General features: G+C 32.9%; 12 protein-coding genes across 17 annotated transcripts; 4 read left to right on the top strand and 8 right to left on the bottom strand.

Moving 5' to 3' along the window:
* Window positions 1-12,763: 12,763 nt before the first annotated feature.
* On the bottom strand, window positions 12,764-14,812 carry LOC142556592 (reticulon-like protein B14). Its single transcript, XM_075668059.1, has 5 exons — window positions 14,642-14,812; window positions 13,745-13,925; window positions 13,530-13,659; window positions 13,235-13,304; window positions 12,764-13,127 (listed from the first exon to the last, which is right to left on the bottom strand). Exons 1-5 carry the CDS (start codon window positions 14,739-14,741, stop codon window positions 12,958-12,960), a joined length of 651 nt encoding a protein of 216 aa, XP_075524174.1. The 5' UTR covers window positions 14,742-14,812; the 3' UTR covers window positions 12,764-12,957.
* Window positions 14,813-18,719: 3,907 nt separating this feature from the next.
* On the top strand, window positions 18,720-19,237 carry LOC142556591 (non-specific lipid-transfer protein 2-like). The gene has a single exon (XM_075668058.1). It carries the CDS (start codon window positions 18,759-18,761, stop codon window positions 19,041-19,043), a length of 285 nt encoding a protein of 94 aa, XP_075524173.1. The 5' UTR covers window positions 18,720-18,758; the 3' UTR covers window positions 19,044-19,237.
* An 817-nt stretch (window positions 19,238-20,054) lies between these two features.
* On the bottom strand, window positions 20,055-24,565 carry LOC142555349 (uncharacterized). 3 transcript variants are annotated; one of them, XR_012822386.1, is made up of 4 exons: window positions 24,284-24,565; window positions 23,953-24,158; window positions 20,491-20,872; window positions 20,055-20,392 (listed from the first exon to the last, which is right to left on the bottom strand). XR_012822386.1 is itself a non-coding variant. In XM_075666176.1 (3 exons), exons 1-3 carry the CDS (start codon window positions 24,374-24,376, stop codon window positions 20,587-20,589), a joined length of 585 nt encoding a protein of 194 aa, XP_075522291.1. In that variant the 5' UTR covers window positions 24,377-24,565; the 3' UTR covers window positions 20,415-20,586. The 3 variants fall into 3 exon arrangements, 1 of the variants encoding a protein (XP_075522291.1); XR_012822385.1 differs by having other exon boundaries at window positions 20,060-20,392; window positions 20,501-20,872; XM_075666176.1 differs by lacking the exon at window positions 20,055-20,392 and having other exon boundaries at window positions 20,415-20,872.
* A 2,092-nt stretch (window positions 24,566-26,657) lies between these two features.
* LOC142555348 (uncharacterized) lies at window positions 26,658-31,132 on the bottom strand. Its single transcript, XM_075666174.1, has 6 exons — window positions 30,536-31,132; window positions 29,646-29,857; window positions 28,151-28,445; window positions 27,988-28,073; window positions 27,811-27,902; window positions 26,658-27,232 (listed from the first exon to the last, which is right to left on the bottom strand). The coding sequence occupies exons 1-6, from the start codon at window positions 30,800-30,802 to the stop codon at window positions 27,000-27,002; spliced, it is 1,185 nt and encodes a 394-aa protein (XP_075522289.1). The 5' UTR covers window positions 30,803-31,132; the 3' UTR covers window positions 26,658-26,999.
* Window positions 31,133-38,852: 7,720 nt separating this feature from the next.
* LOC142555347 (nicotinamide adenine dinucleotide transporter 1, chloroplastic-like) lies at window positions 38,853-43,508 on the bottom strand. The gene is made up of 9 exons (XM_075666173.1): window positions 43,205-43,508; window positions 43,027-43,122; window positions 41,801-41,907; window positions 40,844-40,892; window positions 40,555-40,667; window positions 40,078-40,172; window positions 39,791-39,879; window positions 39,617-39,711; window positions 38,853-39,454 (listed from the first exon to the last, which is right to left on the bottom strand). Exons 1-9 carry the CDS (start codon window positions 43,272-43,274, stop codon window positions 39,053-39,055), a joined length of 1,116 nt encoding a protein of 371 aa, XP_075522288.1. The 5' UTR covers window positions 43,275-43,508; the 3' UTR covers window positions 38,853-39,052.
* A 7,427-nt stretch (window positions 43,509-50,935) lies between these two features.
* On the top strand, window positions 50,936-54,180 carry LOC142555346 (putative leucine-rich repeat receptor-like protein kinase At1g68400). Its single transcript, XM_075666172.1, has 2 exons — window positions 50,936-52,354; window positions 53,334-54,180. The coding sequence occupies exons 1-2, from the start codon at window positions 51,016-51,018 to the stop codon at window positions 53,996-53,998; spliced, it is 2,004 nt and encodes a 667-aa protein (XP_075522287.1). The 5' UTR covers window positions 50,936-51,015; the 3' UTR covers window positions 53,999-54,180.
* Window positions 54,181-55,380: 1,200 nt separating this feature from the next.
* On the bottom strand, window positions 55,381-59,720 carry LOC142555344 (glycosyltransferase BC10-like). Its single transcript, XM_075666171.1, has 2 exons — window positions 58,995-59,720; window positions 55,381-56,227 (listed from the first exon to the last, which is right to left on the bottom strand). Exons 1-2 carry the CDS (start codon window positions 59,544-59,546, stop codon window positions 55,583-55,585), a joined length of 1,197 nt encoding a protein of 398 aa, XP_075522286.1. The 5' UTR covers window positions 59,547-59,720; the 3' UTR covers window positions 55,381-55,582.
* A 1,378-nt stretch (window positions 59,721-61,098) lies between these two features.
* On the bottom strand, window positions 61,099-68,322 carry LOC142555343 (uncharacterized). Of its 2 annotated transcripts, XR_012822384.1 has the most exons (13): window positions 67,968-68,322; window positions 66,992-67,139; window positions 65,998-66,161; window positions 65,213-65,395; window positions 64,357-64,432; window positions 64,024-64,101; window positions 63,300-63,385; window positions 63,009-63,082; window positions 62,823-62,868; window positions 62,628-62,737; window positions 62,198-62,372; window positions 61,575-61,695; window positions 61,099-61,404 (listed from the first exon to the last, which is right to left on the bottom strand). XR_012822384.1 is itself a non-coding variant. In XM_075666170.1 (12 exons), exons 1-12 carry the CDS (start codon window positions 68,241-68,243, stop codon window positions 61,210-61,212), a joined length of 1,611 nt encoding a protein of 536 aa, XP_075522285.1. In that variant the 5' UTR covers window positions 68,244-68,322; the 3' UTR covers window positions 61,099-61,209. The 2 variants fall into 2 exon arrangements, 1 of the variants encoding a protein (XP_075522285.1); XM_075666170.1 differs by lacking the exon at window positions 61,575-61,695.
* An 11,857-nt stretch (window positions 68,323-80,179) lies between these two features.
* LOC142556590 (zinc finger protein GIS3-like) lies at window positions 80,180-81,395 on the top strand. Its single transcript, XM_075668057.1, has one exon. It carries the CDS (start codon window positions 80,510-80,512, stop codon window positions 81,212-81,214), a length of 705 nt encoding a protein of 234 aa, XP_075524172.1. The 5' UTR covers window positions 80,180-80,509; the 3' UTR covers window positions 81,215-81,395.
* A 10,733-nt stretch (window positions 81,396-92,128) lies between these two features.
* LOC142556589 (uncharacterized) lies at window positions 92,129-93,909 on the bottom strand. Of its 3 annotated transcripts, none has more exons than XM_075668056.1 (3): window positions 92,842-93,909; window positions 92,600-92,684; window positions 92,129-92,475 (listed from the first exon to the last, which is right to left on the bottom strand). In XM_075668056.1, exons 1-2 carry the CDS (start codon window positions 93,679-93,681, stop codon window positions 92,613-92,615), a joined length of 912 nt encoding a protein of 303 aa, XP_075524171.1. In that variant the 5' UTR covers window positions 93,682-93,909; the 3' UTR covers window positions 92,129-92,475; window positions 92,600-92,612. The 3 variants fall into 3 exon arrangements, with proteins under 3 accessions (XP_075524171.1, XP_075524169.1, XP_075524170.1); XM_075668054.1 differs by having other exon boundaries at window positions 92,129-92,485; window positions 92,605-92,684; XM_075668055.1 differs by having other exon boundaries at window positions 92,129-92,456; window positions 92,605-92,684.
* Window positions 93,910-96,834: 2,925 nt separating this feature from the next.
* Window positions 96,835-98,683, top strand: LOC142555342 (uncharacterized). Its single transcript, XM_075666169.1, has 3 exons — window positions 96,835-97,880; window positions 98,027-98,110; window positions 98,197-98,683. Exons 1-2 carry the CDS (start codon window positions 97,095-97,097, stop codon window positions 98,096-98,098), a joined length of 858 nt encoding a protein of 285 aa, XP_075522284.1. The 5' UTR covers window positions 96,835-97,094; the 3' UTR covers window positions 98,099-98,110; window positions 98,197-98,683.
* A 2,859-nt stretch (window positions 98,684-101,542) lies between these two features.
* LOC142504438 (uncharacterized) lies at window positions 101,543-102,325 on the bottom strand. The gene has a single exon (XM_075617306.1). It carries the CDS (start codon window positions 102,323-102,325, stop codon window positions 101,543-101,545), a length of 783 nt encoding a protein of 260 aa, XP_075473421.1.
* Between the last annotated feature and the right edge of the window lie 13,473 nt (window positions 102,326-115,798).

Genomic DNA, 115,798 nt, shown 5'->3' with positions numbered 1-115,798 from the left:
TATTTCCAAAGAAATGAAATTCCAAAAAAAACATGAGGGTTAAATGTACTGGATTTTTTAAAGACAAGAGTATAAAAATCGGTGAAACGGGTCAACCATCTGTTTTACAAAATACGATCCGTGAAACCGTCTCACACAAATTTTTATTTATTTATATTTAATTTCGTCTACGAAAAATGTTGGCATTGGGGATTTCATAGCCAATACATATATAGTTCATTTCGTCTACATTTGTAGTTGTAGAGCACAAATTATACAAAAAATGTTGGCATTGGGAGTAGTCAAAAAATAATTCATAATAATTATCTTCGTAAGAGGTAAGAGAGTGGATGATGTACGACGTAAGTGTAGCATGTTATAAAAATATTAGTGCTGTATCATCATCATTAATTATAACTTTTGGTAAAACGACAAATGTTTGATGCGATAATATAGTTTAATTAATTGGTCAAAGCCTATTAGTTTAATAATTCTAATTGACTGACTGATGAGATTTATTATATTTAGATATATCTGTTATCCAATTACATTGTTTTCGCTTTTCTTTTCTTTTCTTTTTATTTTTATGTTTTCCTTTGAAAAGGAAAAACAACAAATCGAAATTAAATACATTTTCTTTTTCACAATGAAGATGTGGAAGCACAATATCTTTTTTCTTCCAGAAATGCTTGTATAGAACCCCAAAAGTTGAGGCATGACAACTTAGATTAAGTATATTATTTGATTTTATTCTTAAACAATTTAAATATATGTTTGCAAATGAAAAGTTAGTGCATTTGGACACTCTACATTGTCTTCAAAGTATTCGACAATTGAAATTTAATGAAAATTATAATATCACAATCAAATTTAATGTCATGATCACACCACATGCCTCTCTACCTAACGATATAATGTGAAAAAAAGTAAAGATAACATCGGGAACACTTTAGTTGCTTTCTTTGTAGTGATTAATTAATGAATATTTGGGTAGCTATATAAAATTTCACAAAAGAGGATGTATTCATTCTATGCTTTCAAAGATTTTAATGACTTTTTTTAAATGATGTACTTTTGTGGAGTTGATAGATTTTTATTGACTTTTATGGAATCTCATATAATTGTAAAACAAATTTCATAGACTCTTATAGAATTTTTTCAAGATTTTTGTAAACTTTTGTGAACTTTTTCATAGAATTATGCGAATTAGGTAGTTTATAATTGTGATTTATTTTTTATTATTATTTTTAAAATAATTATTGGACATAAATAACCTCTTCAATTTTAAATTATTATTTTTTATTTATGAATGTAAATGAATTTTATTTACTTAAAAGTTAAATCAATTTAATTTGTGAAAAACGACAAATGAACTATCCAATTTATTGAAATCAAAATTTCAATTCTTTATGTCAATTCAACATATTAATGAATAATATTTTTATAAGTTCATAATAAAATTTTATTAAAAGAACACTCAAAATAATGAGTAGTCTTTTATAAAAAAAATCTAATCATTACTGACAATTTGATCAACATCGTTCTATATTCCATTGGCTATGATATCCCTCCATGCATTAGCATTTGCTCATTGTTGTTTTTGAGTATTAAATAACTGATCAAAGTCGTCACCTTCATAAACTTGTGCTGATGAAGACAATTGAGCTTCATTATCTAGTTCAATTTGAAATTCATCAAATTGACACTTATTTCAAAGAAAATTGTGTAATATAGCACATGCCAATACAAGCCCTGTTAGGGGTGGGAAAAAATACCGAATTTTCGGTGTACCGAGATTACCATAACAAAAAAATATTGAATACCGAATTTTAAGTATACTGAAGATTTCGATACGGTACCGTAACAATACCGAATTTTTCGGTACGGTAACGATATACAATTTGAAAATTTTGGTATATACCGAAATACCGGAAAAATATACAAAAATTTTAAAATATATAATATTTTAAAACAATAAATTATAAATTTTTTTAAAATGTAAGGTTTTTTTGGTTCGGTATACCGAAAATTTTGGTATAGTATCGTTATGAATTTGCTTATACAATAATTTAATATATAGATTAACTAAAATTAAAGAAAATAATTAAAAATAAAATGTTATATAATAATTAATAAAAAAATTAAATTTTAATTATGTTTTTAAAAAGTACAAATAAAAGGAAAAATAAATAGATGGAATTTGGGAGATTTTTCAATTAAATGTACATCCAAATCTTTAGGTTGAATCAAATACTTTTATTGACATTTTATTGTTGTACCTTAGGTTATAATTCTTGTACTTAATAGAATTCCATAGAGTCATTAAAAGTCTATTGAAATTTTGAATACCTATAGACTTTTGTAGAGTTTTTAAAAGTCAAGTTTGAATATCACATGACTTTTTAAAATTCTACAAAAGTTTACATTGAATACCACTAAACTTTTATGGAGTATATAAAAGTCTAGTTTGAATACCTCTAGACTTTTAAACTCCATAAAAGTCATTACAAGTCTATAACCAATACACCCCTCAAAAACTCTCGCGGATCAATTTTGTGAGACATATATTCTATTTGGGATATTCATAAAAAAATATTAGTTTTATATAAAAAAATATGACGTTTATGGTAAATACTTGCATCATTAGTAAAATCTTAATGTTTATATTATCTTATATACTACATTAAAGAAGGGTTACCTAAAGCAATCGTGTTTGATTTCTTTAGCCATATTGACATATATTTTTTACCCCGTCATAGTTGATGGTCTAGACCCAAGTTCGATAGTAGATATCGAGTTTGAGATTCAATTATAACAAATTATTTCTCTTTCAAACTCCAAATATATTTTTAATACTCTCTAACTAAAGTTTATCAGATGATCGAGCCGTCGTATCGTCTTGACCTTTCGATTATAACTAAAAGTTAATGAATCGATACGTCCCATCCACCCCTGTCAAATAGAAATGTTGGACTGAGGAAATACAACACTAATCAAATCTAATTGAATGGAATAAAATCTCTAGTTCTGTTTTGCTGTTACTACCAAATGACAAATCAAATACGACAAATAAATTATTCAACCGGCTGGGAATTAGTCCTCTGAATTCCTCAATCTCGTATTCTCAGATGAATGGGCTTAAATGATCTGGGCTTGGTTGAATGGACATGGGATATGTGTTGTTTGTTTGGGCCAACATTGGCATTTTCGATATGTCCCATCCATAACATTGGCTTTTTGGAAATACAATACGTCCTCTAGAAGTGATAAACATCAACTTGAACGTGAGGTTTATCGTGACAGTTCAATGCACAGCTATCTTTAGCCTTGTAGAAACTTGATCTTATTCATTACAATAAGGACCTGTTGAAAGCATAAAATATGTCAGCTTCTTATCGATATGTGGACTCAATTTTATCTCTAGTATGCAACAGGTAGCTAAAAGCTCGTTTTTTTTTTTGCTCTGTATACAGTAAGATAATGTTACGTACTTCCATATAAAGTGTACGGTTTTCTCATTAAAATCTTCTTCAGCTAGTTTTGTAATCCCCTCTATCACCTTGCAGAGAAATTTATACGTGTAGATATCATCTTCTAGTGGAATTCTGAGAGAAACTGCTTACAGGCTTAGAGCATGGTCATGAATGTTGAAATCCAAGCGTAAGGCTGTGACTGCTTTAAATACTTTGTTTACGAAGAATTGATACTAATATTCTTATGCAGTGTTCTCGGTGATGGATATCTATGCTTTGAGTTATCTGCTGTGAACGCAAACCAACCCCCACTTACAGTATATCGAATCAAAGAACCTGTCAGCTGGCAATTTGAAAAGGCTGGTGAGACTAAATTTATAGTCTTTGAAACTTGCACAGATCACAATATTTTGTATTGCGACTTTGCCTGCGTGCTGTGTATTTTCCCTCATCAATGCATACAAACAAGGGCGGAGCTAGGTTAGGGGCTAGGTTGGGCCCTAGCCCCACCTAATTTCTTTTTAAAAAAATAATAGGTATGTTTTTTTAAAAAAAAAATTTTAACTAGACCCAATCAATTTTCTCTCTCTTATTCTCTATCTTCACTCTTTGTGCATCTTCATTTTTCTCCCTCATGCCATCGCAATTTTCGTTACTTGAAATGGCCGTAACTTCACCGTCGGTCGTCGATTTTCAAAATCGATTGTACATTTAGAAAGTCAGAATACATAAACTTTCTTTTAATACCAAAATTTCGAAGTTTCTTTTTTGTCTTGAAATCGGTCGTCGCCCATCAGTCGTCGCTTTCACCGGAAATCGTGAGAAACTTTTAATATTATACTTACTACAGCTCGTTGTTGTTGGTTCTTCTGAATTCCAATAATTGATATATATTAAATTGATGATTGTAGGTACTATATTTGAGCTGATTGGAAGGTATTGATAATATTTCCGAATTTATTTGGGCATTATTTCGAAGGTTCTAGATGATCTTGACATTCCCGAGCAGCTAAATGACATGTTTATATCAATACCAGCAGAGCTCAGGAAGAACCTATGAATGCTATAATCCTGTTGTCTGTCATATTCGTTCAAACAATTGAAAGTGGCTCATCTATATCAAAAGTTGAAATTTTCTTACTAAAATTCTGAAATAAGAAGATGGAGAAGATGTATCTGAGTTTGAAGAAGGAAAGATCAGAGTCGACAAACGGCCATTTCGCTTTGTGGAATTTAATGTAATCTAGTTTGTTTAGTTGGCTCGAGTGTAGGACTACTTTTAGTGGGCGGGGATATGCAAGGAGCCGAAATCTAAAAGTGACGTCAAACTTTTAGTGTCGTCATGGTAAATAAATATGTAAGCCATGTTCTGTATTTTTAAATCGATGATAATATCAGTATTTTTTTTCATTCTACTTCCTGAAAGGATCAGAGGAAGCATCGTAAAGATCAATTAACGAGATTTGGGGCGGATACAATAATAAAACTCACTTTATTATCATATTATCAATTTTTTAATTATATTTAAGCTCTTTTAAAATATACACGTACTAATATATAGTTTTTCTGGAAGTATTTTCACGAAACTTATTTGCTCAAAATAAACCCGAAGAAAATCAGAAAATCCCATTATGTGCATAGCGCATTAAAAGTTCAAATTAGTTGAAATAAGTCTAACGGCCCCAGCAATATAAAAGAACCAAAGAATTGTACAATGCGAAGAATCCACTAGGGATTGGGACATTGGGTGACATTTTCACAAAAGGAATCTCCTTTCACCAAAAGAAAATTAAATAGACACTCCTTCGTAATATCCTTCGAAGTGACACACATATTGGATATCTTTGTTTACACACGTATTGGATATATAATTTCGATATACTTGATTACGTTATCATTTTATTGGCGAGCCAACGGTAGACATGAAAAATTCTACAACTTATATGATCATGTACTTCTTAAACTTCGAAAAATAATGACTTTGGCAAATATTTTCCTCGAAATTAACATGATGTACAAATTACAACACTTGCAGTGAGTTCTTTTCTGGGACACATGTTTGTGTAAAATTAAAGATTGATTACACAAACTGCACCATGCTCGATCCAAACATTAAACAAACCACAAGAATGGATATGCCGCCCGCTGTATTAGAAACAGATTCATGATCAGCCACCGCAAGCGGCGGCGCACGTCGCACCACCGTAAGCATCATTGTTCGACGCCTGGTCTTGTGACGACCCTCCTGCACATGAAAATAGGACGGCTATGACGAGAAAGAGGCTGAGAAAAGTTCCCCACAGCACCAACACCTCTCCGCCGTAGCCTCTGGCGGCGCCTCCGTGCCAGCTGCTAAAATCTCTCAGTTGTCGCATCTTCAATATGCAGCCACGGCGGAGAAAATATTTTTTTGTTCTCACTTACGTTCGTATTATATGTAAATACGTGACTATGTTGAATATTTTCGCAGTGGTAGTCTACATATATATAGAGAGGCATAGGCATGCCGACATGGATGATTGATATTTGGTACTTTGATAAGGATTTTGATAATTTGATAATCAAAATATAGCTTATTCTTACTTTATGGGATACATTTTGGTTAACTGGGAATGAGATATTTAACTTAAATTATAAGATATTGGATCTTTTTAAGTGATATTGTTAAGATTACGATTTGAAGTTAACTCAATCCTAAAAATTAGCTTACGAATAGAAGATTGTCCAAGTCTATATATGCAACTATCAGAGATTTTATCTAACCCACACCACATCACGCTAAAAAATGAACATTTAGAGCGTGAAGTAAAAACAAAAAAATTCTACTGGTGTGCTAATCCCAAAAACTAGCTCAAGATAGGAGGATTGTACAAATTTGTATTTGCAATTCCAAGAGATTTTTATCCAATCGATGTAGAACAATTAAAAGATATTTTGAAATTATATTTAAAAAGTTCAAATAATGTATCATTATAGTAAAAAAAAAAATGTGTCAAAACTTCCCTTTTTTGTTACAATGAGAGAGATATTTTCCCATCTAATTTGCATAGGTGGGATTATAGGACCACATGGGTCTCGGGTTCTCGCCCTTCGAACTTAACCAAGAGATTCTAGCCATGTGTCTGAACTTTTTATATAATTCGGAAGTATTTTACAAAAAGTTAGTGACCGAATGAATGCTTCATCTTTTGCTTATCACTGATGATGCTTAGCTGAAGTGAGTGTTTTATCCAAAAAAAAAAATAAAGAGTAGATATCTTGTGAGACAATATCACGAATCTTTATCTGTGAGACGGATCAACTCTACCGATATATACAATAAAAAATAATATTCTTAACATAAAAAGTAATACTTTTTCATGAATGATCCAGATAAGCGATCTGTCTCATAAAATACGATCCGTGAGACTTTTTCACACAAATTTTCGCCTAAAATAAAATATAATAAAGTTATATTAAAGTTTATTATATCCACATATCGCGTGCAAGGATACCACCTATATCGTTTGTTTTTTCCTCGTGTGGTGGGATGTGAAAATTACAGGTGAATTTAAAATCAAATTTTAACCATTAATAAAATAAAAATAAAGTCTGACACGTGTCCGTTAATGGTCCCACTTCCACTTTTATTTTGTTTCACTAAATAGGGTAGTCAAACCAAAATTAATGAACCTGAGATATTTTCCAGATAACTTTAGTATTATTGTTTGGTCGGTAGTACCCCCCACTCCAACTACCAACTGAAAAACAAAGGACATTATATTTATACAAATTTTATATAATTAATTAATTAATTAATTTGTTCCACCCAACCAATCCTCTCTTCACCAATTTTGTTGTATCCAGCCCCCGGTGAATGTTGGGACTTGGGAGATATTATTTATAGTTCATCCTGGGTACCTTGTGACATCGATTTTTTTTTTATGCGTAGGAAATCTCAATTGTTACCTTTGGAACGTGAATCGGGTAAATATCAGATGTACGCATTAGTATGCAAACCACGTATATACACCAAGTAAAGTTGCAGAAGAATGTAAACAGACTCAAATACAAAAGGTTTTGTGGGATTCCAAGTTGGGATTTAGGCATCAAGTTCCACAATCAACCAATTTTCTAATTTAGAAGATTTTAGCCATTAATTTTAAAATATACAGAATTTCGACGCATTAATTTTTTCTTTAGATGAGAGTTTTAGCCCACCAAAAATAATACACAATTTGACCCATGAAAGCGAAGATCCTAGTTTTTCATATAAAGTTACATCACAGTAACACTACAAATTATTGGGAATATATATAGTCCTTGATTTTGGAGAGAATTTTTATCGATTAGGTTTTTTTCGTGAGATCGTCTCACGAATAAAAATTAATACTTTGACGTAAAAATTGACATTTTTCTAGGAACGACTCAAATAAAATATTGTTCTCTTACAAAAATTTTTGTGCTTTTTTACCAATTATTACAGTAAATGCCAGATTTATCTTTAGCATGATTTCATTTAATGTAATGACAATTAAACTGCAGCAAGAGTCTCGCTTGCTTGTACATATATATGTGGATGGTGCATGCTTCCCCCACCAAACATAAGATATTTTAAGAAGTCAACATCTTCTATGGTAGTATAGGGTAAGGGAAAAGAACATTGCAGTGATGCAACAATATGTCTGCACGTCGTGTGGACGGTAAGAATATATTTTGTTTTTTTAGTCGTCGAGTCATGTCAAATTTGAAATCTTTGCGCGAGATGGAGTATAACTCATCTATTGTACGTGCGATATATATTTTACGTTCTTGAGAATTCGTAGATATCATCATATATGAATGTGGCGGGTAGGTTGATATCACAGTGGCCCCCTGCATTTCATTGTGTGGCGACTGTTGGTCCTTGAGAGATCGTTACTGGCAAAGGGCGGCTTGAGTTGTCCCATCATCACTTCAAATAATGTTACATGTCTTTTTTTCTTTTTTCTTTTTTCTTTTTATTATGTGATGTATATATTTTGTATTGGATAAAAAATTTGTAATTTATATTTACGTTTATGAGGTGTATTGATTTCTTCTTCCACTCTTGTGAGTCTGGTATAATATAACATGTGAATGTTTGATTAATGATTATATGTTTGATTTTTTCTATCAATATATTTTTAGACCAATTTGTAGCGTAAGGTTTTGTCCAATACGTTTTATCTAGCTATCATGGTTTGCAATGTATTATATTAGCATGAGAATTTACACTACAAGAAAAATGATTTTTCGCAGCACGTCATCAACAGCGTGCATTAAAAGCACGCTGCGAATACTACTTTTCACGGCGTGCACCCATATGTGCGCCGTTAATAGTGTTGCACTTGATACTATTAACGGCGTGCATTAAAAGCACGCTGCGGATATTACTATTGACGGCGTGATTTAAAGCACGCTGCGGATAGTAATTTGATACTATTAACGGCGTGCATTAAAAGCACGCTGCGGATATTACTCTTGACTGCGTTCATTAAAAGCACACTGCGAATAGTACTATCCGCAGCATGCATTTATGTATGCTGTTAATAAATTATATAAACGACAGCGCGCAATAAAGGCACGCCGTTAATAGAATTATTAACGACGTGCAAGTTTATGTGTGCTGTTAAAAGTAAATCATTTTTTTTAAAAAAAATCGTGTTCAGACATTAACGGCGTACATTAATCGCACGCCGTCAATAGTATTATTCACGACATCCATATTATTAGCACGCTGCGGAAAATGAGTTCGAATTTTAAATTAGCGACGGTATTTTAAAGTTGCGACGATTTTAAGACCATATTTAGCGACGGTTGAGAAGAAACCGTCGCCGATAATGGCCACATTTAGCGACGGTTTAAAAGAAATCGTCGCTGATTTAAATCAGCGACGTTTAATAATTAACCATCGCTAATAGACGTACATCGACGACAGTTTAGTAACAAATCGTCGCAAAAAAATCGCAAATTCTCTATTTATACCCGATCTCCATTCCATTTTCCTCCACACCACTTCACAACACTTATATGATTTTAGTTTCGATTTAGATACCTGTTTTTGTTTCAATTTTTGGTTAATTTTTTAATTGTTAATTAAGATCATGAGTATTATTATTATAGTTGTATTGTATTTTTTATAAAAAATTATTAAAATATAAAAGTAATTTTTTTTATATTTACGCAAAATTTAGCGACGGTTTCGTAACTGTCGCGAAATTGTAAAACCGTCGCTAAATTTTAAGACCGTCGCTAAATTAGCGACGGTTTGGCGGTTCTTTACTGTCGCCGATTCGCGACGGTTTTGTCGAAAACCGTCGCTACTATTTTTTTGTTTTATGGCTATTAACGGCGTACACGTGCACGCTGCGAAAAATTGTATTAACAGCGTACATATGCACGTCGTTGATAATAGTATTAACAGCGTGCACGTGTACGCTGCGGATAATTTTGAACTTTTAACCGCTTGCAACTTTGCAGCGTGCAATGCACTGCAGAAAGCTCATATGCGCACTGCGGAAAGCCATTTTTGTTGTAGTGTTACCTTGGACATACCAAAATATAATGGTTGCAGGATTTTATAAATGAAAGTGTCTGATTGTAGTTTATCAACTGACATAACAACACAAAATATTTGATACAAGTGTGAATTTTTCTGTTGTAAATGTTTTAAATGCATGTTTAGTAATTTTTAAAACGCCTGACTTCATTAATTTGCAGTCCTATTCAACTTTTGTTACAAATAGTCAGGACTGGAAAAGATATCGAATTTTCGGTATATTGAGGTTATCATATCGAAAAATATAGAATTTTCTGAATTTTTGTTGCGGTATGATATCAATACCGAAATTTTCGATACGATAATAGTATTGAATTTGAACATTTTTGGTATATAACTAAATAAAATAAAATATTTTTTTGGTATAAAACGTATATATCAATATCGTATCGAAATATTGGTATATCGCAACATGTCAGTATAATCGGTATGTTAATTATACATATCGAAAATCTCGATATACTAAAAATTTCGGTACAATATCGATATAAATATTTTTAATGCAACAATTTTTAGTATGATATAGGATATGATTTTTTGGTATGATATGTTACAATTTAAGCATAAAGTTGGACCACCTATTCATGGCCAGAAAAATAAAAGAAAATCGAGATGGTCGGATAAATGGGGCGGTGGGAATTGGAAGGGAGATGTACATCTATGCGATATTCATTATAACAATAAATTTTATTATTTATATATATATTTTTTAAAAAATTATTCATCTGTAAGAAAGAGTCCAGTTCATCTTCAGACTCGGGGAGAATAAGAGATTGGAAGCTGTTTACCAGGACGACAACCAGTTCGGGTAAAAAAAGTGCTCTTACGTAAATCATCTGAGTATACAATAGCTAGGGAAGCTGATTAGACCGGCACATACTCAAACAAGCTTGGGTTCTCAGCCTAGCTCAGGTTGTGTAAGAAGGCAAAGATAATGAATTAGGGACCCTGTCTGTACCCTCACATAATGACTAATCCCGATCATCTCGAGACAGGCATAGTCTCTGGGCGTACAAGTATGGATCTTCATGCCTCAAAATTATCAATATATCAATCGCCGCACATGAGGACGATGTAACAAGACTAGAATCAGTATGATTTGTCCGTCGTAACAGTATCAGATGGCAGGGTTTGAGTAACTGTCTGATCATGAGAAGTGACCAAGCACTGAAACAAGGTCATCATTATTTTTTATCCTACAGATGCTCATGTTTGCTCGATCATCGGACATATTAACTTAACATTTCCACATCCGCCCATTATATATTCTCTACGCAACATTTTCCTTTGTGTGTATACTCGACTGACTTAAGCGGGGTAGTAGTTATGTCAGAAACCCTTCCGACGCCTCATTGAAGTTCTTTGCTCTTCAAATGTATAGATTACCCTGCCCGGGAACCCTTTTTCCCGGTCACCAGTATTCGCAAGAAAGGAGCGTACATAACCCGACCAAGTAAATTCTCCATCTAGCTCATTCAATTTAGTCGGACATCATCACCGGGTATTTAGCTCATCCTTCAATCATTTCCATTCGTTTTAAAATTTCATAAGTTTGAAGCTACACTTACTATATAATCCATGTACATTAATGGAATTATCGTTCTTGGAATTGTGTTAGATGCCATTTTTGTTATACTCTGTGTACTTAGAGTCCATTTGATAGTTGAAGTGAGAATAGTATTGTATCCCAAATTTGAGTGATCAAGTAATTTTTATATAAAGGTGTGCAGCAGTTGAGATAAGATTATATTTTGTTTGACATTATTTTAAAATATGAATGATTTGTTCAATGACCTAAATACCTATATTGACTTTTCAACTGCATCACATACCCGTGAGAGCACTAATAACTCATCCTCGTATAAAAAAAAAAAAAAAAGATTCAAGAAAGAACCAGTAATTCTATGAATTTCACTAAAATTTGCTCGTAATCAATGGTTTACCTTGCAGAGAAGATTCAAATCCACGCCGACACCACTGCATCTGAACTTGCGGTAGTTGTGTGCTCATGAAATAGGTGAAGAATGAGAAAATGACTATTTTGTTAGAGGAAACATTAATTGGGACATCTCTGTTGTCCCGTATTTCATCGTTGTGCATTGCCAGCTTTAAAAAAATAATAAAGCTTTTAAAAAATAATAAATTTGAAAAAATAAAATAAAATTGGAGAGTCCCAAAAGTTTATGGCTTCATTTGGGTTTATTTTTGGCATGATTAGGAAGTGTATATTCATAAGATTGAATGCATAGAAAATGTCGTTTATGTTTATATTCTCGCCTTTTGAATTTTTATTTATTTTTTACTGAAGAGTTCATGCTTACAATTAAAGGTAATAATTATGCAGAACGATTAGAAGAAAAAAACTCCCAAGAAGACATGTCTTATTCTTGCCAAAAGTTATAGTCAGTGATAACAACACAACTCAAATATTTTAAACTATATATAACAGTTCAAAAACCACGGTTCGATCGTTCTCTCAGCTGAGACAATTCTTGCACTCCCACAATTACTAACAAGAGCATAGATTTAGAATGGGAAAATTTGCATTGTTGGTCTTGTATTTTTTTTATTTTACGATTTTATTTATCTATCTTATCAAATTTCAGTTTTAATATGTTATCTTTGTTTTGTTAATTTTATTCATTTTTCTGATGTAACACTCATACAACGCTGATGTGATACATCGTGTGTAATATTATATCAGCACTTTACGGTTATAACATAAATGACCAAAAGTGCAAAAAGACAAACATACATGACTGAAAAGACGATTTTATAAAGGTGATATCATAATTTTTAAACTAATCCAACAACAAATTTAATCAAATATTACCATGTTTGGAAATGAACATTTATGTACAGTGATGTACTTCAAGTAAATTGGACAATGTATAGATGGCAAATCCGATCGAGCCAAATATGATGCTGAAACCTGGTGAAATAAATTCAGAATCTCTTCTTTTCTTTGACAGGTCCTCTTGGAATCTTGTTAAGAACTTTGGAATCAAATTTCTTGAACAATTTCTTCATATCCTTATTCCCCTTGCTTGCTACATAATCCACCTCATCTTGATATCTTTCATATAATGCCGGTACAGCTAACAAGCAAATAAATCCTGTAAATTTAACCCAAAAAAAAAAACTTTGAAGATGGTGAGAAGAATTTTCGCGAGTAATTGGCAGTTTTAGCGACACATTTCGGGTGGCGGCTAAATCATCTTACCGGTGTATAAAAGATTTAAGGAGCTGAAGTAGTTTCCAATTCCTGACAGTATCCATAGGAATGCCATTGCCTAAATATTATATAAACCATCACGTTACTCATATATTCATGTTTTTGTTTGAATAGACTGGTTGGCTCGTGAGATGAAGATATATATATAATAAATTGAAAAGATGAGGATAACATAAATTTTTTTACTATAATAATTGTAAAACTTGAGCCATGTTATGAAAATGATAGGTCACATGCACGGAATATATATGCACGCAGAAAGATTATTTAGCTAATAATGTACCATTAAAAAGGTCTTCAAATCTTTCCCCGACGAAACATCGAACAGTTTTAATATTGTCGTGTTGATTTTGGCGTACAACCATCGGAATGTGGATTCTGGTATTGTGATTGCTCGTAGCTCCGAAGGATTTCTAGATATAGACGATATCGGAAAAATATCAAACAGAAAAAAAAAAAGAATCGTTGCAATTTAGAGATTTGCATATAATATATTACTTGTGAACTAGTCCAGCTCCAGAAGACCAGACGAAGCTGAGTATCATCAAAATCATGGAGATGTAACATAAAAGTGTGACGAAATTATATTCCAGCACTTCAAATAGAAACCATATAGTTGTGCATCCGACGAGTATTGCTGCTGATAAATTCTTGTTTCTCCACAGTAGTATGTCAGCAACTGCAGCAAAAAAAAAAAAGAACAAATACAAATTTCATTTCATTTATAATAAATCGCTAGGTAATTACGTTCATCTACTTACATAATATTAGAATTAACAGTTTTTATATATCAATAATCGTTGAAATAAAAGGGAGAATTCTAAATGTAGTCATGTATATTTGTCTTTTTACGATTTCGATCATTTATATTGTCAAATTTCAGTCTTGATTTTATATATTTCAATTTATGACAATTTTAATCCATTTTCTTAGAGTGCTGACGTGACATTACATACTAAAAAAAGGACTAAAATTGTAACAACAAAAAAAATAAAATTCAAAATACAGATGACTAAAATAACAAATAGACAAACATACAGAACCAAAACTACAATTTCCCGAAAAAAATTAAATTTAGAATAATAAAACCTACCATCTATTGCCTTTTTGTTTTTATTTGGTGGACAAAGAGCAAATTTAATTCTATAGAGAGAATAGTGAAAAATAAATTAAAATATAAGTTGACGAAAAATACAATCCAAATCAAATTTAAGCAACCATTTTCCTTTATATATAATTTATTCATTTATTTTATAAATTAATTAAATAATCTTTAAACTACACTAATAATTTTACATCTTTGGAATTAATCTTCTTATTTTTCCCTGTAGAATCATGCAACTATATATTAAGCCTTAAGAGTTAAAACTGATATAAAAGGAGTTGAAATTTGACCTTTTCCTCCACCAAGAATGACATGCAAGGGCTTTTCCCGACCAAACAATCTTCTTTGAGGGGCCGGAGCGTCATCGGAATCCGACGAATAAACGGGCATTTTTCCTTTGATATTTTTGGAACTCTTGAAAGAACAAAGATAGCTGTTTGTATCTCGGAAAATATAGATGGATCGACGTTTATATAAGCTAATACATGTTGGGAATAGCAGACTTTAATTTGATGCCAAGTAACTTTGTAATAACTCTGGAAGGAAAGGAATAGCTTTGGCATCACTAAAAAGATTGCATCAACAATTCGATTCTGCGTCTACACAGAGGCAATTGGACCATTTAAAATAAAGGCCCGTAACCTGATATAGATCAAGAACAATAAATTAATATCCTTCCTAAATTTTATTTTTAATTTCTTTAAATAGCAATTTGAAAATTTTTAGATCTAATTTTAAATTTAAGATGATGTCTTAAGTAGATACATAATCATAATAAATAAATAAATAAAAATTACTAACCAATATGTAACATAAAAATAATAAATACATTGAAAGAAGTTTCTCGAACTCTCGATATAACATATAACATAGAATATAATTATTATTTCGGTCCTAAAATCGGTGATACAAAAGAATTTTAAAAAATAGACATATTGTTAGAATCTTACGTTATGAAGAAAAAAGAGTAAAAATAGAAATAAAACAACAAAGATCCAATTATGGAGCAGACAATTAATGTCGCATCTAATCACCGAAAGGCACAGATCCAATTATGGAGCAGACAAAAAGTCAAATGAGATCGTTGATGGATGCATATATGATTGAATTCTCACACAAAATCTTGATAATGAATTCAAACTTCAACAATATTTGGAATGAAATATTTTGAGGACCACTACAAAAAATTAAAAGTGAAAATGAAAATGCATGCGCATGGATAAATGATAAAAATAAATTTTTAAAAAAATATATAGAACTAATAACAATTATTGTAGTAATTAATATCAATGCTATGTTGTTTCTGAAGAACGTTGTACATTCGTTTTAGGGTGTACGAAATGTTGAAGTAGATGGATATGATCAATGATCATAGTTTGATTTCTCATATCAATATTTTTTCGGACAAGCTTGTCGTACATGACTTATCCAGTGTGGTTTACCTGATTAGCGTGTTTACATGTTGCCCTAAAAATTTATTTGGTACACACTGAATAATAACGGTGGCAGCCTCTCACTTAATTTAAAAAAAAAAAATGTACATTTCATAGTCACCCTTTGTTATGATCCAACTTGATGAAAATATTGAATCACTTTTTTAAAGATCTTTCAAAATGACTTTTTGACCTTAGGATCCTACTTTCGTCCCTAATATAGGAGATGCCAAGTGTTTAATCTTTCAATGTTTGTAATTTATTAATTAACTACTTGATATTTTTCATCACTAAACGAAGTTGGACATTTTACCGTTCACTTGATATTCAAGTTTTGTACGCTAAAAATACTTAGAATTTTCCTTGGGTTAATAAAGTATGTTGTTTAATAGTACTAAATGCTTTAGTGTTGAATCTGAGGGGTTAATTGTTAATTAAATTGTAATTCTGAAGTTAGATTATCATTTAACAAGTTTCTATGTGAAAAAGTGACTAGACTATGTAATAATTTCGGATTTTATATACTTTACTTATTTTCCAACATTCATGAAATTGTAGTGACTAATACCATTTTCAACCACAAAATCTATTTTGGTGCAAATTTTACATTAAAATAGTGCGATTTCTGCACCAAATACAACATTAATTCATCTGCAACACATTTACTTCAAATCTTACACCAAAAGAATATTCTCGAAATATTCATTTTATTTTACATATATTAATTATTATATTTTATTTAATATATTTTTAATTGATATTAATTTTTTGAAATTTGTATTAAATTATATTAATTAAAAATCATAAAAACAAATTAGTTTTTAAATATTAATAATTAAAGTAAATAAATAAATTAATTAAAAATCAACAATTGTTAATTTATAATTTTTATGATTAAATATCTACTTATTAAAATAATAAAATAAATATTATATTATTATTTAAATACTATTTATAATTTACATACAAATATTCATAATAAATATAATTAAAAAATTAAAAATTTATTTTTTTTAAAAAAAGGAACACCCCTGCGCCAAATTGGCGAAGGGGTCTCGTCCTGCGTCAAATTTGGCGCAGGAGAAAAGGGCTGCGCTATTTTACATTAGAGATATATAAGCTGCACCAAAATGGTGTTTCCGAGAATTACACGATATGCTTAAAAGACTTGATCGAACATTTTTGAAGTTTATACGAGGATAGATAGTTGAATTATTTTGTTTTTTTAATTATTTTTAATTTTTAATCATGAGTAAGTATAATTTTTTGATTATGTTTAAAATTTTACTTGTGTCTAATTGTATTTGTTTAATTATATGTCATTGTAATTTTTTTCAATTATGTGCAATTTCATGGTGTATTTTTAAAAATAAAAATAAAAAAATAATATTTTAACATCGTTTAACCGCTATAAAAACATATATAGACACTGATATAAGCACAAGACCTCCAACTTCATTTTACCTTTTGAGGGACACTTTATCCAAACGCATGCACCTTTTAATCTTTTATATATCATTGGAGGCTTTTAAAATCATTGCAAGTACTTTATTCAATGTTTATTTTGTCTCTCCAAATAATTTCTTTTAAAAAAAATTATGATGGAGTCGTTTAATGTAACAGCGGGCTACACTAACGCATAAAAAACTAACTTTTTTTTTTTTTTTTTAGAATTAAAACATGATATTGCTTACAAAAAAAATTAAGAAACAATATTATTCCCAATTATTACACCCTAGGAAATTGTAGAGCAACATGATGATACATATATAGATCATAATCATAACTTATAAGCGTGACGAATCTAAAGTATACAAAGAATTACCTTTGGCCATTTTTTTAAAAATATTGATATATTAGTAAAAAAAATTATTAAATGGAAAATATTGGATATTTGAGACAAATAAAAACTGAAAAGATATCTATAAAATTGAGATGGGAAAATATAAGTAATCAATCAAACGGTATAAAATCGTAAATTTTGTTCTTAATTAAAGTCCCGTAGTATACATCTGAAGAATAGAGAGTGAGCGAAAAGCTCAAGTCGTAGTATTGTAAAACTAAATAAAGAATACAAAGAAAATATGTTTATATAACTAGTGTAAACAGAAAAAGAATAAAATTATTAATCTACCCTTGAGAGCTAACAATAATATATTCTAACAACATCAACCACAAAATTATCCAACAAGTTAATTTGTTCCCTTTTTTTAATATTAAAATTTACAAGAATAAATTTCAATTCAAATAGGTTTATATCATAACCAAATTGGAATACGAACAACCAGAAACAAAAGTAAATTTTTTTTGATTTTATTACAATCGAAATCCTCCATTTTCATATCAGAACCACTATTTTAAATTTCTACCAATCCTAGACATAACTTAATGATTAAAATTACATGGATACAAATTGAATGAAAAAGAAGAGCAAATTTAAGGCATTTTCAATCGTTTTGTGTTAATTTTTAGTTCTCTAAATATATATTTCGATGGTAAAAATAGTATAAACTAATTTCTTGATATGTTCCATGATTTCTTTCATTTATTTTTCTATTTTTAAAATAATTATTTCTCTAATAATATATGAAATGTGGAGTTCATATTAGATAAACGCACATACGTGTATAGTTCCACCAATGTAGTATTGAACGCTGATATTCTAAATAAAAATAACTAAAATTACCAAAAATAAAAATATACAAAACAAAAGTTGAAATTTTAACAACATAAATTATTAAAATCGCAAAAAAAAAAAAAAAAAAAAAAAAAAAAAAAAAACCGAATGCAATTTCGCCTAAATCTTTTATAATTTTTGAATTACAAACATTCCTTATAATTTTTTTTGATATAATATTTAGGTAATATTCTTCGACCGGCCCTGTTAACATAATTAACTAAGAACGTTAATTAGCTGCCTCTATAAATTGAGATTCAAAACCTCACAAATCCCCCAAACACACAGAAAATAGAAATGAATTCAAAAGTAGCAAGCCTCGCAATACTTGTCCTTGTAATGTTTCTTGCGGAAGTCGAGCTCGTGAGTGGCGCGGTGACATGCAACCCTCTGCAGCTGAGCCCATGTGCAGCCGCTATCATATCGTCCAGCAACCCGAGCGCCACGTGCTGCAACAAGTTGAAAGAACAGAAACCTTGCCTCTGCCAATACATGATGAATCCCAATCTTCAGAAATTCATCAATTCTCCAGGTGCCAAGAAAGTTGCCTACTTCTGCGACGCCCCTTTCCCCACTTGCTAGCATATATATGATTAACTATGAGTAAATCTTCAATATGATATATATCTCATGCATTTCCCAGTGACTGTATTCAGATTTCTGACATAGATGTATGTCAGAATTGCTAGCTGTGTCATAAAATTTCTGCTTTAAATTAACTTGATGATGTAATATATGTGGTTGAACTTTGAAGTAGTGAAATTTGTGTCTGTTTACTTTCCAATTAAAACATGGATTAGACTGCCATTGTATTTGTATCATAAATGTTTATATTCGTTTCTTTTCTTCTAAACCATGAGCGTTTATATTGTTATTTTTCGTATAAAATGGAGGTGGGATTAACCTAAACCTAGACTAATTAACTAAACATCTCACACAGTTGTTGGGATTTTAACATATATAATACGTAGAACAAACAAGAGCCGATCTCTATAGAATAAAAAAAAAAATTTTGAAATTTATTTTTCGTCCTCTCAAACATATTAGATCATTTTCTCCCTCATATTAATTTACCAAGTGTCCCCTTAATAGACTAATATGGAAGAAACAAAATATAATGAAAATGAGCAAATTTTTTATAAGACGATCGTACTTATCTATATTTGTTAAACGTATTGATCTGATTCATAATTGTATTGAAAATAATACTTTATACATAAAAATAATAACTTTTCATGAATCTAGTCGAATCGAAGATCTTTATCATAAAATTAACTCACGAGAGCGTCTTATAAAAGTTTTTTTAATAATGATATAGATTGTCTATCTCATTTATATTTGTGTGGATGTCTTTTTTTTTTTTTTTTTTAACAATTTAAAGGAGAACAATGAGTGGCACAATCTTTTATTCTCGAGTTCAAATTATTTTTAATATATATCCACTTTGAAAAAAAAAACCAAAAAATTGAGAAAGAAATAAGTGACCAGTACCTTTGGTGCTGCACATGCAACACAGTGTTTTTTGTGCAAGAGAGTGAAACTATTCGTGAACAACTCGATTAAAACACGACCCGATTTGAAATAAGAGATATGAACCTGGAGCAATGAAACGGGTGTGCCCCACAGTAGCATCCAATTGATAAGCTCCTAATACCAATCGTGAACTCAAGCTCGATTCATACTTTCTTATTGTCTTAAAATTAATATGCTATTTTTATTAAATTTTTACACACGTTTTAATCATCAACTATCCCAGCTCAAAATCGGGTATGCTGTTCTAAAAAAGATGTATGTATATCAAGGTCAATAACGAGTAGCATTCAATTCACTACTTGATCGAGCTCGAAGTCGATTGATGGCAAAAAAAATTCTTCGAGCTAAGCTTGAGCACGGTTACTCGAAGTCAACTTGACTGCATGCTGAAGACATTCCTAGAAAAATATAAAACTGGATTAATCATATACGATGCCACAAATTCCACAATACCAAAGAAGAAGAGATGAAAATCATGAAAAAAAGACTGTCGTACTTGCACCAACCTTGTCACCAACTTTGCTTTATACCATTTAACTTGAGTTCGTATAGCAGCAATCCAATTACACAAGATCAGACCATTTCGAAATCACTAGCCTTCTGTTGATGCTGATTTCTCCAAGAGTGATGAGGTCATCCCGAGTCCTTCATTTTGGTGCCTTCCCCATCCACCAATGTCAGCCTTGGAATAAGCCCGGTAATACAAGGAGGAAGCCACCATCGACAATAATATTAGAGAAGCACCAGCAGCAAATACACCCTTCCTAAGAGCGGTACAGGACAAGTCCTCATCGTGAAAGGTTGAACGGTATTTGGTGCGGTAAGAATTTCTCACTGATGCAGCCAAAAGACATGCCTCTGCCGCCAGAAAGGTGATCCTGTTCGTTTCAATTACCAGGTGTTTAGAACGAAAGATTCAACTCTGTGGCATCAATTATATTCAAAAGGAGTTGAACAAAGAGAAGGATAACATACAAACAAACTGTAATATCTTATCCCACTTGGGCCAATATAAATGGGTTTATAAGTGTGTATGAACTGTTCTACCAATTTGGGCTAAATACTATTCGCAAAACAAGATCAAGATCGGATATGAAGTAGTTGGTCGAGCATGGTATCTCACGTGCACAGTATACAGGATAGGTAGAAAAAGACATTGTTCCTAAGATTTAATGGCTAAAACAAATTTCATGAAAGGAGGCAATACAGAACAATAGTTTGGATAAGTTACAATCTCGAGCTGTCGGATTCAAGGATGATAAAAACGCTACCCCAAACACTGACATTTTTATATTGCATTTGTAATGCTTCATCTATGAAATTTTAATATCTGATCATTCTATGTTATGCATTTTAAAAGATAAAAGTAGAATGATTACACAAGCCCTTTTCTCGCTTATAATATACAGAACAATCTGTGCGAGGTACTGTACCCCCTTTGTGCTCAGTAAATAAACTTTTACTTCCAAATATAGTTCCTCCTTTTGGCCTGGAGAACCAGATCCTACTTTCATATCCTTGCTTCCTTACAAATCAACAAAAATTAAATTCTCCTAATTCAACGATTTTTTTCATGCAGAATTAAGGCCCTTTTCTTTTTGTTCTGTGATCTGTTGACGAAGACCCATTGAACCAACGAACTAGAGTAACTGATAGTAACTGTTTAAAGAAAGCAGGTCCACGTCATTTTATACATGAAGTTGAAATGAAGAATGAAAGAGATACTGAAAAAGTTCTCCGGTTTTGTATGTGTTTTAACATTTTCATACTTACAAGGGTAATGTACTTTTCTGGTGGAGTCCAAATGCTACAATTGGAATTTTCAAGAAACATAACCCCATCACAAATGTGTGCAAATCCAAGAACACAGTCTCGCAAGTGAAATAGCAGAGTAAAAGCTCAACTGAATAAGAATATTGTAAAAACTCTTTGTAGCATCATGTTTTCGCGTGTTCACAGAATTGAGATCAGCATCAATAAGCTTATTGCCAGTGGTCGCATATACTACTCATTACTGAATTTACAGAAGTTGAAATGCGACCACTTATTACTCAATTTACAGAAGTTGAAGGAACTCAACGAAAGATTCAGCTTTAAGGTGAAGATTGGGAGCGGAGACATTGTGGATGTGAAAGGGAAAGGCATGGCTTAGGTCAAAACTTCAATGGGCGTCAAAATTAGAATATTCACTTGAGCTCAGAGACATGCAACATCAATGACTGTCAAGGAGCCGAGTTAAAGTGCATTAAAAATGTTGTTCGGTTTTTGACGAAGCTTCCATTTTTCAAAAGCAACACTTGGAGGGCACGTCCAACATTGCAACTTGTACATGCTAATGCACGGCCAATGAAGGAAACCACAGAATGCTTGTGTAGAAGACCAAAGCTTCAATGCTAAAATCTTGAAAGGTAAAATTCAATGATTATTGGTGTTCGTCATAAAAATGCCATGGAAATTGTTGAAAATACTAGCAGTTCCATTTTCAACCGGGAATTGATGTTTTTTCACGTAAAGACCAACTCTGCAACATGCAGTCCAACAATAAATCTCAGAAGACATAGGAATTAGAAGTGTTCTAAAAAGCCCGCTTAGGAGCTTAAGCGCGCTTAAGCTTGAAGCTCGACAAAAATACCCCACTTCGGAGAAAAGCGAAAAAAAGCGGTTAAACTGTAGTTTGACCGAATTAAGCGTAATTAAGACGTTTAATTAAGTGTGCTTAAGCACAATTAATCACATCTATTTATTTTTAGATTTTTATATTTCGAAGGTATGTCTTTTATTTAAAATAATAAATTAGGTTTATAATTTAGATGTTTATTTTTTAATTTAATTATGATTAAGCATCTCTGATAATGATTTGATAAATATTTAACATTTTTTAATGTGGTCTAGTTGAAAAAAAAAATTGCAATTTTGAGATTTTTATGCTCTTATAAATATGAGAATTAATGCATCAGACTTAAATTTATCATATTTATTGGTGAGATAATTACAATTACACTAAAAATAAAAAACGTTTTTTCACGCTTAACCTGTCTAATCTCGCTTAAACTTAAAAAGCTTGGAGCTCGACATCCGCGCTTCGGGGCGCTTCTCGCTTTTTAGAACCTTGGGAATTAGTGGTCGAAGTTAAATATGAAATAAATTTGAATTTAGAAGCAACGATTCTACATAGAAATTAAAGAAAACCCCAACGATTCTACATAGAAATTAAAGAAAACCCCTCTAGATAACATATCTCTTCGCACTTGTGCAATCTTTCAAGATCAAAACTTCTCATTTTTGTTATTCAGTTATAAAGTCACAATTATGGAGCCTTTTAATGAGTTGACCCAACAACTTTTAGTTCAATTCAAGCACATGAGTACACACTGTCTCCCAAAATTTTCCAATAAATATTTTCCCCAAGAACCTTTCGAACTAGCCTTAGTACATCTCTACATACAAATTACACACCACTCAACTTTTGTTTGATGGTGTATAGAGAACCACAAACTTCGAACAATTCATCATTATCGACACAAATGAGCCGGACCAAAGACTAACTCATCTTTTCACATTCGAACATCAGTGTTAATACATAGAGTAGGCTAGTGCTCGAGATCAACTAACATCAGAGATCAGATTTCTCTACCTTGCATATTCACTATGTCAATATTTTACAAGATTGGGAAGGAATTCAACTTCCTAATGGCTCCGTCATAAAAGTAACAAGTTTGTGGTAAACCAATTACACAAGTGAAAGAAGAAAATAGCTAAAAAATTATGGAAGATATTGATACCAGCGAAGTACCTAGGAGTTGTAGAAAGACAAATGGAGGCGAACCAACTCTATAAAGTCACAAAGAAAAAAATATCAAGGTCACCCACCTCAAAATTATCAGCAGCTACAAGTATCAGAGGAAATGGAAGTGAACCAACTCAACAAGGAGAAAAACAGTGGTAAGATCATCATTACCATGAGAAAACGAAGAAGAAAACAGCACAGGTAGCAGACCTCCCACCCATCATCCCTCTCCCAAAGCACAGGCACTTGGTGACGCCGTTAATCAAAGACTGGCTGATCAAAAGCACCCCAAACGCCGTTAACCCGTACAACGTCGACGCATCGATCCCGTACACACAGTAGGTCTTCTCATCGTACTCGTCAGGCGCAACCCGGGCCTGCACAAAATTAAAAACAACCCAGAAAAAAAATGAAGAGAAAAATCAACACTTTCCGCGGAAAGAAATCGACCAAAAACCCGGAAAAAAGAAACAACAGATAGCTTGAAACGCAGAAAAATCACCCAGCTACGGCGTCGTTCGGCACCGACAGCGAATACAAAGGCAATGAGGTGCAGAGAGATAGCGAGCAGAAAAATGAGAACCGAAACTCCCATCGCTCAACTGATTTTCCTCCCTCGCAGGGTTTTGCATTGGAATGATTGAGATTGTAAATTTTACTGTGTAATCAAGCCTTTTGTTGGTTCGTGGAGATCGGAGAGAAGAACTTTGGAAAGCAAAGCGAGTATTATGGCTTTCATCTTCTTTTTTTCCTTAAAAAGGTTCCCAGACGGTGCTAAATCCACTAAGAGATGGGAACATAAATGGATCAACTGATAAATATCGACGAGATCGCTTCTAATCTCATACATGTAAGAATCTTTATCTGCAAGAGACTATCTGACAATACTTTATCAGATATGTCAATATTATCGATAATCACAATGAAAAATAATAATTTTAGCATAAAAAATAATAATTTTTCGTAGATGACTCAAATAAAATATTCGTTTCACAAAATATGACCAATAAAACCGTCTCACATGAGTTTTTGTCAATATCTATTATGAATTTTACAGCTCACACATTTGCTTTTCTCAAACAAGGTTTTACAAAATGTTTTTATTTTTTTTAAAAAAATCTTGAATTCTATATGTTTAATTTATTATTATTATTAAATATATCAGATTTCAATTTTTTTGTACAATTATCAATTTCATACACATAGTAAATAAATTTAATTGTGATTATTATTAAGCAATAAAATAACAATAATAATATTAAGATTAATGATACCCATGATAATAAATAATATGAAATAAATTAATATTATTATTTTTAGAAAAATTATAAATAACGATATTAACAAAATTAAATATAATAAATGTGGTAAATTAATTTTAACAGAATAATGGTTGAGTACATTTTCTTTTAAACAAAAACAATCGACTTGATTATAAATTGTTCGATTTTATTTTATTATAAGAAAAATTGGTTCGTTTACCATAATTTTAACAGAATTATGGTTGAGTACAATTTCTACTAAACAGAAATAATCGACTTCACTATAATTTGGTTCGATTTTATTTTCTTAAAAAAGTTGGTTCATTTATTCAATTTGACTTCCATTATTTTACTAAATAAATTATTTAAATCAAATTAATTGAATTTTTCAATATGATTTAATTTTTATCAAGTTCAGTTTTATATTGAATATTTTAATCAAACTTCTAATTTATTTTTTTTAATTGTTTATTTTTTATGCTAACTGAAATAGTCGACTTTAATTTGATTAAGTTGGCTTCGTTTTTTATGAAAAAATTGGTCGGTTCATGTAATTAGAAATTAGAATTTGCAAATTTTGTAATGTCAGTTACAAGAATTATTTGCCATTTTTGAGCTGGTTACTACTTCTGTAAAGACAAGTTCATTTGAAAACAACGATGGGAATATCTACTAATAAATTTGGTTACAAAAAAACAAACATGCATGCTAGAAAAGGGCGACACGCTTATGTCCGTCGTTTGCTGTTATATTTCATCTACTACAATAAAAAAAATTACAACTCATTATTACATAGCAAAAACTTGTGTGAGACGATCTCACGGATCGTATTTTGTGAGACAGATCTCTTATTTAGATTATTCATTAAAAAGTTTTACTTTTTATGCTAAGAATATTACATTTTATTGTGAATATCGGTAGGGTTGACCCATTTCACAGATAAAGATTCATGAGACCGTCTCACAAGAGACCTACTCTTATTACATGTGTTAAAACGCGGTGGTTACTATTTTTTTTAATGACCATCAAATATATAATGCACACTATACTCTTGAACTAAGACTGGAAATTACGCAAATCATATAATTGTATTAGATAAATCATGTGTCGAATAAAATATTAAAAGAAAAAATCGAACACATGATCATTGATTAAATATTTACATATTCTAGCAACTCGGACATCCTTTGAGTTGATACTATTAATTGCGTGTGTATTGATTATACCTTCGGATTTTATTTAATTTTCTTGATTCAAATAAATGAGTACAGATGATATGTTGATGACGAATGTTAATGAAAGATAAAAGTAAAAAACAAAACTTACCTCGGAAGGCCAAAGAAGTTTATGGAAGGGAAACTTGCGATCCGACAAGGATCACTATGCAAAAGCTTCTGATAAGTGAATGGTGAAACCCGGTTTGATTCCGATATGAGACGGGCAATACAGAAGCACTTACAAGTCGTAACCTTGGGATATTTCTTAAATTCACAGCCGGAATAAGGCCATCTCACTTAAAATGCAGAACTAAATAGTAAGCCCCAACAACTATTAATCAGGATAGGGGAAAAAAGATCTATTAATATCATATGACAAAAGAAAGAAAATAAAGAATTTGAAAAAAGATTGGTATATTTTGAAGTTTGAACTAGTAAAGATGTCGCTTGTACAGTTCAGCTCAGCTTTGATCAGTGAATTCAAATTGTTTTCCTCTCTTTCCACAACAACCTTCATGTTAACCTACCCCCAAACATAATACAAACGATCAATTTCTTTCCCGTCGAGGAGATTTCTCAGGGTGGTATTGTTTTTCATTTTGGCTCAGCGTGACTAACAGAGGCATAAAAGGCAAAAACCAAATGTGATTACCCTTCTTCACAATCCCCGTACCCTCGGCATAAAAATGGGTAGAGATCCTCCTTTTCAACAATAGGAGGCGAGAAAGGGAGCCTATCTTCACCGACGGCAGAAGAAAGCAAAGTCCGGGTGGTTGACCTGGCGCAAATTTAGCCAATTATCAGCATCTTGCAAGAGAGAATCGGCCAACTGGCGCTTATGACCTGCATCTGGAGTCCACAATGATGATCTATATCTGTACGAGGCAAGCCCAAATACCGGAAGCAAAATCTGGGGAACACCATCGGTTTCAGTTGTATATGTTACAGTTGGAGGTTTCACGGTTTCACTTCCTGCAGAAGTAAATGCAAAAAACCAGGAAATTAGATGGGATGCTTAAAACACTAAGATACACGGATATTCCGGAAACTAGGCACACAACATTGAATACACCTTATCCACACGAGTACCATGGAAAAACAAGCCAGAATCTAGAAGGACGAAGATAACTCTATCGCAATGAGTGCAATTCCTACCAGCAAACAACAAAGCATATATTTATTAATGTATATGCATACATGTGAATGATTACACATTCTATTTCAATTTGGATTACCGATCATGGAATCTAAGGTGCATTTATGCATACATCAAGCCTTTAACTATAGCGTCACATTTCACCTTTGATTGATCTCCTGTGCAATTAAGTAGCATTTAAGGCACACCTCAATCCTTTAAGGCACATCTCAATCCTTTAAGGCAAGTGTTTTGTTAAAGTATCACGCCTTCAACTTAGGTGTTCGCTTTGTCCACCTCTAATAACTATAGTTCAATCATTAGGATAAGCCATTATAATTCCCTATGCTCAGCATTTTTTTAAGGCAGACACATAAAACACACACACAAACAAATAGAGGTAAGGTGTATCCACCTGTCAATAGTGTATGAAGAGAATGGAAGGTTAAAAAGCAAGCATCCGAATCTTTAAGAGTTTGTCCAGTAGGTATTCTGTAAATGGGATACCTGCAACGCAGTTATTTACCACTAGGTAAGTAATATGTCACCACATAAATCAGCAACCAAGATCAGACGCTGAACAAAATTATACCAAGCCACAGAGATCCAACTCGATGGATGTAGATCACAACTTCTAAGTGTCTTCAGTTCCGGGAAGCGGTGAGTAAGATCAAGTATCTGTCCAAGTTTCAGGTCAATATAGAGTGACGAATGAAAGAGTAATTAATGCACATTGGATGTTAGAGAAAACCGACCTTATTTGCCAAAGGTTCACGGCAATAGGGCGGGTCCCGCTCAAGATACTCAAACAACAAGCAACCCTGTGAGCTTCCAGATTCACCTTCATCACTAGAAAAGCCTTCTTGAAAAGCCATGTCCTGTGCTCCCAAAGACAACAATTCTACATTGTGAGGACTATCATGTATTTGAAAATGATAGTTATGCGGTTCCTTTGCACAACTCAAGCAACCTCTATCGTGTTCACTATCACTACTTCCATCACTACTAGAATCCCTAAAATACTCACAATCACTTTCTTCACCAGGTCGCCTACCAAATGAGAGAAAAAATAAGTAATCGGGTAAAGGAGCAATAATGAATTCAGCTGAGTATTAATCAGTAATCGGTGTCAAAACAGTTTAAATGATGACTTGAAAATATAAGAGCAAGCACTACAAAAAAGGAGAGTTGTAAGCAAAGAAAGCAAGGTTTCATCAGTACTTTAGCAAGCTACAATCGCTATGAGTTAAAGTAAACAGTAACAACAGGTGAACAACCCCTAAACCATTACTAATCTTTAGAGGGCAAAAACGTTATCAGAAGCAACAACAGCCGAACTAAATATAATTTAAATAGAGAACATCTATTATTGACCGTCACCAAAACAGAAATTTGAAAAATAGAAATGCTTAGAAAAACGGATCCTCAAAATACTAAATGTGCAAATAAGTGGCTTATTGTGAGACACAAAGTGTAGTCACGATACTTTATTTTTTTACCAATATAAACAATACAGTGGGAGGCCGCCACCTTTAAAAGTAAATTCACAAGGACATACACATCATTAGTATAAAATTGTCCAGTTTAGGGTTAATAGGCAAGATAGAGTTTTTCTTAACGAGAGAAAAAAAAACCTTGAACCTTGAGTGTTGTGGATCAAATATAAAACTTCCACTTGAACCAGTGTCCCAGTCCTCAGGACAAGGTAAAGAAAAGGATGAAAAGAGAATGTAAAGCACGGAAGGAAAAAAAAAACAAAATCCAGGGCCACGAACACAATCTAAAGTTATAGAATCCATCGTAAACTTGATTCTTTCACTGTAAACATTTAGACATAATAAGATTCTTAGTTGCAGATGATTTCTATAATTTGAAGATGAGAAGTTCCAAAACTTCAACAGGACCTGCTACAAAACCATCAAAGGTAGCTAAGGAAGAATGATACCGCATGGATTGACTCAAACTTTACATAAACTATAGATCCGTTTTCAAAGTCACAATAAATTCCTAAATTAGTTAGTACTAAAAAGGATAAAAGAGTAAAACCATAGAGAGAGAGAAATATGACCCGACATAGACAAGAATCCCCCAGTTTTCATCCATATAATCAGGATTACAAAACAGTGAAAGTGAAACATAGAAACAAGAAACCTAAATTCTGTTTGCATTCCATGTGTATTTTCTACATGACAATTAGCTTCTCAATCATACACATATTCTTAAAACAGTGTATTTAAGGAAGAGGGATACCTTGATTTTTTCGTGCTCTTTGAAAGGTCGCCATATAACTGAATGCCAGATAAATAAGGCACATAATACTGAACCACACAGTCAGAATCATTTAATATCAAAGGCACTCCAGCACCATATGCACTCCATTCCTTGAATGACTCCCATAAATCACTCAAAAAAAAGAATGGCTGAAATTCTGAATCAGTCGTTCTCCAGCTCCTCCCAGCCATCTGTCAATGGAAATGAGTCACAAAGAGAGGAGTGCAATCAAAACATGATCTGAACTCATTTAGGATTTTCATGTGAATGATAATCGTAGTAGAGCAATCGAGAGAAAAAGCAATTTATATGCTCCAATCAAGTATTTCGCAGCCGCTTAACAGCTTAGATCTTGTCATTTATTGCTCTACAAAAATAGTGAAGTAAAAAAATCTAACTTTTCTGGCTTTACGTGCTGGTCCAACGAGACATAAATGAATAGGTCTGGTAAAACATTATAAAAATTACGACGCCGCTCAGCAAACACCCACTTCTCCGAGATCATAAATTTTTGACATAATACAACGGCATAAACATTTACTAAAGAAACATGAAAACAACACAATTGGAATCTCAATCCAACTCTTTCATTTCTCTTCAATAATTATTCATTAGATTTGTAATAAATGCTGAAACAAGCAGTTGTAGACAAACCGAGAGTTAAAAATAACACCTTATTAGAACTTGAGATAAAGCCGTTTCACTTTCATAAATAAAACAAGGTCTTTATCTATCATAGGTTAGAAGCACTACGTGACGGCGTGATATGATTCATCAAAACCACTATCGCATGCGAAATGGAAAAGGCACTTGTAAAAAACATAAAACAAACTTCAATCAACTCATTATTAAAAAAAACAAAAACTTACCTTGGATAAACTCTGCCCCGGAACAGAAGGAGTGACAGATTGCAAGAACCTCTCCAGATTACACAAATCGGAGAACTCCAGCACCGGCGCAGCAGCAGGCTTAGAGTTTTCCGCCGCCGTCTCATCGCTTTGGCTCCATGACTGGGTAGAGGTGCCATCACTCTGCGCCCTCCCCAGATAATCCCGACTCCGATGAGCCCTTGACGCACTATAAAACCAATCGTCGCTATTTTTACTCCTATTAAACTGCAATCCTGGCCCCCACATATCTCCTACCCAAAACCCTGATCTTACTATATAATTATTTGTCAATTTCTACACACCAACAAGCCCTAAACTCTCGATTCGGTAACACCTTTCTCCTCTACGAAACCGATGTATTTACGATGATAATGTAATATACGCAATTTGACGGATAATATTCGTCGTCTTCAACAAATGAATCCGATCCACAGACTGTTTTCGATTAATTTGAGGGATTTCTTGATGGAATCACCAACTCCGATCAAAGTCCTACCACAGGTGCTGCAAATGGAGGGAGGGAGAGAGAGAGAGAGAGAGAGGTGGAGAAAAATGATGGGTTAGAAGAAGACGACGACTGGAAGCGAACGAAATTTTGAATTATTAAATAAAGATGGAACTTTTACTGCGCGGTAAAAATTAGGAACCTTTGGTGTGTGCGGTTAAAGGGAGCAGTGAAACGACGCTTTTGCAACGGAATATGTCTATGATTATATTTTACCTAGTATCTCTTAAAATGTAATTATGTTAATAGATATTTTTAAGAAAAAAATTAGTTTTGATTTTATTAATTTTTTTCTTAATAACAAATAAATTTTAGTTAAACAATTAGTCGTTTTCAGAAGACCAAAATACGAAATTATATATTTGATAATCATAAATATCACAAATCTTTAATATATAATATCATATATGTGTTACATTCTATACATGCACATATCAAATTAATATAAGAGTGGATTTCTTGTGAGACGGTCTCACGAATCTTTATCTGTGAGACGGATCAACTCTACCGATATTCACAATAAAAAGTAATACTCTTAGCATAAAAAGTAATACTTTTCATGGATGACCCAAATAAGAGACTCGTCTCACAAAATACGACCCGTGAAACCGTCTCACATAAATTTTTGTCTTAATTATAAATATCAAATTTTCCATAGCAACTTAACGCGGCTACATACATTATAAAATGAGTATGAATTGCGAGAGTTAATTGTTCAAAAAAAATAAAAGAAACCAACCACCGAGCAAGTGAATAAACAAGGTGGCGATGGTACGCTACTTAAAAATTTTGCCAAGTTGGAGGTGGAATTAATGAAAATAGTCAAAAATTTGTGTAAGATGGATATCTTATTTGGATAATTAATGAAAAATTATTACTTTTTATGCTAAGAATATTAGTTTTTATTGTGAATATCGATAAGGCTGACCCGTCTCACAGATAAAGATCACAAGAGACCTACTCAAAAAAATATATAATTATTAAATTTCACATTATGTGATTCTATCTAACCTTATTTTTTTATTGGGTGAGGGCTAATTTCGGAAGTTTACTTGAATATATAAATTATTTCATTAAGTTCTATTTTATTAAAGTTTAAGAGATAATAGTAACCATTTAAGAAAGACAACAAATTTTTTTTTTCAATTTTACACTTATATGATATTAATATTACACTTTTGTTTTCTGTTTTTTTTTTTTTAATTTAAACACACACTTTTTTTTTCAACAATTCAAATATCAATTTAGTCCCTCTATAATTTGTCAAATTTCATTTTAGTTCATCGATAATGATAAAAAAGACTGTACACACACGCATCGCATGTGCATAGTAACTAGTATTTTATAATAGTTGTGAAAATTAGAAAAACTGTTTAGTTAGAAAAATTGTTCGAGAAGGACATCAATTTTTTTTACTCTTTTCTTCAATACCAAAAAAATCTTTCTTTTTTCTACTATAGTATTATTACTTTTTTTATTGAAATTAAATTTAATAGAAAAATAGATTTTTTGTCATACACAACAATGTGTACGAACACACTAATGTTAATATTCATATCAAATTACAAATGTCCAATATTCATTCTATAAATTGATTAAACAATATTTCAAATATCAAATATTATATTATACGTAACGCATGTGTCTCAGACGCTTGTGTGCGCACACGCGCGTGTGTATGTATATTTGAATAGGATTTTTTTATTATGATTAAACACGAAGTCGTTATTTTCTAGTATGTTTTAAGTAAACTTTCGATCTAACACAATATCCTACATCTTACCATTAGCAAGATCATCCGTAGAGCAAATCTTGTTTGATCACCGTCCATGATATATTCAAAAGTTTATTTTATTAAATATAATATTATATTCGAATATATATATATATATATACACTATAAATATTATTCAATACTATTATATATAAAATATAATATATAAAAGACATCATCTTTTGTTTCTTAAATTGTTTCTATATTACAATTTATTTTCAATATTATTCATATTAAACTATATTATAATTTTTCACTGATTTTTTCTATCAAATATTAATAAATTAAACATTTAGCAAAAGAAATTCATGTAAATTTAATTACAAAAATTTTGACAGATTGCATCTGGATTAGGTGTCCTGTGCCTATGGATTATGAAAATTCTGGGATGATGACTAAGCACAAATCTTATTGGTCGGTATAGGATTATTAATAATCTGAAATGAGAGGAACACGTGTATGGTTAGATGACACGAGAGGTTATTTTCCTATCCCCATGCTTATCTTTATTCGTTGGAATTGAGCCACTTGTCAGCAATATATTTATCTATACTATTCTATTAAATTTGAGACACTTAAACGTAATTAATTTTGATATCATGGTCTATTTTAATAATTATATATATTAATAAAATGTTAAAATGTTAATGTAAGTTATATGTAGTTCAGCGGATAGAGTTATTGTTTCTTAAAAATTAAGTTATAGGTTCAATTCTTATTGAGGTCATTTATTTATTCTTTTTATTTTTCTATTTATTTTTTAATTTATATATCAAAATTACAGTGTAGTCTCTTACTATTTCTTATAATTATATTTTGATCCTCGTTTAAATATAAACTACATGAATTATAAAAAAAATATTTTGATCATTATTTAAATATAAATCAAATGAATTATAAAAAATATTATGCGTCGGTGCACTAGTCCTTTATTGAGATTGATGGGTCGTCAATAAATTCAAAATATCACACTTCTATTTTTGGACAATTTTAAAATTTGCTATAAAATCAATATATTTTATCATCTATTACAATTTTCTAATATTGATATAGTGAATTAATAAAAAATTATTCATAAAATCAAAACGTTGCATATATAAGTTTTTTTTTTGGGGGATGAAATACCTTTTAAATTTATAATCCAATGTTGATATACAGAATTATACAAAAATATTGAATCGTGGCTAATTTTCGTTTTAGACCCACAAGTGTTGGTGATAATGATAGAAAATGGTCCTTAAAAAAGATAAATATTTTATTTAAGTTATATTCTTAAAATATTAGGAATAATACTGTGATATGATTCGATAGAAATCTAGAATGGATTTAAAATTATAAGGATTCGCTAGGATTGTATCATAGTGGTTGCGACTGTGCGAGGGACACGGACAAGGGTTCGTGTCTCGCCCCGCGTTTTAATGCGTGTGTATATAGGCTTTTTTATCATTATCGATGGACTAAAGTGAAATTTGATAAATTATGAAAGGACTAAATTGATATTTGAATTGTTGAAATAAAAAAATAAAAATAAAATTATGTGTTGAAATTTAAAAAAACAAAAACAAAAAATAAAAGTGTAATATTAGTATAATATAAGAGTAAAATTGGAAGAAAATGTTGGTATGTGTTATTGATTGAAATTTATTATATACTAGTAAAAAATATACACGTGTTGTATGTGTTATTATTATTTTTAATGTAAAATATGGAGTGACTTGAGGAAGTTTTTAGTAGGGTAAGAATAATAATGATGAAATTAGGCAAAAAAATTTGTAAAACGGTCTCACGGGTCGTATTTTGTGAGACACATCTTTTATTTGGGTCATCCATGAAAAAATATTACTTTTTATGCTAAGAGTATTACTTTTTATTAGTGAATATCGGTAGGGTTGCTCTGTCTCACATATAAAAATTCGTGAGACCGTCTAACAATAAACTTACTCATAAAATTAAATATTTTGTGGTTTTCTAAAATAAAATAAAAATAAAAGGGAACCGGGTAAAACCTTTTCATCTATGTTTTTTAACAGTTTTTCAACTTAACCTTAGATATACGATTTTTTTACTTCAACGTCGATTTATCTTCTTCTTCGAATTTTCTTTTTCTTCGATTTCAGTCAGTGGGCTTCGTGTTTTTCTCTTTTTCTTTAGTGCTTATTTCTCACATTCTTCGATTTCGATCGGCAGGCTTTGCGATTTTTATCTGTAAGGTATTTGTAAGAAAGTTTACATAATTTATGTAAAAATTAATATGTATGCACACATCGTATATGTCCAATGGTACCAATATCTATTGACTATACTTTGAGGTCGTGTCTGTCAGAAATGATCGGTGAAGATTGTACTATATTGATACCCCCGGACCGGAGATGGGTCTGACCCACTCTCGGTAGCCCAAAAAGAGAGAACCCACAAAGGTATTCGGAAAGCCTCGGAAGGTCATCTTCGTGACAGAGCCCATCAAGAGGTCACTTCATTCACATGAAGCTGGTGGGAGGTCATCCGGGAGGTCCTCCAGACCGACCTCCCATATTCACAATCTCGTCGATCAGTGAGATGGCCGACCTCCACCGCCGACCTCACATGTCGACCTCCAAGAGCGGAGCCGAGCCGACCTCCCACAGGGTGCCACGTCGATTGGGAATGCTTTGGCCGACCTCCCACGCCGAGCTCCCAAGAAAATGAGATCCTTCGCGGGCTCATGTTTTTGAGAGTTCTTACCGACCTCCAAGAACGAAGCCGAGCCGACCTCCCTGAGGGTGCTTTCACGCCGATTGGGAATGCTTTGGCCGACCTCCCAAGAAAATGAGAACATTCGCGGGCTCATGCCTCTGAGATCTCTTACCTAGATATTAACGGGTAGCCCACAGAAATCAAGCCCAACAAAATCTAAACCAAATCTTGTACATAATCCAACCAAATCTTGTACAGAATATAACCAAATATTGCACAAGATTCTGAATATCTAAATCTAACAAATCAGGACTCTATCATCCTCTCGTCGATCAGTGAGATGGCCGACCTCCACGGCCGACCTCACATGGCCGACCTCCAAGAGCAAAGCCGAGCCGACCTCCCAGAGGGTGCTTTCACGCTGATTGGGAATGCTTTGGCCGACCTCCCACGCCGAGCTCCCAAGAAAATGAGGTCCTTCACGGGCTCATACCTCTAAGAGCTCTTACCGACCTCCAAGAGCGAAGCCGAGCCGACCTCCCAGAGGGTGCTTTCACGCCGATTGAGAATGCTTTGGCCGACCTCCCACGTCGAGCTCCCAAGAAAATGAGATCCTTCGCGGGCTTATGCCTCTGAGAGCTCTTACCTAGATATTAACGGGTAGCCCACAAAAATCAAGATCAACAAGATCTAAACCAAATCTTGTACAGAATCTAACCAAATCTTGTACAGAATCTAACCAAATCTTGCACAAGATTCTGAGGATCTAAATCTACCAAATCAGGACTCTATCATCCTCCTATAAATATCAGGTTTCGTTCATTGTTTTATTGATTCATATATTCATATTCTCTCAGCACACACATTACTCTCTCAGTTTTCTATTCTCTGACTTGAGCGTCGGAGGGGCTACGCCGGAACAACCTTCCAGCCCCTTCTAACGTTCTTGTTTGTGCCTCCAGATTCCGAAGGTCGATCCGAGCTCCCAAATCAAAGATCCAACCTCCCAGATACTTTTCAAAGGTCTGATCCGAGCTCTCCAAGTGAAGGTCCGACCTCTTAACTGCCATCCCGGATTTCAGCAACAATCAATATCTATCTATTTTATCGCATATATTATACATTTAGGTATCATTTGATCAGTGGTATGAAAAAAATAGTATAGAGACAAGTAACAATTGATTTTTGATATATATAATTTTGATATGTTGTAATCTATCGTATATATTTATGTGAGCATCGATAAGAAGACAATCACGTATCGATGTGCAATATATCATCATAATCTATTATGATATAATTGGCCACCAATAATAATCTCCTTTTGATTCTTTTGTAACCCTAAAATTTTTTTTTACTTCGTCTCACCTTTGTGTTTAATTGAATGTGATAAATTTTCAATTAATTTGATTGTACGATTCATCGTTTTTTTAGCTAAATATCTTTAATTTGTCTAAATGTTAAATTAGTATTCACAAGAGTAGGGATAGAGAATCATGTCGTACTTAAATAATTCTATCAACTTGGCAATAATAATCTCCTCTATGGCTTCCATCAACTTAAATACTCGATTTAAAAATCAATAATTGAACCGGATAATCATATTCGTCATCATACAAATTGTATTCGTCATCAGATGTGAACCAGGGAAGAAATATGGATTTCACATGCAAGAATAAATGTCGATAATAAAATATACGTATAGAACAATACCCTAAATTTGGCTAGGTTAATATCACAAATAGTGAAATATTGGGTGGTGACGATGAATCTGATAATGCCAATTGATTTCTTCCATTAGCATAAATGTGTGACGATGTTTATTATATTATAATTATAATAATGAAAAAAATGTCTAACTTAACCAGACCTAACCCTATCCAAAGAAATCAGAACATGGCAGATTTTATTTATCTATTTTAGGATTTTGTAATAAAATTAATTTAAGTTCATTGAACATAAAATCCTGAAGAGATTGGCATTAACTTGAACACTAAGTGGAGGCTAGTGGAAGACAATCAAGATTGGATCCCAATTATATTTATGACACTTTGAGACCCTCATCAAGCTGTCGGTACACTTTTGTTTATATATTTACATTTATATTACGACAAAAATTTGTATGAGATGATTTCACTGATCGTATTTTGTGAGATGAATCTCTTATTTGGGTCATTCATGAAAAATTATTATTTTTTATTGTGAATATCAGTTGGGTTGACCCATCTCCCAGATAAAGATTCGTGAGATCGTCTCACAAGAGGCCTACTAATATATATATATATATATATATATATATATATTAGATTAGATTGGATTTGTGTATATGTACTGATCAAATTTCGAACTCCAACCACATGTAAAGGCAAAGTTTTCATGTAATGAACCCGAGCAACGGTGAGTATTGGAAAATGCAAATATTTAACTCAAGATTTTATAAAATGATATCAAAACCGATATTTTGGTCTAGAACACGAAAAAAGATTACATATTTTTTTATTGACTATTGAATTTATGGACGTTATTATTTGATGTACATTGAGTAAACGTCGGAGTGGCGTATTACATATATACATATTTGTTTATATATATATATATATATATATGTAACACATTAATCTCGACTGCCTTGTTCGGTACGTTCAACTTTGACTCAACTATTTCAACCGGATATTAAATAAAATAGGGCTAGACCCTACCTTGAACATGAGTCGATTGAGCCCTGCCGACGAGGATACTCCATTGGATATTCGTCTTCTTTCAAGACCACATTTTCCTTTTTTCGGGGGAAAAAATCCACACATATCCTATACATTTCACGTTAAATTAAATTAATAACTCGTTCACAAAAACTCGCCTTTTCCATTTTATTTCTTAAACGTGTACTTCAATAGTATAAAACTGACTTTCCACGTGTGTGTGTGTGTGTGTGTGTATACCATTTTAATGATTTATTTTAATACATGTTTTAATTATTAAACATGTAAATATAACTTATTTTATTTATTACTTATTAGTAGGAAATTGATAATGATAGCGAAAAGATCTAAAAAATTTGAGAATTCGAGAACTTGGTGAGAATATAGAAAATAGATGAGCAACATACATGCTAAAATAATCCTTTATGGCAAATTTGTTAAGTGAAGGGAAAAAAACTTTTTCGTTGTTTCAATAAAAATAACCAAAATTTCTTTACTTTGAGGAATTGAAGTAAAATCTGAATAGAATACGATAAGAAATATTATTTAAAACAAGACATTCGGCCTAATTTTGAATAACACGAAAGTAAACATTAAAAAAATTTAGTATTGGGAAATATTAAAGACAAGAGACGGCAACATGAATAACAAAATGAGTTCCTTTGCTGAACAGCAAACACGACTGCAGCTAACAATGACGAAATCTTCAGAACAAGAAAGAAGCAAACAACATACAACGCATTTACCAGTGGGGGCAAAAGAATTTAAAACGATTCAAGCTGTTGCTTATTGAATTCTAATCTAAGAACAATTTTAAGCGACCACGTTGTAGCAGCAAACTTGACTCAATGCTTTGCAGTTAGATTATCCGGTTTAACCTGTTTATGAAGAGGGATACGCGGAGTTCTATGACTAGAAGATGGGTTTAGGGATTGGTGTAATGTCCTGTTCTCTCCTGGAGTTTCGGATCCTTTTTGGGATTTGGTTCGAGTATCGGGATTAGAATTCGGTTTTGAATGCTTTCCATCAGGAGCTGATAAGTGTGACAAGAATCTATGTATCATTTCGTAACTGGTAAATGTTATCACAGCAGATGGAGTTGTTCTCAGGAGATTAGTAGCACAACCTCGATAAAAACCAGGAACACCTTCTTTTCTTGATATCTTTTTAATGCAGTCGATGACGCCTGAGTACTGCAATTCAGAATTCCGAACCTGACCTTGTTCTTGTAACCTTGAACGTACTACCTGGTGGGGAGTTGAAGTGTTACAAAAGGGACATAACTGGGGGTCACATAACATCATTAAAAATAGCAAGAAACGGACCTTCCAAGAGAACAGATCAGCATGAAAACAAAATTGTGAAGGCAATTGAGAAATTTAGATCGACAGGCAAAAAGGGAGTCATACCTCATGAGGGTAAGTCAATAAAGAAGCAACTACTTTTGAGAATGACGAAGCAATGGCCACCTCCCCAGGGCTGAGCTTGTCACTGCTCTTATTTCCTTCAAATTTGGGGAAATTTTAAAAAATTGTTAGCAACAGCAGCAGTAGAAGCAGCAACATAAATATTCATAATCTTACCTCGTTTTGCCAAGTGGAATTTTATTCTTTCGTATGATGGGAACTGGATAGCAACATGACTGATCCCAGCAAGAGACGGTAGAAGGCCACTGCAAAAGAAATGGAAGGAAAATATTCATACACACAATTTACTGGCCATCTGGAAACTAACATTTCTTGTTTCCTTAAGATCATCAAAATTATTTTGTGCCAAGGAGCTTAACCAATAAAATTGAACATCACAAAAAATCGTTCTGAAAGACGATAACATTTGTTAAAATGTTTTGGTCACTGAGGTAAGCACTAACCTATACCATCCACGAAATCCTTCTTCGTGTACAATTCGTCTCAAAGCAGAAACTATACTCTTATAGGGAACCACATCTTGCCTCATTCCTTGTGTCTAAACAAAGAGATGAAGTTTAAATCAATTGAACCAAACTCAGAGATAAATGTATATTTATAATATCTGAAAAACATAGTGTAAGTTTACGCAGTCACTACCTAACGCAGTACATGCATGAAATATTAAATCAGCCGTCCTCAGAGATATCATATCAAAATTTCTATGCTTGAAAAAGGGTATTGTACCAAAAATTACCAATTATATAGATATTTTGGTGAATTACATATATCATAAGGTGATTTAGACTAAGCATAACTAGTTTTCAAAAACTTAAAAACAACCATTTTTAAATTTACCACTAAGCATGGAAAGATTCAAAGAACACAGAAATTCTCAAAATTTCTTATGCCATTCAGGTTAAAAGGACATTCCAACCTACCTGAAGTCTCGTCTTAACAACCCATAAAGGATTTGTCGCAATAGATGTTGCAGCACCCGCTCCCGAGGCGGCTATCACGTTTGATGTAATTGAAAGCTGGTCACTGCTACCCTCTGTATTTATGAAAGTTTAACAAGCATACATCTAAAGGTTAACATGAAAAAAATCAACAAGTTTTCACTTTTTTAAAAAGCTTTTGCGATCTACAGTAAGGACAGTTTTATATGTTAACCCAAAAAAAAAAGTACAACATAAAATATTTCCCAGTTATGCAAGTGGGAAAACCTACCATATGAATGGAGCAGCTCTTTGAGATGTCCATAAACTGTGAAGTAAACCTATAAAATATTTATATTTCATCATTGTGGAGGGCCGAGGGGGAAAAAGGATAAATGATGGATTTTCATGTGTTTCATCAACTAAAGAACACTGAAGCACTCCAAGTCTTTAGTACGAATGAAAACCAAAATTTGTAATGCATTTTTAAGATACATTGAAAAATAGTAGTTTGCTCATTTTGTGAATTGTAAAATCATGCAGAAAAGAAGTCTATTAGCTCTATTACAAGAAGGAAAGGCAATTAGCCTATTTGAGGGATAAAACACAAAAAACGTTAAAAATATTGCCACATACTGAACTTCACCATTCCAGTCATCATGAGATTAACATGGAAAGACGACCTTTTAAAAGGCAGCTCAACACATGCAACATGCGTTCATAGTAAAGGACTTTACTAACCAAGCTTTAAGATATACTAATAACCTATATATGGCAGGATTAATCACGTAAAATGTTTATTCTCACGGGGGCTTATATTTATAAATGAATCACGATAGGATACAATATCAAAAGGTTGAGGTGTTATTGATGAAGTTATGTCACATAATAATTATACGAAAATAGTGGCTATACATGAGTAGTTGAATAGCAGAGAGAAAAGATATGGTTCTGACTCACCAAATATAATTTATATTTTGAATAATTCATTTAAAACATAAAGTGTTGTGTTACTTGATATATTTTAAAAATAAACTGTGAGACCAAAAATGAGGGGTTTTGGTAGGAGAAAGCTCCACTTAAAAGCCTAATCGACCCAAGTAATAACCTTTTGATTGTGAAAGAAATCAGAATGTTGTCTAGATAAGTTGGAACCATACCAATCACCTGAGCAGAATTATTTGAAAATATACAAAGTAAAATGCAGAAAAATAACCCCAAAGGCAAATGTGTTTAATGCAGTACTCACAGCCCAATTTGGAAGTAATGCTGCTAGGGTTGGTGTAAGGCCACGGTAAAGTCCCCTGAAACCTTCGTTCCGGACAATGTTTTGCAGGAGTGTCATAATTACACTTCCTGATTGTTAGGAGGGAGATGACAAAAATTAGACACTTCCCTGGTACTGAAGCAGAGTGAAAAAAATGTGTAATCTAATCTAACAGAGCTTCATCCTTTTAGATACAGTGTCAATTGTCAAATGAACAAAGAGACTTAAAGGTTATGGTGCATAGCTATTCCTACTCCTGATTTCTTTTATAACTTAAGGGGATTATAACAAAAGCTCAATTTTTCCACGAGAAACATTGGAAACAATTCTAATAATAAGAAAATATGACGCAGGATGACGTAATTTGAGTAAAATAGTTTGATTGACACATGAAATCCATAGTATTCTTTGCCTATTTCAATTTGATCTCAATACCACATTCGGCGAGTCCAAGTATGTTCATGCAACAAAAGGATTCAATGCATATATAAAGTTTAATCATGGCCCAGAGGTAAGATTTATAAAATGTATGTGCTTCAAATTCGATATGAACCACGACTTATTATGCTTCACTTCACCTATTAAACTCACTTATGTACAAAAAGGAACTTACATTGCACCTATTTTCTTAAATTATCGAGAAATAGTGACCGAGTATTGGTACATGCATTATGAAGACAATGGGGGAAACCAAATGAAGTCCTCATAGCTATGTCGTTCAATCTCATGATGAAGTAACATAATGAGACACTGTCTTTCACCTCATCTAATTTATGCATAAGGTTGTGCTCAGATTATTAATGTCAATGGAGAGAGAATGCAAAAAGTAGTTAAGAAAATCCCTCACTTTCTTCATTCGAGCAAGTTAGAAATCAACACAAACAACACAATATGCTAAAACTGAAGAATAATTGTACACACATCCCACCCTAATTCTACCAAACTCAAGAGATCCAACATTTTCTAATCAGATAGTTTAAGATGCTGTAATATTAATACGCAAGCAAGCGATAACATTAACAACACATGGCACGCAATATTAAACCACTAAGCTTCGAAATACACCCCAATCACAAACACGAAACTCTTGCTTCTGAAAACCACAAGAGCACAAATAGGAAACAAAAATTTAATGAAAAAATCAGTTCCATCAATCTACTTCTGCAAAAGCTAAAAAGAGAATAGTCTGATCCCATCAGCACACGAACCTCTATGGCCAGAAGTATGAATTTCAGGCAGGACATGGACTTGGAGCCTCGTTTTAATCACGTCCAACGGGCACACAAAAGTTGCCGCGATAGCACCTGAACATCAAAAGAAAAACACAAATAACAAAACCCCAATGTAAAGAAAAAATCGTAATTTGGCCAAATCGCAGCAAATTACCAGCTGAGGCGCCGGCGGAGGCGTCATATAGGATCTCTTTGCAGCTCCGGCAGCCGCCCGCGGCGGCCATATCAATAATTACTTGGTTTTATAAATAATTTCCAAGGAGAAGAAAATCTACGCCACGGAATCAAAATCTGACTGAATTAAAAATTTCCAGGCGCATCGAGTTTAAATGCGCGCGTAATTATTGAAAATGTAACATTGGGTCCCCGATGAGTCGCGGACGGGATTGACACTTCAGTTGAATCGAACCTGTAACAAGTGCTTGCTTTTTTGACCCCGCGCGTATAGAAGATTCAGAATGTGACTCTTTGTTTTTTATTTTTAGAAAATATGTATTTCCATCTCTCTCAATTTATTAGTTATACTGAGATGTATTCAATTCAGAGTTTCGACGATTTTTAATGATTTTTTCAAATGATATATTTTTATAGAATTGATATATTTTTATTGACTTTTACAGAATCTCACATATTTATAAACAGATTTATGTGGATTCATGTAGATTTTTTTGTAAGATTTTTATAGACTTTTATGAATTTTTTTATAGAATTTTTAACTTTTATAATAACATATTATTTTTTTATTAATTTCTTTGAACCAATAATTAATTGACATATATAACATATTCAATTTGAAATAATTTTTTAATATTTATATTAATAAATAAATTTAATTATTTAAAAGTAAAATCATTTAAGGATCCTTACACGTGTATATATGTGAGTTTGTATGCATGTTTGTAAATTTTTTAAAATACATCAATTGATTAATCTGTAACCTTGTTTTTGAATTATAAATATAAATGTGAAAAAATATATTATTTAGCATTGTGTGGATATAATTTTGTATAAAATATCTACATATTAATTGAAAATGCTAAAAAGAATTTAAAAAATCATGGTTGTTGCGAGTCTATTCAATTATTAATAATTAAGCGACATTTTTTTTATCAACTTTTATTATTATTAAATATTACATTAATTTATATAAATCATCAATTAAAAATCACAAAATCAATTCTAAAATTCAAAATTTCCTATGATGTTAAAAAAAATTATTAAACGAACAATCAGTCAAAAATGAAAAATTTGAAAAAAAAAAGATGAAAATATATATAGAGATACACTTCGAAAATTTGAGAGAGTGATAAAAATAGATGAGATGAGAGAAGATAAGAAGAGAGGTGATGTGAAGCAACAGAGAGAGAAATAAATAGTTTGTGCATGAGTTAGAAGTTTTAAAAATCTATCCAAATCTTTGGGTTGAACCAAATACAATTTTTGAAAATTTATAGTTGTACCTTAGGCTTTAATGTTTGTATGTTAATGAATTCCATGAAATTATTAAAAGTCTATTGAAATTTGAATACCTATAGACTTTTATAGAGTTTTTAAAAGTCAATGTTGAATACTACTTGATTTTTTAAAACTCTATGAAAGTCTATTTTGAATATCACTAGACTTTTATAGAGTATGTAAAAGTCTTAATTGAATACATCCATAGTTTTAAAATCTACAAAGTCATTAAAAGTCAATAAATCTCCTATATTGGATACACCCCCTAAACCAACTTCTAAAAAAATTGAAAAATATATAATTTATGAGATCAAAAATATAATTTTCTCAAATATGCCTAATTACATGTTATATATATATCATCTATATAACAAATCATATATCAAACAAAAACAAAATGTTCATGCTGACGCTGATATGAGATAGTTTTCAGACGAATGTGCTTGACGCCTGACAGAGGTTTGGACATGTGACCTTACCTATTATTAACGTGAACATACGGTCATTAATTATATGTTGATTATTCTTATAATAGTCACGAATTTTGGTCATATATAAGATTACACAGGAAAAAGAATTTTTAACACATGTCAATTAAAAAAAAAATCAGTTATTGAAAAGTGAAAAAAAAAAAGAATATTACAAAGCATTTTGTCTCATGTTTAAGAAATCGAAAAGTAATGCCTTCATATTATATATTTATTACACCTTCAAATTTCTTAGTTAGGTTTCAGAAAAGGTACACGTATATATAGTGAGGTGTTCGGTGGCAAAATGATACAGAGAAGCTACGAACGCTGGTGTGTAGCTAACCAGATTCGGGCTGGATCCATCGAATTCGACCACTGGCAAGCCCATATTCAAATTGTATTTAATTTGTGGTTCCTAACAAGAGATGGGCTTCTGTTATTTTTCACTTGGGCTGGAAACCTTCCCCAATCCCAATTTCCTCATAAGCAACGGTTAATTATTGGAAATTAACAATTATTTATCTATTCTATCTGTTAAAGTGAGGACATTATAGTAACAACTTAAAGAACAAATACCAAAATAGTACATTTTTGCTACAAATTATGTGACATTACAGAAATCAAAAACAAAAATGCAGTGTTCGTTTAAGAAATCAATCGAATACATTATAGTAAAAGGTATTTTAGGCAAATCCAAAATTATATCATGACCTGGTGTGTAGTCAAAAAATATTTTGACCTTGGGTTGGCTGATGTGATAAACCAAGAAAATTTTTTAAACTAACAATTTTTGAAGTCGTTGATATTGTTATTCTAATTTGGTTCATTAGTACTCCGTAACATATTGATGTGGCCCTTTAATATAGCTTGTCTAATTGCATATCTTTTATTGACAGGATATTGTCCCATTAAAGTACATTTGACCGGTTCTAGTTGAACAAAACCACTAACTATCGCTATCAACTCTTTGATACTTGGTGAGATGTCTATCATAATTCGAAATCTCAACATTAGTTGAAGAATGATGCTCACTGGTCGATGTACTAAGTTTTTGTTTAAAAAATGAAAATTTATATTTAAAAAAAACAGACATATTAAGTGTAAGGTGGTGTTGTTTGACAGATGAACGTTAATATAAGAACAGTAGTGTAGCGTTGTGAATTTGTGTTTTATCAGAAGTAAGTGTTGTGTCAAATGTTATAACATTTAAGACAACATGCAGCGGAATATTAAAGTTTGTACCATAAATTGACTTTAAATAATTAGATAGACAAGATTAAATATGCACAAGTATAAATACTTTATACTTTATACTTGTACGGTGCCTCATGACGAAAATTAATCACTAGAAAACCGAAACGTTTACGAAAATATATCACTAGTGATCTTCACAAAAATCAATTTCCTCGACACTTTGAGAAAATAAATGCTTTCTAAAAATCAAACAACCTAGAATAAAACTTATTAAAGAAAGCAAAACTCGATGCCAAAAATTTGGAGCAACGAAAAACACACTCTTCAGCCAACACTTGCACGCATGTTGTCTGAAGTGTCTCCAACAATCACGACAACATGTGCAATGACATTCTTCACAGCAGCAGCAACGTTGATAATAATTTTCTCTGAAATTCTACGATGTGTGAAAGTGTGCGTATAATTGATCGAGAGGAAGAGCCGCACATCAATATCCTTGTTCTCTTGTTTATAGACATTCTCATCTATCTAGCAAATCTGTAAGATAAGGAAGTTAAAAGTTTAATTAGAAAACATACCATATCATGATAATATTTGCACAATTATCTCATTATCTAGAAAGTCAAAATCTCATTAAATATTATACACAATCAAATCAATAAAAAAAATAATATTAAAGAAATTATTTAAGATAAAAAATTATATCTATTAAATAAAAAAATATATTTCCCTTGATTAAGCATTGAAAAAAGTTATTGTTGTGAACGAAATGTGTACGTGTGAGATGGTGAAATAATAATAATTATTATTTTATTTAAAATTCTCATGGTAATTACATTTAATTTTAACCATTTTTTGTTTAAAAAGTGTAAATTTCGCATGAAGTCCCCGACTCCTACAACCCATAAAGGCCTCGAATATATTTTTGACCGGAAAATAAATTCATGGCTCGTTAAAAGTACGAAAAAGAAGTAAATTACCAGTCTTTAAATCATGAGATTAACTCATTTTAAACCCAAAAAAAAAGAAAATAAAAGAAAAAGTAAAGCCATAATTTGAAATAGTACGACATTCAATGTTAAAATAATCATAAATCATACAATCTTAACTTTGTCTCTTTTGTCGTTAGACCAAATGATGGACCCTCGCTTATCACGATGTATATTTTACAATATTTAAATCCCATTCAACGTTAATGATGCTGCACTTGTACTTGCCATTACCAACTTTATTGCATTTTAATTCGCTCTCTTCTTACAATTGCCCATGCATGGAGGATCCCATATCTGTTGGATGAAGTACTGATCGTGTTCGTGAAGCATAATTTCGTATATCATGACAAGTTTCGTATCACACGAGGATAAATAAATAAATAAATGATATTAATAACATAATTATTTTTAAATCAAAATAGGGATATGACCATGGTTAACTTTTGCAATCAAATAAGAACGGCGGCCATTGATGAGATCCGAGTGAATCAGGTGAGCAGAGTCGAGGCAATTCCTTCGGATTTGATAAGAGTCGTGTTTAAGGAAAATGAGCAAGGATGTATATCTTGTGGTGAAGGTATATCTCTGTACAATATGACTGCAACTGTAACCTGCAAACAAGGAAATGAACTCGTGAATGGGCGCCGGGGGTGTCCGACGTAACCACTCTGATGCTTAAGTCAGCAGGTGAAGATCAATGATAAATGTAATATATGTGAAGATATATATGAATGCCAAGAGCTTAGAAGAAGAATGTCCGAATTTTGTCAAATGTAAAACATATCTGCTATTTATAGTTGGAAAGAAAGTAATTAGTATCTTGTTTTCAGTGTCTACTTGCCACTTGTAATTTTAGATGTTGACTTCCTGTCACGCCGTCCTACTTTTTAATCGTGTCACATCAATATGATTTTTTCAGGAACGCTTATCGATGTAAAATTTTACCTGCTCTTGCACTAGAGTGCGGCACTGTTATCGAGGAACCCGGGTAGAAATCATCCGAGAACTTATATGAGAGCTCGAGCTTCCGGTAGTCTGGGGAGAAGATGTCTCGGGCATCCACCTGCCCGACTTCAGAAGAATTCATCCTACAGATTGACCCTAATTTGAGATATCAATTTAATATATCGGATCATCCATGACTCGAACTCTTACGTGGGTATCACCAGCCATGCTTATCATTCTTAAGAAACATTTGCAAGCATCCGAATTGTTTTTCTCTATAAGATGATGGATTTTAATCTATTAGCAGAATCATGGATTATCTCCTCTAACAAATAATTTAATATAATAATTAGATCATCATATGATTTAGAAAACTAAGAATGAAAAAGATTTCGAAATATTATTGTCCGAAGACAAGAAATCGAGTTATCATAGCTTCATGTGTTGCTTTCAGGTTTCGAGGATTCCTAAAGATTTAGTATGGGACACTAACAAAATCATTGGATCTTTATCATTTCATGGCCTCTATGACGTGCTAAAGTTACATGTATGTTATGTTTGATTCAATGGCCAGAAGACCCATCTTATCAATCAATATTTTTTTTTAGCGAACCGAAGATGTCTCGCAAAATATAACACGATTTATAAATTATAACGAAGATTTATCTAATATGTACATCGAAAATTATATATGCGGATTACGTTGTCACAAATATGTTCCTATTTTTCCTAAAAACATTTAATCTCAAAATATTTTTCTACATTAATTTGTAAATAATTAACTACACGTTTTATCTAACTAGCATGATTTTCATATTATAGACTTAGAATTTATCCGATACAATAAAAACAACTACGGATTCTTATGTTATAAAAAAAATTTCAACAAGCTGTATAATTTGAACACATATAAATACATATATTTTATTATATTTTTAGAGTGTATATATGTATGTATATACGGATAGATATTTAAAAATTAGTTAAATTTACATATAAAATAAGTTAAAAGGCCCTCACAATTATTTAATAATTTACTGCCTCGTCCCTGTGAATATGTAAAAATAATGTGTATATATTAAATTAATTATTGGTTTTTTATAGTTTGTAGTTTATTTTATTTATGTGTATATTATATAATAAGTAATAATATACGTCTGCAACTGCTCTGAAGAAAACAATAATTACCACACCTGATATTTACACGATATATAAATGAGCATTATTGCCAGCTTTATTCCGTTCAGTCACAGGCGCACCTCCCTCTTCGTGGTCCCAACATAATTGTACTTTTGGGACAATTTTACCCTTTTTTAAAAAAAATTCCAACAACACTTGGCATTAAGTTCACGCACCACATTGGATCCCCTAGTGCCACTGTCTCCTGCCAAGCCTCGGGGATATGACTCAGAGATTTGTGTAGTGTTTGCTCTAACCAGGAGATCTAATTAACGTGGATCACTTGAGCACATACATCAACATCATTATTGGATAAAAAAAGATCTCATGCAAGACTACGCGATCTAACGACTCTACAGTGTGCATGATATAACATATTATCATTCGATTTCAATTATTTTCAATTCATTCTCAAATTTATTCGATCACATCATATATTTTCGACTCCCGGCCCTCCATTTCGCACCCATAATATTGAGAATATACAAACAAATAAATTGCATCCTAATTTAGTAAAGGAAAGACATACGAGAATAGAATGGATTTGATAGTTTTTTGTTTTTTGAAGGTTAGAGTGAAGTGCAGCACAAGTCCTATATGTTTTCATAGTGAGGTCGGTGATCCAAAGGTTGTACTCGCAAAAATGGATTGACAGTATCTTCTCCCAACCCTACGACATTGAATACCAGTACGACCAGCTTATGGGTTATAGTATGGGTTACAGACTTCGAGTAGGTCTTTTGTGAAACGGTCTCACGAATATCTATCTGTGAGATAGATTAACCCTATCGATATTCAATATAAAAAATAATATTCTTAGCATAAAAGTAATACTTTTTCATGGATGACTCAAATAAGAGATCTGTCTCACAAAATATGACTCGTGAGATCGTTTCACACAAGTTTTTGCTTTAAGCTTTTCATGTTTAAACGTTGAAGAAAAAAATTCTGATTTGATTAATTCCCATCTAATTGATTATTTCCAAAAATTATGTATTAATATTTTTTAAAAAAATCGATTAATTTGTCGATTCGATCCTATTTTAATCATTTTTTTCTAAATTGAATTATTTTGTTATTTATAGATTCATCAGGTTGAGTTTTGTAAAAAATTCATATATTATTTTTTTTTACAGCAAAACTTGTAATTTTATTGAGAAAGATCAAGATTGACTAGCCATAGAGGGAACTCGCCATTCTTCCGGACAAATGATGAGTGGGAGCAAGAAGAAAAATGAGCAATACTATGAGCCACATTATTAGCCAATCTATTCTCATAAGTAAGACTTGACGCTACCGGCTTCTGTACCAGATCTTTGATTACCGGAGCCCGTAATCCTACATAGCTAATGTCATCCTTAAAGGTCGTGACTGTTTACACTGTCAATAAAGAATCTGTTGTAACTTGGACATCATGGATTTGTTTGTCATATAATAACTTGATATCTGCATGAACTGCCTCTAATTCTTCCATAAGCACTGAGGTGGGTTTCAAAATTTGTTTTCCAAAGACCAGGAGTAGTCTACCTTGATTATCTCGTAGTGCTCCACCTATACTATCAATGGAATAAAATAAAATTGAAAAAAATTGTCAATGGAATAATATTTAGTTTTTTTTAAAAAAAAAATTAAAGGGCCGACTTTATTTCTTCTTCACTCATCTCACTTTCCAGTGTTCACCCCTCTTTCTGTTTCACATATACACACAAAATCACGCATCATTGGCAACAATGGCAGCAGGAAAACCAAACCCTTTAATGGCCACGGCCTTCTTCCTCCTGTTTTACTGTGCCGCCGCAGTGGGAAATTCCGACATCCAATCCCTTCTTCGCTTTAAATCCATTGCTGACCCCAACGGCGCTGTTCTGACCTCCTGGAACTCTTCGACCGACCCATGCACGAGGTCATGGGTTGGGGTTTCGTGCCTTCGTAACCGGGTTACCCATTTGGTCCTTGAGAACTTCGACTTCAACGGCACCTTCCCGCATTCCCTCACTCTTTTGACTCAGCTCCGGGTTCTGAGCTTGAAGGAAAACGGGTTCTCGGGTTCCATTCCGGATCTTTCGAGCCTAACAAGTCTTAAACTGCTCTTCGTTTCTCACAACAAGTTCTCTGGCGAGTTCCCGGTTTCAGTTGCCTTGCTCACGAAACTATATCGCCTCGATCTGTCTTACAACGATTTTTCGGGTGGTATTCCTTTGGGCTTAAACCGGTTGACGCATTTGCTGACGTTGAAGCTGGAAGAAAACTTGTTCACGGGTCCTATTTCTGGTTTGAACCTGCCGAATCTGCAGGATTTTAACGTTTCCGGTAATAGGCTAACGGGTGAGATTCCCGTTTCTCTGGCCGGTTTTCCGGCATCATCGTTTTCGAATAACCCCGCTCTTTGTGGGCCTCCGTTGAAGAAATGTAAAGTGGTCTCCAGCGACCCAAGCCGCCCCGGCGGGGCAATGGCGTCGCCGCTGAGCCCGAGGACGACGGTGGCGTCATCTCCAACAGCAATGCCGATGGAAACTAGGCCACCTGTTAAATCTAGAAATAGTCATCGGAACAAAATCAGCTCGTTGGCCATAATAGCCATAATACTCGGCGATGTTTTGGTTCTGGGATTGGTTTCATTGCTTTTGTACTGCTATTTCTGGCGAAATCATTCACACAAACTGCTAGCGGGAAAGAATAGTGGGTCGGACGCGGAGAAAATAGTGTACTCCTCGAGTCCATACCCAAATTCTACACAGCAGGGGAACGAGAGGGGCAAAATGGTGTTCTTTGACGGAGAAAGGAGGTTTGAACTGGAGGATTTACTGCGGGCTTCAGCCGAAATGCTAGGGAAAGGCGGATTCGGGACAGCTTATAAGGCTATACTGGATGATGGAAATGTAATGGCAGTGAAGAGATTGAAAGATTTGAATGTGAATGGGAAGAAGGAATTTGAACAGCAAATGGAGATTCTGGGGAGGCTTAGGCATTCAAATTTGGTGAGCTTGAAGGCTTACTATTTTGCTCGGGATGAGAAGTTGCTTGTTTATGATTACATGCCCAATGGAAACTTGTTTTGGTTACTCCATGGTAAGTTTTTCAACCTCTCATATGTACGGATTTTTAATAAATTTTGTTGAGAAATTTGTATGTATAGATTATAATGTAACTTGCCCGAGTTGGTGAAAATGCAATTGAGCTCTCTCGGTTGAATTCTACTAGACCTGCTTTGCTTTCAGTCATTTGGAGGAAGATGATGGTTATCTTTCAAACTCGTCGGAGACGAAGAAAAATTTTTTGTACCTTTTGAATTGATCATAATAGTTAGGCTCTTGGTATTATGAAGTCGTGATCTTGATACATATGGGTCATGGGAGTTGATAACGCTACTTGATATGATATGTTTTTCATTTCTCTCTCATGTTCTTGAAATTGGCTTTACAAGATACTTTGTAATTGCTACACAGTGTTATGTTATGTTTCAGTCTATATGCTTTGGACTCAAAATGTATCAAAAAATATCCTATTATTAGCCTGAACAGTATGCATATTTCTGTAGGAAAAAGTTAAAAAATTGATTGAGGGGTTAGGTGTCTCTGTTTATGTTGTTTAGCTATTCTTGTTCTTTTTTCATGGTATATTATAAGGTCAATGTTCCACTTTATTGGGCATTGTGGTCTTTTCTGATACCTTTGATAGCTGAATCTTGCCTTATTCTTGGAAACCTCTGCTGTTTGATTCGCCCCCTACGGAACAAGTGAGGCAAGCATTTTAATCTGTTTCAAAATTACACGATACCTGTGTCTGCCTGGGCTTGCCTGAAATGCCATTCCTGGTAGCCGTGGTCAGTGATTTGGGCCTTTGGGGTTTTTATTGGACAATAGAGGATACCGTGCATATTTATTGTTTGCACAACCCCTATAATTATTATCCACAATTCTCAGGCCGTTTGTTCTCATGCTTTCTAATGTGGTCGGATATCCCAAGAACCATGTCGCAGCCGTTAATATGTAATAAATGAGATACCTTGATTCATCACACATCAAATTTTTTTTGTGAATGTTTACAGGCAACAGAGGGCCCGGAAGAACACCATTAGACTGGACCACAAGATTAAAGATAGCAGCTGGAGCAGCTCGAGGGCTGGCCTTCATTCATAACCCATGCAAATCCCTTAAACTTACACACGGTAACATCAAATCTACAAACATTCTTATCGACAAAGCTGGTAACGCCAGAGTATCCGATTTTGGCCTCTCTGTCTTTGCCTCACCTTCTCTGGTCCCAAAATCCAATGGGTACCGTGCCCCGGAAGCAGTTCTTGATGGTCGTAAACTAACCCAAAAATCTGATGTTTATTCATTTGGAGTACTGTTGTTAGAGCTGCTGACTGGAAAATCCCCCTCAGCTGTTGAAAATAATGGTCCTGCCTCGGGTTACAATGGAGTTATTGATTTACCGAGGTGGGTTCAGTCTGTTGTGAGAGAAGAATGGACGGCTGAGGTGTTCGATTTGGAGCTTATGAGGTATAAAGACATAGAAGAAGAAATGGTGGGGCTGTTGCAGATAGCGTTGTCTTGTACTCAAGCTACGCCGGATCAAAGGCCGAAGATGAACTACGTGTTGAAAATGATAGAAGAGTTAAGGGGATTGGAGGTGTCTCCTCATGAAAATCTTGATTCGGTTTCAGAATCGCCCTCGGTTTCTGAAGACACATGCAGAGCGAGCGAATGAACTATCAATGCTTTAGCCAGAGAACTTGTTTCCATTGGTTTGGTGCCGGGTTTTGTGTATTTACTTTGTTTAGATCTGATGTGTAGTTGCATTTGGTTCAGAACTAGGAAAAGATGTTGATTTTAACTTGTTCTATCAAAATTTTTGCACTAATTTGATATATGATACGTGAGAAAAATGCAGTCAGCATACCAAAATCTATAATTAATAAAGTAATACTTGGTGTTGAATCAATTACGTAATTGGTAGTAGGAGTGAGTTCCCAAAACTATAATAATCATAATAATAATATATTATAGTATAAAATACAACCTAAATATTTTAAGATGATTTTTTCAGACTATGTTTTACATTATGAGTAAGTTTTTTGTGAGACGGTGTCATGAATCTTTATCTGTGAGACGTGTCAACTATACCGATATTCACAATAAATAATAATACTCTTAGCATAAAAATTAATATTTTTTCATGGATGACCCAAATAAGATATTCGTATCATAAAATACGATCCTTGAGACCGTTTCACACGAATTTTTAACTTGCGATTATAACTCATCCACATAAATAACAATTAAATTCCAATAAAACAAAATATATTTCAAAAACTCCCAACAAAAGCAAAGGAAACATAGTTAGTATCGTAAAATTAGACAAAACAGAGAGTAGATAATATTTATTCCGATATTATTAATATTTCCATCTCAAGATGTCGGATACGACGAAGTCAAAATAATCTCAAAGAAAAAAAGAGAAAAATTGCAAAATAATAATAATTTGACGTGATATCGATTATAATAAATCTGATGCATGTGTTAATATCTTCAATATAGTTGAATATCAATTTATATATATCTTTAAATTTTCAACACTACGTTGAAATGTCTTAGCTTGTAACGTAGAACAACTGTATTGTCAATAATCACGTTTTCCAATTCACAGTTACATATAATTTATTTATGTCATTAATTTTCAGTAAATCAAATACATAATATAACATTTTATTTTATGTTACTCAAATTCGAGATCTACGATCATAAAAATAATATTTCTACTTGTGAGTAAATCGTTGGAGCTGTAATTAATTTATTGTAACAAGAGATTGAACCTATGGAATAAAATAGCATATTTGAGAATTTGTACATTTTCCTTGTAAATTATGACAAAAATCATAGTCTAGTTAAAAATTAAAATATCTTGAAGGGGTCATATTCCCACCAAAAATTAGTGTCAAGACAAAATAAATTATATTTTTGAATCACGTAACTTTCATGTTGTTCATTTTTGTCATGTTTTCGGTCTTGTGGTTTTAGTCCACCAATTTATATATATATTTTTTAATTTTAGATATTTTTCATCGTAATGCTGACATCACATTAGACATATGAGCAATCTAATTTAGGTGACAAATCATGATTTTCAGCTCCATGTCGTCATTTCGATACAATACGATCAAAATTGGAAAAAATACAAATTATTGAACAATGACTTTAAATTTACTTACAACATGAATAAAGAAGGATAACATACAAGCTACAATACAAAAATTGGATTTTTTTTATCCTATTCATGTCTATAAATCAATGCCTATACAGTGAAGTGCATAACTTTTGGTGCGAACCTTATTAACCTCTCCAATGCATGGTTTGTGAATTTTCTTGCAAACAAGAAACAAACACGAGCCGGCTTCCCGTTGTACTCACAATCCGTACCATCCCTAAGTTTCTCCAAGAACATCGGAGTCACGTCCGGTCTTATAAACTTTGAGGGGTGGGGCCCACCCCTCGTCCAGTCGACCCAAGTCAGACCTCGATTTGAATTTATCCCTCCAAATTTTATGTTTACGAGAGTCGGTAAGTAGTGTTCGTCAGCATAACATGATCCATTGCAATAATTTTTGAAAACCGATAAATAAGTGTTGTCCGCGACAACTTCTACCGCAAGATCTCTCCTCATCCCGAACCATTGGGACCCCTTTCTCCATTGATCAAGTTTGATGATGGGATTCATCCGGTGGCTGTATCGACCACGCCCAACAGGGCCAGGTAGATCAAGCACCTCGACAAAACTTCGGGTAGAATTCATCAAGTAAGAGTAGATAATTGAAAAATTGTAAAGGGGAATGCAAGACTCGGAGAGGAGTACGAAGTGTTGATTAGAGAAATCGAGAAGGGCATTGGCCAGTAACCTGCGTTCTGCTTCAATCATGTTAATGTTTCCCCATTCAACTTCCTGCATCAATCCACAAAGTACTATAACTTACGATCTCTAACAATTTTCATAAGTTGCATCAAATAAATATTCCAGCAAGTTAAAGAAAGATCTCTGAAAAAATTAGTCGCATGCATAACTAATTGTTACAATTAACAATTTGATATAAAATTCCTTACCAATGTGACATTTGTAAATATATAAGAAGCGCCGTAAACGAATCGAGCCGGTTGGCGAGCTTTTCGAGTTGACTCGATAAATATTTGATTCTTGTTTGAATTTATAAAACTCGAACATTTTCAAAAAAAAAAAATTAAAGCCGAACTTGAGCTAACATTATTTTGTTCGATAGTTCGCGAACCGGTAATATAATATTCTTATATTATAAATATATATATTTCGAGCTTTTAAACATTTATTATCGAACTTTAATATCCGAGAAATATTTCAAATAGCTCGCAAATAAGTTCTTACATTTTGAGCCGAAAGCAAACTCAAACTTCATTTCGAGTCGAACTTATGCAAAAAAATTTAAAATTTCGAGCTTCATATCGAGCTCGAACTCGAATATACTTAATTCGAGTCGAATTCAGACCTTATATTTGTACCAATATTCGATTCAATTTGATTCGCTTCGTTTACACCCCATGTACAAAATTCAATGGAAAAAGATCTTATTTTTTTATTAGTTGAAAGATTACGATGTGGTCCAAAAGGTTGTGGTGGGCAACAAATAATTAATAAGTTGTCGCTGAGTGATCCTCGGTTAAAGGCTACCCCATGTTCTACGGAAAGGGTAGGGATTCGTGCTTGTCAATATTTCACATCCAATGCCAAAGTAGTGTGCCATTAATTAAAGCGCACATGTGTTTCGCCTTCTTCTCTTTATTGTGCATACCCTCAATTCTTCCATTAAAATACCACCAAAGTAGAGTTGATTTTTTATGAAACTCAAATTCATAGAATATTATTTGTTTCACATGTTAATTTTATAAGACGAATCTTAAAACCGACCCAGATATAAAAATATATATTATTTTTTATGACAAAAATATGATTTTTTCGTTGTAAATATGGACCGAATCAATCTGTCTAACATATATAGATCCGTGAGAAAGTATCAGAAACGATGGATTATTCTTTTTATGAACAAGGGCATTTACTGTGTTTCAGCTAATTTCTATATATATTGATGAAAAGGGGTGGAAGCATCACAAGCAAGTCCGGCGCAGCCACAAAGTCAATGAAAAATGGCTCATTTAGGCCACCCATGCCCACCTTGATTAATTGCTAACAATTAATTATTTCTACAACCGATCTAGTGTATGCTCTACAAATTATTCTAAATTAAGTTAGATTGCATTTAAATCGATGAGATTTGAATTTAAGAGAGTATTTGAAGAAAAAGATTGGATGTTTAAAATCCATCGTGAAACGAATTTACCTGGAAAAACTAATTTTTTATGAGTAATTCTCTTGTGAGGCGGTCTCACGAATATTTATCTGTGATACGGGTCAACCCTACCGATATTCACAATAAAAAGTAATACTCTTAACATAAAAAGTAATACTTTTTCATGGATGACCCAAATAAGTGATCCGATTCACAAAATACGACCCGTGAGACCGTCTCACACAAATTTTTGTCTTTTTTTTATTATTATGATTTTTAAATCCTTCGCTTTCAATCCATGCAACCTTAATTATTTCAATCATAAATTTGAATAAGAATATTTTTTTCCCAACGCAAACATATGTGTGTAAAAATTATTTAAATTCTATTTTAACTAAGCGGAATTTTCTACCCCAAAAAAACGTAAAACTATATTTGGTTGATATTATTTGCATATATAATTTAGAATTCTATAATTTTTTTATTAGATACAAAGTTTAGTTTACAAAAATGTGAAGTCTCTAATTACAGCTCATAACAGAAGTTGTATTAGAATGTGGCCGAATTAAATCTTATTTCGGAGAGTTGTCGTTCATATTTTGCTATCACTTTAAATGTTGACAGTAGAATGCTGGACCACGAAGCCAGGCAGATACCAAAACCCCTGCTTTATTCTAAATCTTCTCTCCACAAAAATAAGGTAATTATTAATGGGCCTTAAGCTCCATATCTATCTTTGAATTATTGCTTAATTGATATACCAGCTTTTCCAATTATTGGACTAGCTATGGGATCGACATTGTCCAGAATTGACAAGCCAATATGATAGATATGAATATTAGATATATTGTGAGACGGCCTCGCATAGTTATATCCATGAGACGAATCGACTTAGTCTATGTCTGAAGTGAAAATTAACACTTTTGACATAAATAATAATATTTTTTCCTGAGGCGGATCGGATCGAAGATTCATCTCACACAGTTGATATGTGAGATAGTCTTATGTGATTTTTTGTGTTTTACAAATAGTATTCTTCTCTTTCAAGGAAAATTTGAAGTAAAATCAAAATTACAATATTGTATTTGGATGAAAGACTTGTTTTTGAACAAATAATGCTTTGAACTATAATTTTGTTTATTGGAAAATATTTTAAATATATCCAACCACGTGAATTTAGAATCCAATATAATAATTGATGCAACGTTTTTTAAATATTTGACATAAATTAAAATCATCACTGACAAAAATAAGCGGATTTATAATTATGAGTTCGAAATTTTTTTATTTCAAATATGCCTAAATGCAACCGTATTTTCCAAAATTTAAAGGATGCTGTTGTTGTTTGCAATCAATTAATGAGAACTACAATATAAACTAATGTAATTTGCTGACCTTACTCGGAATTCTCCTGCCATGAAACACAGAACCCTTCGGCTCCGACCCGTTAAAACATGGATCCGAATGCACGTATATTGAATACAACCCTTTATGCCCTTTGAAGAACAACTCCCAAAGCGGTGCCAAAATCACCGGCCCTCTTGTCAAGAACATGAATGCTACCTTCCGCACTTTCTGGAATGGAAATTCTTGAATCTTAGGAACCATTGATGCTTTCCACAGCAGCTCTTCATCATTCATGCCATGCAGCACGGCAGGTGGTTTTAGGAACCCCCTCCATCTATTGCTTGTGTTCGAAGTATTCACGATGATTCGATCAGCTGCAGGTTGGAGATATAGAGATGATTGAGAAACGATGATGAAGGGTTGGCCATTGGTGAAATATTTGAGATTGAGTGATAATCTTTTGTAATGGAAGCAGAAAATGAGGCAAGTTAAGCCCAAAATGAACGGGAAGAGGTAGGAGAGGAGATTCAGACGAAGTGGGTATGAGGTTTTTATGAGTTTCCCGGCGAGGAAGAATGGATGCTGGTTGTGGGTTTTCATTTTCACGGCTGCGGCTGCGGCTGCGGCTGCGGCGGTGAGATTACGGGAAGAGGCTTGCTAGTTATATCCGGCCAATGATTTCTTGTTAGTCGCCTTTGTGGAGGATGAAATTGATGTTGACTTGCTAGTCTTATATGGACCAGGCTTGTGGACTAAGACAAATATATTTGACGTGACTTACAAGGAATAATCTCAAGAGATAAAACATTGATATTCGATAGTGTTAACTTTTAAGATACAATTATATACTGTTTATCATATTTATACATTTTTTTAAAGATAGGATATAACTTGCAGTCACTTACGTTTCGCAATCAGAAACCTGTTAGCTTATGTAATAGTTTACAAATCATATTAATAAATTAAATCGTATTGAACAAATTTTATGCGACATATTAGTTTGTCAAAGAAAGTGCTCACTTATTTCACTAACTCAGACATCCTCTCAAAAGCTAAATCATAATATTTTTTTTTATGACATGGAAACCCGCAGCCACTACCATTCGGTGCACGTAAGATAAACCTTCGAACTAACATTTTTTGTTGGGTCGAAAAAGGTAAATGTTGGAGTGAAATAATTGTCTATTTTAAAAAAATAATCAACATTTAACACTTGAATTGTTATAAAATTTAAATTATTGAAACTGCTATATTATAACTAGCTATCATACTATGCATACAATTAAATTCAGAAACTAAATTATTTGACATATATATAGTTTTCATGAAATATATTATGTGCTTGGACAATTATAAAATAATAATTGAAATGTTGAAAATCAATTGGCCGTCGAGCTACGTGGTAGTTGTCAGAATTTGATAGCTTGAACTTTCCAGAGTCGAAAACAAGGGGACATTGACACGCCACAATTTGTGTGTGATCATATATTATAAAGAAGTTCAATTTTGGTACAACTGTCCAAGAAATTGTGTAAATTTTTGTCCATAATTTTTGAATTTATAATCTCCTGTAAACAAATTCTTTCATAAAAAAATTTCAATATAATGTTCCTAACCATCACTATTAATTAATTAAATTATTCATGTTTCGACCAAATTAATTAATTACTTCATCAGGGCTCGAGATGCCTAAATATTCAAAAGTTAATATTTTCATTTGGTAAAACAAACTAAAAAATAATAATTTAAAATGATGGTTGAAACTCGAATTTCAATATTTTTCCAAACTTCGCTAATGATAAGTTTCAGATTAAGAAAATTTCGATATTACAAATTTCCTATATTTTTAATGTCTAAAAATATAACATACAAAATATTTTAATATTCAATATTCCATTTCCTTTTTATTGGATTTCACGACACTGCACGTCGTTACAGGTACAAAATGTTAAATAAAACCACATATTATGTTTAATTTATTTTACAGATGTCCAAATTAATATATTAAAAAAATTCACATGAGGTTGTCTGTCCCTATTTGCTCCTTAAGGATCCGTTTACAATTTAACGATTATTTCTTGGAAATGTCCAAATTTTTGGAATACACTATCGTCTTAAATTTGAGATTTTGGTGATTCAGGTGTTAAAGTACTAATGTTTTAAAAAGAATTAGATAAATATAAATAGATCCCTTTATTCTTACAAATATCAAGCACAACAAACTACCCAAAATTCTTAAGTTTCCTGACTAAGCTAAACTAGTTTATTTGGACTTTGGTATAACTCGAACAGAGTACATAGCAGCAGCAATGGCGATCACCACCACTCCGACACCCACAACTTCACCGGTCCGCAGCTGGCGAATCTTAACAGTCAATGCAGTACACATATATGATCCCATCCACCGTGATATGAATTTAAGCCCACAACTAGATTGAAACGTCTGCATCGAGAATTCCTAGACATAGCAGAGTTCAAGATCAGATATGAACCAAAACATAAAGAAGTAAAGCAACAGTTGCAGAAAAATAAGGGGACAAAACTCGGCTAGTTTAGAAATTGGTCTGATTATGTCATATAAATGATGACAAGATTTTGCATAAAAAAAATACGAGTAACTCATCTAACCTAAGAGAAGATGGTGTAGGTGATGTGTTCCGAGAAGTATTTTCGTTGCGTAGTCTTATAGTTTACCCATACTTTTTGCAAATTCAGCTAAACTGCGGTTGAAGTTTTGTATTGAGAAATCCTGCAAGTTCCGGAGGAATCAAGTCTACCTTCATACGCTATTTTCAGGTGACAATGGATAGATAGTTGAACTTTCCACTAGAATAAACAATAAAAGAGATAAGATCTGATCACAACAAGTTGATTATCGACTTGTTTCTGTTTACGTTAAAGGAATCCAGAAAGATTCCGTCATCCATTTCCTGTTTCTGTGCAGTTCCTCGATTTTACCTGTTTACATTATTTGCTCTAAGGAAATCAAAGTCCCAATTGAAAAATTAACAGTGTCAAAGATCTTGTTTCACTCCCAAAATATCTATGGAGTCACTCAGTCTCAACCTCGTTCCAAACTTTTAGATTTGTACCCTTAAAATGTGAAACGTCACCAGAAAAGAAGGAACGCATTCACTACATAGAGTTAGATGACAATATGCAAGAAGAATTGTTTACGAGCTTGAAATGCATCTAGGCACATCCACAAATATGAAATAAGTTAATTCTAGAAGAAAGGCAACTACACCAACCTCAGGTAGTTTATTCTGTTGGGCAAGATGTTCAACATGGAGTTTCACATTTGATGAACCATGAAACCAGACACTACGATCAACATCAGCATACGCATATGAAACAATGTCAAACAAAGTTCTTGCTCCATCATTTATAGCCTTCAAAATGGTAGATTCTCTGCTTCTTCGGTTCCTGAAATTTCAAAAGATAGTGCAAAAGGCTTGTTACGCAATTTGCACAATCTGGCAGCTGTCGCTTCACCGCAAGCTATATTTTTTAGCAACAATGCAAATCAAAACATTTAAATTGCATAGTCACCGAAGCCACACATTTTTAGTGGTTGTGCCACATAAACGGTTGTACACACAATGTGGTTACCTCTTGCTTCCCAAGATCATTTGATACATAAATATAAAGGCAAACCGAGCAGGTAATTGTCATTCTTACTTGAGATACCCACAGAGCATGTGTTTCGGCCACATATTAACTCTACCATGCATGGGAATCAATGCATGTGGGGAGAGATCCATCAAGTTGTACGATGTTTGGAAATAATCCTGAAAATCAAACAGAAGAAGTCAAACACAAATTCCGACAGAGTCAATGCATAACAAGAATAAAGAGATAATTCAGCACACTTACACTCATATTTCCCCCAGAAGTAGCATCCAAGACCGCACTTCCTTGACTGAGATTGATTACACACCATACATCCACAGATCAGTTCATCAAGTATAGAGATATTATAAATGTTGGACATGAAAACTTCAGCTGGACAATCAGATGCACATGTAACAGCCACATCAAGATTATGATAAAAATGCTTACCCTACACAGTGATCGCCAATTATCAATGAGTTTGTACTGACATGAAGAAGAGCCATATGACCATCTGTGTGCCCCTGTTAAAAATATTAGAGTGAAGCTCATAAGTTAGATAAGTCTTCAAGGAACAATAAAAAGAACATTGTACAGCAGATGCTGAGGAACAGAGTGAAAATAATTAGCATAAAGGATTCAAGACAGCAAAAACCATGAGGCAGCATAGCAATGCTGTATATACCAAAAAATCTGAGGGCAAAACCAGAAGATTAAGATTAATGAACCGAAGAACCTTACTGGAGCAGAAATGAGTCTCAAAGATTGACCACCAATACATATTTCTTCTGATCCAAGGACTGGGACATACCCAAGAGACCAATCATCTGCATCCAGAAACAATATTTCAGAAATTAGGATAAAAAAGATTTGTTCTGTAAAAAGATTAAGTTATCTTCAAATAGCATTCTTCATTTAAAATCAAATAAAATTAATTGAGATCTGACAAACCATATATGTTATGAATACAAGTTGACTTGTTAAATTTCATAAAATTTTCGATATCTGATCTAACTGGCACGAGGAAAATGCAGCCTCAAAGGCATAGCTGGCCTGGTAGTGAAATCAAATCTACTGCAGAAGAAGTGAATTCTCCTCAACCAAATTTCCATATGAAAAACAAGAACAAAAAGAAAACTGACACATTCTTCTACACGGATGTGACTAATGTACTCGAGAAGTGACTGTAATATCGTTCATTAACTAGAAATGTTAATCAAGGTCATCAATTAACTAGATATGTTAATCAAGTTTTAAAGTCATCAGTCTTTTTCGGATCTTGAAAAATAAACATGATCTTCATTACGTTTTTTGGATTATCAGTGCTTTTCTTGTCAAAATACAAGTTTGTGCTTGAAAGCACAAAGCAAACTAGTTGATAAGAATAGCTTTTTTTCCTTGATATCTTTATGCAATAGAAAAAATACAGGGAAAAAAACTTAAGTTACAAGTCAGCTCATCTCACCTTTTCTAATTCGGCGAAAAGTATTTTCATGAGCCAAGAGAGTCGCATCAGGATTGCACTTCTGAATGATTTTGAGACCTAAAAGAATGTTGAGACTGATGAAGGACCATGCACAAGGAAAGCATGAAGTGGAAGTAACAGAAAGCTAGATATCAAAAACCAAAGGACACCTTTCAACAATTCTTCAGAGGAGATAGAAGAAAAAAACAAAATTTTCAGAGAAATAATACAAGTGAAGCTTGATTGCCACAAATAATGAGTAATCACATAAAAAGAAAAAGACTGGCACAAAAGTAAAGATTTCAGGTTTAGAATACTGTATGGAATCCTTACCATCGACGTGATCACTATGATGATGGGTAACAAACACAACTAACTTTCGTGGGAGCGCAGCAACAATTTGCTCAAGCTGATAGTTCACAATAAAACATTTAGTAATGGGGTCAATGAAAGAAAAGATGTGCCATAATGGTAATGCGTCCATCTGTTGGGTGTACACAATGGTCAGATTTATTGACCAAATTCAGGTAAAAGAAAGAGCATGTACTCGAGAGTTGAAATATAATATTAATACCTAAATCCTAATACAGCCGCTTCAAAGGCCACTACAATATATCTGTTTACGATAAATTTAGAATATTCTATAACAATATATACTCTCTCAAGGTCTTATCTCATTCCTAATCATCCACCAGTATCAAAGAATTACTGAACTGGAACGTTGATGCTTTTGAAGAGCATTTTGCCTCTATAATTAACAACTCGGATATCATAATTAATCCAGGTGGTTCTTGAATTTTAGTAAAAAATATTTTGAAATAACTTATTCGTCACAGAAAGCAACATTATGTGGTTTATTTCCATAACATCAGTTTTCATTGTGGTTCATTCATGTATGGAAAGTTAATTATTATAATAGTTTGACATTTGTTCCAACTTCCAAACGTTTCTCCACATTGAGATGACTGGCCTAAATTGTATCAGAAGGATGCAAGCAAGTTCGATCAATCACCAAAATCATACATTTCTCTTTTCTGGTTTTTCCTCATTGAGCAAACTATATCTGTATATAGGACAACTAAGTAGCCTATTAGTAAGGTACAGATGATCTTCTAAAACTAAGATATTGTGTTCGAATCACACTAATTGTACTTGCATCTGTATGAAAAAAGGTATGTAAAATTTATACCTCTTTGTATAAAGCAGATTTGCATCCAGGATCTACAACAAGTGCTTCTCCACACGCAATAAAACCATCACCACGAATTCCATCACTACTAGTCTCAGGAAAAAATACAATCAAGTTTGTGGTGCAGAAAGGCTTCACTGTTCTGCTTGCCATGGGAATAAGTCTAACTCCAGGAGGATATTCCTGTGAAAATCAAACGAAAGCTCTAAGACAGCAGCATTTATTACATGAATTTTCTCTTCCCAGTTACGGAGCCGTGGAATGTGGATATAAAATATAATAATATACCACCTACATTTTCTCAGATGTACGAAGAAAGTACTGCAAATGTGAACCATAAATCATCCTTTTATGAGCACTAGAGCTTACCCAGTACATTATACTCTGGAAGATTAAATCTATCAATAATTCAATATCAGGAAATTTCTTATGCATTACAATGTTTTTTAACATAATATGCAACAAAGATAGTTAATTTTAGCATAAGCAAGACATACGATTAGACTCTTCTTTGCATTTTCCACTCTAGGGACACTGGAAGTCGCTTGGCATTCCCTTTTTCATGGTGATATTTCTAACTGGGACATCCAGTTCATCAAGACATTAGTATTGAACGCAGGTTTACCACAGCCATAAAATGATCGAAGCCACGAGTGAAAAGGTTACGAGTTGATAAAAAGACAAATAGTTGTGATAGTCAAAATTGGTAGATTGGTTATGAAACCAACTTAACATGATGCTGACTCAAAAAAGTTCAGACTTAACCTCGCCGCGAATGAACATACCTGAGATTTCAGGGTGGTAGGAATGTTCAGCTTTGAAGATTGCATTGACTGGTTAAGAATGCCATCTGAACCAAGAACAACTAACGGCCCTATACGTTCATTATTAGGCCTCACTTCTAGAAGCTTAGCAACACAACTTTCCGTGTTCATCCACTTACAGAGACCTGTGGTAATAGTAGCGGCATATAACAGAAATCTCATTAGTGATCCATTTCCTATTTAGATTTCATCAGTCATTTTCTACATGACATAAATTAAAGGTATCTGAAAAAATATGAAACTCTAGTATGTTAGCTCCTAAGAGAAAACATGTGTAATTATGTGATCCACATAAATATACTAGCATATGTGCATAACTCATTAATGTTTTTTAAAATATCGATTTTGAAATATTCATCAAGAGGCTAATAATAATAACCATCTAAAAATAAAACTAAATAAAACCCACGATATTTATGGTATGTGAGGGAAATTTATATAATAACAAATATACTACGGAAGTTATGAGAAATTATTAGGAGTATGAATGAAAGTACTAATTACACATTTTGATCTATTTTTACTTTATTTAGTGAGAGCTAATTTTGAAATTTCAATTAAATATACCGAAGTAGTTAGTTTCTCCAATACCTTCCTGCTTTATAATATTGTAAAAATAGCAAAGATAACTGGCACACTGCAATTTCATAAATCCCCGAGCGTTGATCACATCAAAACCGTATAATATTTTCAGAGAACAAATTCACAGCTTTAAGTAACCTGAGAAAGCAGAACCAATAAACTTCAAAAACAAGACAAACTTGAGTTTATAGCTCTAACTCAATGTCTAGGATAAAAATTTCAAAGGCATTTTGCTGATGCATAAATGAAACTTAAGAATACACTTGCCCATAAACTTGACAGAGACTTCTACTTAAAGAAAGTTGACATCAAAACGTGTCATCAGAGTACTCATTATTCAATGAATGTTACCAGGAATATTAACCCATCAAACCTTTTAATTTCCCATCATGAAGTTCCAATTCTCCAACAAGATAAACAGTTTTCACAGAGATTCCAGGTCCAAATTCAGGCTCCTCTACAAGCTTTAAGAACTTCCACTTAACCTCATTGGCTTTCTCAAAGGCAACTTGTCCCAGAATCTACACTAAAGCGAGAGAATATTTAGACAAACAACAGATCATTTATATGATGTTAAGCCCATCTAATTCATGAGATTGATTACATCTTCTAATTGCATCACCTTACCCATATTATAAGCAATCTATCAAATGGTTAAAAGTAACGGAAAACAACAATTCCAATATATGATATCTTCAGTCTAACAAATCTATTCGGTTAGTAGCAAATGTAGAATGATGAAACTGGATCGAGAAGGGGAAGCACAACGGGTGCAAAAGTAATTTTTAACATCGCTAAAGTTCATCGATCACAAGCATCCAAGTAGATATACAATGTAACAGTTTTAAAAAACAAACTTTTGAAACAACATTACTCAATGGATTTAATCCATTCACAGAACCATTCGATTCGATTCTGGCCTGAAAAGTGAAATAATTAAGGAAGACAAAACAGATGTAGCTTACGCTATCAACTTAATTTCAAAATAGCAAAAATTAATTTTGCCATCAGCAAACCTCGTTACGCCTTTCTCAGTGCCCAGGCTACTCACCTAAAATACATAAAAACCGAATTGTTTTTCCGGCCCGATTGAAAAGATAGGAACAAAAGAGAAAATTTCTCAGAGCTCATCAGCAATCATTAAAAAGAATGAGAAAAGTCATAAGTGAACAGAATATTACAAAGCCACACCTCAGAGCCACTTCTAAGCCCGATCATTATTAAAATTCCACAATATATCATTTCCATAAGACATTATTTCAAGAACATGGGTAACAACAACAACAATGTCAAAACTATCAATCGAACCCACAAAGAAACACCACTCAAATGGCACTAAAGTGAAGTACCTGATCAAGAGCTGAATCAAAGTCAAATTGATTCAAGGAACTGAGGTTTCTTGAAGAGCCCTCGACTTCAATCTGAACCCTTCGAGAAGCACTCGATGGTTTGTCAAGAATTAATTTTAATTGCACAGAAGGCAAGTCCCAGAGGTCCGAATCTTGATAAGAATCATACTCAGGGTCATTGAATTTCGGGGGTGGCTCTTTCTTTACAAGAATGAACTCGGCATCGTTTGATGGATTCTTGATGATCGCTGCAAGGTTCACTTCTTCGGTGGCCATTAATCAACTGGTTGAAGATGGTGAATGACACCTTTTGCTGGTTGGCTGTGCTGAAGTAAACAGCTTCTATTGGACTCTGTCCATTCGTTTTTTCTTATATTATAATAACTGTTTGAAATAACATTTCATGCATTAAATAATATAAAATGACGACATATACTCGAATAAATCCATTCTTTACTAATATTTTTGTCAACTTTTACTCTAAGAAATTAAATGTAACATTAAATTATTTATTATTTTTTTCTTAATTATTCAAAAGATTATTCATTAAATTTTTATACTATAAACTAATTTTAATACGTCTAATTATATATTAAAATTTATGATTTCTATAAATTATTATAAATTTATAACGTGGCATACTCTATAGCTAGTGGTATAATGGAACATTGCACTCTTAACTGGCTAGGGTTAGCTCTTGATATTATACATTAATTATTTTTTTAATATTATTGTTGTTATTTTTTGAAAGAAGATACCGTACAAAGGTTCGTACCAATAATATTATACTCGTTAGTCTCATCGCGAATCGACTCTTTCTTGATATATGTATCATTTCTACTTTTTTACTAATAAGTAAGTATACATTAAATCTGAGTTATAAGTATTAATAATGTGAATTCCCTATAGAGTATTCATATATATATTTCATTGATCCTTAATCATTTTCAGATTTAAATCTTATTTAAGAAAATTATATTAGAATGATTTAAAAAGAAAGGAAAAAATTATAAGCCCAACCGCTTAAACACAAAAACTTTGTGAAACAGTTTAACAAGTCAATTTTGTGATACTAATCTATCATTTGGGTTCCCATGAAAAATTATTATTTTTTATTTCAAAAATATTACTTATTATTGTAAATATGAGAAGTTGATATGTATCACGGATAAAGATAAATTAGATCGTTTCACAAAAGATCTACTACCGCTTAAATTAGTTGGCTTTGTGCAAATAAGGAATTATTAACACATATCAAAGTTGCTCATCTACCACTATTTATTAGATAGGATGATGCTAAACGTACAGTGTGGTCTAATAGTTTAAATTATAAAGTAGTAAATTCTATTTCTTATTATACAAAAAACTCAAATGAGATTGTTTCATAGGTTAATTTTGTGAGTCGAATCTTCCACCTGACTCGATTCATGAAAATATTATTTCTATATCAAAAATATTAATTTTTTCATGTATATATGATTCAGATCGACTCATCTAATCATAAAAGACCTAATCTTTTTATGGATTAACCGATTAAATTTCGTATCATTTTTTATGCTATTAAAAAATTTATATTTTCATATTTTGTATCATTTTATCAGTGTGTTTTAAAATGTGGTATGCCGACAGCCACCCATCGCTTAACGTCTAAGTGAGCTTGGACTTCCGCCTAGGTGGCTCCTATGGGTTTTTTTAGCCTAGACATTTAATTATTTTTGTTCACTTTCATATTTCTCCAACAATTTTTCAGTATCGGAATCAAACTAAAAATTCATGATATATTTTTTATTTTCATCCAATACAAATTAATGAGAAAATATGACGAATAATCCTTAAAAAATTAAAATTTTAAAACAATTACAGTATAAATCTAGAATGTCGGTTAATGTAACAATGCTTAGAGGCATCGTTTTTGTAAAAATTGAGTTGCTAGGCGACCGCTGACCGCCTAGATGGCGTCTTTAGAAATAAAAAATTATACAAAATATGATTCGATATTTTAATAATATTTTTAAAAAAATTGTCAAGTGTACAACTCTCTCATAATAAAACTATGTTTATCCATTGATTAAACACGGGCATTTCAGTTGAAGAAAATTTCTCACATATGATGGGTACTGAGCCGGGTTTCAAACTCCATTTTAGCCCATTCTAATAAGCAACGTCTGGTCATTCATCTGCAGCCCAATACTTACTAAAGCACAATTTTGATAAATAAATAATTGTGCCCAAATCAAGCTATCGAATATAAATACACTTTGACTTCGAAGATATTTCAAATATTTTCAAATTTGTTTAATATCCAAATTAATTCGAAATATCATTGTAAATTAACTCGGTTATGTTCCGATACTACTTGTTAAAGAGTTGGCAAAAACTTGTGTGAGACGGTCTCACGGATCGTATTTTGTAAGACTGATATCTTATTTGGGTCATTCATGAAAAATATTACTTTTTACGCTAAAATTATTATTTATTGTGAATATCGGTAGGGTTGACCCGTCTCACATATAAAGAATCGTGAGACCGTCTCACAAGATACTTACTCTAAAGAGTTTGTTCTCTATATAAAATCAAAACTGTTAGTATTTCAGAAAAATATATATTATCTCAAATTTTATAAATAATTATTCATAATAATTTATGTTATCCATATTTATTAATTTATCTTGATATCTAAATTATACATAATTTTTCATCACGTCGTCCCCGAACCAAACTTTGTCTCATAAACTTACATAAATTAATATCTCAGAATAATTCCTAAGCTAGATTCTACTAGCTAGGCCCATGCTACAATTAATTTAATACTCTACCAAAATTAAGTTACATCTATAGGCATATTATATATTGTACGAAACACAGTAAAGCCGGCCTAAATTATTGGCACATTGACAGGAAACCGACGATCAATTAATGAAATTAACGACAATCAACATGTGCAAGTACATGTTATACAGTTATGATATGTTATACGTTAATTGGATATATTTATGTAAGCATGATGTGACACTCATTTATATGTTGCAGAATTTTTTCATATTTAATTACATCTAATAGGTGAGTTTCAACTCATCAGTGTTCACATATATAAATGTACATCGTAGATCAGCAACATATCAAAAATATAAATTATAAATACAAATCGACCAGAAAACGCCATCTTAGGTTATATGTTCTTAGACTTGAAAACACAGTTTACTGGCTAAAACTTTGACTTAGAAATGGTCCAATAACATACATTCATTCGAAATGTCATAGTTGCGTACTTTTTTTTTCTTCACGAACATGCCTGTATTGACTTGAACTTCCTAATTATTACTAATTTTTTTTATAACGATAGAACCCGAAATTGTCACTTTTCGACGTACATTGAGTAAACAACGAGAGCTTAACTTCCTTATTATTATTTAACTACACCATAGAAATATGAATACTGCAAAAGAGTCGGTATGTATTATTTAATATTTTTTGAGGTATAGAACAAAGTTTAGATATTTACATAAGCATTTTATAATTTAAAAATGTTGGATATACAATTAGGTTTTATCAAAACCTACATTTTTTTATTTGGAATGACAAAAATACCCTTGAATCCAATCAAATCTCTTTTATTTTTTTTATTCTTCATTACCCTTGAAAAAGAAACATACCAACATGTGCGTGGATCTAAATGTACTGTACATCTAGATTCTAGCATGAATCCAATGATTTTAACTTCCATATATTTGTAAAATAATTGATTTTTAAAGTAAGATTCTTTGGTAATTAATTAAGCCGAGCATGTGTTAAGGTAAATACGAAAGCTTACATGCCAAAGTCATTCACATGCATATGACTATTAAATCGGATCTCAACATTAATAAATCAACTGGTTTCTTGGATTTGTCTCAAATAGTTTCATGAAGAGATAGATTATCGACCCAAATATCTTATTTCGATTGATTTAAAGTTCTTACGACGCAAACATTGACAATTATCAATCGTAGCTCAAATATTTAATCAAATTTGTGATCTCGACTTGAACTCAAACAACATGATTCATTTTAGAATATATTAGACGTTTATTCAAATCTAATTCATAATAACATCTTATTTTTCATAGAGAAAGATCTCGAATTTAAGATCCAACGTAAAACAACACCACATATATACATATATAAGAAGTATACGTAAATTCAAGTCCATGTCTTGCCACCTCAGAGCCACTGGAATCTATCAACTTGGCATCGTTTATACCAATGTTTCTTTGCACGCGTTGTGCTAATAAAGTTGAAATATTTGTCTAAACATGATACTATTTTGCTTTCTAATAAATGATTTTTACACATTTTTTTTAAATCATAAGACTGATAAACTATCTAAAAACTAAAAAATATAAATAAAGATAATACTGAATTTAAAAAGAAAGATTATTTTAGGAAAAAATATTCAATAAAGTTATATAATGAGGGTAAATTTTGTAATTTTAAATAAGATTTCACCAAATCGATTAACATTTAGTTATTACAATTAATCCCAATATTTATATAAATTGATCAGGTTAATTAATGAATACTTGCTGTATAATTTTATATCATGACATATTCATGTGCACATGTTAAGCGGTGTCTGTATTGCCGTCTATATTGTCCAGTTTAAAATCGGCAATCCAAAAACAAATGTAATTTAATTATTAAAATCTTAATTAATTTTGTCTCATCAATTGACCAATCCCTTCTCAACAGATTAAATAAATCTCAAAACCCCAGTGGATTTCATAATCAATCTTTAAAAAAAATAGTAGACATTCTAGACAGTAATCTAGGCTTAGGACAGGGGTTGGGGGACCTCAGATTAGGTTAATTATATAATAATCATAATATTTAATTAGTTAGAGTTTAATCAACAATTTTGGGAGGGGAGAAAATGTCACTTTAAGTGACTTAAAGCTAACTCCACCCGATATAAAAACTTCATATATTCATGGATCCAACGTTACCGGACTCATCGATGATTTATAGGTAATCTGACACCAATATCTTAAATTTGGGTCGAGATATAATAGTCAATACATAATTATAATAGACTTTCTTCCAACTAAAAAAAGCTTTACTTTGCAATATCACATTAATTAATTAGACATTTATTAAACCATTATTTTTTATGGACATGATAATATTCACTTCATGTTTACCAAAACTTCTTAATTTTTTTTAAAAAATAAGACATTATAACATAGATGATAACATAGATGATGATAAAATAGAATATATCCGTATTACAAAATTGATTTTTTTTTTTTTTTTTTGGTATGATGGGACAAAAATATATTATAATAAGCAATTGTTGTCAATAATTTAACTTTGGAAATGAATAAATCTTTGCGGGCCAGGCTTGCGATTCGATGAGATCCCAAATGACATATTATCTACATCAACCAAAAGTAGGCATGATTAAGTCCTTAAACGTTTTAAATTTTAGGTGGTGGAAACGATTGATAACAAGAAAAGACATTCCTAATTATTTAACTAAATGATTGCTTAAGGCCATTTTTAGTTTAATCAACAAGCTTGACAAATTAGATTACACTTAGACACGTCAATCCAAATTAATTAAACTCTTAAGCGTACGAACATGCACAGAAAATATATAATAATTTAAATATCGTGCAATATAAGGCATCATTTACAAAATGTGTTAATGTGATTTATATATTGTGTTAAATGACTCATGAGATCGTCTCACGTGTAACTTGCATGTTTTTTCATTTCTGGTCATATTACAATGAATTTTCATTTTACTCATTTAATTTGTGTGTATATAATATATATATATATATATATATATATATATATATATAATATATATATATATTGATACCTCAGCGATGAGCCCACTACCCCTGGCTCATCCCTCGTCCAAGGGGAAGACAGGCCCATCAAGGGCCCAGATATTCTCCTATAAATACCAGGTTTGAGTGTTCAGTTCATTCATTCAATATATTATTTTCAGCAGCACCCTTAGCTGCTCCCCTATATATCCTCATTCTCTGATTTGAGCGTCGGAGGAGCTACGCCAGGACACCCTCCTGGCCCCCTCCTAACGATCTTATTTGTGATTTCAGGCTCAGGGTAATTTCGAAACCTGCATCTGGACTAGTGACACTTGCTGGAATCGGACCCTAAATTTCCCGTGAGTATCATATATATATATATATATATATAGTCATTTAAATTATATGTTTTTTTTTCTATTTGGTCTTTTTTTTTAAAAAGATTAAGTCCAATTTTGTGGACTAAATAATTGAATTGAGTCGTAACTCATGAGAGGCAGCAACTAACGTCATCCTCATAAAGCAAAGCGAAAATATGTTAAATGGAACAAGTTTGACATTAACGTGTCGTGTCCTATGATACCCGTACTTTACTGTAATTTGAGTTCTTGACTAACCATGTTTTTTTTTTAAAAAAAAGTCCCTACACAAAGAAACACATTGGTTATGTTATTTGATATTTGATTTATAATAAAAATATTGAAATCGATAAAAGATAATAAATTTATACGGATCACTTTGGAAGGGGAGTAACAAAGATTGAGAAGTTTTTATTAATAAAATAAAAGATTCTATTATATAGATATTGATAGAAATTAAACATAGTGGATAGTCAATGAAATCAAACTTATAAAATCTGTCTCTCACTTATTTTTCCTTATAAATCTTGTCGATCGTTGATTAATTATTACAATATTTATTTTACATTACCAATCTCATATTTGATTTTCTAAATATAGTTGAGATTATATTAATTTCGATACCTAGTGTAATATTAAATTATCAATTTTCTATTGGACGATATTTATAATTATTCAAGTGCTAAAAACTTGACACCATACACTTATAATAAGAAATCACACAACAAATTTACTATACATCTAAAAGAAAATACTAGAAAATAAAGAAATTAGAGCAATGAAATTAACAAATTTCGATACCTAGTGTAATATTAAATGTTACCCTATATTGTTTATTTTAACATTAATATTTCGATACAATAAGAAATCACACAACAAACTTTTTTTTAGCGATTAAATGTTATTCTTTAGTTATTTGTAGATCTCACGTGTTTGGTTCAATGTGTATCGTTGGGTGTATAGTTAAAACGTTTCTTTGTCGTGTATGTAGTTGAATTTCTCATTTTCTAAAGCTAACGAGTAGCTAATAGGTTTTTATCACTGTTTATTATATTGTAATAATCGGATACTAATCTAACCTAAAGTCTAGATCTATTTGTCATAATTATGCTTTATATTGCTTTAAGATGTTCATGGAACTCAACGTACAGGATTTTACAACTTGGTTCAACGAACATTACACGTGAATTTTGATCAGAACCCGCTGAAATAGGTGAGCCGGGTAAATAGCTCCAACGGATCAAATCAACAATTTATAATGTTTGAGAATCTTGAAGGAAGATAATGGCTGTGCCAACACCTGCAAACAATGAAAGAAACCCGTGAATGGGCGCCGGAGGGGTGTCCGACGTAGCCACTCCGATGCTAAAATCAGCAGACTTTTCAGGTGAACACAAGCAATATTTGAGAGAAAATCTATAAGTGCCTTAGAGTTCAAAGGTTTTTTCAGAAAAAGTAAATGACATTAATACCTGCTATTTATAGTAGAAAAATGGGATATGTACCTCGATTCTCGTGCCACCTACTAAGTATGACAAGTCGGCTGCCCATACTTGTAGCTTCTGATGACTTCTAGGACACTCCAAACCCAAGTTGTTCTGACAGATCAGACCGCCTGTACCAATCACATTCGAGTATGGTGCAAGTTTCGAGATGGCCGGGTAGTAGGTTACCCGGGTATTTGTCTGAGAGCTCGGACTATGATGACTGCCTGGGAAGAGGAAGAGTGCCCGGGTCCTCAGGAAAGTGACCAGCATATTGACTCTGTCCTGGAATATCCAAATAACAAATTGGGTTAATGATGTATTCAAATAATAAATTGGATTAATTATGACCCAAATTCTTATGGGTATCAAATTTATTTATGATTTCTCGACATTAAATTTTCTGCTTAACTCGCATAATGATGTGAATTTTTGACCGATTCACCCCAATAATTGAGTTACCAACCTTATCAAGCATATCTTCGGAAATTGCGAGCGCCTAATGTCGATCATTGATGTGACGTCATGAACATCTAATCATATATGCCTGTAATGAGTACTCTCATTATCAAAATTATATATATATTAAAAACACTAAGAGCAAAATGAAACGAGAATCAATAAGTTTTCACTGCAAGCAAGACTAGGTTTTTTGTGAGATGATCTCACGAATCTTTATCTATGAAACGAGTCAACCCTATCGATATTCACAATAAAAATAATATTCTTAGCATAAAAAGTAATATTTTTTCATGGATGACCCAAATAACAGATCCGTTTCACAAAATACGATCCGAGAAACCGTCTCACACAAGTTTTTGCTTAAAAAACAAGTATAGCAAATTAATCATCTTAGGAATCTAATGTTGAAGAGCCCATTAATGTAAGATAATCAAATAATTCACAGTAGCAAAAGATAGATTTTGAAAAATATCTTTATCAAGGAACGAAATTTTCGACTGCCAGTTATGATATGAAATTGAACCACTTAAAAAGAGGAGACATGGTGGGGTCGTACATCGAGTTGTGAAGACTTTTCAAAATTCGTCTCTTATTTATTTTAATTACTTAACAAAATCTCAAAATGTAAATTTTAGAATTTTAATATATCATGATTGATTTTATTTATTTGTCCCTTTTCTTTTCTTTTTTTTGTTGGGGAAAGGTCCTACATATATGCATAATAATGAAGTTTCTAGCTAGCTAAGCACATATATTTCAATCAACTATGCATGATTTTTTTTATTTTTTGGGTAAATAAGTGACCAAAATGTGTTTCTTTCTTCATTTCATCATATCTCTCACTTTCAAGATGTGGTTAGTAAGGATTTGCGGAGATCTTCCCATAGAAACCAAAGCCTAATATCAACGTCAATCACGCAAACATCCAAAATCATTAATATATCATCATCAAGTAAGGGTGGGTGCCATATATTTAGGTACTTATAAATTAAAATTTATTTTAAAAAATAAATTTTAATTTAATATTTTTACAGTTTTATATTTTCAACATCCTAGTTTCTTTGCACGAGAATATTTTGTGGGATGTTTTCGTAATTTTCCCTCGTTTAAAATTAAACCTGAAATTGCTTAATTCGTAATGTTGTCCAAAGTACTATAGAACATGGATAGGAAAAGAAAATTCTTGGGTGAGCAGTAAGTGATGTAGGTTTGACCATTAATGTCGTAAAATCGATGGGTAGAATTAGGAAAAAATTGTTTGAGTAGAATCTTAGCTTTTGTTTCAATTTATTTTATTAAAGTAATATTTGTAAATGTTTTAAAAAAATGATTATACATTTTTCCAATACAAACATTGATTGAATAGATCAAATCCTTGTTTCAGTTCCGATTTGATTCTTTTAAGATAATGTTTCCAAATGATTACAAAAACGATTATGGATTTTTTTATTTACAAAGTTTTACGGATTTGTAAAGAAAAAATCCATAATAATTTTTCAAAAATATTTGCAAAAATTATCTAAAATTTTGGATTTTTTTATTTACAAAGTTTTACGGATTATGGATTTTTTTATTTACAAAGTTTTACTCGATTTTGGCTATATATTAGATGATTTGCTTTAGCTGAGATTTGTCTTAGTCCATTAGCATCTCTTTATGGCAGTACTTCAAAATTCTTGACTTGTATATGTGGTTTAAAGTTTTTTTTCCACAACTATCGTTATTCGGTTTACACTAATAAATATTCCGAGTTATAACATAATACTTGGAAAATTACACTAGACAACTATATAAAATGCACTGGACAAACTATATACGACAGAATCGTTTGAGAATGTGTTGATAATGGAATCGATCAAAACCATGATTATTGTTCATGTGCTCATTTACTCAAACAACTCAGAGACCGGATGATACACCTCTCGTTTAGAGTTTAGCTGAGCTTCAAAACTTAGCTATTGACTGCCGACCAGGGGCGGAGGTACAGCTTGCTGTACCCGGGCTGGTTACAAAAATTTATATGTAAATTTTTGTATAATTTTGAATAAATTTGATATTAGTCCGGATAGATCAATTTAAAATATTAAAGGATGTTAGAGTTTAAAATTCTAGCCCGGATAACGCCAGATTCCTGGCTCCTCCCCTGCTGCCGACCATTCATAGAACACTGATCACCAACTGGATTGTTCATTTTGGACAATTAATATTCTAAAACTAACCCTTTTTTGGCCCTCATTTCACTCCAAGAAAATATGCTAGTTCATTAGCCAGAGTTTGATATTTGATAACGATTTGAGAAAACTACGTGTAAGCATTTCAAATCACAAAAAAAAGCAATAACTAGAGCTCTGAGCTGCCACCCCCACAAGGTCACAAATCTACAGCACTAATGCGAAAATTTACTTCTTTTACCGCCAAAGACGATGGGTACATCAATTTTTTTAATCGAAATAAAAGGGAGTAAATCAAGACTTGTGGGCACGAGCATCTCAATCTTTTGAATACGTTTGGATTTAAAAGTATTTTGCTTGAATTGAACTATTAACACAAACTATTACTTTTGGTAAAATGACAAACTTCCGGTCCTACATTATATATTTGATTGATATATCAAGAAATAAGTACAAGATCCTCTTTTTTTATTATGATATAATATATAGTAAAAATATATAATATAATTAATTAGAAAGCAACGCCTAAAAATAGACAATATCTTTTACTTCACAATTTGGCGTATGGATTAGTTAGTGTAGAAGTCTTCAAGTCCGTATGTAGATAATATAAATATAAATAATAAGTAGGGTATGGAGCTGTGAATATTCAAGCGATGCATCTTGAGTTGATCAAATAGACACAAAGTTAACCGGGGCCAGGCCAAGATTTCTTCCATGATCCATTTTTCTCTACACGAAAAATGTCAAAGAAAAGGATTGGATCGAGTAAATTATAAAGTCTAGTAAATGTCTACAAACTTAAACCAATGAAATTTGTCAAGTGCAATAATTTTTTTTTTTTTGCTGGTAAAGACATCGAAACATTACGTTTGGGCCGGCTATTATATAATTTAAAAAGATTTAAGTTGCACCATTACCAATATTTATAGCTTTTGGTAAAATAACAAACACTTGGTCTTACAATTGATATTAAAGCCAATATCACGAGTTCGATTCTAATTGATTGCAAAGACTACAATTATTGAGAAATATTGTTTGGGTACAATAATTGTCCCTGCTGTGCGACAATCGAAACGTGACACTTGGACCACCGTAAGATTTAAAATGATTTGAGTTGTACTTTTTAACCGGTATAAATTTTAGTATAACTTTTGATAAATTTCAGATGGATATCGTACGTACTAATTGATTATTGGACAATTATTACTAATTAAACAACACCGCCTTCTTTAAAAGCTACGTTTTTAACATGAAACAAGACAAAACAACATGTTTACTAGCTTATTTAATTTTATTATATATTCATTTGAAAAAATATTTGCCAAATCTTCAACTTCAAATAAACCTTTTTAATGATTTTCTTGGAATTTTTACCCTACCACGAGTGTTTATTAACGTAAACAATTAATGATGATTGAGATATGACCATTTCGATCTTTCTAGTATAGAGGGAGGCCTCGAATTCGGAATACAAAGGACGATTTATTTTATTATGATTTTTTAAATTATATCCATGAAATTAGACTTTTTTTTCCTCTTTTGGACTAAAAGAAAGACTTCATGGATGTGTTTTTGATTGCACTTGCTAACAAGAAAGAACAAGAAAGAGGTGGAAGACATGATTTCTTACTCAAAACAATAGGCAAAGCTTAATCTTTTGATAGTTCAACCACTTCACATGCATCGCATTCTCTCACTCCACACTCCACTAATTATTAATTGCACACAAAATAGCAAATTAAATTTGGTTATTGCCCTCCCATAATCATGCATCTCTTTTTTTGGTGAAAGTACATTTATGGATAAAACAAAGGTATCAAGAATTCAATGGCAATCTAGTAAGTTCCCATACATGAATTTGAGACAAAAATATAGAAATGATGGTGACCAAAAGACAGATGCAATTTCATTGGGTCCCCATGTTTATCTCGAGCTATCTTTCTTCTTTCTTTTGGTGTTGAAAAAAAAAAAAAACAAAGGTAAAGCTTGAAATGAGAAAAATCAAATCTTTTATCATAATTTCACCATCGGATTCTAAAAAAATCATTAAATCTGTTCATAATCAGCGTACCTCTTGCTTATTATATACTAAATATATAAATTCATTACAACTTGTATAAATACCCTCTCAGATGCCAAATCTTTCCTGATTCCATACTTCAAGCAATTTGCTTCCTCTTTCTGTCTCCCTTTCATCTGCCATAGATAACACAAGCCACTCATCTATACATACACGAATAGCAGCTGTATGTTTATGTACAGCATGGCAGATCATCTTGATTATCGAAAAGAAACATGCAACAACACAACAGGCAATAGTAATGGCCGCTTGAAACTCTTCGGTTTCAACGTGGCAGAAGATCATCAAGAGGTTGACTCCACCAAATCCACCTCAGCCCTGCCGGAAACCGGCGTTTTCCCGTCGTCCGACAGCCGGAAGTACGAGTGCCAATACTGCTGCCGAGAATTCTCCAACTCGCAGGCTTTGGGCGGTCACCAAAACGCTCACAAGAAAGAAAGGCAGCAGCTCAAGCGTGCACAGTTACAGGCCAGTCGAAACGCCGCCGTCTCGTACATGCGTAACCCTATGGTCTCCGCCTTCGCTCCGCCGACGCACCTTCTGCCAGCCGCCGGCTCCATGATGATCCCTACGGCTGTGGGTGCGTCTCCTTCGTGGGTTTACGTCCCACGCGCTGCGCCATCCTTCCACGTTTCGCATAGCAGTGTGTTTTCGCCTTCGACAAGTGGCAGGGGTGGGGGGAACTCATCTTGCGCCGGCGGCACAGGGGAGTCTTGCATAACGACCATTGGGCCCCAACAACAGATCAAGGCCCGCAAAGGAAGATTAGACGGGCCTTGTTTGAGCAGATTTTCAACAGCTGACGATGGGCTCAGTCTGGATGATGCATTCGGGCTAGATTTGCACCTCGGCTTAGCTCCAGCCGGCCCGTGAGTTTTTGGAGCCCATCTTTGAGAATCAGCTGTGAAGCCACGTATAAATTATTTGCGTTCAATTTTTGTATATATTCTGATTTATTTATTTATTTTTACAAGGGGAGAATTTCTCAAATGCATTGATTAGTTTACTGTATTTTCATATGGAATGTGAAATGTAAATTTACATATTTAGTGAATATCCCAAGATTTCCCTAAAAACGATGATGTGGAAAAGTTTACAAGTCACATGTGTCGGAAAAATATCAAGTATGGAAGAAAGAATTGTAATACTTTGTTTCTAGGCAAAAACTTGCGTGCGACGATTTCAGGGGTCGTATTTGTGAGACGGATATCTTATTTGAGTCATCAATAAAAAAATATTACTTTTTATGCTAAGATTATTACTTTTATTATGAATATCGGTAAGATTGACCCATCTCACAGATTAAGATCCGTGAGACGGTCTCACATGAGACCTACTCTTATTTCTAAGCATAAAAACGTTCATATTGTTATCAATTACGTATTAATAAATATTCGATTGGTTGATTGAGATATCAATAAAAAAAATATTTGTCCCGTTGGAATTTTGGTGTATATACTATATATATATATGCTGTACTTTATATAGTTTTCTTGTATGTTTCATTAAATTCTAAATTTCATAATTAAGAAAAAAGACGTTTATCTATATATACGGTAAATAATAGAAGTAAAATGGTAAAAATAGCATTGTAATATCATGATTGACATTATAAAAAAACTAAGAGTAAGTCTCTTGTGAGACGATCTCACAGATCTTTATTTGTGAGACGAGTCAACCCTATCGATATTCACAATAAAAAGTAATACTCTTAGCATAAAAAGTAATACTTTTCCGTGAATGACCCGAATAAGAGATCCGTCTCACAAAATACGATCCGTAAACCGTCTCACACAAGTTTTTGTCAAAAACTAATTTAGAGAACTATTTTTTTATTACAAAATATTTTTAAAAAACATTGTCCTTACTAAACATTATATTGTCTTATCGACTATTTTTATTTCCGAACTAACCCACGTGTATGAGCTACTGGGCCTATCTTTTTCAGATGTAGTGGGCCTTAATCACTCTCGAAAACAGCCCTAATCACTCACGTCTAAATTCTCAAACTAGTAATTCTATCTTAATTCTTAACGACCACTACTCACACACTACATTCTCTCCAACACACGAATATGTTGTCGAATTTTATTGGAAAAAAAATAATCCTAATTTATTAATGCTACATTTGGTAGGAGTGATTACATTTAAGAAGATAAAATGATAAGTAATGGTTATTCAAAAGACATATAGTAAATGAGATAATTGTGCTTCTTGTTTGGTACATTTTTTCGAGACGTGAATAAATAGCAGATAAGTTTTTCTTTTACTAAAATACCCTTCCATCTTCAAATATGGGCTACAAATTTGACCCACAAATTTGATTTCATCACCGTGGCTTCACACTAGTAGATCGACGGACGACGACTGATAAGGTGAATGTCTTACATAGAACAACCTTCCATAGGCTCGCAATTAGAAAAAAATGAAACGACACATCAACATAAATGAATACTACTTCACGAAGCAGAAACGGAAAAATGAAGTTTTGGACAAAAAAAATACCCATTTCAAGAACTACAACATTTACCTTCACAAACCGGATGCTTCCAACACGGCTACAGACGACAATAAAAGACTTAACGCTTCAAAAATATCGACGCATGAGAATTACGAGCCAGCCATTGAAAAGAGATGAGAAGGGGTTGGTATTTTATGTTGGGGGGATAAAGGATAAATTGGGGATGAGAAGTATAAATATGTACTACTGTACAATTCATGATTGGGTATACCATAAAAAAGTAGGGACTACTTTTTCTTCTTTTCATGGCCCTACAGTGTAAAAATCACGGGTCGAAGATTAACACTTGTCGCCTAAAAAACCAGTCAAATAAGGGATAATACATTATTTTTTCGTTAATCCTTCAATAATCACTCATACCAAATATAGCCTTAAAAGAGTGTGTACTTTTTGAGATGATCTCATATATATTTATTCGTAAGATGAGTCAAGCATGCACATATTTATAATAAAAATCAATAATTATTACATAAAAAATAATATATTTTTTGATCAAAATAGAATATTTGTCTCGTAAAATTGACTCGTGTGATGAATGCCGGATTCGATATGTACCACAGCTGCTTGTAAACATTTCAATGCCATCCGTTGGTAGGATGCTCTTATGGATTCCATAGGACTGGTGGAGATCCTTCTGATTCTGCTCTGTTTTCTTGGAGCACCCCCCCAAATGGGTCTACTCCACCGGTATCAGATGGTGGCCTAATTTACCGTTTTGATCGTTATATCTTCTATAATAAAATTAATTAATAATTATAGTTGAAAAATATTATTTTTACATTTTTATATTATAAATTTAATTTTCTTTGCTTTTAAAAAATATTTTATAATGTTACTTGAATTTTTTTAAAATAAAATTTTAATTCAAAATAAATACTTGCTCAATATTTTTAAAGTGCTTAATATTTTTTATGATACGATCGACATGGGATAATATTGCATTATATCAAATATAAGACCAACATTTTTTGCTAGTAATAATTATTTAAAAATTTATATTTAATTGTGTTATTATTCTATTTCTTCTAATTTTTATTAAAAAAATCTAGTAAATATTTATTTTCATATTTCAAAAATCATAAATATAACTTTTTAATTTAAATATAAATTGCAAATTATAAATATGATTTTATAACGTAATTTGGAGAAAAATACATCTGACAATGATTTTTTTAAGATTCAGTACCTATTAGTTTTTTTTTGTATTTGAATACATGACAAAAGACCAACTTAGTTTATATATATATATATATATATATATATATAATAATATGTACCAAAATAAAATTTGAATTTAAAAAATTAACAATCATAAAAAGTACAAAAGTATATATACCACAGTGAGTTAGAAAAGTAAAAAGCATGATTATACATATACATATATATCTATCTATCTATCTGTGTGTGTGACATCGATGATGATGTATAACTCATATACTAGTTTTGATAAAAACATAAAAAAATAGTACATTTAATAGGTGAATATCACTTTATCGTTGCTCATATAAATGTGCACGGTAAGTCTGCAACTTATCATAATTATATATACTAATAAAAAATACATAAATGTTGTATATATTATTATTATTTTTAATTTTCTAAATTAGTTATTCTAAAAATCTCACATTTAATAATATTTTATAGATGTGTACATGTGTTTACTCGTATACTTGGTGGTTTTTTTTTTAAATTTTGCGAGTCTGTGTTAGTGAGAAGGAATGAGGAAATTTCGGAAGATAACGATGTCTTTTGAAAAAGTTTTCAGCTTGACCCAAGAATCCATATCCAATCCAACATTAAATATTCCTAAAAATATTGGAAAATAACATAACTGTTGAAAAATATATTTAAAATGTGTGTATTGAATATTTGAATGTTGAATATTTGAATGTTGAAAATAAGAGTTGTAAATATTGAAAATTAGTGTGTGATGATACAGGTAATGATGTATTTTATTTTTGGATTATTTGTAAAGATTTCCTATAAATAGATCTCTCATTTGTGAAGAAAATCACAATTGAGTAGAGAGAAATATTATAAAGTGTGTAGTTTGGTAAATTTTGAGAGTTTGAGATTTTTACTTTTTACCATAAATTTTTACTTTTTCACAACATGTTATCAGCACGAAGCTCTAAAAGTCCTCAATCCTTTTCCAAGCTCCAAATAGAAGAAAAATGTAACAAAAGTAATAATATTTATTTTACTGTTATTTATTTATTGTGTATATATTTAATATATAATATAATGTTATTATTAATAATAAAAATAAATTTTTCAAAAACTTGTTATAAATCCTGGGAGGATGTTAAGACGACATCCCACACTCCCGGTAAGGGATACGACAAGTATAAAAGTCTATAAGATTTTTAAATAAAATATCTTATGACACATCATTATAATAATATGATATGATATACATAATTATTTAAATATGTCTAATATTATATACACCATATTATTACCATAAAATTATACAAATGCATACCTTTATTTTTTTATACACCAACGGTCATAAACGGTAACAAAACGGCTAGTTTTTGCACTATAAATATGATCTCATAAACACATTCAATAACTCCAACTTTCTCTTCTTCTCTAAAAATTATTCTTCACTAAATTTTCGAAGAAAAAAGAAGATGGCTTTCTCAAGGTTATTTTTAATTATTTTGGTTATCATACTCACGAGTCTTTTATTTATCGGAGAATATCCTCCTCGTGTGTTTTCTTTATTTTTACAAATGCTTGTACTTGTTTTTTATCCATTACTTTGTATTGCAATATTCATTAACTAATAAAATGCATCGTAATTTTTTTTTAGTACCACCATGTCAAATTTGACAAAGCTCGAATTTGTTGCGCTCGACATCACGGGAAAAAATTATATGCCATGGACTCTCGATGTAGAAATGCATCTTGAGTCATTGGGTCTAAGTGAGACAATAAAAGAAAATGGCATATCGACATCACAAGAAAAGGCAAAAGCCATTATATTTTTGCGTCGACATCTCGACGAGGGATTGAAATGTGAATATTTAATTGAAAAAGATCCCATGGCTTTGTGGAAAGGATTGAAAGAAAGATTTGAATATATAAGGGAAGTTATACTTCCGACCGCCCGTGATGAATGAAATATGTTAAGATTCCAAGATTTTAAGAAAGTCAGCGATTATAACTCAGCGATGTATCGAATAATCTCGCAGCTAAAATTTTGTGGACATGAGGTCACAGAATCGGAAATGCTTGAAAAAACATTTTCCACGTTTCATGCATCAAATATTACTCTACAGCAACAATATAGAGTACGTGGATTTGCGAGATATTCTGAACTCATCGCCTGTCTTCTTGTGGCGGAAAAAAACAACGAGCTATTAATGAGAAATCATCAGTCCCGACCCACTGGATCAACAGCATTTCCAGAAGTAAATGCTGTAAGTAAAAATGAATTTAAACCTGAAAACCAAAATCAAATTCAAAGACAAGGTTTTGGTCGAGGTCGAGGTCGAGGTCGAGGTCGTGGACGTGGACGTGGAATTGGCCGTGGTCGTGGTCGAGGCCGTGATTTTGAAAACAATAGAGATAGTTATTTTTATAATTCATCTTAAAAGAGCGTCCCAAACCATCCACAGAAAATGCATCATGAGAATACAAGTGTTAATGAGAATCACTCAAAAAGATATGAAAGTTCTTGTTTCAGATGTGGTACTCCAGGACATTGGTCCAAAATTTGTCGAACCCCTGAACACCTTTGTAAACTTTATAAAGAATCATTAAAGGGGAAAGAAAAGGAGACCAACTTCACTGAACGCAGTGACCGTTTGAGTGATTCAACTCATTTTGATGCTGGTGATTTTATGAATGATTTCTCTGGAAATGATCAATATGTTGGTGGGATAGAAATGAACAATATTGATGCTGCAGATTTTCTCAATGATTTCTCTGAGAATGAACAATATAGTGGTAGAATATAAATGTACAATAATTTATTTTTCATGTATCCATATAATGTTTTATTGTATAATTATGATATGTGTTATATTTACATATGTATTGTCAGTAATCTTATTTCATTGCATATTTTTTTGAAAGTTAAAAAAAAACGGAAAATGCTATGAGCAAAGCTGAAGTTTGCATACCCGATAGTGGTACAACGCACACTATCCTCCGAGATAAAAAATATTTCTTGGAACTAAAACCAACAAAAACAACGGTGAATACAATATCATGTCCTGTAGACTTGCTTAAAGGATGTGGTAAAGCACAATTTTTGTTACCTAATGGTACAAAATTTTTGATCAATGATGCTTTATATTCACCACAATTCGAAAAGAAATTTGTTGAGTTTTAATGATATATATTCCCATGGGTATGATACTCAAACAATGAATGAAGGGAATAAGAAATATATGTGTCTTATCACATATAAATCAGGAAAGAAATATGTGATTGAAAAACTACCAATGCTCCCTACTGGATTGCATTATACACATATAAGTCCTGATTGAATCAAACATGGTAGTTGATAATTCTTCAATATTAACCAATTGGCATGATCGATTGGGACATCCTAGTTCAACAATGATGCGAAGAATTATAGAAAATACACATGGTCATCCGCTGAAAGACCAGAAGATCTTTCAGAATAGTAAGTTTCAATGTAAAGCATGTTCTCTTGGAAAACTTATTATAAGACCATCACCAGCCAAAATCCAAACTGAATCACCAATGTTTCTTGAACGTATTCAGGGTGATATTTGTGGATCAATCCATCCACCATGTGGACCATTCAGATACTTTATGGTATTGATTGATGCCTCCAGCAGATGGTCACATGTATGTTTATTGTCAACTCGAAATGTTGCATTTGCAAGATTACTTGCTCAAATAATAAAATTGAGGAATCAATTTCTCGATTATACAATCAAGAAAATTAGACTTGATAATGCTGGTGAATTTACATCCCAAACTTTCAATGATTATTGTATGTCTATGGGAATCATTGTTGAGCATCATGTTGCTCATGTATATACACAGAATGGATTGGCTGAATCATTGATTAAACGTATGCAAATGATTGCTAGACCAATGATTATGAAAACAAAGCTCCCTATTTCTATATGGGGACATGCAATTTTACACGTTGCTTCATTAATTCGCATCAGACCAAGTGCATATCATAAATACTCCCCATTGCAGCTTGCATTTGGTAAAAAACCAGACATTTCTCATCTGAGAATTTTTGGATGTATGGTGTATGTGCCTATTGCACCACCGCAACGAAAGAAAATGGGACCTCAAAGAAAGGTTGGAATTTATATCGGTTATGATAGTCCATCAATCATTCGATATCTTGAACCTCAGACAGGCGACGTGTTCACAGCACGTTTTGCTGATTGTCATTTTAATGAGGAAATCTTTCCAATGTTAGGGGGGGAACAGAAACATACCGAAAAGGAAATTACATGGTATGTATCATCATTGTTACATCTGGATCCAAGAACAAAACAACGTGAAAAAGATGTACAACAAATTGTACACTTGCAAAGAATAGCAAATCAAATACCAGATGCATTTGCTGACACAAAAGGGGTAAATAAATCATATATACATGCTGCAAATGCCCCTGCTCGAATTGAAATTCCAAAGAAACAAATGGAAGATACTCATGATGTCATTAAACGCCTGAAGCGTGGAAGGCCAGTCGGTTCCAATGATAAAAATCCTCGAAAAAGAAAATTCATAGAGAAACACGATGATCACAAAATAAAGAATGACGTTTCTGAATAAACACATGATGATCACAAAATAGAGAATGGTGTTCCTGAAGAAACACATGATGATGAAAATGTTCTGTCAGAACCACAAACTGACGAGAATCATGAAATCTCTATCAATTACATTAATACGGGAAAAATATGGAACCGAAAAGATATAGAAGAAATTGATGATATATTTTCTTATATTGTGGCAATCGACATCATAAATGATAATGAAGATCATGAACCAAAATCTTTTGGTGAATGTAAAAATCGGCAGGATTGGATAAAATGGAAAGAAGCCATCCAGGTTGAATTGGATTCGCTAAATAAACGTAATGTTTTTGGACCTATAGTCCTTACACTTGAAGGTGTAAAACCTGTTGGATACAAATGGGTTTTTATTCGAAAGCGAAATGAGAAAAATGAAATAGTGAGATATAAAGCTCGACTTGTTGCAAAAGGTTTTTCTCAAAGGCCTGTAATTGATTATGAAGAAACGTATTCTCCCGTGATGGATGCAATTACGTTTCGGTATTTGATTAGCTTGGCGGTATCTGAAAATTTAGAAATGCGTCTTATGGATGTTGTTACAGCTTACTTATATGGATCACTTGATAGTAATATATATATATGAAAATCCCTGAAGGATTTAAGATGCCTGAAGCACAAAGTTCAAAACCCAGAGAATGTTATTCTGTGAAATTACAAAGATCATTATATGGGTTAAAGCAATCTGGTCGAATGTGGTATAATCGACTAAGTGATCACTTGATGAAAAAGGGATATGTAAATAATTCAATATGCCCTTGTGTTTTCATTAAGAAAACAACATCCGGATGCGTAATTATTGCTGTATATGTTGATGATTTAAACATCATTGGAACGAATAAGGAAATTCAAGAAGTTGTGTCATACTTGAAGGAAGAATTTGAAATGAAGGATCTTGGAAAAACCAAGTATTGTCTGGGTTTACAAATTGAACAAAAAGAATGTGGAATGTTTGTTCACCAGACAAATTATACAGAAAATATCCTTAAACGTTTTAATATGGATAAAGCAAATCCTTTAAGTACTCCAATGATTGTTAGATCATTAAACATAGAAAAGGATCCATTCCGTCCATGTGAAGATGATGAAGCTATTCTTGGTCCAGAAGTACCATATCTAAGTGCTATCGGTGCCCTTATGTATCTTACAAATTGTACGAGGCCCGATATATCTTTTGCCGTAAATTTGTTGGCAAGATTTAGCACATATCCAACAAAGAGACACTGGAACGGAATTAAACATATATTCCGTTATCTACGAGGAACGACAGACTTAGGACTTTTGTATTCAAAAGATACTAATCCAAGTATAATTGGTTATGCTGATGCTGGATACTTATCTGATCCACACAAGGCACGTTCCCAAACTGGATATGTATTTACTCGTGGAGGCACTGCAATTTCTTGGCGTTCACAGAAACAAACGCTCGTAACAACTTCATCAAATCATGCCGAGATTATTGCACTACATGAAGCAAGTCGTGAATGTGTGTGGTTAAAATCAATGACCCAACATATCCAAATCTCATGCGGATTATCATTCGACGAGAAGCCTGTGATACTATATGAAGATAATGCTGCATGTGTTGCTCAAATGAAAGAAGGATACATAAAAAGCGACGGAACTAAACATATTCCTCCTAAGTTCTTCGCATTCACCAAGGAGCTTGAGAAGAATAAATGTATTGATGTTCGTCACATTCAATCAAGTGAAAATTCATCAGATCTCTTCACAAAGGCGCTTCCTACGTCAATATTCAGAAATCATATATATAATATTGGGATGCGCAATCTACGAAATTTGTGAAGAATTGTTCGTGTCAACATGAGGGGGAGTTTACGTGACTGCACTCTTTTTCCCTTGCTATGGTTTTTATCCCAATGGGTTTTTCCTAGTAAGGTTTTTAACGAGGCAGTATAAAAACACGTAATGAAGACAATCATTATGATCATCATCACAAGGGGGAGTGTTGAAAAATATATTTAAAATGTGTGTATTGAATATTTGAATGTTGAATATTTGAATGTTGAAAATAAGAGTTGTAAATATTGAAAATTAGTGTGTGATGATGTAGGTAATGATGTATTTTATTTTTGGATTATTTGTAAAGATTTCCTATAAATATATCTCTCATTTGTGAAGAAAATCACAATTGAGTAGAGAGAAAAATATTATAAAGTGTGTAGTTTGGTAAATTTTGAGAGTTTGAGATTTTTACTTTTTACCATAAATTTTTACTTTTTCACAACAAGAACAAACTTTTATTAAAAGACAAAAATTTCTGTGAGACGATCAGGTCGTATTTTGTGAGACGGATCTCTTATTTAGGTCATCAATGAAAAAGTATTACTTTTTGATCTCTTATCAATTTTTTTCGAGCCAACTCTCTAAACCTATCACACAAAATTTGTTCAGTACGATTAATTAGACTAACATGATTTGTAATATAGCCAAATAATTCATCTAATGTGCTTCATAGCATTGTGATTGTGGGTTACATCTATGTTAAAAAAAAAGACAGTTGGGTGATGTTAAATCTTAATATTTGATATAGTTCAAAAGAAAGTTGTGGGAACAATGATTGTTAAATGATCGATTTCTTTTGCTGAACTAATTTATTCGTGGTAAAAACTTGTGTGTGACGGTCTACGAGTCGTATTTTGTGATACATATCTCTTGTTAGGGTCATTAATGAAAAATATTATTTTTTATACTAAGAGTATTGCTTTTTATTGTGAATATCGGTAAAGTTGATCTGTCTCACAGATAAAGATTCGCTGTGATGACCGTCTCACAAGAGACCTACTCTTTATTCGTGACGTGGATATGTTTATATTAAATTTTCAAACCCAAAGGCATAATATATGATTTAAATTTCTTATATTTTTTATAAATCAAGTCAACAAAATTATTTATTTTCATACTTCAAGAAACAGTTAGTTTGGCTATTTATTTGATACTTGAAATGTATGTATTCTATGAACATTGGACATGAAGTTCTATTTTGGAACAAGAAAATTTAATTGTTTATGAATCAATTTCGTCACATAAATTCAGTAGTCGGCAAACAAATTTATCAACTCAATCATGATTACGTTGATGAATTCTGCTTTGCTTCATGCCTTCAGTTGTACAATCTGAAAATACCTGGCCCTTACATCTCGAGGATCAAATTGCTCGAATTTAACTATGTATTAGCAAACACATGATTTAATATTCGATGTTGGTTGTTCACTGATTTATAAAAAAAACTTAGGTAAACAGTGATTCAGATAAAAAAAAATTATAACTTGGATTTTGGCACTCGAACTTTGAGGGAGCTGCTTGTGAGCTGCTCTCGAAACCACTCGTTAGTCGTTGGCTCGCTTACACTCTTACTCGCTGCGCTCTACGCTTTGTAAGCTTGTGCAAGGATGTCCATAAAGCATCAAACACAGAATGAGCAGGACAAACCATGGGGTCTAATTAAAAGGAGCATTCCATAAACTTAACACAGATGGGGCAAGGCGTTCTGTTCAATTGTATTAATATTAGAGAGAGAGAACAAAAACAATAGCCCCACCAATCTTTTTCCCTATACTAGCTTCCTTGTTTCCCTGAATCATAACAAGAATGTGAAACAAGCATCTATAATCAGAAATAACTCAAATCAACATCCTTAAAGCTACGAACTCTTCCTTGTACACCACGTTTTACCAGAAGAACATTATGATCAGATTCCCAGTTCAAAACGGCAATGCTGCGCAGCATATCACACTATATTTCTCCATCCTGTGCAATCAATCAGTATCTGCAAGCAAAAAAGGCATCTTTTAGCAACTGCAAATACACCCATACACCCATGATATCAAATTTTAGCACCAAGTTTAAAATAATCAAGTAGTAGTAATCAATCTATATATATGATTCCAGCATCCTTAGATAAGATAGCACATCACCTCTTTTGTCATGGAGCAGCTCCAGAAACTTTATACAAGTCTGGTGTGATTTCTGTCAACCGCAATCCAGGGAACAATGTCTGCACAAAATCAGAACCAGACTCAATGAAACAGTTATTATATACATTCTCATGAATCAAATGGTCAAATAACCAAAAACCCTTAATTTTCAGTGTTTTGATAAAATCAAAATTGAGTTTTCAATTAAACGTGTCATTGAAGTTTTCATGTGCTTACATCCAATTCTCTCTGAACAATCTTGTTTCTCTTCTTGGGTCTGCGTGGTGGTTTACGACCAGTAAATGACAAGAAATCCTTTTCGATTTCTCTCTTTGACAGGGCAACTGAGACCTTCTCCCGTTTCCTTTTCTCTCCGCACCCGTTGCCACCGCTCCGCAGCGACTTGTAAGTTACCGCGGCGGCGGCTTTAATTAGAGAAATTTCAGAACCGGGTTTCGCCCCATCTGCCCTCATGCCCATCCCCGCGACATCGGCGCAAGAAGCTCCTTCATTTACACCGACGACAAACCCACTTGCCCGTGTCTTACACGCAGCTCGCCTCTTCCTCAGATTCCACGGCATATTGGCGTCACCTCCCGCTGACATCAACGCAGGATGAGGCGTTAGCGACGGCGGACACACAGAAACCTCTTCTCGCTCGTGAACCTCCTTGAAAATCGACTCTTTTAATTCATCAGCAACCTTCTGACGATCGAACATCACGTTCTCTCTCACGGTGGTGATTCCGTTTCTCTCATCTTCTCCAATTCCCAGGACACTATGTGTTACCAGTGGCGGAGTAGAACCCATCTGGTGGGATCCGAGAAACACAAAATCAGAATCAGGAGAGCCTTTCTCTCTACCTCTATCTCCCGAGGTCTGCCGCAGTTGGCTTGATTGTTGATGGTGGCGGTTACCGGAAGAATCAGAACCATTCGAGGTGAATTCCCAAAGCTGCAATACTTGGCTATCAGAATCGACCTTCATGCAGCGGAGAGATCTCTGATTCCCCCACCTTAAACTGTCCGGAAACGTAAATTTATGCAACGCCTTGGATCTTTGTGCGTCCATGGCCATATCCTGGAATTCAAAGTTCACACTGAACCCACACGTTCAATGGAAAAAACTATACCGTGGAATGTATTTCTTTGATATTTGAAGAAGATGGAGAAAAGGATTTGATTGCTCTGGTTTTCTTAAATTTTCAGGTTTATTTTGAGGAAAACACCGGAGAATGCTGGAATTTATAGGCTCAGGGTGGGGTGGTTTCGACATTTCGTACTCTCATCTTTGAACGTTGCGGGTTTGATTTGGAGCAGCACTCATAATGCGCTTTTCAGATTTGCTCCTATATCCACAAAAGCGAGCGCGCGTTATATTTGGATTTTGTACACTTTTTTACAATATTTAGTGTTTGTATGTTGATGAATACATGAAATTAATAAAAATTTATTGAAAATTTCAATGCAAAAATTCTATGAAAGTCATTAAAAATCTGAATACACATATTTTATGTTGATACGGATTAGTAACACCGTTAAATCGAGTATTAAATTTAAGAAATTTTTAAATTTTAAATTGCCTTCTCATAAATTAGGGTTGCACTTATCGGACCTCTTCTTCGGTTGACCCCTGTGATTATAACAAATGTTTTTTGCATTAACATTGGTTGGTAATTAATTTGAAAAAATTTCATGTATCGTCCTTCTCTAATTGCAACATTAGTATATGTTAAGTTTTGTCTACTTAGCTTGATTAAAGTAATTATCAAATATTTAATACAACATAATAAAATACTAATAAAAGATCCACACGCGTTGCGTGTATTATTATTATTTTTAATTTGATCAAATAATACTAAACAATTAACAGAAAATTATTTTCAATTTAGAAGAGTTGTTCGATTTAAAAATGAAGTTTTGTTTAGATTTTTCTAGGTAAAATATGGAGTGACTTGAGAAAGCTTTTAGTATTGTAAGAAAGATAGTTATGCAATTAAATATTTCGGTGTCCTCTAAAGTAGTTATTCTAAATGTCTCACACTTAATAATATAGTATAGATAATATAGTATATAGGACCGTTTTAATTATTATTATTAGAGCAGGTCTCTTGTGAGACGGTCTCACGAATTTTTATCTATGAGACGAGTCAAGCCTACCGATATTCACAATAAAAAGTAATACTCTTAGCATAAAAAGTAATATTTTTTTCATGGATGACCCAAATAAGATATTCGTCTCACAAAATACGACCTGTGAGATCGTCTCACACAAGTTGTTGTCTTATTATTAATGGATGATTTTTAATCCCTATTAGTTGGAGTGATTCTTTATTCCACCATTTAATTTAACTCAAACTATCAAAATTATCCATATCACCTGTCGTTATATTACTTAATATCAAGTTTATTAAAACTTTTTATATTAAAATTAATTATTTACTAAATGATTTATTATGTAAATAAATAAAAGAATCTAAGGATCGATTTTAAATTTTTTTAAAAACATATTAAAAGCCATAATTTTTTTTTTAAAATCGTTTGAAAAAAATATATGAGATAAGCTTTCTAGAAAAGATAAAAAGTAAATAAAAAAACTATTCAAATAATAATTAAAAAAAGAACTCAAAATCTATCTAAACATTACATAAACTCATACTAATGAATCATGTTTAGAGTCATTTCCGTTGTTTGAATAATCAAGATGTATCCTACTTTACCCTCAAAATCTTTTAATATTCGCGACTACTAGATCATCTATTCTTTTGAAAAATTTTCAAATGATGCCGAAGGTATAAAAATGTTGGGTGCAATAATTATCCCGGTTTGGTAGAACGATCGAACCGTGGTTCTTGAGCTGCAGTGCAATTTAAAAGATTTGAGTTACACCATTACCACTAGCTATAGCTTTTGGTAAAACGACAAGCGCTCGGTCCTACAATTAGTATCAGAGCCAATGTCACGGGTTCAATTCCCATTGATTGCAACGAGTGCAATTATTGTGAAGGAGATTGTTGAGTGTAATAATTGTCCCTGCTTGGTAGAGCGATCGAACCGTAGTGGTTGAGCTGCTGTGCAGTTTAAAAGATTTGAGTTGCACCATTACTACTAGCTATAACTTTTGGTAAAGCGACAAACGCTCGGTCCTACAAAAAATAATCGATAAACGGAATAAACTTCGGACACCTTAATTAATTATTTAATGTGAATTTCAAATAATATTCAACTCGATTAGAGTTTATTAAGATTGGATTCGATTAATATCAAAGTATCCCATCCGAATTTACATTCTATAATAATGTTGTCTAAATTTATATTAAACTAAAAATCACAGTTCCATTAATAACTTAGGGCACCCACATTGGTTGGTTAATGTGTGTTAATAACACCCATTAATTTTCGCCCACCAATGTGGGTGCAAGAATTAATAATCTTGGCTGACATGGCAGCCAAGAAATTCATCAGAATGAACGGCGTTATTTCGAAATTTGCGACGGTTTTTCGTAAACCATCGCAACTTTGCGACGGTTTTTCGTAAACCGTCGCAAAGTGAAAAGCGTCTGTTTTTTTTTTTAAAAAAAGGTCGCTATTTGCGACGGTTTTTGAAAAACCGTCGCTAATTATCACCAACGGCTATTTTCAAACGGCAAAATTATGCACCAACGGCTATTTTCAAACGGCAAAATTATGCACCAACGGCTATATTCGATTATCGTAATTCGTTTTCTTTGTATTTTGTGTTTTTTTTAAAGAGATTGTGTTGAATAATATTTTAAATAAAAGAGTCCAACTTTTTTTTTATTTCTTAATAATATTTTAATGAATATTGGAATTAAGTTATTTTTAAAATAATAATACTATTTATTTTTAGTAATATTTGTTGTAAAATTTTAAAAATATTAGAAAGATATTGAAATATTAAAAATAAAAAAAAATGAGTAAGTGGACAGTGAGACCCATAAATAATGAAAGTTGAAATTAAATGAATGTGGGTGTGTGTTAATAATGAGGAAGTGTTAATGTAATGAATATGTGGCTCGTGGACCCCATCATTTTTGATGAGATGGATAGTTATTAACATGGATTAATTCCGACGGATGCGGATGCCCTTATCACAAAAGTGTAAATAACCTAATTGGTTGATTTCTTCACAAAAAACAAAATATTTATATATATAAAAAAGGCGTTTCAGGTGAAAATAGTTGGTTTCAATTATCCGTGCGCAAGTTAGCGAACCCGAACCCCGAATCCGACCCGAAACCACGTACCTTTGATTGTATGCTGCTGCTGCTCTTGCTCCTTCCCGGCCATTTTCTTAATTTCATTTTTTAAACCTAAATAAAATATATGAAGGAAAAACACGGCAAGTAATCCTTCTTTCGTCTGCTTTTTCCATCTCACCGCTTTTTTCATCCATTGGAACATCCAAGAAATACCTAAAGCTTCTACCTTTGAGCGTTTGATTGAGTGTGAAATTTGAATGTGCAGGATATGGCTACGGGGACAGAAAGATCCAAGGCTTTGCATAATTTCACGTTTCCCGTCGGTTTGAGGTGGGGGAATCAGAAATTTCTCCGCTGCATGAAGGTCGATTCTGATGGACAATTCATCAATGACGCTGGTTCATCTGATCACCACCACCACCACCAGCAATCAATCAATCAGCGGCGGACTACAAGTGATAGAAAGAGAGACAAAGACTCTTCTGCTTCCAAATTGCTTCCTTTTGGATCCCTCCAAATGGGTTCTGCTCCACCGCCGGTGTCATCAGATGACGGGTTTGCCTCCGTGAGAGAGAACGTGAAGCTTGATGTTCAGACGGCTGCTGATAAATTGAAAGCTGCGACCTTTAAGGATAGTCATGAGGATGGTTCGGTTTCTGTATCTCTTCTGCCGCCGCACCCGCCGGTACCTCGGCATTCTGCGGTGATGCCTGGTGAAGGAGAGACCAAAAATCCGTGGAATCTGAGGAAGAGGCGAGCTGCCTGTAAGACTCCGGTAAGTGGGTTTATTTTCGGTACAAATGGTGGTTCTTCTGCCGCCGGGGTTAGCGGGAAAACTTTGAGGGCGAATGGGGCGACCGAGGCAACTGACGAATTGTCCAGGCTTAGAAGTGATGGTAACGTGGCGGCGATTTGCGGAGAGAAGTTAACACGGGAGAAATTTTCAGTTGCCCTCTCAAAGAGAGAAATCGGAGAGGATTTCTTTGAATTCACTGGTCACAAACCAGCGCGCAGACCCAAGAAGAGAGCTAAAATTGTCCAGAGAGAATTGGATGTAAGAACACGATCCCGGATTCCCTTTATTACATCTCATATTGATTTCATTTTCTCAATTGAAATCTGGGTTTTTGGTTATTTAATCATTCCATTGATTAAACTACATTTAATCTCTGTTTCATCAAATCTTCTTGTTTTGAGCAGACACTATTCCCAGGATTGAGTTTGACAGAAATTACAGCAGATATGTATAAAGTTTCTGAAGGTGCTCAGTGACAAAACAAAAAGGTAATCTTCTAAATCTTTGATAGAATTTCCATTTCTTATTGATGTGATTCTGAAGTTTAATTTTGAATCGTTGGCTTAATCTGAAGTTACTCCGGAGTTGGATGATGCCTTTTTTTCCTTGAAGAAATTGGTTGATTGTAAAGGACGGGCTACTGTTGATTGGATGGGGAATTCTATCATAATATCGAATCCTCTCGTAAATATTTGGTGGCCAAGGAAGGATTACTTGCTCTATGAAAGCTATTGTTTATCTAGTTCTGATCAATTGTTTATTATTCTTGTTTTGTTTGGTAGAAATAAAACCAACATAGTGATAGAGATTGGCAACATGTTTTTCTTTCTTTCTTTCTTAATTACCAATGAACACGATGCCCCGTGTTGTTAAAGTTTTCTCGCTAACAGCAGATTTTTGCATGTATTCCTATTGGTTATACTTGTATAATCTATGATTTGCTCGGGCTTGTGTTGGCGTAATGACCTCAATATACTGCCACAAAATTTCATCTGCTTATTATGAGTATTCCTACTCTAAGTTCAGTTCAATGGTTTATTGGACTTGTTTGATTGGGGACATCTCTGTTTTCTGGGTTTGGAGTTATGACCATTTTGCATCAGAATACTGATCAACGATCATTACAGTTAGTTCTCTGGAACCAAAATGTGAATTTTAAGTTATTTTACATTCAAATGGGCTTTCTTGGTTTTAGTAACACACCTACCTAGAAAGAAAATATGGAGATTAAATTTCTTAGGCTGGTGATCTCTGAACAGGTTCTCTGATATTTTTTCACTGATCCTGTTTTCGCCATGATGCTAAATTTCTAGCACAACAGTCTTGTTTCATGAAATCAAGATATCATGGGACGGATCAACAAAAGCAAAATGTTGTCGTGAGCTCGTAGAGTTAGGTGAACCCAAGAAATTCGTGTTCGGATGAACGTAAACTAATCCAAAATGTTGAGATAGAGGTGAAAGGAGGTGTGATTCCATAAGGATGGAGCACAAATCAACTAATTCTTGAATATTATCCTGCTTGGTTGGAAATGTTCCTTATAGAAGGGCAGAATCTAAGTATAGTGTTGAACAAGTAGGTGTAACCGTTGAGTTCTATGACGACGAACTCAACGTAGTCAGTTATAGTGACTCTGCTGCTTGAAAAAAAAATATGCTCGACGCGCTCAATTGGGTAAAATTTTTGAATTAGATCGTGCAATTTTGAAATCCGATGGTGTTTTTCGTAGCAGTCCAACGAGGGGGATATTAGGAGAAATAGACCTGGTCAACATTTTTTTTTAAAAAATGACCTCCCCATGTATTGAACAAATACACTACACGATGCTATTTTTTTTAAAAAAATGTTGACCAGTGTAACAAAACAAAACAACCCTCCAACGAGGTGGTATCTCACTTCCCCTATTCCTGGTATGAAAATCTTGTGAATTTCAGCCCTGAATATTTGAATGATGTGTGAGGGAGGGGAATGGGACAATGGAATTTTCGCTCAAGTTTCACATTCACAAGCTTTGACGATTTCATGCAAAATTTCACGTGTGGTGGAGATTGTTTCTTGAACGCCCCTACGTGTTGACCTCTCCCTATGTTCGTTTCTAGGCATCTTTTTGTTTGGCTTCCCAGTTATTACAACCTATCAAACTGCTCGCCCTTGTAAATACACTTGTATTTTTAATAATCTATATATAAAAATTTTATTTCTGTTATTTTTATAATATTATTAAACTCCCAAATATATGGACGAAATGAAATTTGTAGCTTGAATCCCTATATAACTTATATATAATTGTAATTATATCGATGTATGATTCTAATAACATATAAAACTTGAGTCAAACGTTACATAAAACAAAAATGTAAAAACATAACCATAATATTTAATCAGGGAGAACTAATTAAATACATCAATTTTATATATTTAACATAAGTGCGTGTGCGTGTGTGTGTATATATATATATATATGCATAAATATATTGTTAGAATAAATTCACTTTTGGTGAATTAATTAAAATTGATGTATTTAATATTATACATATATATAAAATAAAAATATATATACCGATATCGTGCTCAAATTTTTGGTATATCTAATCTCGCTATACCTAAATTTTCGATACGTATAACTAGCACACCGATTATATCAAAATTTTGAGGTATACCGAAATTTCAGTACGATATCGATATATATCATTTTATACCAAAAAAACCTTATATTCTTTTTAGTTCATAACTTTATTATTTAAAAATATTATATATTTTTTAATTTTTATCGAATTTCATATCATAACTTATCGAAATATTCGGTATAACGAAAATTTCGATATCTTTTTCTTCCATTTAAAATAGCTAGCAAGTAATCAAATCCATATTATTAAAGATCGAAGATCAGTGGCACGTAGGGATGGCAATTTTCTCCGCGGTTTCGGGGCTCCGCGGGGAAAACCTGAAATGAGACGGGTTCAGGGATATGTTAATGGGTTAGGTTTCGGGTTCGGGAATTTTTAAAAATCCCCGAAATATATTGGGACGGGTTTGGGAATCCTATCCCCATACCAAACCCTCCCAAACCCGCCCCGATAACATATATATATACATATACAGTTGTATATATATTATATAAAAAAATATAATACTTATATATATATATAAATACAATAATATATTCGGGTATTTCAAACGGGTTCGGGGACGGGGATTCCCCGATTAGGTAGATCCGGGGATGGGAGCGGGGATATAATTAGGGGACGGAGATGGGAATGGCAAACCCGCCCCCGCCCCTGTCCCATTGCCATCCCTAGTGGCACGTTGATAGTTGTGCAAGGTGTGCCCTTATGATCATATATTAGGCAAAAACTTATGTGAGACGGGCTCACGGGTCGTATTTGTGAGACATATCTCTTATTTGGGTCATCCATGAAAAGTATTATTTTGTTATGCTAAGAGTATTATTTTTTATTGTAAATATGGGTAGAGTTAACCCGTCTCACAGATTAGGATCCGTGAGACGGTCTCACGTGAAACCCACTCCATGTATTATATGTAAGACTCACTCTTGTCTTGTTCTGTTCCTTTGGTGGTACATGATTGGCCTGAATTAAAGGTAACTCTAACCATACGTTTTTAACTAATCCATGTCATATGGCCAGCAAATAAGAAACCCTCTAAATTCAAGTAACAACAAATGCCAGCCATTCAATAATTCATTTGGCAAATAATTGAAATAAAAGAAATTATTTCTTTGTTTTTCAATACACTTGAGACATGTACTATAACTCGTGATGAGAATCGATATAATTTTATGTGAGATCAATATTTACATAAATTAATTAGGGATGGATATAATTCATTGGACAAAAACCAAAAAAAAAAAAAAAGAGTGAACTGCACAAAACCAAAAACTTGATTGATTATTTCAAGAATCATTTCTTCTTCTTCTTGGATTTTTTACTACAGAAAAAAGAACCGATCCCAAAGAAACTTACTGTACCTTTAGCAATGTAAGTAGGAGGGATATTCAAAACGGGAATAATTCTAACACCATTGCCATATGATTTGCTGGAACTCTTCTTCAAATAAGGCCTTTCGGATGTGTTGTAATAAGGGTAGTATTGGATCGGAGATAAACGCAGATTTGAAGATTCTTTCATTGAATGCTGCTTCTGCATAACTTTGTGTTTTGGGTTTGGATTTGGAGCAGAACCCGTTGAGTTGCTTCGTGTTAAAAAATGTAGAGATCGAAGTAACCCGCCGTTGCTAATATTATTTCTTCCATTTTCACAGGCGCTGCTGCTTCTTCTGAACTTCCAAAAGGGTTTTGTGAATCTCCTGTTATTATCCTCTTGATCATCAGCATCGAAACTGGTGGATAAGAACTCGATCAATCGCTTTTTCTCTGTGTTTCGGATTGGATTCTCTATGGTTTGGTAGGGTGGAGTTGTGATTTTTCTGGGTCTAGTAGAATGGGGTTGTATTGGATCTGATTGATGGGTTTGAACTTTCTTGGATTTGAGAGGCAGGATTTTCCCATTGGCGAAGAGTTCATCGGCGGAGGAGATTGGTTGCGACAAGTTTTGGATGATGCAGAAGTTGAAATCAAAGGCCGCGATGTTCTCCTCTTCTTCTTCTCTAATTGGATCATGAGAAAGTGGAGTTCTTGGGGTGGCGAATGGACTTGAGAGTTCAGAGCATATGTCAACTGCCATGGCGATATATCGATCTTTGCAACAATTTGGAAACTGTTGCAACTGGAGAATAATTTTATACCCAAAAAGGATTTTATGTATGAAGATCAAGAAATTAGAAGTTGGAAACTATAATGTCATGATTTGTGATATGAAATTTGGTTTAGGATTCAAAGAAATGTAGCTCATTCGGTTTTATAACTCTTTTTTGATGACGGGAGAATCCACAAGTCATTATCTTTAAATGTTGAGTATAAAAATGTTCGATACGCGTAATAACTTACTCTCATTGCATTTTCTTGTTGGATTAAAGGTATGTGCTTTTAGACTTACGGGCTTTCCATGTAATTGAATGGAAATTTGAAAGGTGGGTTTGTCCCATATTGAATAATAAAGTGGTAAAGATAAGTTTATATTGTGTTACACTTTATGGAGGTGTAACAAAGATTGGTCAAGAGGCTCTCTCTCGCGCACGCCGGCGCAGAGGTGCAAATCATGGGCCTAATTTGCCTTGACTTGTATGCAAGCGTACGAGCTCGATCTCGGTGCATCGAATGTCGGACTGATCAAGGCAAAAATCGCCTAGCAGTCTATGCCATCTTTTGTTATTTTTTTTCCGGTTGAAACCTTTCACATGTCCTTGAGACCTTTGACATGGCTTGACTGTTGGTGCTTCATCTCCCCAACTCTTGGTGCTTCATTTACCATCATTAAGGCAATCTTTGGCCTTTCATATGGATGGTATTGACATGTATAAATAGGGGATGTGCCTATCTTAGTGCTTTGTGCTGCAACTCTGCTGGTCTGCCCATTGTATTCTGGGAAACATACGTCCGCTGAAACCTCGGAGCACATACCGGAGGGGGCGTATCTGTTTTAAGGAAACTGTACAAGCTACATGCCTGGGTTTGATTTATTTAAGCATTGTAATACTGTTTTGATTCGCTGTACTGATTTGCTGGTTTTATACATATATGTCCTGTACCATTCGGTATATATTGAACAACAACATAAATCGATTCGATAATTGAGTACTGTAACCTGATCGAAGACTTGACATGCTTATCTTTGCAAAATAATAAAATTATAAGTAAACCTGTGGTTAAGCATGTAAAGAACTAGTGAATCGGGTCACCCAAAATACGGACCGAGCAGTTAAAGTTAAGTAGGTCATACTACAATCAGAAGTGAACCTTGAATACATAATTCTGCGACAGCCGCCACGAAATCGGGTTTGGACCGTTGAATAATCATTGTTTAAAGCCAAGACAAGAAACATAGGATGCCAAATAATTCCTTAATACAAAGTTGGTTTATTTTAATTTCTTTTCTCTCGCCTCCCTTTTTTTGAGACCCACAACGTTGGATCGAGTAGTCAGATGTTTTATATTAATTTATCAATGTTAGGTGATAAATATGCAAATAAATCATTGTAATCCTGGGCAATGTCACGTTACTTGACCCCTCATTTCACATTGTCACATTTGGCATCTATTCTAACATTTTTATTGCATTTTCCCACCATATTGACACATTACATATCATCATGGACCCAAATCAATTGTATCCCTCAAGAATTTGAATCTTCGAAGATCTCTATACTTTTAATATAACGCTTCAATTAATGGATATATAATAAAATCATTTGACGGTGTTCGATCGATAGTATGTGGGTCCCATTATACGATACAGTGGATCCAAATTTACTTGATATTGTGACAGATATACGAATACATCTCTCTCTGATTGTGGCTTCCAATTAAACATTCATAAAGAACTTCATGACTATATTAAAATTAGGTCAACTTCTATTAATTGATCATTCTTTTTGGATATAGAGAAAACATTACACCAGTGATAGAAAATAATTTGGTAGCATAAATTGTTAGAACAATTTTTCATAATTTATTTTGTTGACAACGAACAAAGTTTACCACTTCGAAAATTACGGAGATCGACATGTCCGGTCATGTCGCGGGGAATGTATCTGCTTAAAGAATTCCATTTTCACGAGAAAGAAACATCCATCTCAGGTTATTGGTTCACATACCAAAAGTGCAGATTCTGTATATATTTACGACTTGACTCAATTTTTTTTCATTAAAACTTAGTTTGATTTCCACACACATATCGATTCTATCACAATCAATCCAACATCATAGATAATGGGTAATAGGTATGTTACACAAGGATCCACGTTAAGCTCATTCAAGAGCTGTAACTTACTCCCGGTGTGGTGTGGTGTAGTGTAGTATAGGGGTTCTTGTATATCATACCGACTCAAATTTTTTTGACAAAATTGGATCAACTCGATTTGGATTGACCTTATATGATCGGATTGCATATCCCAACCCCAAATTGCGAGGTCAAATAATTAGACAAAACAATGACACCATCCTTGAATTTTTTTTAAATAATATTTAAAAAAATCTCAATTCAAGATCCCCACAGTTTGTGCATGGGTTAACAATAGCACACCAAATCTTTTAAAAAGTTTTCCATACGTACGTAAATGGAGCTGATTGAATATTTCACGTGTATATTATTAGTCGTTTTTTGAGGGAATTTCACGTACATGAAGTAGGTAACTCAATGATAAAGCCTAGTCAACAAATATGCATGCCCTGTCACAAAAACAAAGGGTTGTGTTAGGTTCTAATTTTCCCACCTTCAGTGCCTAAGCTATGTTCTTAAATTGCCATAATTCATCGTTACTCCAAAAGGACTCCCCGAGTTCCTCTCCTTATAACCAATCAAAATTGACAACGTGGCTGCCGGGAACTGATATATTTTGGGCATCCCATTCTTGCACGCAATAGTCATGAATGCTGCTACCGTCGTAACAATCTCCCTTAAGTGAGTTTCCGCAAGAAAATCTCAAAACCTCGGGATGTAAGAAAATTGTGACCCGTAAAATAAACGTGTTGAAAATGACGACGGTCATTGTCAACAATTGTTGAAAAAATTTGTACACGGCAGCCTCAAATTTTGAAAATTTAGATACGTATACAAATTTGGTTTGAATCTCGAGCTCCCAAAACACTCGGTGATGGTATGAGTGTGCCTATAAATACCGAAGGCATTGAGGTCTCTAAACACACAATCTCATACAGAAAATACGCCATCTAAAGGAGTGTTGAAGTGTTTAGAAGGCTTCAATCGAAAAGAATTCAGAAAGCTTCAACAAATTTTCAATGACCGTAGGTAACACTCGATTTAAGCTTCCGCATATATTTTTTCATGTTCATGTATACGTAAAAAACATGATTTTGAGAAAAATTCTGACATTTGGTATCAGAGCAACGATACCTCAACCTTGAAAATTTTGTTTTCATTTTGGAAAGTTTTACGTAAAAACTTGAAGTTGAAAATCAAATAAAATGATATTAAGAAACTTACCTGAGAATTGTGTTCTCGATTGCACCTTGAAATTCTTCCTTGAAATCTTAAATATTGGAGAATTTTTTTGGGAGGAAAATATTTTGAAGAAGGTGCTACTGGTTTTCTGAAAATTGGAGAGGTTGAAGACGAAAAGATATACAATGAGTTGCCTTCATTTTTCAGAAAATTAATACCAATGATGTTTTTCACGTGAATCTGCCTTCTCATTAAAGTCTATGCAAATTTTTATTATATTATTATTATTAATTTCGTGGGACCCACACCAATTATCAAATTGGTATACATGGTAGTTGTTTTTTCGTTTTTTTATTATTATTATTTTTAAAATAAAAATAATAAATAAATAAATAATGATTAATGTGTTATTAAGTTATATGTATAATTCGGTATACATATAGCATTTGGTTAAATAATTTGTACACATTAAAAATAATTCCAAGTTCGACGTAATTTTTAATAAATGTTTAGAAATTATTTTTGCATATTAGATATGTGTACATGCAAATTTAATATTATACTTGTATTTATTTTTGGAATTTTTTAAATGCAAATTGTATTGAAAAATATTTTGGAAAAACAATATTCACATTGTGTTCATATCAAATTATATTAAGTTGTTTATAATTTGAAATGAACATATCAAGTAAGATGTGAATATAATAAAATATTTCAGATATTCACAAATGAACAAATAATCATCACTTTATCACTACTCTGATAAAAGAGAAAAACTGATGAGGAGCCCACATTTTATGTAAATGTGATCCTCACTTTATCACTACTCTGATTAAAGAGAAAAACTGATGGGGAATTGTAATTGTTCATATTAAGTAAAAATGTGAAAATAAAATTATTTAATATGAAAAATTTTGGCTTATAAAGATTCACATAAATGTGGATAATTAAGTTGAATAATAATTATAAGGTGACGTAAGAAAACATGATCTGAGGGAGTTCTTTATAGACCGGTTTAAACTGCCTTGACTAGCCATTGGTCTCCTTGATGAACATTGCTCTGTCTAGGAGTTGGGTATTTAAAGGGCCTTAGCACTACCCATCTTTCCTGGGAGCACTCTTGGAAAATGTTGATTGCGAAATAATTATTATATAAAGCATTAAGTAAAGCCAAAATTTTGTCCAGTGAACCGTATAATTTTAAATAATTGAGGAATAGCCACAACATCCATAATTATGAAAAATTATGCATTAAGTGGATTTGGATCACATAATGGACATCAATTGTAATTAATTATATAAACATAATAAAATTTACCCCACAGAGATTTTTATTATATTTATATAACTAATTAGGTTACAATATCAAATTATATTTTCTTAATTTACTCACAGGAGTTAAGGAAAATACATTTTGATAGTTTTATCATAAAGTTACAGAAAAATCTTATTGAATTAAAATTTTAGCCCACAGACAAATTTTATGTCACTAGATTTTTAAAACATGATATTGTCTCAAAATTTTAAGCATATGATATTTTGTGCAGTTATGCAACCTGCGAGTTTTTCTGATATGAAATGTGACATTCCGAATTAAAGGGCGATAACTATAAAATATGGAAAGAAAGAATTCTTCTTCAATTAGGGTGGATGAATATTGATTATGCTATACGGAAAGATGAACCATCTGCTATTACTGAAAACAGCATTTCCGGATGATGTTGATCTTTATGAAAAATGAGAGCGATCTAATCGACTCTGCGTAATGTTCATAAAGACCAAAATCTCTGCTGGTATGCATGGTTCTGTCGACCAGCATAATAATGTCAAAGAATTACTGAAGGCTATTAATGAACAGTTTCAGTCTTCAGATAAGACACTTGCTAGCACCCTAATTATGGAATTCTCTTCATTAAGGCTCACCAGTGTGAGAGGTGTGCGAGAGCACATCATTAAGATGCGGGACATAGCGGCTCGGCTCAAGACACTTGAAGTGGAAATGTCTGAGACTTTTCTTGTGCACTACATTTTATGCACTCTTCCACATCAATATGGACCCTTCAAAATTTCCTACAATACACATAAAGATAAATGGTCGATTAATGAATTAATGACCATGTGTGTTCAAGAGGAAGAAAGGTTGTTGATGGAAACGAGTGATAATATATTTATGACTACACAAGTAAAGTATAAGAAGCAAGCCAAAGTCAAGGGAAAAGGGAAATGAATAATTCCACCCCAACCTGACATCAAGATAGAATCCAAGTGTTCCTTCTGTAAAAAGACAAGACACATTAAGAAGGATTGCAATAAATTTAAGGACTGGCTTGAAAAGAAATGTATTCCTACTTCATTTGTCTGTTATGAATCTAATATGAGTGATATGATTGATAACATATGGTGGATTGATTCTGGTTCTACAATCAATGTTATAAATACCTTGCAGGATATGCAAAACCTAAGAAAACCAATAGAAAATGAACAGAGCATCTATTCAGGAAACAAGATGTCTTCGTATGTGGAGACTATTGGGACTTGCTGCCTAGTGTTGAATAGTGGTTATATTTTAAAATTAGAAAAGATTTTTTATGTTCCTAGTTTGTCTAGGAATTTAATTTCAGTATCAAAACTTGTACATTTTGGTTATTCCTTTCAGTTTTTGGATAAATCAATAAATTTGTTTTATAAATCAAATCTTATTGGAAATGGTACAATACTTGATGGTCTTTTCTCTATTTCTTTACAAAATAATAACACCACTATGCTTGTTCAAAGAGGTATTAAAAGATGTGTTATAAATGAAAATTCCTCTATATTGTGGCACATGGGATTGGGACACATCTCCATAGAGATAATTAAAAGATTAGTAAATGATGGAGTACTTAGTACTTTAGATTTTACTGATTTTGAGACTTGTGTGGACTGCATAAAGGGAAAGCAGACCAATAAGTCTAAAAAAGGTGCCAAGAGCAGTACAGAAATATTAGAATCATGCATTCAGATATTTGTTGTCCAGATATGGACATGCAAAGTCCGAAATACTTCATCTATTTCATTGATAATTATTCACGATACATGTATATCTATATGCTTCATAACAAAAACGAAGCACTTGAAGCCTTCAAGGTTTTTAAGGCTGAAGTGGAGAAGCAATGTTGAAAACATATTAAGATCGTGAGAACTGATAGAGGTGGAGAATATTATGGTAGATACACTGAGAATGGACAGGCACCTGGTCCGTTTGCGAAATTTCTCCAAGAACATGGGATTGTTGCCCAATATACTATGCCTGGTTCTCCGGACCAGAATGACGTAGCTGAGAGGAGAAACGAACATTATTGGACATGGTGAGGAGCATGTTTAGTAGCTCTAAACTTCCTAAATCCTTGTGGACTGAAGCTCTTAAGACAGCTGTGTATATATTAAACCGAGTTCCAACTAAGGCTGTTCCAAAGACACCATTTGAGTTATTTAAAGGTTGGAAACCGAGTTTGCAACATATACGCATTTGGGGTTGTCCTTCTGAAATAAGAGTTTACAACCCACATGAAAAGAAACTGGACCCAAGAACTATAAGTGGATATTTCATTGGGTATGCTGAAAAATCCAAAGGGTACAGATTCTATTGTCCATCTCACAACACTAGAATTGTGGAATCAAGAAATGCAAAATTTCTTGAAAATGACTTGATTAGTGGGAGTGATCATGACATAGTTTTGGAGAATGATCACATTAATGCACAACCCTCTATTCAAATGATAGATTGATCGTTATTCACACCCCTCAAGACCAAATGAGTGTTAGGCAACCGATTACTGAAGTTCCACAAATTGCTGATTAAAATCCAGTAGATCAATTTGTTAATGAAGAACAACAAGAAATTGTTGATCAACCAAACAACCTTAGAAGATCTACTAGAATAAGAAGATCAGCAATATCTAGTGATTATATTGTGTATTTACAAGAATCAAACTTTAACATCGGAGCCGAAAATGATCCTGAAACGTTTTCACAAGCCATGAGTTGTAATGAGTCAAAACTATGGTTTAATGCTATGAAAGAAGAGATGAATTCTATGGCAGTTAATGGAGTCTGGGATCTTATTCAGTTGCCTGATGGTGTAAAAGCCATTGGATGTAAATGGGTCTTCAAAACAAAGAAAGACTCATTAGGCAACATTGAAAGGTATAAAGCAAGACTTGTTGCTAAAGGATTCACTCAACAGGAAGGAATCGATTATAAGGAGACTTTTTCTCCTGTATCTAAGAAAGAATCTCTCCGTATCATTCTAGCATTAGTTGCACATTTTGACTTCGATTTACAACAAATGGATGTGAAAACATCTTTTCTTAATGGAGAACTAGAGGAAGAGGTTTATATGAAATAACCTGAAGGATTCTTCTCTAGTAATGGTGAGCAATTGATATGTAAGCTTAAGAAATCTATATATGGATTGAAACAAGCTTCCCGTCAATGGTATTTAAAATTTCATGATGTTATCTCTTCATTTGGATTCGCTGAGAACCTCATTGGATCAATGTATATACCAGAAGGTCAGTGAGAGCAAGATTTGTTTCCTTATTCTATATGTGGATGATATATTACTTGCAACCAATGATAAAGGTTTGTTATATGAGGTGAAACAATTCCTCTCTAAGAACTTTGATATGAAGGATATGGGCGATGCATCTTATGTCATTGGCATTAAGATACATAGAGACAGAATTCGAGGTATTCTAGGTCTGTCTCAAGAAACCTATATAAATAAAGTTTTAGTGAGATATCGGATGAAAGATTGTTCACCAATTATAGCTCCCATTGTGAAAGACGATAAATTCAATTTGAGCCAATGCCCAAAGAATGATCTAGAGCGGGAACAAATGAAAAGCATTCCTTATGCTTCTGCTGTTGGAAGCTTAATGTATGCTCAGGTTTGCACTAGACCTGACATTGCATTTATTGTTGGGATGTTGGGAAGATATCAGAGTAATCCAGGTTTAGATCACTGGAAAGCTGCAAAGAAAGTCATGAGGTACCTTCAAGGGACCAAAGATTATGTGCTTATGTTCAGACGAACTGAGAATTTGGAAGTAATTGACTACTCTGATTCAGACTACGCTGGCTGTATTGATTCAAGAAAATCCACTTCAGGATATATTTTCATGCTAGCTGGTGGAGCTGTATCTTGGAGAAGTGCAAAGCATGACATTGACTGCTACTTCCACTATGGAAGCTGAATTCGTATCTTGTTTTGAGGCAACCTCACATGGTGTATGGTTGAAGAGTTTCATTTCAGGGCTTAGAATTATGGATTCTATATCTAGGCCATTAAGAATATATTGTGACTAATTCAGCTGCTGTTTTTATGGCTAAAAATAACAAAAGTGGTAGTCGAACCAAGCACATCGGCATTAAGTATTTAGCCATACGAGAACGTGTTAAAGATAAAACCATGGTTATCGAGCACATTAGCACTGAATTGATGATTGCAGATCCTTTGACTAAAGGCATGCCACCATTGAAATTCAAGGATCATACAGAACGAATGAGACTTGGTTCTTTTATGTAATTTTGTTGTAAAAACAAAATTAATGAAATCCATTAAGTTATGTTATTTTTCATATTCAGTTATGTACATATTCAGTTATCATAAAAAATATCAATAAAGTTGGACCTCGAATAAACATATGGTTTATTCATTAAGTTATTTGAGAGATATAATACATTGTGATACATGGAAGATAATAATCGTTTTTAGATGACCTATCGCCATGATTCATGTATTTTAATTTCTCCTATGATAAATGAGATATACGGGTCAAGTGGGAGAATGTAAGAAAATTGTGACCCGTAAAATAAACGTGTTGAAAATGACGACGGTCATTGCCAACAATTGTTGAAAAAATTTGTACACGGCAGCCTCAAATTTTGAAAATTTAGATGCGTATACAAATTTGGTTTGAATCTCGAGCTCTCAAAACACTCGGTGATGGTATGAGTGTGCCTATAAATACCGAAGGCATTGAGGTCCCTAAATACACAATCTCATACAAAAAATACACCATCTAAAGGAGTGTTGAATTGTTTAGAAGGCTTCAATCGAAAAGAAATCAGAAAGCTTCAACAAATTTTCAATGGCCGGAGGTAACACTCGATTTAAGCTTCCGCATATATTTTTTCATGTTCATGTATACGTAAAAAACATGATTTTGGGAAAAATTCTGACACGGGACACATTAATTTCACTAAAGAATCAGTGCCCGTGTCGCTTGGATTTGGGGGCAGGGAGAATGAAGGGGAACATCGTTAGTAACAACTGGTGAAGGGGAATTAGTTTTTTGAGTTTCCATGGTTGAAGTTGAAACGGAGGATGAACAAGAAGAAGAAATAGATGCCAGTGATGAATTTTGTTCCATGCTTTTCTTCGATCTTCCCATCCAAAATTGGCGGATGACTTCGAGAAATTCCTTGCTATTGGAATCGACCTTAAGCTGCCGCGCCTGCTTCTGTACCCTCGTTCTCCAGTAATTATTGATCTCATTATCGGTTCTTCCCGGTAAATGTTGGGCTATCTTTGACCATCTACAGTAGTATACAAGTTTATGATTCTTGACTGTCAAGGGTTAATATATGGTCCAAATTTAAATTCAAAGAATAACTTTCACCTATTTCCCAAGTTGGAATGGAGTTCAAGGATCAAGAGTTGCTCTTGTGGGGTGAGGTTTCCACGTCTACCGCCGGGCTTCAAGTAATTTAACCATTTTAATCGGCAACTTTTCCCTGTTCTCAGAGACAAAAACTTGTGTGAAACAATCTCACGGGTCGTATTTTGTGTAACGGATTTCTTATTTGGATCATCCATGAAAAAATATTATTTTTTATGTTAAGAGTATTATTTTTTATTGTGAATATCGGTAGGGGGTTGGTCCTCTCACAGATAAAGATTCGTGAAACCGTCTCACAAAAAATATATTCTTATTTTTTTACCATTTTATAGCTCCGGAAAGCTTTCAAGTATTTCATTTAAAGATTGATATGGGTAAAAATATTTTATTTATAACATTTAAAACTTACATTTGACTTTCGGATAACTTCGTCTACTGATCACTTAAAAAAATGTATGCCAAAACTTGCCAGTTAATCAATCATAAAACACAAATATTTTGTTTTGATTAGCTATTCATGAGGAGAGATTCACTTTCTTAAATAATAATTATGTATGTATGCAGGGCTCATGAGAACGAGTAGGTCTCTTGTAAGACGTTCTTACGAATCTCTATATGTGAGACGGGTCAACCCCACTGATATTCACAATAAAAAGTAATATTCTTAACATAAAAAGTAATACTTTTTCATGGATGACACAAATAAGATATATGTCTCACAAAATACGACACGTCAGACCGTCTCACACAAATCTTTTCCTTAATTATATTATTCCCCATTATTATTTGAAAATAATAAGGGATTCGAATATTTGAATTGTTCTGTTGAAAATCAAAGTTTGGTCCAACTTTCATTCTCAAATGTTTTACTCATGGTTTGGTTAATTAGGTTTGAAGGAATTAAAGACCAAGGAAAATTCTTCCTTTACACTGTACCAAGAATATGCACAAACCTTCTAACATTTTGACCGAAATAAATTCTTTGATTCGATGCTTTAATATAATTTCCACGCGATAAAAACTCAGGACCAATTACATTGTCAAGAATATAATTAAATTTAAGTTCAAATTATTTTCTTTTATTTAATTCAATACATGATGATATAAATATATATAATTGTTAATTAATATTTCATAAATATACTTAAAGTAATTCGATCTCGAGCTATAGGGTGATTCGTGTTCTTTATATTTTGGTACAGTACACTCCAGCAGGAGCTGAGTTTGATTCTAATACAGACCATGTTTAGAGTTTTGACTCTTTTTGATGGAATCTGAACTTGAATTACAGAATATATGATTTGAAATTGACATGACATCCACAAAGTAAGATGGAATTTGAAGCGTGAGAGTTGGGAGTTCGATAGCCCAAAATCTGAGCCCGTAAATATTAAAATTCGGCCAAGGATAATTGAACGGATCTATTAATCATTAAATTACTTATAATTCTCTCCACATGTTATTTTGTCTTACTCATGAAGATTTAGCTACGTTAGATTTCATAGGTTTATTTTCTTTGTATGATTTCGTCGGTGAAATAATGTTAATTATTCAAAACATAAGAAATTTTTGTATTAAAATATTTGTCGCAACATGTTATTGCCTAGCAATAATTGATTATTTTGTAACTAATAATTGCAATTAGGATTTTTAAATAAAATAAATTCGTTTAGTTCGATTTTCAACGGAATATCAGTAGTGCGGATTTGTTAAAATATATTGAGTTTGATGTTTTTTAGTAATTAATTTAAAACGAATCGATCAATTAATTTTTTTAACATAAATATATATTATATAATTTTCATACTACAAATAAAATATGACAAAAACTTACGTGAGACAGTCTCACAGGTCGTATTTTGTGAGACGGATAACTTATTTGGATCATCCATGAAAAAACATTACTTTTTATGCTAAGATTATTATTTTTTTATTGTGAATTTCATAGATAAAGATTCGGGAGACCGTATAATAAGAGACCTACTCATAAAATATAATGGATTTCATGGCACCACCATAGTCAATTGAAGACCTTGGAATATCTAGTACCAGTGGCTAATAAAAAGTAGCATAATCACCCATCTCCCTAGGTTTGTTCAACTTAGAAAAAGAAATTGCATCTTGATTTTAGGTAGGCATGGAAATTCATTAGCATATGTATGGTAAAGCCAGCAGAAACATACAGACTTGTCCCCTTGCTTAATTAATTATTTAGTTCCACCTCACCCGTCAAATATACATAAAATAAAAAATTGCTTAATTATGATATAAGTTTATATTAAAAAACAAATATTCCACATGAAATATATATGCGATATCGAATTCTTTGTAATAGATTAAACTATCTATCGAATTTGAGATCATACTCGATATATTTTGGAATGCATTACTCTCGATCGAGTTCAAAATCGAAATTCATCACGCAGTCTATAAATCCTAGGTTAAAATGTAATCTGCTGCCCATACAGCCAAAGCAACTTCTTCAATGGATTTAAAAGCGACCACTGAATGTTCCAGTAAAAGTAGGCTTTTCTTGAATGGGAAAAGTTTGATTAGGCTTCCCATGAGTTGGGTGAAAGTTTTGGTATTTATGAAAATCAAATTTATATTTTTGGATTCATCATTGATTGAACCAGAAGGGAAATGGATGTTTTGCATGACAAGTAACACTTCAAAACAAGATGCATGCAAAGGGCATATTTGAAGCCATACATGCTTCCTAAGACATCAATAAATAAGGAATTCGAAATACTGATAAAATACTCGTTTTTTTTCCTTTTTTAAATTCTTGATTTCTCTTTTAGTTCGCGCAACTTAATATACCGCAAATTATCCCAACAGAGGCAAGAATACAAATACTTAAAATTTTCGTAACAAACCAAAAATCACTAAATGATCAGTTACAAATGCTTTTAGATAGTTAAAAAAAATTGTTTTAGATTATCATTTTCCACAAGATGTGTGTAATGCCCTAACTTCGACGTTAGTCCCCACTGTACCAAGTCGAGTCTTTCCAGCATGCTTATGTCCCCACCCACACGCACCTTAGGAAATTTATCAAGGGGTCACACATCTCAAAATTGCTCTAAATCAAGCACACTTAAATTTGGAGTTCTTATCATGTGATGAGCTCTCGAAAAGAAGATGTCCCTTCTTGACATGAGTAGCACCTATCAAATAATTTAAGCACTCATCAACTGCACAATCACATAACTAAACAGTTTTGAAATTCATATCCTTCCGGTATAAGATCGGTTCATTCATGTTTTGTTTGCCTAGTATAGAATCCTGCTACGAACCGCTCATTGTCCATGCAACATCATGACACCGACGATCACCCCTGCCCTCTTCGACCTCGGGCCTCACATGCCCACCAGCTTCCGCTTGGTTCGTCGTCGAACCACATCGTACTAAGAGTGGTTGGCTATGATACCAACTGAAATGTCACGCCCCGAATATGCATGGCATGAAC

Source organism: Primulina tabacum, chromosome 9 (assembly GCF_025594145.1).
Source record: "Primulina tabacum isolate GXHZ01 chromosome 9, ASM2559414v2, whole genome shotgun sequence".
Taxonomy (NCBI): Eukaryota; Viridiplantae; Streptophyta; class Magnoliopsida; order Lamiales; family Gesneriaceae; genus Primulina; species Primulina tabacum.
This window is presented reverse-complemented; position numbering and strand designations above follow the sequence as displayed.

Coding starts and splice junctions, on each gene's coding strand:
- LOC142556592 (XM_075668059.1), bottom strand. CDS start 14,741: ATGCCCGTTTATTCGTCGGATTCCGATGACGCTCCGGCCCCTCAAAGA. Junction 13,926..14,641: donor CATTCTTGGTGGAGGAAAAG/GTCAAATTTCAA, acceptor TTTTTGCTGCAG/TTGCTGACATACTACTGTGG. Junction 13,305..13,529: donor ATTTGAAGACCTTTTTAATG/GTACATTATTAG, acceptor TATAATATTTAG/GCAATGGCATTCCTATGGAT.
- LOC142556591 (XM_075668058.1), top strand. CDS start 18,759: ATGAATTCAAAAGTAGCAAGCCTCGCAATACTTGTCCTTGTAATGTTT.
- LOC142555349 (XM_075666176.1), bottom strand. CDS start 24,376: ATGGGAGTTTCGGTTCTCATTTTTCTGCTCGCTATCTCTCTGCACCTC. Junction 24,159..24,283: donor CCGAACGACGCCGTAGCTGG/GTGATTTTTCTG, acceptor AATTTTGTGCAG/GCCCGGGTTGCGCCTGACGA. Junction 20,873..23,952: donor TTCTTCTTCGTTTTCTCATG/GTAATGATGATC, acceptor TGAAACGAACAG/GATCACCTTTCTGGCGGCAG.
- LOC142555348 (XM_075666174.1), bottom strand. CDS start 30,802: ATGTGGGGGCCAGGATTGCAGTTTAATAGGAGTAAAAATAGCGACGAT. Junction 29,858..30,535: donor CGGGGCAGAGTTTATCCAAG/GTAAGTTTTTGT, acceptor TTCCATTGACAG/ATGGCTGGGAGGAGCTGGAG. Junction 27,903..27,987: donor AGTTGGATCTCTGTGGCTTG/GTATAATTTTGT, acceptor ACTGCGTTGCAG/GTATCCCATTTACAGAATAC.
- LOC142555347 (XM_075666173.1), bottom strand. CDS start 43,274: ATGGCCGCCGCGGGCGGCTGCCGGAGCTGCAAAGAGATCCTATATGAC. Junction 43,123..43,204: donor CTCCGCCGGCGCCTCAGCTG/GTAATTTGCTGC, acceptor TTTGATGTTCAG/GTGCTATCGCGGCAACTTTT. Junction 40,893..41,800: donor CATTACTTCCAAATTGGGCT/GTGAGTACTGCA, acceptor AATATTTTATAG/GTTTACTTCACAGTTTATGG.
- LOC142555346 (XM_075666172.1), top strand. CDS start 51,016: ATGGCAGCAGGAAAACCAAACCCTTTAATGGCCACGGCCTTCTTCCTC. Junction 52,355..53,333: donor CTTGTTTTGGTTACTCCATG/GTAAGTTTTTCA, acceptor GAATGTTTACAG/GCAACAGAGGGCCCGGAAGA.
- LOC142555344 (XM_075666171.1), bottom strand. CDS start 59,546: ATGAAAACCCACAACCAGCATCCATTCTTCCTCGCCGGGAAACTCATA. Junction 56,228..58,994: donor GCAGGAGAATTCCGAGTAAG/GTCAGCAAATTA, acceptor GGATTGATGCAG/GAAGTTGAATGGGGAAACAT.
- LOC142555343 (XM_075666170.1), bottom strand. CDS start 68,243: ATGGCCACCGAAGAAGTGAACCTTGCAGCGATCATCAAGAATCCATCA. Junction 66,162..66,991: donor TCATGATGGGAAATTAAAAG/GTTTGATGGGTT, acceptor CTATTACCACAG/GTCTCTGTAAGTGGATGAAC. Junction 63,083..63,299: donor TGAGACTCATTTCTGCTCCA/GTAAGGTTCTTC, acceptor TATTTTTAACAG/GGGCACACAGATGGTCATAT.
- LOC142556590 (XM_075668057.1), top strand. CDS start 80,510: ATGTTTATGTACAGCATGGCAGATCATCTTGATTATCGAAAAGAAACA.
- LOC142556589 (XM_075668056.1), bottom strand. CDS start 93,681: ATGGCCATGGACGCACAAAGATCCAAGGCGTTGCATAAATTTACGTTT. Junction 92,685..92,841: donor TTGTTCAGAGAGAATTGGAT/GTAAGCACATGA, acceptor GATTTTGTGCAG/ACATTGTTCCCTGGATTGCG.
- LOC142555342 (XM_075666169.1), top strand. CDS start 97,095: ATGGCTACGGGGACAGAAAGATCCAAGGCTTTGCATAATTTCACGTTT. Junction 97,881..98,026: donor TTGTCCAGAGAGAATTGGAT/GTAAGAACACGA, acceptor TGTTTTGAGCAG/ACACTATTCCCAGGATTGAG.
- LOC142504438 (XM_075617306.1), bottom strand. CDS start 102,325: ATGGCAGTTGACATATGCTCTGAACTCTCAAGTCCATTCGCCACCCCA.